Raw genomic sequence first — 144,179 nt, forward strand, 5'->3', positions numbered from 1 at the left:
TCTACTTCTGCTTCACTAACTGTACTAAAGCCTTTGACTGTGTGAATCACAACAAACTGTGGAAATTCTCAGAGACGGGAATACTAGACCACCTTACCTGTCTCCTGAGAAATGTGTATGCAGGCCAAGTAGTAACAGAACCAGACACGGAACAACGGACTGGTTCCAAATTGGGAAAGGAGTATGTCAAGGCTGTATATTGTCACCCTGCTTATTTAACTTATATGCAGAGTACATCACATGACATGCTGGGCTGGATGAATCACAAGCTGGAGTCCAGACTGGAGAGAGATATATCAACAATCTCAGATATGCAGATGATACCATTCTAATGATAAAAAGCAAAGAGGAACTAAAGAACGTCTTGATAATGGTGAAAGAGAAGAGTGAAAAAGCTGGCTTAAAACTCAACATTCAAAAAACTAAGATCACAGCATCCAGTCCCATCACTTTATGGCAAATAGGGGGAAAAGTGCAAACAGTGACAGATATTTTATTTTTCTGGGCTCCAAAATCACTGCAGATGGTAACTGCAGGCATGAAATTAAAGACACTCGTTCTTTGGAAGGAAAACTATGACAAACCTAGACAGCATATTAAAAAGCAGAGATGTCACTTTGCCAGCAAAGGTCCATACAGTCAAAGTTATGGTTTTTCCAACAGCCACTGCACAGATGTGAGAGATGGACCATAAAGAAAGCTGAGTGCTGGAGAATGGATGCTTTGGAATTGTGGTGCTGGAGAAGACTCTTGAGAGTCCCTTGGAAAGCAAGGAGATCAAATCAGTCCATCTTAAAGGAAATCAACCATGAATATTCACTGGAATGACTGAAGCTTAATAGGGTTAGGGTTAACCTATTGGAAGCTGCAACGCGTTGGCCACCTGATGCGAAGAGCTGCCTCACTGAAAAAGACGCCGATGCTGGGGAAGATGGAGTCCAGGGGCAGGAGGGGGCAACAGAGGGTGAGGCGGCTGGGTGGCATCGCCGACCCAGTGGACAGGAGCCTACACGAGCTCCAGGAGAGACGGAAGGGCAGGGAAGCCTGGCGAGCTGCAGTCCAAGGGGCCACAGAGTCAGACACAACTCAGCAACTGAACAACAACAATCCCAAGTAATAACATCTGGGAATATGATGTATCTTTTTCTGGTGTTTTCTGAAACTGACCTCAGTATTCAGTGCAATTTGGATTATCTGAGAACATGCCGATTTATGACTAAGAGAAGGATTTGGGGGCACAGTGCAGACAGGCACAGTGAAAGGTGTCTATCAGTTTAGATTTAGCACAGAGCTGACATAATGCACCAACCAGGACACACCCAGCAGAGATCACTCACAGGCTGTGCAGGACTGAGAGCTTCAGAATGCTGTGCACAACAGCACCGGAGCATCACCTTTCCAAAATAAACTAACAGCGACTAAAATACATCTCTGCATTAGGTCTTCTGCTGAAATAAAATCACCCAGTGTCTTGGAAAAGAGCCATTCTCACCCATGGGACGTACCACAATCAGGATGTGGGGCATGTCACAAGAAATGGCTTATAGTTAAAGGATCAAAATTCTAAGAATGATTTCCTTGTTTAAAAAACTTTACAAATGTCACTCATTTGCATTCCAGTATGCTTGTGTGAGTGGGAAAGGGGTGAAGCTACAGCCAGTGGACAGGAAACTATAATCCTGTATTTGCTCACAGTAACTCAGACCATAAACAATCTGCCTGCACTGCAGGGACCTGGGTTGGATCCCTGAGTCGGGAAGAGCCCCTGGAGAAGGGAATGGCGACCCACACCAGTGTTCTTGCCTGGAGAATCCCATGGACAAGAGGAGCCTGGTGGGCTGGAGAATCCCATGGACAGAGGAGCCTGGTGGGCTGGAGAATCCCATGGACAGAGGAGCCTGGTGGGCTATAGTCCATGGGGTTGAAAAGAGTCAGACACGACTGAGCAACTGACATGTAACGTATATGCTCACAGACAGTAGAGAAGAGTGAACGTTATCCATCCTGTGTGGCAGGTAAAAACGTTTGGAGACTCGCTGTTTTAAGTATGCCTTCTAAATGTATAACATAAAATACAGGACCTCAAATTAGTACTTTGAAATAATTTTAGTGAAGACTACAAGTCACAGAGGCCTGCGTTGAAATGCCAGCCTTCTTGATCCTACTTGGGCAAGTACTTGGACAAGTTACCTAAGCGGCTTGAGCCTTACTTTGCTAATGCTACTTAAGAATTAACTAGGAATTAACCTACACCTTGCACGGTCGTATAGAGAACGTGGCACAGAGGTGTTCACTATTACAGAGTAACAATTAGGAGCAGAGACCCAGTCCTCCATCTCTGTGTCCCTTCAGTTACCTAACCTTACTAGTTTGCTAGTCTATAATACGATCACCTATTAGAATTAGGGTGTTGTAAAGATTAAATGTCTTACAACACTGCCCGGCAAGTAGCACACACTAGCTACGTGTTAGTTACTATTAACATCATTATCATCACCACCACTGAAATGTTAAGTAAACACTGCCACATTATCAGATTCATTACTTTTCTACTATATGAAAAAATGCTCCTTGAAAATTAACCTTATTTAATGTGAACTGATTATAATATAGGATGAACTCACACACTCAAAAGAGTTTTTATGCTGATTTTTAGAAACTTTAAATATACAAGAAATTATCTGAATTACCATTGGTCATGAATGTTGACAAGATATATACAACAAATATCCATTTTCAGTGAACATATCCCTTCACGGAACTAAAGCATATCACAAACTGATATGTCTATTGTAGTTTCTCCCCAAAGATTTCAAAGCAGTTTAAAATAATTATATATAGCAATTCTCAAAACTTACAAGTATACTTACCTGGCAGAGGAGATACCATTATCAAGAAGGTGGTTCTCCCAGGGCGAGGCTCACCCATTGCACTCCGGTGTGTTGACCTCTGCGATTTCCTCAAATAGGGGAAACTCGACTGTGTAATTTATGGTAGTGGGGGACTGCGGGCCGCGCTTTCCCCTGAAAAACAAAACTTACAAGTTACCAGAGAAAATTGCATCTAAGAGCAATCAACATCTTTCTCTAAAACTTTTGCTACATAATTACAAAGTGCTACAGTCTAACTGTTGCAAACCTGCCATTCATCCAATTAGTCTGAACACTGACTGCATGTCCACTGCACAGGCAGGCACTGGGCCAAACCCTGTTATATAGTAACAGGAAAGGCGAGACCACAAGCGACAGTGGGCTACGCCAACACTGTGATTAAATGTTCCTGAAATGCTGTTTTCCTTAAACAGTGAAAAGAGTAAATTGTATGTTCCAACACTGGAATGCATTAATAGTTAAGAGTTAAGTAACTTCATAAAAGTGACAGTACAATATTTTCCCCAAGGAGACTAGGATTAAATGAAATAAGCATCCGTCTCTACTGCTCAATTACTAAGTAAAGGTAAATGACCACTTTAAATGAGTCAAATAACCTCAAGAATGACACTATTTTTCACCCATCTGAAGGAGAAAGTTTTGAGAAAATCTTAAGTTAGCTGTTACCTGTCACTTGTAATCTATCAGAAATAAAGTACATTCACTCAGTTTCACTCAGCATCTGAAACTGAATTTTTGCTGGGGCGACTAGGGTCAATTTACTAATCATGCCTTCCTTTGATCAACCATTTTTTCTTAGGAGAGAAAAATCTAGCCTTAATGCAATCATCAAACAATCTAGAATTCATACTTTTTATCCTACATTTTACAAAACAAGATTTTTCTCAAGTAGCTACCTGTTAAAGTTTTAAAGAATTTAACATATATATTACCCAGCAAAATTGCTCTGCCCAAAAAAAAAAAAAAAATGCAATCTTGACTCCAAGTTAAGTAATCTTAGTGCTTCTAGTGGTCATCCAAAACCTGAAAGTGGACAAACAGCCAACCACCTTTTTAGTACCTACCTCTCCAGAAGAAAGGGCTGTTAGACAAATGCTATTAATATTGACAGCAATTGTATCAAACTGACACGCAGGAAGGTGCACTTCAGGATTAAGTACCTTCCTTGGAGTTCATTATTATGAACTATGAATGTCACATTAGAAAAACTGCTGTCATTTCATTTTATGAATGCTGAATCAGGTAGCTTTAGTTAACTGCAACACTTTACAAACAGGCTATCAAGTAAGCCCCAATTACCAAGTTGTTCCAGACACAGAGCTTCTGTTTCTATTACTAAGTGTAATTAAAGAATTAAAAGGATCAGTTTATTTTTCTTGATACATTAGTCTAAAACGATCTGCAATAAGTCTCTGAACACCCAAGTGACTGAAATTCCTTGAGCTATACAAAACACTCCTCTGGAATGCCAGTCTTCCAAATGGCAAGACTCTAAGAACACACAACTGATACACATTCTCCACATTACACATGAAGGAGTAAAAAGATTTCAAACTCAGTAAATTTACAGGAGGGAGGGGAGAAAAAGTGAAAACAAATGCCCCAAGTCTTTGTCTTCTCCAGAATGGCATTTTGTAGCACTGCAAGAATTCAGGCATTTCATCAGTATTCTGCACACTGGGGGACATTCAGTAACTGCTGGTGACAGATGAGTCGACAAGAAGCTTCACCAACAAACAGTATTAACAGGTAATGTTGCAAATCAGTCATGGAACAGCGGGAGAAGGAATGTGGAGGAGTTCAAAGAGTAACAATCTTTGGCCAAATTTTACATTCAGAGCAAATCAATCACACACTCCTCCAGGGAAAAAAAAGAGAGAGAGAGAGATTTGGTGTGACCCAGAATAACCATGAGGACCACACACACACACACACACACACAGCAAGTGCCAAGTCCACTACAGTTTGACAGTCATGCATTTGGATAATTATAGTAGAAACGTGTGTTTTGGAAACACAGCTAAGGCCACACCCTAGGACCGAGAACCGGGACTTTAAATGCTAAGGATCTGCGGCCCACGCAACACCTGAATCGGGCGGTATCGTGGCACAGGTGGAAGGGGTCGGGGCACCAAGTTCAAGGCAGGTGATGAGGAGGGCCGCGTGTCCGGGCGAGGCCTGGTGGAGTCCGAGGGAGAAGGGGGTGTGGATCCGGGGGCCAGCAGCGGGAGGGAAGGCGGCCGCTGGGAGGAACGTGGGAGCTCCGGGTCGGGGGACGACCATAGACGCGGGAGGGGAAAGCGCCCGGAGCCAAAGGCCACGGGCGGAGGCAAGACTGGGCACGGGAAAGGGCGGCGAGCACGCGCGGGGAGACGCGAGGGGAAGGAGGCAGGGGCGGAGAAAGGCACAGCCGAAAGAATGAGCGCCAGGGCGGCCCGGGGCGCGGAGGAAGGGCCCGGGGCGCCCGCGGAGATGCCGCCGCACGCCAGGGGTGGGCGCCGGGGTGGGCGCCGGCCCCACCGCGCCCGCCTCTCCGCCAAAATGGGGTCGCGGAGCAGACGAGCCAGGGGTGTGAGAGAAGCGAGGAAAACGGGAAAAAAATAAACCACTCACCCTCCCCGCGAGCCTCCAGGCGCTCTCTCTCAGCCCCGTTCCTCCGCCCTCCTCGAGCCGCGGCGGCAGCTCCTCAGCAGCGCTAGGGGGAGCCCCGGGCCCGGAGGGGGGCAGCGGCGGCGGCCGGACCGGGAACCCTCCGCACCTGCCCCTGTGGCGGAGCCGCGACGAGCCAGGCAGCGGCGGCAACGGCGGCAGCGGCGGCAACGGCTCCTGCGAGCGAGGAGGGCAAATGACCCGGATGTACAGGGTAACGGCGAGGAGGGGGAAGGGGCAACGCCAGGAAGTGAGCGCCGCGGGCCTGTCCGGCCGTACGCACGCGCCGCGCGCCCGCCGCGCCAGGTAAACCGTCTTCCTTCCCCGCCCCCTTTGCTCCCGCCCCTCCCCTAGGGGGCGGGGCGAGGCCGGAGACAGGCGGTCTGGAAGGCTCCGCGAGGAGAGGAAGGGGGCCCGGCTACCTTCTCCGCTACCCCGCCCTCCTTAAAGGGGCAGCATCTTAAAGGCTGAGACGGCTTCTGGGTGGACCCGCGTCTTGCAGCCTTCTCATTTTACAGATGAAAAACTGAGGCTTGTCCAAGATCACACAAAACTGAAAGGTAAAGCTAAGATTTTAACTCAGGTCTGCCTGAAATAGGTTTTTGGATATATAAATATGTACATATCCTCAAACACATATTTCTTTGTATAACATGTAAAATTTTACTTAATATTATTGCTGTTCATTACAGTATGCATCTAGTCCTCAAAAATGATTTTTGCATTTATCTTAAGCTTTATATCCATTCTAGAAATTATGTAGACACAGTTTAACCTATCTCATTGTTCACTTCCCTTCTTTAGATCTATAGTCACCCATTCTTTAGTTTCTTTTTTTTAATCACTTTGTTGAGGTATGATTGCCATACAAAAAGCATATTTCAAGTAAATAGAGCTTGATGAGTTTGGAGATAAGTATATATGATATCCATGAACCATCACCACAATCTATGTCATAAACATACTCATCACCTCATCACCTCCAAAGGTTTCCTCCTGATCTCTTTTTTTTTCTCCAGCTTTATTGGGGTATCATTGACAAAACTAAGTTATTTAAAGGATACAGTGTGATGATTTGATATATGTATACATTGTAAAAGAATTCTTCCCATCAAATTAGTTAACATGTTTATCATTTCATAATTTTATCTTTTTGTGTGTGTGAGAATGAGCACATTCTACTCTCTTAGTGAATTTTGATTATAGAATATTGTTATCAAATATAGTAAAGTTAGCACGTCAGACCTTGTTTATTTTATAACTAAAAGTCTGCAGCCTTTATCAACCTCTGCCTGTTAGTCCTACTCCCCAACTCAAGTGGATTCCCAGGTGGCCCAGTGGTAAAGAATCCGCCTGCCAGTGCAGGAGATGTAGGTCTGATCCCTGGGCTGGGAAGATTCCTTGAAGGAGCAAGATAAAACCCCAGATAAACGACTAAATGAAAGGAAGAGAGGCAACCTTCCAGAAAAAGAATTCGGAATAATGATAGTGAAGTCGATTCAGGATCTCAGAAAAAGAATGGAAGCAAAGATTGAGAAGATGTGTGAAATGTTGACAGAATTGTGGACATCACTGCCACAGAACACACTATAGGAAAAAGAATGAAAAGAAATGAAGGCAGCCTAAGAGACTTCTGGGACAACATTAAACACACTGATATTTGCATTATAGGTGCCCCAGAGAGAGAAGAGGGAGAGAAAGGACCTGAGAAAGTATTTGAAGAGATAATAGCTGAAAACTTCTCTAACGTGAGAAAGGAAATAGTCAACCAAGTCCAGGAATCACAGAGTCCCAGGCAGGATAGAGTCCCGGGCAGGATAAACCCAAGGAGGAACACATTGAGACACATAATCAAACTGACAAAAATTAAAGACAGAGATAAAATACTAAAAGCAACAAAGGAAAAACAACAAATAATATTCAAGGGAATGCCCATCAGGCTATCAGCTGTTTTCTCAAACGAAATTCTACAAGCCAGAAGGGAATGACATGATATATTTAAAATGATGAAAGGGAAGAAGCTACAAGCAAGAAAACTCTACCCAGCAAGACTCTTCTTCAGATTTGATGGAGAAATCAATAGCTTTCCAGACAAGTAAAAGTTAAGAGAATTCACCACCAAACCAGTTTTACAACAAATGCTAACGGAACTTCTCTAGGCAGGAACAAGAGAAGGAAAATATTTACCTATAGAAAATAAGCCCAAAACAAGTTACAAAAATGGTAGTAGGATCATACATATCAATAATTGCATTAAATGTAAATAGATTAAATGCACCAACCAAAAGACATAGACTGGCTGAGCAGATGAAAACATGTGCATGTATGCAATTCCATCACTCTGCTTGACTCTCCAAATTGCATGCAATTATTTTATATTGTTAGGCTAATCATGTTCTATTATGGCTTGCAATTGTAATTATCTTTTATTTTTGTCTGGCTATTGATTGTGAAAACTGATAAACATCTTTCACTATTGTGATTACGTAACTATTACTCATTTAATACCATTTATCATGATTGGTCAACAGAAAAATAATAGAATTCTATATCATCAAAGCTACCACTTTATAGAAAAATCTGTAATCACTTTTTAAAATTCAGACGCGTATCAGAATTATCTTGGAGGTTTTTCAAAAAATACAAACGTCCAGGTATTGCTTCTTCTTTTGACTGGAGTTCCAGATATGTTTCTAATGAGCAGCCATATTTAAAAACAACTGGACAATATGAGGACGTTTTACTTTTATCTAGTCTGTTTCACTTTTCCCATTTCATATTCAATGCTCTCATTTAATTTAGTTTATGTTTTCCAACTTCTCCATCACTTTTTTTATGTTCTTTCTCAAACTTTTATTAAACAAAGTAGAAAATCTCCTGTATGCATACATATAAATAATGTCTATTTTAGAAAATTAGGAATTTTGCCTAGCTAAAAATTTATGACATTTTGATTCCACTCGCTTGACTTATTATGAATAAAATGCTATTTTTCTAATTTAGAAAAATAGATACACAACAAACAACAAAGGTTTACTGTGTAGCACAGGGAACTATAGTCAATATCTTATAATAACCTATAATGGGAAATAATTTCAAAAATAATATATGTATATGTATAATTAAATCACAAAAAATTTTACTTTATGAAATTTAGTACTGTTTATCTTTTTGCCAGTTTTTCTAAATGTCCTATGGACACCTGATAATAATGTATGAGACACAAAATTTTAAATATATTTGTGTAGTATGTAAGAATAATATAAATTAATAGAAATAGAAATTTATTACATTTAAATTATGAATGACATAATTCAAGTTGCTTTTACTTTTTTCTGCACTTGATAAAGTATTCTCAGAGAAATGTTAATATGTCTCACTATGATTATAAACATTTTTCTTTTTCCTTCATTTCTTTTGATTTTTGATTTATGTATCTTTGTTTCTTTGTTTTTTAGTTAATGATTTATGATGTCTATCTTCTTTGTGAACTGTACCTTTTATCATTAAAAATATTCATCTTTGCTTCATTTAAAAATGAATTCAATTTAAAAAAGAAAGACTGAGGAGAGAGGAAAGGAGAACTTTACTGTAGCATGATGCATATTATTTTATTTTAAGCTTAGTTTCAAGGTCATCTTCCAGTATTGTACAAAATTTATTCATGTACTTTGTTGCTTATTGATAAGTGTTTCTGAATTTATAAATGTCCTTTAACTCCAAAGGTATCCATTGAGTCATCTTTGACCAAGATTCACTTGGAGATATGAGTTAATTCAAGCGGCAAAAAAACTTTTCAATTACCTCTCAGTATAGCTTTGTAAATATTTGTATTGTTTCCAGATGCTAAGCTATACACTTTCTTTTCCTTGAAAACCAAAACCAAATGATAAAATAAAATTATTCAAGAAAAAAAAGTACAAGTACTGTTTCCAAACAGACCAACTCAAAGTAACACTCAACAAAATGTCTCAAAGTTAGCCAACAGAAAATGTATAATCCTCCATCAGGATAATGCAAGACTGCATCTTTCTTTGATGACCAGGCAAAAACTTTTGCAGCTTAGCTGGTAAATTCTGATACATCTGCTCTATTTACCAGACACTGAAACTTTGGATTTCCATTCATTTTGGTTTTTACAAAATTTTTTTAATGGAAAAAAATTTATTTCTCTGGAAGATTGTAGAAGGCATTTGAAATATTTCTTTGCTCACAAAGATAAGTTTTGGGAAGCTGCAACTATGAAGTTGCCTGGAAAATGGCAGAAGGTGGTGGAACAAAACAATGAATGTGTTGTTCAATAAAGTTCTTGGTGAAAATTAAAAATGATTTTATTTTTACTTAACAAACCAAATTGACATTTTGGCCAACCCACTATCTGTCTGCATTGGAAGGACTGATGCTGAAGCTGAAGCTCCAATACTTCGGCCACCTGATGCAAAGACCTAACTCATTGGAAAAGAGCCTGATGCTGGGAAAGAGGAAAAAGTCAGGAGGAGAAGAGGACAACACAGGATGAGATGGTTGGATGGCATCACTGACTCGATGCACATGAGTTTGAGCAAGCTCCGTAAGTTGGGGATGGACAGGGAGGCCTGGCATGCTGTAGTCCATGGGGTCGCAAAGAGTCGGACATGACTGAGCAACTGAACTGAACTGAACTGAATATCTGTCTGCAGGACTTTGTTCTGGATGTAAGTTGTCAACTCTTTTGAGCTGATACCAAGGAACATAACTTTAAGATTATATGGTAAAAATGTGCTTAGTTTTGTAAAAAAGAAAAAAAAATCAAACTGTCTTCAAAAATGTCTAAATGATTTTGCATTTCCATCACCAACAAAGGAGGGTTCCTGTTGCTGACACCTCAGTCAGCGTTTGGTATTGCCAGTGTTATGGATTATGGCCATTTTAATGACTGTGTTAAAACTAAATATTAAAAAAAAAATCTAAGATCAGGCATCTGGCCACATTACTTCATGGCAAATAGAGGGGGGAAAGGTGGAAGTAGTGACAAATTTCCTCTTCTTGAGCTCAAAAATCACTGGGAATAGTGACTGCAGCCATGAAATCAGAAAACGTTTGCTTTTGGGGGGAAAGTTATGACAAACCTAGATAGTGTGTTGAAAAGCAGAGATATTACTCTGCCATCAAAAATCCATGCTGTAAAGGCTATAGTCTTCCCAGTGGTCACAAATGATTGTGAGAGCTGGACCATAAGGAAGGCAGAGTGCCAAAGAATTGATGCCTTCGACTGTGATGCTGGAGAAGGCTCTTGAGAGTCCTTTGGACAGCAAGAAGATTAAACCAGTCAATCCTGAAGGAAATAAATCCTGAATATTCATTGGGAGGACTGATGCTGAAGCTGAAGCTCCAATATTTTGTCCATCTGATGTGAAAAACCGACTAATTGGACAAGACCCTGATGCTGGGAAAGATTGAAGGCAGGAGGAGAAGGAGGCGACAGAGGATAAGATGACTGTCAAATTGTATGGCATCATCGACTCAGTGGACGTGCGTCTGAGGAAACTCTGGGAAATAGTAAAGGATAGGAAAACCTGGAGTGCTGCAGTCCATGGGGTCGCAAAAAAGTCAGACACAACGGAGCAAATGAACAACAAAAAGTGATCTAAGTGAGTGCAGTTCCTCAGTAATGTGGTTTGTGCCAGTTTGTAGTGTTAAAATAGAAAGTTAGAGGTACAGAAATAAAAAGAGTGAGTCTAATTCTGCTGTTACATGTTTTTCTTCAGCAGCTTCTGTAGCATATAATCGTACTCCATATAATCTCTACTTCTGCATCTGACACCCTGTTCAGAACACTCACTCCGTTTAGATTTTGATCTTTTTCTCACGGGTTCTCTCAGCTGTTCTCAGGTTGCCTGTAGGTTCATTAGCATCCACGCTCTGAAAAGAACAGATGTTACTGCCTATGTTCTAAATCACAGCGACTTAGAATAAGCAGAAATCCATCACAAAGGGACACAGTGGGAGAGATCCGTGTAGCGATAGAGAGGACAGACTTGGTAGACCTTTTTAAGGGACTTCCATCCTTACCCTCCTGTTAATGTGTCTGATCACAAATCACTCACAGCCAGATGGAGCTAGACTTGCATGGTCTGATTTTCTGACAAAGACCAGACTTCTGTCACTTCTCACAGCAGAAATGCCCAGTCCTGCTGCAGAGGCTGCCCACTGTTTACATTGCAACATGAAAATTTTTATGCTGTTGTTCTTGCTCCTCTTTGGTATTATAAAACAGTCAAGTAAGATGAATATGGATGGTAATTTATTCCAGTAGCTTGCATTGAATTATACTTGGATGACTTATTAAATGAAGGATATGATCAATATTACATCTGTCATAAGTGAACAACTCCTCTTTTGAGTGAATCTAATCAATTCATTGTTTAATGAGCACAGTGGCCTCTGGAGAGAGGCCACAAATCCAAATAACATCACTTAATGATGGATTTTAATGTTCTCTTCTCTGGCATGGCTAAAAATTGTGTGAGATCATTATGCAGAATGAAGGTTCTCCTTTGGCAAAGCATTGAAGCATTGAAAGAATAGAAAAGATTCATGAAACTATCAGGAAATGTCTTTGTTCAACTGCAAAGTTTATAAAGGGCAAGGTGGTAAATGGCAGATGGGTAAATATGGCCTCAGTGAACAGAACATTGCACTTAAAATATGTGAGTTATTTTCAAATATCTCTTGATATTGATTTGTAACATAATTCCACATGATAAGAGGACAGACTTTGTATGATTTCAATACCTTTAGACCATGAAATTTTGTACCTTGTTTTATGCCTATGGATATGTTCGAGTGTCTCCTGGTTTGTAATCTATGAATAGAATTTGAATAGAATTTGCATCTTGTGTGAAAATTGTATTAGTGTTAATTATGTTGAATTGGTTCATAGTGCTTCTCAGATCTACTTTTCTGTCTATTCAGTCTATTGATTTTTGAGAGTTTGATATTGAAATTTCAACTAAAAATTTTTATCTACTTAAAAAATTAATTGTAATATATAATGTAACTATATGTAACTTTGTAATCTCCAAGTCTCCTATAAATGTGTTATCACACTTTAATAATTTAAAAAATTTAAAAAAATCAAGAAGAAAAAAGGCACTCTCATTACACCTATCTATTTCAGAGATATTTTGGAAAAATCAACTGCTTCCATTCATCATATTTACATAAAATCTCATAGTAATTTTTTTTAAATGGATGACTACTATTGCAGAGTTCTCTAGAACAATAGCAGTCATATGTTTCTAGGTACTTTTCAATAAAATTAAAATTATTTAATCCTAGAAGACCTCAGTGAAATAGGGTTACATTATCATCTCAATTTTTAGACAAGAAAACTGAGAAACAAAAATATTATTTTCATTTGTTTACATATTTTCTGTGGCTGCTTTTTAAAAATTGAAGTACGGTTGATTGGGGCTTCCCAGGTGGCTCAGTGGTAAAGATTCACCTGCCAGGGCAAGAGGAGGCGTTCAGTCCTTGCGTCAGGAAGATGCTCTGGAAAAGGAAATGGCAACCCACTTCAGTATTCTTGCCTGGAAAACCCCATGGATAGAGGAGCCTGACGGGTTACGGTCCATGGGGTCACAAAAGAGTTGGATATAACTGAGCAACTAAACAACAGCAAAGAGTTGATTTACAATATTGTGTTAGTTTCAGGTGTACAACAAAGTAATTTGTTTATACATGTATATATATATAGATATCTTATTCTTTTCCATTGTGGATAGTGAATGTACTTCCCTGTGCTATGCAGTAAGGCACTGTTATCTCTCTATTTTATATGTGGTAGTGTGCATCGTTAATCCCATACTTCTGATGGATTCCTCCTTCCCTTCTCCCTTTGGCAATGATGGTCTATGTCTGTGGGTCTGTTTCTGTTTGTAAATAAGAAATCTGTCCTATTTTCTATATTCCACATATAAGTGATGTACTATTTGTCTTTCTCTGTCTGATTTATTTCATTTAGTATGACAATATCTAGGTCTTCCCATGTTGCTGCAAATGGCACTATTTCATTCTCTTTTATGACTGAATAAAGACATATTTTTTTACATTCTCTTTTATGACTGAATAAAGACATATTTTTTAAAATTGCTTAATATCAAATAGCATGCTTCAGAACTCCAGAACTCTCATTCTTAACCATTAAATATAATATTTCATAAATCACTTGTAGAAGAAAATTTCTTAAAGTGATTATACATTATTCTACTGATTAAAAGGGCTCATCAAGTGCCCAGCACAACAGAATGAGAAAGATATCTCACCAAAACACATAATTTTGAAATATTACAATAGCAAGGAGTCGTAGTAACTAGAGATTTCAGAAAGAGCAAATATTACCTACAAAGGAATGGAGAACTACATGTCAAAATGTAATTTAATAGCAAGTTTCAATGCATAACAGAAGAGTAAATAGAGTTTTGAGAGAAACAAGTTTCAGGAAACCACAACCAAAACCCAAAAGAACATTACTAGGCCTTCCCAGAAAGATTTCTGTGCCCTAGGCCCTGAGGGTCCTGAGCCGGAACTGGAGAAAAATCACTAAGGAACAAGGTTACTCATTAAAATATAAGAAACGATGGCATGTTTGTAAAGAGAGAGAGAAAAAAAAAAGGAGGATTATTTTAAGTCATTGTCTTGGGGAAAGGGAGAGAAGGAATATTGCAGAAAGAGGAATTAATAGCTTGATAATGAATATACCTAGGGAAGAATCAAGAATGGGCAGATGTAAGGAAAAAGTTATTTTGAAGCAGAAGTAATTACCAGTTGAGAGAAAATTATCTTGTGCTTCTAAGATGATCATAGTAGAACTTTATTTTATATTTCCAATTAGGCCACTCCCAAAGTAATTTTTTTTTAATCACCTTTTGTTGGTTGGAAAGGAACTTTCTTATGGTTGATGCAGAGTGAAGGAGGAGGAACTAAAGGGCGTTCCTTCCCTACCCTCATCTTCATCTTCATCCTCACCCTTGCCCTATCAACGAGAGGAGAAAAAAACTAAATTCCTAATTAGAATGGACCAAAATTGCCTGGATCTAGAGTAATATTTTCTGCAGGTTCCCAAGCCTATGCTTGTATTGTGGGAGGAAACTGGGGAAGAAGGGTTGAGGAAAGACAGCTTTAACAAAGGAATCAACATTTTAATTTGGGGTAGGAGTTAATTAAGTCAAAGTGGACAGTAGGGAAAACCTTCCAGACTGAGGGACTAGCTTTGTCAAGAAGTGAGGAGACATCTCACATTCTGATCAACATTTCTGTGCGACTACATGGTGAAATATCTCGATTCATGTGAGGAAAACACACCAAAAAGCAAGAGCAGTTCAGAAAATCCTTGGAGGATTGGACCCTGCAAACCTGAGCTATTCAGCATGAAACAGTTCTGAGTCCATGTCTAAATACAGGCAATTTAGATGTTCCAATATTTTTTTTAAATGAGAAAGGAGAGCAAACACACGTGAATGGAGAAATGCAATTTTATATTAAAAAGTCACAAAGCAGGAAAAATGTTGGAAAGCAATTGTGATCTGAGTAAATAGTTCTACTATTGTAGTTATACATATATTATATATTAATATTAATACATGATATTGTGCATTATAATATTATATAATATATTATATTTAAAAGATTATAAACATCATAAAATATAAAATATAATATACTTATAAAAATATATGATTATATTTATATGTATATTATTATATAATGTATATTATATAATAATATAATATTATACATTATTATATACATTATATTATTTTATATATTATATTATATCATATTATATATTATTATATACTATATAATATAGTATATTATATAGTATATTATTACTCTTTATTATATATTATATTATAATGTATATGATTATATAAAATATTATAATATATTTATATATTATATATTAATATAATATATACTGTTTATATGTATATATAAATATATAATTATATATAAACAATGCAAAACTAAAGTAAAGACTCTCCTCACCTTAGCCAAGAAATAAAACAATACTACTATGGGAAGAAAAACAGTCATTTCTTTTGATTAAAATCTATGTAGTTATCTAGCTATAAAAATTAAATAAAATGACCAATAATCCTCTACTGTTGCTGCTAAGTCGCTTCAGTCGTGTCCAACTCTGTGCGACCCTATGGACAGCAGCCCACCAGGCTCCTCAGTCCACAGGATTCTCTAGGCAAGAATACTGGAGTGGGCTGCCATTTCCTTCTCCACAATAATCCTCTACTTTATATTAACACCTATTAGGCATCTACAGAGGAAAAGAAGACTCGACATCCTCTCTTTACCCACAGTCAGATTTATGTTATTAAAATAGACAGATGCCTTACTGTGGAGAAGAGTGTGTTTCTAAATTCAATCAGGTGGGGTGGTGTTAAACCTATGAGCATATTAGGGAATCTCTAAAGATAAACTTATTTCTGCTGGAATAAAACACTATTGTGAAATAAGTCTCTTGGAAGTCCAGTTATATAATGTACCTGTTTTAAACTTTATTTTACCTGTTTATTAATATCCTGAACTAGGTGTTTCCTTCAAGGTCTATTGTTAGTGAAACGTCATAAGCAAACCTCAGTGGGCAACTAGGGCTCCTGGAATATGAACTCAGACCCCTCACTTTAACCAGTCAGTCTATAGTGTTACATATATGAATACACCTGCCATTGCCCTAAGGGCACGTTACACACCCTTTCCTGTCCTTCTTCCTTATTAGACTGGAAGCTCCCAGAGGATTGGGAGCTTATCTTTCATGTCTTCATGTCATCTTCACTCCCTATCAAAATATTGGAAGTGTAGCAAAGTTAAATAAATACTTGCTCATAGAATTAATATATGTCATCCATTCACACTACTTTTTATGTTGACTTAGCAAGTTATGTGTCTTCCAACATGTCTGTTAGAAAGAATACTGACTCCTAAAAAGAATAACACAATTTGAAATGTTCTATTTTGTGTTTTATCCCCACTCTGTTTATCTGCCCTCAAGGTCTCATGGCTAAGGCATTTTAGGCAGGAAAATAAAATATGACAAGAAAACAGCTTGAGATAAAACTGACCCTCATACTTATCCCATGCACAATCAAGTTAAGCCCTCCATACCTGATCTGGTTAATTGAAATGGATGGCAGATAATCCCACAGAAAGATGATACAAATGAATTTAGGGGTCTTAAGGACAAGATTGGGAAATTTGCATATTTCTCTTTTCTGGTATTTTTATAACTAAATCTTCTATATTTGGGTCAGCAAGGTTGGGAAGGGGTCAACAATCCCCCAGAATAAAGGATAAAGCAATAAGGTGGCAGTGAGGCTTCGTGAACTAATTGAAATCCTTACTTTTTAACAAGAAAATTACTTTTACCTACATTTTTCTTAAAAGCTAAAGGTATCCTTGTATTATACTTGAATCCCTCTCTTTAATGTGTAGCAATATCATATACATCAAGCTCTTTGCTTAGAAAGCTGTATGCACCGATATTAAAGTTAACATGCAGGACTGTGTTGGATATCAACATGCGTTTCTTTGTAGACAAAATGTGTGCTGACTGACTCACCCATATACAAGGGAATTCTTTACTTCATTTTAATTTATTTACAGTATCTTAGAAACTGTTTGATGGCAAATCACTTCCACTGAAAGGGAAACAGTGACATCTGGTGGAATAGTTTTATCCAAACAGACAGTCATCAACATATCTATCCCCTCAAAATAAGTGTTTGAAATACATGCATTCTTTCCCTAGAGAAAAAGTGTGCCTTTATAATGGAACTGGAGATTCTTCAGTCCAGAGCAATAAATCTTAAAAAAAAAAAGAAGCCCCAAAACGGATTACAAGGATTTGTGTCTTGTATCATTCTAGCTATTTGAGCAATGCAATCTGAAAGTCACAAGCAATATGGTAATACAGAGATATGTAAACATACTCATATATATATATCTATGTATATGCATATATTAATTATATGTTATATGTTTTATGTATAGCCCATTAATTATATAATATATATTATAGTGCTATATTAACACATATTATATATATTATATTATGTTTAACTATATACTATATTAACTATAAATATATGTGCATATAATACACACATATATATCAATTATGTATGATATTATATACAATGTACATACAGACATATATTGTATATTAGTATTAATCATTTATCCACACATCACATATTTAATATAGCTACATATGTGTAATACACAAGAAAAATTTGTGAGGTTTGTCAATCTGTAAAAAAGTGAAACATGCTTTTAAAATGCTCATGAGGGCTTAATCTAGACCATAATAAATGTGCAAATATTAAAATGTGTATGTACCATATCTCAACCACTGGACCACCAGGGAAAGTCTCCTTTTTTTTTTTTTTTTCCATTTTCACTAAGAACTGATTGAACAATATATTCACTGTTTTGTTCCACTACCTTCTGCCATTTTTCTGGCAACTTTATAATTTCATCTTCCCTAAACTTTTTATCTGTTTGAGCAAATAACTATTTCAGATGCCCTTTGCAGTCTTTCATGGAACTGAAATTTTTCCATTAAGACAGTTTGGTAAAGACAAAAATAAATGGAAATTTGAACGTGCAATATCTGGTGAATATGGCGGATGAATCAGAACTTGCCTGTCAAGCTGTAACAGCTTTTGTCTGGTCATCAAAGAAATATGTGGTCTTCCAGTATCCTGAGGGCAGACTGTATGTTTTCTGTTGACTAATGCCAGATGCTATTCACTGAGCGCTGCTTTCGGCTGGTCCAATTGGGAGCAGTACTTGCAGAACTTGTTGGAATTGTACACTGTTGTATAATACATTGTATGACACAGTATGTTATATCAAATATTTCTCATTGTGTAAAAGTGTCTGACCTTGATTACAAAGATCAGAGCAACCCAGCAGTTGAGAGCTTGGAGTCTAGAGCAAAATCAGAATGTGGTTCAAATCTTGGCTCTTTCACTTGCTGTGTGGTGTTGGGTAAGTTACTTAATTTTCCTGTGACCCAGTTTCAGCATCTATAAAATGAGAATAAAACTCTATCTTATCTCATACAGTTTTATTATGAGAATTTACTATGAGACTTTATTGTGAGGTTTAAATGTGTTTATGCATGCCCAAGCTTTAGAGCTCTGTCTGGCAGGGTAAGGGCTGTATAAATATTACCTCTTAGTATTGAATTATCTAAAATGTAATAACACAGAAATCAAACAGAACACTTGGTCTACTTTCCCAAATAATTTCAAGAGATGTGAGTGGAAAACTTGATCTAAATTTGATTCCTAAAGTGTGTGTGTGCGTGTGTGTTTGTGTTGCTTACTCATGACCCCATGGACTGTAGCCCACCAGGCTCCTCTGTCCGTGGAATTCTCCAGCAAGAATACTGGAGTGGCTTGCCATGCCCTCCTCTAGGGGATCGTCCAGACCCAAGGATCAAACCCAGGTCTCCTGCATTTCAGGCTCCTGCATTGCAGGCAGATTCTTTCCCATCTGGGGGCTTCCCTGATAGCTCAGTTGGTAAAGAATCCCCCTGCAATGCAGGAGACCCCAGTATGATTCCTGGGTCCGAAAGATCCGCTGGAGAAGGCATAGGATACCCACTCCAGTATCCTTGGGCTTCCCTTGTGGCTCAGCTGGGAAAGAATCTGCCTGCAGTGCAGGAGACCATGGTTCGATCCCTGGGTTCAGAAGATCTCCTGGAGATGGGAACAGCTACCCACTCCAGTATTCTGGCCTGGAGAATTCCGTGAACTGTGGGGTCGCAAAGAGGTGGACACGACTGAGTGACTTTCACTTTCTTTACCATCGGATCTACCAGGGAAGACTTCCTAGAGTATAAATAGCCCAAAAGAGAGTTCCATGGCCACTGATCACTTTGACTAACTTATCCATTAATGAGTCTATATACACAACTGAAATACGTAATTCACTTTTCCCTTCTTATGTATATATGATCTCACCTTGGGTGTTGGTTAATTACCCTCACTACTGATATTCAGACATTACTAGGTACATCTGATTGATGGGAATAAACTGTGTTGAGTAGTATTGTGAGTTGAACCCACATGGTAAATAGAAGAAAAATCAAAAAGGACCTTGAATATTAAGGGCTATCTATCAAATGGAGAAGTTTAATACATAAAGTCTTGTTCTTTGACTATCATGTACCATTTCCTGTAATAAAGTTGTTTCTCCTATATTATGCAGAACTGTAGAAGCTCAGGATTGGGTTAGTAAGTGAGTGAAAGTCACTCAGTCGTGTCCGACTATACAGTCCGTGGAATTCTCCAGGCCAGAATACTGGAGTGGGTGGCCTTTCCCTTCTTCAGGGGATCTTCCCAACCAAGGGATCAAACCCAGGTCTCCCGCGTTGCAGGTGGATTCTTTACCAACTGAGCCACAAGGGAAGCCCCAGGATTGGGTGAAATGATCTCCTAATTCCAATCAGGCAAGATCCTGTCAGCATCCCTCTTGAGTGATTGTCCATTCTCTGCTTGAACACCTCCAGTGGTTGAGAAACATCATCTCTTGAGATAGCACATGGCATCTTATAGAAAGTAATTACTGTAACTAAAGTCAAACATGAAATACTAAGCAACCGGTTTATCTCCTTTTTCATCACCAAAAACCCAAGTAAAACAAGTATAGCATTGCTTTTGAAAAATCCCGCAAGAGCCACGGATGTTAGTGAAACTTTGGAGGCTGATTTGGCAGAACAGAGAGGCTGAGTTTTAAATCTGCAAGGGGGAAGACAAACCATGGAAAGGCTCAGGTACATCTGAGGGGTGATATGGGGCTGAAAGTGAGAGTTTATTGGATTTAATTAAAGTCACCAAGGGATTTAATTAAATATAATTGCAAGATTTACTTTTATTTTTATTTTTTAAGAAAAAGCAATGCCTAGGAAAAAAGGCCCAAACTGCTAGCACAACTATCCATTCTGCCTCTTGGTGTTTGACTTTTGTTGTTGTGAATAAGAGACAAAAAGCATATTATTCGTTCACTTGTCCATAATTTCTTAAATCATTAAATGTTTGATGATCTCTTTTCTCCTCCCCGTAACCTGGAAGATGAAAGGGGACAAGATACGCCTGGTGTCTCCAGGCAGGGACAGTGCAGCTGGGGCGGGGCAGGGAGAGCCCTTGGGAGGATGCAGCCCTGGGCGGAGGGTCATGTGTGGTGGTCCCATGCTGAGTAGGGTGGGGGTGCAGAGGTCTGCTGGCTGCACCCTCAGGAGCACGTGCTGTCAGCGTCTGAGTGAGTCCACCAGGCCCTTTGCCTTTGAGCTTCTGTCGCCTCCCCGAGCGGACCGTGTGGAGACAGGAGGCTGGGGCAGGCGTGTGGCTCCTGCATCAGTACCCGCTGCTCCTCTGGGGGAGGCAGGAATCCAGGGGGTCCCCCTTGATGTACCAACCCCGAGAAGCAGAAGGAGCCCAGGGTGGCGCTTCTGGGAGGAGGTGACCTTGTGGGGCTGGGCGACCTTGAGCGTGGCTCACCCTCACGATAGCTGTCTTGTTGCTGGCTTCTTGCGGGCTGGGTGCTGGGCAGAGAGGTGGACAAGGCTCAGCTCCCGCCCTTGGGGGCTCAGTGTCCCAGAGAGACTGCAGGACCTGCCTTGCTGGCCATGGCCTGCACTTCTCCGGCTCCCTCCGCGCCCCAGCCCCTCACCCCCACCCTGGTCTCCGCCTGGGGCTCCCAGGCTCTCACGTCTGCCTGTGCCTAGGACCTGGCATGTGACTTGCGGCGGCCACGTCCTCACACGTGCGAAGATTGCAGCGACTGAGGGCGCTCCTCAGGCCCCCGCGGCTGTGAGCCGGGAGGTGGTGGCGCGGGCCTTGCCCGCGGGGCCCGTCACGGCGGGCTCCTGCGTGCCTGAGCCCTGGGTGGGCACCAGCCCGGCTGTGGCTCGGCCCTTCTCCTGCAGCTGGGAGGACCCTGCTCCCCGGAGACCCAGGGTGGGCCAGTGTCTGACTGCTTAATAGCATTAACTTAAACCATAACAAAATAAAGAAATAAAGCAAAGGAAAGACCAGCACATTTGTGTTGCCTGATCCATGAGGGAATGACACCCAGGGAACGATAGCATCTGCTGCAAACAGGAGGATAGGGCAGCCAGCTCTGTTGTTCCGCTGCCCCCGGATGGCAGAGAGCATGACGCCGGCGCCTGAAGCCTGGTGGATGCCAGACGAAACAGGCCACGGGGCCGCCCCTGGGAGAGCTGCGCGGGCAGCTGCGGGCCCTCCTCCCAGGGCTCTTTGTCTCGGGACCTCAGGGTCCTCCCAAGGGTCACCCTGGGAGTGCCATGAGGCCCGAGAACCATGTACCCCCTGATGTGAATGCCTGTCCCTCGTCCCCATTTCCAGCAGCAGATGCTAAGGCTGGCAGGGCGGGGATGGAGCTGGTGGGGCTGCGTCCTCAGTCACTGCTCCCTGACTTTCCTGCCAGGATGGGTGAGCCTTTCCCGAACCAGCCACCCCCGACTTCATGGGCCAAGAGTGGCCTCCGTGCTCAGACAGGACTCAGATCCTGACCATCGCCCCCCAGGGCTCCAACCAGTGTGATTTCACAGGCGTTGCGAGTGATGGGCCCGGGGCTCCAGCGGGGCAGGAGGGAGACAGCCTGGTCCACCCTGCCTACAGCCTGCTGGCCCCCCACTCCCCGATCCTCCGTTCCCGCCTCTGCAGAGACCCTGCCTGCAGCCTGCTGGCCCCCCACTCCCCGGTCCTCCATTCCCACCTCTGCAGAGACCCTGCCCGCAGACTGCGGAGGATCAGGAGGGAGAAAGGCCCCAGTGTCGTCACAGTGAGAGCCCTCTCCTTGATCTTTGTCTGCATGTCCCGGCAGGGACCCTGGAGGTCGCCCCCTTCCTTGCGGCAAGCCAGCCTCAGTTGCCACAGCCCGTGAGCCGCCAGGGCTCGCAGGGCGAGGAGGGACCGCTCACCCTTGCGGCGCTCTGCCTCGTGTGGCCCCCCCCCCGACACCCTCTGGCCCCAGTCCCTTCAGTCGGACCAGAATCTGACCTCCTTCCCGCAGCTCACGGAGACCCTGATTAGGTGTGCAATCATTGTCTTTGATGTCATCACCAGTTTTCAATTGTAATGATCAAACAGGGCAGCCTGGAGACCCCCAGAGCCCACAGGGACACTCTTGCCCGAGGCCTCACCCTCCTTCAAGCTGGGGTGGCAGCGGGGGCGCAGGGGGCAGGGCTGGCTCCACCCTGTGCGGCCAAGTCCAACCCGTCCGGCCGAGCTCGGGTCTGTGCAGCCCGCGTCCTTCCTGCAGGTGCTGGGGCCGGGACGCCCACGGCTGCAGCTCCCACCCACACACAGGCTCGTTTCAGGGCGCTCCTTGCCCCTTGCTGCGGCTGCTGGGTGACAGCGGGAGGCCGCTCGCTGAGGTCTGGGCCCCGTCTTGGAGGGGAAGGGGACCGAGGGCCGCACGTGGCCCTGGGGGTCTGGCTGCAGGGAGCGCTGGCCATGCTGCTCTGCAGGGGAGTGACCGCTGTGCCCATAGTTCCCCGGGCATGCAGTTGTGCCGGCTGCTGCATGGGAGGGGGCCTCACCGGGCTCGGTCTCTGTCCCCAGAGCGCTCCATGTCCCCCTGACCCCGCGAGCTGGAGGCACAGGACTGGGGAGCCAGGCCCAAGGCCCCTCACTGGCCGCCAGTGCCCGAGGATCTATCAAACCCGAGGGCCTCTCACCTCTGGGGCCTTAGAGTGCTTTTAAGAGGCGATTAGTCAGAATTTTGTAATTTCTGCTTCCTAAGTGCTCTCCCCTCGCCTGGCCCTGACCCCCATGAAATTATTTCCAGGTGCCCCACTTGAAAGAGGGACCGAGCGTCCCAATATTCAGGCACCTCCAGCCTGGCCCTCTGCCCTGGGGCCCAAATGCACTCCAGACACCCAGGAGAGCGGCCGCCCGCCTTAAGGCTGGGGACTTCTGCAGGGAGTCTGCCCACCCCAGCCCTGCCCCCACTGATGGCACCTTTTCCTGCCCAGAGCAGTCCAGGCCCGGGAGGCCCACAAGGGAAGAGACCCCGAGGCTCCAGCAGAAGCCCGCTCAGTCCCCATTCCTGCAGCCCGGAGCCAAGGCCTCCAGCCGTCCCGGGGGGCAGTCAGGCCACCGTGGGCGGGCCATAGACGCCCCCCCAATCCCCCTGATTCACTGCTGCTGTGTGATGCCTCCGTGGTTTCCCAGGGCCCCACCATGGTCACCCCTGAGCCGGAGCCCCCAAGGGCAGGCAGTCCAGTGCTGGAGCTCAGAACACAGGCACTGCATGGCGTGAATTCAGACCAGCCTGAGTCCAGCTGATGTGACCTCAGTCGTAGTGAGTCAGACAGCGGACCAGTTGTGTGGTGTGATTTGAGCCAGCCTGATGCGTGGATGGAGGCGGAGGCTGGTGGCGGAGCGCTGGCAAGGGGAGGCTTACACCCAGGGGAGAGGCCAGAGGCTGGGATGACAGTCACGAGAGGCTGACTCCAGGCACCGACCACGGTCACTGTCCCCGCCGCCCCCTCCGCCCCCCCACCGGCCTGCACTCCGTCACGCCATGGTGACACCTCCGTCTCTGGGCCCTCTGCTGCAGACGTGGTCCTGCGCTGTGCTACATCCACACTCTGCTTAAACGCTGCCGCTTCCTCCTCACAGATGGACTGACGGAGGCTTGGGAAGAACAAATCCCACGGCAGGCAAGTGGCAGAGCCCAGCTTGAGCTCCAGCCTCCACCTCTGAAGCTGTGCCCTCTCCCCTGGACCACAGATCCCGTCTCTGTGAGGATCAGTCTGAATTGCCACCTCCTCCAGGCAGCCTGCTCTGACTGCTTCATTGCTTTTCTGAGTCAAGGTTTATGTCCTGACTCACACACATCCTTCAAGAGGTGACAGAGGAGGGTCTCCCCACATGGGCTGCAAATCCTGGGGAGACGAAGCAGGAGATAAGTCTGCCGTGCTATTTCCGCCCCAGTCCCGGGTCGGTCAGAGCCCCTGCGAGCAGTCCTGCTCATCCGTTGACTGCGGGCCCAGAGCACTGCCAGGCGGGGCCTAGAGCCCAAGGCCCTGCCTCAGTCTTTCGGGGCGGCCACAACCCTTGCTAGGGGCAGGCCGGGCTCACCGGATGAGTGGACCACGGCGGCAGGGTGGTTTTTATCTGGGGTGCAAATACTGTCTCTTCCGGGGGGGATGAGGCGGGCCCACGTGCAGGCTCTGCAGCCCCCCAGCAGCAGCGCCACCCCACTCCATGGGCACAGTGGGCCGGTGGGGGCCCTTGGGTTCCCTGCCAGGTGTGGGGACTTGGGAGCTCTGGAGTGAAGGGACTTTCCTGGGATCACCCCAGACCCTGGGGTGGGGGGCCAGGGCTCGGACTTGCTGGGCGTGTGTCCCAGGCTGAGCCTTTCCTGTTCTCTGCGCCCCCACGAGGGCCCCAGGTGTCCGGGCACCCCCGTTTGGCGGCATACCGTCCACTCTCTCCCCGTGGGAGCATGCGGAGTGCTCCCCCCTGTCCCCTGCCTGCCTGTGTGTCACAGTAAACACTGTTTGGATCCAAAGCAAATTGGCTCTAATTAGCCAGCCGCCAGATTACAGCTTGGAGGAGCCAGTGGAAAGGACGGTTCTTCCCGGGGGGGGGAGTGGGGACTTAATTAGTGTGGCAGCCAGGCTGGCCCCTCCACCAGATGCACTGTCTGCCTCCTCCCCATGGTCTCTTGCTATGAGCACTTGCCCAAGCTGAAGACCCATCTTGATAAACTGTTCAGCTTGCCTCTGAGCAGGCTGTCGGGGGAGTGGTGCTCGGAGATCCCTAGGTGGACGGGAGAGGGCCCATTCACTGCCGGCCATGTTTTGGGGATCAAGAAAGACAGGACAGCATCTCCATCATGGCAAAGGCCACCGACATCTCTTGATGGTTGTCATGAGTACTGTCAATCCTGGGGGCCTCTCCAGAGCCACTGTCACTATCACTGTCACCATGGTTACCAACACCACCCCCACCATCACCATGGTTACTGTCACTACCAGGTCCATCACCATGGTTACTGCAACCTCTGCCGTCACCATGGTGGCCACCACCCCACCCCTGGGCTGGATGTTCTCCATCTGGCCCTTCAGGTCCACTCTCCTATGATCCTGTGTCTTAGGAGCCTGACCTTTATGGAATGCATCAAGGAACTGCGTCCCCCTCCTTCTGGTGGGTTCTGCCAACACTGGCCGGTGGGGAGGGGGAGGAGGAGGAGGAGGAAGGGGAGGAAGACCATAGGAGAAGGACAGAGGCTGTGGTCCTTGGCGGAGACTCAGTCAGAGCCACCCCCTACCCGCTGGAGCTGGGGGAGACAGGAGATGCAGCCAATATCACATCAGACATACTCATCCTGAGAAAGTACCCCTTGTTTGCTTGAAACTCAAATTTAACCAGGAGTCATGTGCTTTAGCATCCTATCTGCACGGGAGGATGTGAGTAGCAGAGTTCCACGGTCCTAGGGGCTCCTGTTTCTCCCGCCGTCTAGTGCCCAGCCCGTCCTGTAGGCGGTGAGTACAGGCGTCCCCTCCTGCCTCCATCCTTACCCCGACAGCATCTGGTAGGCTCCAACACACCTACAGTAACCCCAAAGCAGCATCCTAAATATTCCAGCATTGGTGCTTACTGTTTGCCAGAGCTGGGGACTTGGAGGAGCAAGGTAGGGTGGATGAGGCTGGACCACGCTCTTTCCTAGATTCAGCCTCCTGGACTAACCCTTTCAACCACTTTTGAGAGACCTGAGAGGCAGGGAAGAGGCCCTGGGGAGACCATGGTGACAGAGGTGCGGCCTCTAGGAAGGCATCCCCCTTCTGGACTCCAGGCCACGGGGACCACCCACGGCATAGCTGGCCCCTTCCCTCCAGGAGGCGGGAGGGGTGGACAGGGGCCAGGCGGGTGTGGATGACGAGGAGCCCAGCTCCAGAGGCTGCAGGGCTGGGATCTGACCCCCGAGGGCCCAGCCAAGTCTCCTTTCTCCTGTGACCACCTCCTGTCCAAGCCCGCCAGGTCCCCAGGAGAGCCTCTGAGCTCCGCACCTGTGCATTCCACAGTGCAGAACCAAACAACAGCATTCACGAAACCAGGAATGACAGCTTCTCCTCTGTTGGTTTAGGGCATTGAGTTAAATTTCGGCTTCCATCATCACCTCTGATGTGGAGAGGCCTCCTCAGCAAGGGCTTGTGGGGAGGGGAGGATTGATGAGGGAGGGCTGCCCAGGGCCAGGCTGTGATGGGTGTCCACAACCACAAAGCTATTAGCTCACCCAATCCTCCCATTCTTTACCTGGTAGCTGTCGTATACCTATACCCATTTCACAGCCAAGGAAGCTGAGGCAGGGATGGGTGAGGGGCCTCCAGGAAGGTCTCCCAGTGGGTGCAGAGCTGGTCCTCGGGGTTCTATCTGACATCAGAGTCTGCACTCTACTGCTTCCTTGGACCCTGACGATGATGGGGACCTCACTACCTCTCCAGCCTGTTCCTGTCTGATGCTGCCATCTGGGGCATTGCAGACCCAGACTGCTTCTTCTCTGAATGATGAGGGTCAGATCTCCCCTCTCGGGTTTCCTGCCTGGTTCCCAGGGGTCCAGGCTGCCATCTAGGCGTCAACCTTACAAAGGAGGCTCGGAGGTGGCTGGGGAGCAGAAGGGCAGGGCTTGAGTTGCTGGTGTGACTGGCCCTGACACTCAGGATGTGACCTTGAGGAGGCCTCCTCTGCCCCTGGAGCCTCAGCTATTTGTCTATAAAATAGAGTGCAGGCGGGGTAGGTCTCCGACAAGATGCTGTCTGGGAAAGCAGTGGCTAATGCGGGGCTTCTCTGCCATCCCAGAGCCCGGGTGTGAAGGGGCAGAGGGGCAGGCTGCAGCCTCTGGCCTGGAGGTCAGCTCTGGACGGGGAGTCCCGTGGACGCGGGCCCAGGCCGCCTCTCCCCTTCCACTCCTCCCCGAAGTGCCCGCGGCATCGGTGAGCTTCTCTCTCTTTGTTACTTCCTTGAGGAGCGGTTTATTATGAGTCTGAGCACCCGGTGATAGCAGAGCTTTGGCTTGTTTTATGCTGGCCTGCATAATGCATAAACATTTTAAATCTTCTTGGCTATGCATGAGTGTGTCCTAGAGAAGCAAAGAATAAACACGATCTGGGGCTGAGCTGCCTCTTTCACGCTGCAGCAGAGAATTTAAAATCCCCTTCCCGGCTGCAGCTGCCCCCCTCCTGAGTATGCCCTGGCTGGGGGTGGGCAGGCCGGGCCTGGGCGTGCAGGTGAGCCGCAGGGGCCCCGGGGTCCTTGGCGCCCGGAGCCAGGCCCCTGACTCGGCCTCTCCACCTGTTCGCGTTTGTGTTCTCTCTCCATGTTCCGTTCTCCAGTGTGAGGGACAGAAATAGCCGGAGTTCCTAGCAGGACGCTTCGTAAACACTTTGCGGGTGTGATGGGCACACAGATTGGCCAGGTGGCTACTTGCCTGCTTTGCTTCTGGGGTGAGCCACACACACCTGTGGGCACTGGCCCGCCTGCCTCCCCGTGGGCAGGGCACGCACCCACCCAGGTTGGCTCACAGTTTAGATCCGCGGCTCAGGCCTGGGGAACCTTACACCCCCACCCCAGGCTCTGCCCAGACCAGTTGAATCAGACTCCAGGGCAGCCCCATGTCTGTGCTGTTAAGAAGTGCCCAGGAGATGCTTGTGTGAGCTGGAGTGGAGGATCCTGACCCAGGTGGGCTCGGGAGGGTCTGGCAAGGAGGAAAGGGGAGAATCAGGGGTTAGTGAGGACAAGGACCCTCTGGCCTCACAGACCCAAACTCCCTGGGACCCTCAGAAGGTGGCTGAGAGGCCATCCCGCTACAGCGAGAGTGAGAGGCGAGCCACAGCTCGCTGCCAAGCTGGGTTTCTGGCCTTTGATCAGAATGCTCCTTCTGAGAGGTGAGGACTAAAGGGGCCCAGGCTGCCCGCCCGCACCCCCGGCTCCAGCAGCCAGAGGGAAGCTGCACTCCCTGCATCCCAGGCGTCCTCCTGTGCCCGGCGGGGTTTGGCAGTGGTGGCAGCAGCAACTCCCGATCAGCCTACCTCCCGGCTGCCCCTTTGTTGCACCTGGGCTGCTGGGGGGTCACAGCACATCCAGGCAGGAGGAGGGCATGGGGCATGGACAGTTGCTACTCAGCTAGGGCAGCGGAGGCCAGCGCTGGGGACTCTGAGGGCAGGGGCAGGGGCGCCTGGTGCTGGGGTGTGTGGAGGGGACACTGCCAGCCTGATTCCGCCACCCAGGCCAGCCTGGGACCTGACTTGCCCCTGCCCGTGTCCTCCCCTTGTTGGGGCTTGAGTGGGTTGAATGGTGTCCCCGCAAGTTCGCATCCACTCAAAACCTTGGAATGCAAACTTACTTGGACTAAGGGCCTTTGCAGATGTAATTACAGGCTTCCTCGTGACTCAGATGGTAAAGACTGCCTGCAATGCGGGAGACCCAGTTTCAATCCCTGGGTCACGAAGATCTCCTGGAGAAGGGAATGGCTGCCCACTCCAGTATTCTGGAGACTCCCATGGGCAGAGGAGCCTGGTGGACTGCAGTCCGTGGGGTCGCAGGCGAAATCAAGGTGAAGCTCCCGAGCTAAGGTCAGTCTGGATTAGGGTGACCCATAGAAACAAAGGCGCAGACACCAGGGGCAGCGGCCTGGGCACACATCATACTGTCTGTTCACCGACGGAGAGGGTGCAGGGAAGACTGTCCACTGTGGGGCGGGGTGCTGTGGGCCTGGCCAGACCCGAGCCTGGACATCGGGTGACGAGCCCACAGCCCCACGGCTGGTCACCCGGCACGAGGCAGGATGCAGAGGCGGACACGGCCCTTTCCAGTCCTGGGAAGAGCTCGATGGGGCATATGGCCCATTATGGGAGACAGGCCAGGAGGGCTTCACAGGGGAGGTGACACCCGGGCTGAGACCTAGGCTGGTTGGGAGTGGCTGGCCGAAGCAGGGTGGATTCTGGTCAGAGGGTCAGCGGGGCAGGCCCCCAGGTGACTGGCCCTAGGCTGGCGGGGGAGCCCTGTCCTGCAGCTACTGAGGCCAGCAGCAGGAGAAGCAAGGCCCCAGAGGGGTGGCTGGGCCTGGAGGGCGCGTTGGTCCAGGAGGCAGGGCGCAAGGTCAAGGGTGGAGCGGAAGGCCCCATGGACTGGACCATGGAGGGAGCAGGGAAGGGGCTGGGGCTCCACCAGGACGACAGGGGCCTCTGAGGTGCTGGGAGAGCGTGCAGCCCCTGTGTGTGCACGCATGTGTGCATATGTGTGTGTGCATGTGTGCGCGTGTGTGCACGTGCACGTGCATGTGCGCGCGCGCGTGTGAATGTGTGCGCGCGTGTGCCTGCGTGTTTGTGTGCGTGCACATGTGTGCATGTATGTGCATTGCGTGTGTGTGCGTGCGCATGTGTGTGTGCATGTGCCCATGTTTCCCAAGAACACGCGGCCCCAGTGTTTATGGGTGTGGGTGTGAAAGGTTGTTGCTGAACGATAAGACGCGGGATTCTTGGCCTCCGGAGGAGACGAATTCAATCCGGGGCCAGAGACGAGGCTGGATCGCTCAGAGCTTTTGTGTTATAAAGTTTTATTAAAGTATAGAGAAAGCTTCTGACATAGGCATCAGAAGGGGGCAAAAGAGTACCCCCCTCCTAGTCTTTAGCTGTATGTTATATAGTCACTCACAGTCTGTTAATGAAATGAAAGGAATGTCATAAAATTTAGAATGGCATCAGATAATTCATCCCAGGCCATAAAACGATTGACTTGAATCTTTTAGAAGGGCAGAATACCAACAAATAGTTCCGTTTACATAGATTAGGGGAACAATACCTGAGTAAGTAAGTTAGGCCGTTTGGCGGAACCAACTTGAAGATAGAGTCTGGGGTTCATTAACATAGCTTAAGACAACATTTCCATACGAAAAAGGAATGTATTGGTTAACTCAAAGTTTGAGAGTAGTTAGCTTTAGGTGAGACCAGGTGTCATGGCAACACAGAATGTTAAGAGAAACCTCCTTTTAAATTTGTATAGAGAATGAAAAACAGATCGCTGGTTTGTTTCTTCTTGCCATTTAAGAGAGATAAAAATGTCTGGCACTTACAGCCTCTTTCCTCCATTTGGAGACCCCTGGCCTTCCTGCCTGTTACCCTCTCACTTCTTGCAAGACTTCTATATACCCTACCTCTTCGGAGCAGTTTCTCTAGCTATCTGAAATGCTATCTCCAGGATTCAGTCTTCCTTTTGCCCCAAACAGAACTGCAGTTGTATAGGCTTGCGGACACAGCGGGGGAAGGAGAGGGTAGAATGAATTGAGAGAGTAGCATTGAAACATAACTCGCACGTGTAAAATAGCTAGCTAGTGGGAAGCTGCTGTTAGCACAGGCTGCTCAACCCGGTGCTCTGTGAAAACCTAGAGGGGTGGAAGGGGCAGGGGTGGGAGGGAAGTTCAAGAGAGAGAAGACACATGTATGCTTACGACTGATGTACGCTGCCGTGTGGCAGAAAGCAACACAATATTACAAAGCAATTATGCTTCAATTAAAACATAAATAAATAAACCTGAGCTTGCAACCCCCATGTTGTGCACATTTCGAAATCAGCAACAGTTTTTACAAGCTTGTGTAGACAGCCAATGATTTCCCAGGTTCCATTCCAAGGCTATCAGAATAAAAGAGAGAAGTCACCAGAAAATAAGACATAGGTCCTCAAGGGGCTTCGAGGTTGCTCTTGATTAGCACCAGACTCTTACCATAAGATAAATCCACCTGCAAAGGATGAAGCTTAGCCACACTGGAGATGGTTTTTGAAACGAGGGGACAGGGAGGTTGCAGACGGGAGGCGTACTCAGACGACAGAGCCTCGGGGATCAGCCCCAGACGAGGCGGAGCTGCAAGACCAGTGCCGCGATTACAGGGGTTACGCTCAGAGCAAACGCGGAGGAGGATGATGGCACCTGAAGCTCTGCTGTCTGCACAGGTCCTATTGCTTGGTGATCGCTACTTTTAGTGTCTGACAGAGATTTTGGAGGCACTTCTGAACTCATGAACATACCCTTTCTTTGTACTTATTTGTTTATTTTTGGCTGCCCTGCGTCTTTGTTGCTGTGGGTAGCGGCTCCCCCCTATTTATCAGGGAATGAATTAGTGCCTTTTAGAAAACGGCACAACAGCAATGAGTCATTGTCGCTGAGCAAGTGCGCACATCACTCTACCTGGTAGGAGCAGAGATTCACACTGCTCTGGCACTGCCCGCTCCACTGCACGGGCCGGCGGAGCCGGGGGTCTACACCCCCAGGTGTGCCCTCAGAGCTGGTTGAGCTAGAAACAGTCATGCCCCTGTAGGAGCCCAGGATCCCCCAGGCTCTTCTAGACCTCCCAGCTGCCCCTCCAATCTCCCCCAGGACCCCAGGCTCTCCCAGCAACACCCCCACCCTGGGCTCAATGTCTATACGGAGGGTACCAGCTGACGTGGAGGTCCAGGTGGTGGTGTTTGCCATAGACTGTGAGCCCCTTGAGGGAGGAGCTGGACCTGGGATGCAGGGAGGGGAACCCAGGGTAGGTCAGCTCTGGAGGTGATAGGGAAGGACTGGGAGACCCAGAGGGGCACAGACCCTCATGTGTCTGCATCTGCAGGTCTGCTCACTCTGCATGTGTGCCTGTGCAAAAGGGAAGGGCCCAAGGTGAGGCCACCCAGAGTCTGAATTTGCTCAGGACAGTTCTGTCTCCTGAAGATGCTCTGCTTCCCATGAGATGGACCTGAGATCTGTCTGTCCTTCACAACCTGGGACTGGGGCCCCTGTCCCTGCTGCTATTCTGGTAGTCTCAGGATCGTCCCACTCGTGGACTCATTCATCCATTCATTCTTTCAAAATAGGAGTTTAGGAGCCACTCTGTCCCAGATGCTTGCCAGGCACCAACTGTGGTCTGATGAGGTGGCTGAGCCCTAGCCTCCCCTTCCCAGCCTCCCTCTCCTAATCTCCACCTCCAGCCTCGACTTCCCAGTCTCCTGCTCCCAGCCTCCCCCTCCCAGCCTCTACCTCTCAGCCTCCCCCTCCAGCCTCTACCTCTCAGCCTCACCTCCCAGCCTCCCCCTCCAGCCTCCCCCTCCCAGCCTCCCCCTCCCGGCCTCCCCCTCGCGGCCTCCACCTCTCAGCCTCCGCCTCCAGGGCCCCAGGGTCCCTGCGGGCCCCAGGGCTCACTCACCCGTCGCTGCTCTGAGAATCAAGGGCAGAGAACTCAAGGTCTGCAGGAGAAGCCCCTGCCCACAGTACAACTGATCAGGGGCAGCAGCGAGGACCCTCCCATCTCAGACACCTGTCCGATGCTCACACCTGGGCAGCTGCAAGCCCCTCTCTCTTCTCTCTCCAAAAAAGGCAGATGATACCGGCCCATCTGTAGCCAGAGGGGGGCTCTCGGGGGCTTTAGGATCCCGGGGGGCAAGGGGAGCAGTTGGGGTCAGGAGAGACCAGAGTAGTGTTCTCAGCTCTCAGTGCGGTACAGCATTGCTACTGTTTGTGTTGTTGTTATCAAGTTCTGTACCTCCGAGAACAACTGTACATGTGCAGATAAAGCATTTGATCATGTCTAACACCCTTCCATGGTAAGAACACTCAACAAACCAGAAACAGAAGAGAACTTCCTCAACTTAATCAAGGGCATTTATGAAAAACCCACAGCCAGAGCGGAGAGTGGAGGAAGGAGTCACGCCTTCATTTAGCAGGGAAAGTGGACTTTTTTCCCCGCCACCTTCTGGCCTCACTAGCCTTCCTCGAGGCAGGTTCGGGCTCTCCGGAGGCGGCTTCATCTTCGTCGCTGTCCACTGGGGCCGGTGGTGATGGGCTATAAGACCTGCGGACGAGCTTCCCAGGGAGGGTGGGGATCGTGTAAGCAACTTTAGAAGTGTAACACTCAGAGTCCGGTCGGGACGGTGTAAAGGACGCGACCCCGGACCCCGGGCCGGATACACTTACCCTGGCAGGTCGGTGGGACACCCGCAAGGGCGGGAGCTTGGAGCCCGCATCTGATCGCTGGTATCGGCCCAAACAGGCCAAAGACGCACCTCCGTGCACGCACGCCAGGCCCCGCGTGTCCTCCAGCTCGCCCTGGTCCGGCAGCTGGCGCGGCTGGTTCCGCAGCGCCTGGGCCCGGTGGGACGGCAGCAACTCCGGCCGCAGGGGCCCGCGGTCCGCCTGGATGGATGTGGCTTGGATGCGCGCCCGGAGCGCGCCCACCGCCTCCTGCTGGCGCGCCTGGCGCAGCGCTGCCTCGCTCTCCAAAACCCGCTGCCTCGCGCAGTGGAGTTGCTGCCTGTCCTCCACATCCATTTTCAGCAGATCCTGCTGCAGAGCCCGGGTCTGGGCCAGCTGCTGCCACTGCTGCTCCTGCGGGCGGGGCACGGGTCAGCACCGGTCCGCGGCGCGCACCCACCTCGCCCGGCCCCAGCCCGGCCCGCCCGCGGGCGCGCGCGCACTGACTATGCCGAGCTGCAGCTTCTGCTCCTGCTGCTCCAACTGCACCGCGAGCGCCTGCACGTTCACCAGATGTGCGCGCAGCCTGTCCTCATGGGCGCGGTAGATGGAAGTCAGCTCTGCGCGCTGCCTGTAAATCTGCGGCAGGTCCACGCCGCCCTCCCGATCACGCCTATGGGTGGAGTTGGTGCAGCGCTGCGCGCCCCTGCTCCAGTAAGTGACGGAAAACGGGTTCCCTTCGTGCAGGCGCGCCGCCTCGCTGTCAACCAAACGGTCGTCAGCCCTCAGTTGTTCCAAGCGCTGCCTGCAGGCCTGCAGTTCCTCAGAGCACTCCTTGTGCTGCCGATGCAGGTACTGACGGCGCTCCGACAGCGGCGGCTCGGCGCCCTCTCCCGCCGCGGCCCCCTGGCGCCCGGCGCGCAGCCCCCTCTTCTTAGGGGCCATGGGTCGGGCCCGTAGCCCCGACCCCCCAAGCCCGAAACTTCCGGCTTCCACTGACTCTAGGAGTCACGAACCTGCGGGAGGCAGAATCAGGAGTTTGGGGTCAATCAGGGTTCAGCGTATTGTCCCCAACCTTTACCAGTGGGGTCTTACCGGACCCTGGCCGCGTCCTTCTGAAAGTTCAGGGCTGGAAGGCCCCAGACCTTACCTTGAAGTCTTGTCATTGTGAGGGGACATACATCTACTTCAGACATGTCTGCTCTTCTCAGACTTAGAAGCTAAGCCCCTGGGCTTGGGGCCCACCCTTTCCAGAATCAGGCCCAGCTATACCCTGATTCCTCTGTCTTCCACACTGGGTCTCTGGTTTTCAGAGTCTTCTGTCCTTCCTCTGGCCCCCATAGCTGTTCCTTCTGTGCACCCCATCTCAATATCAACACAATAATGCCATATCTAGTTACAGGTCTGCTTGCCCTAGGGTAAGCTGAATTCCCCAAAGGCAACAGTTAGAACCGGACATGAAACAATGAACTGGTTCCAAATTGGGAAAGTGCAGTTCAGTTCAGTCGCTCAGTCATGTCTGAGTCTTTGTGACCCCATGGACTGCAGCATGCCAGGCTTTCCTGTCCATCACCAACTCCCAGAACTTGCTTAAACTCATGTCCGTTGAGTCGGTGATGCCATCCAACCATCTCATCCTCTGTCATCCTCTTCTCCTCCTGCCTTCCGTCTTTCCCAGCATCAGGGACTTTTCCAGTGAGTCATTTCTTAGCATCTGGTGGCCAAAGTATTGGAGCTTCAGCTTCAGGATCAGTCCTTCCAAAGAATATTCAGAGTTGATTTCCTTTAGGATTGACTGATTTGATCTCCTTATAGTCCAAGGGACTCTCAAGAGTCTTCAACACCACAGTTCAAAAGCATCAATTCTTTGGTGCTCAGCTTTCTTTATAGTCCAACTCTCACATTCAGACATGACTACTGGAAATACCATAGCTTTGACTAGATGGACCTTTGTTGGCAAAGTAATGTCTCTACTTTCAATGAGACATCAATGACGTCTAGATTTGTCATAGCTTTTCTTCCAAGGAGAAAGTGTCTTTTGCCCCTTTGCTCACAGGTGGGGACTAGGGAGGGGGACCTACCCAGAAGGATGGCAAATGGGTTGTGGGCAAGCTGAGAGCCATGAAGGATGTTTTATGGGAAGGACACTGAGGAAAGCAAGGCCCCTGACGCCTGCTCTGAGGCTGATATCAGACCACAAGGCTGTGAGATACACCCAGAGTCTTGCCTTTCCTCTGATAGAGAAACTGAGGTTTCCTGAGCCTTGGTTGCTTTCGGGCAGTGAAGATACCACCAAAAGAGATTAATCTTTCTTATCTCCCTTGCTGACTCTGTGCGACCCCGTAGACGGCAGCCCACCAGGCTCCCCCGTCCCTGGGATTCTCCAGGCAAGAACCCTGGAGTGGGTTGCCATTTCCTTCTCCAATGCATGAAAGTGAAAAGGGAAAGTGAAGTCGCTCAGTCGTGTCTGACTCTTAGCGACCCCATGGACTGCAGTCTACCAGGCTCATCCGTCCACGTGTGCAATGAGTGCGGTTGTGCGGTAGTTTGAACATTCTTTGGCATTTCCTTTCTTTGGGATTGGAATGAAAACTGAGCACATGAGTCATGATTATATAATTAAGAAGTATCCTGCTATGTTACTTCTGGGTTTACATGTGTGGAAAATTGCCTTCTGCAGGATGTATTGGCCTTAAACAAAAGGCCAATAACTTTGTTTATGTGACATAAAGAATGGAATGAAAATTGGGGGATTTTGATGTCTAGTTCTGATTTTATCACAAAATGTGTGACTTTACACAGGTCAGTTTACTACTCAGACTGAACCTCTCACATTTCTTCTGGCTGTGATTCTACACATAGTACGATACACCTTTCCTAAGGCTGACATCTAGTGGATACACTTAAATTTAGTATTTAAAAATGAATAAGCTTAGTTAAGCTAATTTTAAGTAAAAGACTCACCAGGAAGCCTGGTTATGTGCAATAAGTACAATAAATTAGGAGACCAATATTGCTCCTTAAATGAAAGTGAACCATGATAAAATAATATTACATCAGATTGTCCTGGCATCTTTGAATTTGATTCAGAGATTACGGGTACTCTTCCATACACCCAGCCATTAAAAATTAAGCCACTAGGCAAATTAGCCGCCTGAGTTGCAAATTTAGAAGAAAGCAAAGAAATGCTTCCTGCTCGAGTGTCCTGCATTCAGGGACAGACACAGGATATGACAAGGGCTAGTACAAAGTTCTAAGTAAGTGACTTAGGAGTGTATAAGATGGTGTATGATGGAAACATGAAAAAAAAGTTCTGAAACTCAAAATTACCTATTGTATAAGGATTATGAAGGTTTTTCTTTAAAAACTATGACCACTGAACAAAAGCAGTATTCTGAATTCACTTTCTTAAAACCTACCACTATTTTGAAATCACGGAAAAATTACATATATCAATACCTGTATGTGGTAAAAATACATACATTGAAAGGCAAGGGAATGATAAACACAAAATCTAGAATACTGGTTCTCCCTGGGAAGGCACAGGGCCACAGGAATGGGAAACTTCAGAGGTTTAGGGAATACTCTAGTCCCTCAATGGCTGGTAGATTCATGGAATTCTTTTTAAGCTTTTAAATTCCTAAATAAACTCTAGCCTCCAGCAGACATTCTATTATATAGTCACTACTCAATAAACATTAGTTGAATTAATCAATGAATTAAAATTCAAGTGAAAAAAGCTTGTTCATCAAAGAAGAGCGTATCTAAACCAAGGGCATCCGTAAAAGGTGCAGCTTTAGGTCAAATGAAACAAACTGCAACTTTACAAAGTAGGCGGTAAGCTTATGGAATGTGCTAACTACAAAGGAATAATTAAACTATAAGTTCCACAAAAGCTGCTGCTGCTGCTAAGTCGCTTCAGTCGTGTCTGACTCTGTGCGGCCCCACAGACCGCAGCCCACCAGGCTCCCCCGTCCCTGGGATTCTCCAGGCAAGAACACTGGAGTGGGTTCCCATTTCCTTCTCCAGTGCATGAAACTGGAAAGTGAAAGTGAAGTCGCTCAGTCGTGTCTGACTCTTAGCGACCCCATGGACTGCAGCCTACCAGGCTCCTCCGTCCATGGGATTTTCCAGACAAGAGTACTGGAGTGGGGTGCCATTGCCTTCTCCGCCACAGAAGCTGAGAAACTTAATTAAGGGCAAGGCTAACAGGCAAAGGTTTACTGCTGATAAACTGCTGATAACTAGACAGCAATGTTATCTTCCCACAACACTCTTTATCACCTCCGAACAAATATGCATTGGTATTTCTCATGTTCTTATGCATTACAGCAGTGAGAGCCAAAATTCTTAAAATCTTGATCCTAAAACCTAACATTCATCCTCAGAAAAATCGCCTCTTAACATATCTTGGCGGGGAGGGTAAGGGCTACAGAGACGTTTTCGTCCACTACATATACACATTCTGCCTCATTCTCAAGGAACTTGGGCCTCACTCCCAGGTAAGGAGGTCTCAAGGTGGTGAAAAGGAGGAAATAAGAACCCACCATCATTCTTTTCCCTCAGAGATTTCAGAGCAGAAGAAAAGGGGGAAAGCAGGAGACCTCCAAGCTCAAAGAAATCTGCCAGTATTTGATAAACACAAATAAGAATCTCTAGTTAGTACATTATGACTGTAATGGTTAAGAGGCTCTTAAAAACTGTCCTTCAGGGACTTCTCTGGTGGTCCAGTGGTAAAGACTCAATGCTTTCACTGCAGGGCGCACAGGTTCGATTCCTGGTTGGGGAACTAACATCTTGAATGCCACAAAGCACAGCTAAAATAATTTTTTTTTTAATTAAAAAAAAAATTTGTCCACTTTCCCTCATAATTTGAATTAAAAGGTATTCTCTGAAGCAAGAATTCCATTTTTTTTTTTTTTTTTGGATGGACTGTGGTTTCTTCTTTTTTTTTTTGGCTGTACCGTGTAGCAAATTCGGATCTTAATTCCCCCACCAGGGATCAAATTTTTGCCCCCTGCACTTGAAGCACTCTTCCTAACTACTGGACCATCAGGGACGTCCCTGTGGTTTCTCCATAACGTTAACAGTCACCATGAGGAGTGAAAGATACCAGACAGAAAGGTTTAATATCCAATCATCAACGAGTAAGAAAATCTTAGACCAGGAAGGGACCATCCACACTGGCCTCGGACTGATTTTGAGCTTCCAAAGCAGTGAGAAATAAATTTCTGTTGTTTATGAACCACCTAGTCGGTGGTCCTTTGTTAAAGCAGCCCAAACTAAGACATGCATTAAAATGGAAGACTCAAGCTTGACCATCTAACCTTAGTAAGAATGTATTCTACAACATCTGTCTTTGCCAAGCTGTAATCGAGTCTCTGCTTAAATACTTTATTCTGCATGAGTACATCCAAAGAGGAAGTCATTCTGTTTTCAAATGACACCTTTCTAGACTTGAGTCAATTTTTTAAAACTTTTTAGAAACTTCAGCCAATAATCAAATGACACACTTAATCTGACATGAAGCCCATCCTCAACCACCACACAAAACCTGCATGAAGCTGAAACTTGCTAATTTCTCCTCCTTGGTCCCAGTTCTCACCGGCCTCCTGGAACCAAACTAACCAAACAATCCCTGTGCTGCTTGACAGCGCGGCTTTTAAGAACATCTTTAAAATATGGTATCAGAGTCAGATTACAATGATAGAAAGAATCAAAGGACCACAAGCAAAAAAAAAAACACCCAAAACAAAAACCCCACAAATGTTCTATTCAAAAAAAGCAACTGGCAGACACTTGGTGACATTTTATAAGTCTTGACCTTTTTTGTGTGCTTCGGTAACACAAACATCAGAGCACTTACTATTTGCATCCTCCCTATGACAGTTATGACATTTCTTGTGTTAAACTTTAAGTATCTCAAGCTGACATGCTATTTTTTACATGTTTATTTCATATTCCTTGAACTAGAACGTGAGTTCTCTGAAGGCAGGGTCTCTCCAAGGTATAACTCCTCTTCTACTCCCTTTTCTACAGACTAGGTTGCTGTTTCTGTGATTACTGATTAGCAACTAGAAGTTTTTTCAAAGCTATTTCTGTTAGGATATTTCCTAAGGAATGGATTGTAACTCTACTTCTTTAAGATTAGTTATACAGACATAAAAAACTCTACACTTACTCAAACATGATGGAGAAAGAAAGGTCTAATGGATTTTTCACTAATAGGAGTTCTTTATCTGAGGTTCAGAGAAAGAATTCGGTGATCTGTGAACCTGAACGGGAAACTTCTTACTAACCTTTATGTGAAATTTAGCAATTCCTTCAATTAGGATTATAGGCAACAAGCCACTGTAGGATTAGAAATATCTATTGAACGTGTTATTGGTGAAAATCACAGGTATTTTCATATTACAATTACTACAAATTCATCATTATTTATTTTTTATCATTATTTGAAATTACAGTACTTAACTAAATTGTCACTAAAGGTTATTCTCTAATGTGAGAAGCATCAAAAATTTGTATTTTTAGTATTTGTTAACTGTATTTCAATAATAACGGGTTTCTTTTTTAATTCTATGCATTTTACTTCATAAAACCATGGATCATTATTAGAATTCATGAAACAACAACAAAATAAAAGGGGGGTAACTCCTGCCCTATAATAGAGAGTGTGGGTGAGGTGATTACAATTCCAAAGAATGACCATAACTGTCATAATCATATCCATTATAATAAAATGACAGGTGAGTTTTAAAATATAAATACCTGCTTATGATTAGAAAAAACAAAAAGGGACTTTAAGCTGATCATTTTCACTTAGACAAGAAAAAGTATATCTATAGAAAAATTAATTTTCAAATACCTATTAACTTGTTATAATTAAAACAATCACAGGATTGTAAATGGTTAGGTACTCAGGACCCTTTAACAGCGACTATTTACTGTTGCTGTTGCGTTCTTTACTTTCACCATTTTATAAAAGGACCAAAATCCATTATAGCTAGAATTCTTATATTAAGAAAGTATGTAAAAATGTCTTTCCTTCTAGCTAGCTTCAAAATATACACATACATTTTATTTCTAACTACTAGAACTATGGCTTGGACTTTTCCTGCTCAACTATACTGGTGATAGCTAAAATGACTTAGAAAGGAATTCAAGGAAAAACACATACCTCTCCTATTGAAAGGAAGCTGTAAAAAAAAAAAAGTTCCAATGAATCTACATTACTTCCCATTCTAAGACAGAAACTAAACAATATAAGGTATTTTCCTAGAGACATTTTTAGCAGTTCAATAATATGCAGAGAACATTTTTCTTAAATTATGTTTAGCAGATATCACTTTTCATTTAAACCATAACTTTTCACATGTATTTGAATAATCATTTCCCCCAAAGACATATTTACCTTCAGCCAGTGCTGGTGATTCTGTTCGTGTCCCTCCTATCTGTTTAAAGAAAGGAAAAAGGAAGACAGTCTATAACATTATTTTTAAAACAAGGTTTAATTTTATTAAAACTAACTTTAACCACTAAGTTCATCAATGCTATCATATATCACATGTATAAGCCATATCCTTCCCCTCTTGGGTTAACTCAACAACTCTTTATGGAGGACTTACTAAGGCGTTATCTTAAGCCCTGAGAAATATCAGTAAGTGATATACCCTAGTTGTCACCATCAAGATATTCAAAGACAAACAGGTGTACCAAGTACTCAGTTCTCATCAGAGCTTATGAAGCAGGAGGTAACAAGAGAAAAAAATAAAGAAATTCTTTACTCAGATGATAAGAGAAAAAACTAGCAATTCCTCCTTATTCATGTAAAATTATCAAAAGAGGCATGTTTCTATATTCTTATCACAATTTAAGTTCAGTTTCAATGTATTAGAAAATCAGTTTTACTACAAGTACTAAGATCCTTATATTCCATGACAATTATGCCAGAGGCACATTTGGCTAAACTCACTGAACCACAAAGTCCTCTCAAGGACTGGTTTTCCTATTTCAAAGCCTTATTAAATAATTTTAGGTGAAATAAAGTTTTCAGAATGAATTTAACTTTGCAACTAAGAACAACTATAGCCATATGACCAGCTGAATTCACATAGAATGAGGGGAAACATTTGACTAATGTAACTAACCACCTTTATGAGAAGATTTCTTTCCCTATTTATCTGGTACAACCCAAGAGTCCGAGATTAACAAATTTAACAAAACTTCCTATGTATAAAAAATTGGCAGCATCTTGAGGGAATTGGGCACAGTTCTCCCAGTGGTACACGATCTGACACACTCTTCCCAAGGTAGAAATGTGGTGCTATCTCTGATAGAGTAAAAAAAAAAAAGAAAGAAAGAAAGAAAGAAAATTATACAGATATAAGAACCAAAAGATGAACAGTAGATTGGCAACCTTAGGGTCCACTGAATTAAAATTTCTGATTCTAGGGGAGAAGGGAAGGCACTTCTGTCAGGAGATGCAAGAAGAATTCTGAAGCAGTAACCAACAGGAGAATAATGGGAGAGGGTCCTGTAAACTGACCCCTCACCATGAGGACTCATGGCAGCTCCTACACAAGAGACAGTGTACAGAGAACCCAGGGGATGGGACTGAGGCTGCCATGCCCACTGACAACCATAAATGGACAACTATCGCAACACAGCCCAGAAAGCATAAAGTAACCACAGGCGCTGATCCCTTCGGGAGGAAAAGTCTGGGTCACTCCACCAGGAAAATGCCTCAGCCTGTTGAAGGGGGCTGGCTGAAGGTGAGGACAATCTAAACTTAGTAGTTGACTGAACTAAAGAACGTCATTCCTTCTGTCGTAAGTCTAATGTAGAAACTGTGGTCAGCCACCATCTTGAAAGCTTAGTAGTAGGTGGAACTAAATGGCAAGCACTTAATGGTGGGCTGCACAGGACACCCTCCCGCCCCGCCTCTTGTTTTTACTCCAGCTGAGGCACCTCCCCTTAGCGGCTTGCTGCACTGGTGGGGCTCACTTCCTGCTCAGAGGCTTTGCAATAAGAGACGCCTACAGGAACTCTTAGGCCATCCTGAGTCATAATGAACCTGGAAGTATGAAGGTGTTAATACCAAGAGCCTGGGCAATCACTGGCCATTGGTGAGATGAAGTCTGGTAGACAAACACCCTCCTCCTCCCACCAATAGGCGTATTCTTCATATCTTCTCAGGGGGTTTCTTCAAGATCAAGCCCAAATGCTCACAGAAGTGACCAGGTCAATAATACTCCCTTAGATTGACTTTCCTTTTCTGTTTCACTTGCCCCAGTTCTCCAACTTGTGTTTCTCATTTACACTTCCCCCAAGAAATCACCTGTCTGAAGAGTCCCTGTCTTGGGCTCTGCTTCAGGAGGTGAAAACATGTCTAGACACTTGTCCTTCAGGACACCACACCTCCTTTCCTTTCTGTCCCACCCCACTGGATGCTCCCTCTTCATCTCCTGTGCTGAACTTTTTTGAAATCCCTGAATGCTGACATGTCCCAGGACTCAGTTGCAAGTCCTCCACTCTCCTTGTGACTTCATCCTATCTCATAACTCTCTGAGTCTAAATTTAGCAAAATCTAAAACTTGCTCAAATTTATTTATCCAGTCCAGACACTTCTCCATCTCTGCACTTTCATAGCATTCCCTACTCAGTATCTCCACTAGGATGTTTTAACAGATAGCTCAAACTTAACATGTTCAAAACTGAACTCATCTCACTCCCCATGCCTGACCGACCCCGCAGTCTCCCCCATCATTTGATGACACTTCTATCCTTACAGTTGCTCAGTTAAAAACTTTGGACTTCTCTGCAATTACTCTTTCTCACATATCCCTTTTCAACTACAACTCTCACTACCTAAAATCTTCATGCTTTCTATTCTACCTCCTGTCCACTCACTGTCGAAGGCTGAGCTGCATTAACATTATTAGATCTACTATTACTTTTGTATTCAAGAGCCTCCAGAACAGGTGGTGCAAAGTGAGATGCTGAGATCATGTCGGAAGTGCTAACTGGGGCTTCGTCTATAGATTGCCACAGCTACTAACATGTCAGGCTAAAAAGGCAGGTGATCCACTGCTAGGTACTCATATAAAACCATTTTGAGATGTTATGAAGTAATTGAGTACGTTTTGGAAACATTCAGTAGGCCAAAATAAAGAGTCTGAGGGCTGTATTTGGTTGATGAACCATCAGTTTGCAGCTTCTGCTTCAGAACTTTGTACTGTTTCTAATTGCTGCTATACTATTAATCCTTAATCTGTTCTTATACTTTGCTCGATCAGATAAGAGATGAACAGGAGCTACTTTTGTTCAAAGCCTAACCACTCTGGTTTTTCTCACAAGCTCCTCATGGATCAACGCTACTACAAATGGAATGAATAAACACAGTTCTGCTTTTCCTGCCAAACGAAAACTTCCTTCCCTAAGACCTACTGCAGCCACCCAGAAATAAAACAAGTGGCTTGGCTGGCCACTTGCATAAACCGCAGAAGAAAAACCAGTGCCACTTACATAACACCATGGGGGAAAAGCTCTGTTGATTCTGTTTAATTCTTAGTAAATCATGAAATAATAAAACACCTGTAATTGCTTTCACCCTTTGAAATCAAACGTCAAGTCATAAGTAGTGAATATTAGATGATATGTAAATTAGACAATCCAGGATCTTTTATCTACAAACCAATTTCTTTGCCTCCAACAAAACATAAAATAGAAGAGTTATGACTTCAGAGCACTGTCAGCCACATTTACAGCTTTGCAGTATTTCAAATGATGGTACATAAATCTAACTGCATTAATAAATGGTGTTGAAATAACCCCATGGAAAAGTCCAACCTTTTCCACCTAGGTTGCAGTTCTCCTCCACTTGGGTATATGATAAAACATAACTGAATTCAATTTTTTTAAGTTCCCCTTAATATACACAGAGCAATTTAAAAAGCTATCTTAGAAAAGAGCACTTGAAATAAAGGGCCTACTGATTATACTCACAGATCAGACAATATTACGAAAAGTGCATTATGACATAATTCCAACAAATATCTGATAAGTTTTAAATCTGAGAACTTGACAAGGTATTCTGTGTCTATTTGAGAAAAAGGAAACATGCAAGTCTATAAAAATTTTCTGAGAGACAGAATAACAGGTGAGATGGATCCATCCTACTCATCAGAAATTAAAATTTTTTGGCCCTGGGTTAGATATACAGTGAGGGGAAGAAATCAGAAATTAGAATAGGTCCAACTGTATATACATGTTTAAAAAAGAAAAAACCCAACACCAACTATTTATCACAAAGTCTGTTTATGTATATACCACTAAAAGAGATACCCTAGGAGATACTACGATGAAAAAGATTGTGCACTCTAAAAATGTCTAGTCTGAGTATAGCAATTAAAATATTTAAGGTGAAAATGAGTATCATGAGAAATAGCTACACAGAGTGCTGCAGCAATCACGGAATTCCAGCTAGGAGTAGAGCCTGGAAATCAGGTATTAGGAAAGATTTTATGACGCTATGGAGCTCTGGTAGCTGAAGCAGATTTTGGAAAATGAATACAATCTGGGCAAGAAGAAAAAGAAGGTATAAGGTATAAAAAGAACATTCCATGGGAGGAATGTATAATCATCACAGGGCAGTGAAGAAAGAAAACTTAATAAACTGTGGTGAAGTAGTCCCACACTAAACTAAGATACAACCTTCTCAGCCTACACAGACCAGGCAGAGACGAGTCTAAGTCCTCACAGAACGACACGCTGCTGCGCGCACTGGTGTGGCCGTGGAGCCTCAGCGCCCGAGTCCAGGCGCGCCTCCAGCGCTGCGGCGCTTACACACCAGGGGGCGCTGCTCCAGTGCGGCGGGAAGACCCCCATCCCCAAACCCACCCACGGCCCCAAAGGTGGCATTCCTGTGCTGCGCCTGACATACAGATGTGGCCCCTCTCTGCAGAGGACAATCTGAGGGGACCGCTGCTCCAGTGCGGCGGGAAGACCCTGATCCCCAAACCCACCCACGGCCCCAAAGGTGGCATTCCTGTGCTGTGCCTGACATACAGATGTGGCCCCTCTCTGCAGAGGACAATCTGAGGGGACCGCTGCTCCAGTGCGGCGGGAAGACCCTGATCCCCAAACCCACCCACGGCCCCAAAGGTGGCATTCCTGTGCTGCGCCTGACATACAGATGTGGCCCCTCTCTGCAGAGGACAATCTGAGGGGACCGCTGCTCCAGTGCGGCGGGAAGACCCCGATCCCCAAACCCACCCACGGCCCCAAAGGTGGCATTCCTCTGCTGTGCCTGACATACAGATGTGGCCCCTCTCTGCAGAGGACAATCTGAAGAATTATCCTGGCTACACCCAACACAAATCTTTGTTGATGTAAGTTAAAATGTCTTATGATATGTAGAGGTCTTGATACCTAATGCCAAAATGCTTTACAAAGATACATCTCAATCTATAATGCCATCAGAACCATGCTTCCTGGACATGAACTTCACTGTTTGAAAAGTAAAAGGTGTGCACTACGGTGTGTTTCTGCACATGCACATACAATATGGTGCCTTCTTTCACAGTGTTTTTAGTGAGCTACTAAAGAACGTCGACTCTTTTTACTCTGCATTTGTAAAACTAGTCCTTTCTCGTTTTTCTATCAAGGCCTTACTTATTTTTAAGAGGATCACTGTCACTTTTGAACTCCTAGTTCAGACACTGTTTATATACATATATATATAAATGCATATGATAAAGTTAGACACTGTCTTCAAAAACGATCTACTAGGCTGCCATTTCATACGCACTTACTGTGTTTGAGACACACCGTGCATGATTTATTTCACTGAAGACTAACAATCTAATCAGATTAAAATTATTTGCCTCTTTTCCTTGATGAGGCTTTAAAGCGTGAAGTAGCATGCCCAGAGTCACAAGAGAGGGAGACGGGAAGGGAGGCAGGGAATGAGTTGGAAAATTATTTTTCAGGAAACTGTTCAAGCAGTACCAGTTATAATATTCCTCTGTGTAATTGTGACTTTCTGTAAAGTAAATATTGGGTTGGCCAAAAAGTTCATTCGAGTTTTCCTGTAATACCGTATGGAAAAACATGAACAAACTTTCTGGGGAACCCAATGTTACCTTCCCATTAACATCCTCTGTAAAATTACGATGATTCCTTAAAGAATAAACCACAGCAGCATAACTGGAAAGCCTGAGGCAGTAGCTTCATAAAGATGATATCACTAGGCTTTGGGAATGTTGTCCAGAACCTTCTCACTGATCTCCTGGCTGCTGTCATCACCAAGCCCTGATTACTGGACTTTCTACAATGGGATTTCTCTAAGACCTAAACTCAGGTATGTTTTGAAACACACAGCAATAAACATACTATAAGATGCATTTGTGGACAACAGGTACTGTAATCATGCCAACCTAAAGATTCTACAGGCTTAAGTACATTCTGTAAAACAAATACATAACCTATTTTGCAGTTGCAAAAACTCAAATTCTTTAAAATAAATGTTTGTTTCAAAGAAAAGATAGGAATTTTTACTGTGGCTCATTTACTCTACTTCATATATTCAAAATTCATCATAAAATTTACACACATGATTAAACCTTAAAGAAATTATAAATAAGAAGAGTGAAAATAACAGGCAAAATAAAAAATTACAACTCTATATATAAAGAAAATACATTTTCCCCATGGACAATTTTGGAAAAGATCAAATAAATATCTATTCATTTCATTACACAGCCTCCTAAGAATATACAGGCTCCAAAATAATCAGTGATTGTATTAGCACTGACATGACCATCCTTTCTAGCTTCTTCCCTGCTTCATCACCTCCCACTACCACCCCTCCTTCCACTCCTAGCCCTACTCTGAACTAAAAAGTTAAAAAAAAAAAAAAAAATTTGGCTCATCTCAGAAAAGCAAAGTTGGGTCAGAAAACCTAGAACTGTTTTTCACCACAGTAACAGATGTAAGCAAAAAGGACTGACATATGATCAGGTCAAAGATGCACAAAGAGCTTTTCATGAAGCTATACTTGTGATTAAAAAAAAAAAAAAAACCTTAGCAAAGAATAGAAGAATAAAAGATATCTACCCTTACCAAAGCCTATAATAAACAGTCCTTAATGAAGAACTCTTAAAACATTCCCTTTAGAATCAAAATGAGACAAACAAGTCCACGATCAATACTTCTACTCAACACTGTATGCAGGTCCTAGCCAACTTTATAAGAGAAAGAGATTAAAGGTTAAAAAATTTTTAAGGAAAAAACAATTCATGAGTCTGGCAAGGTAACAATATTTTAATCAACATGAAAATCTCAACTGCATTTCTATTTTCCAGTAAAAAGAACAAGAGAATTTTCCCCACAGACACAGTTCACAATAACAAAAAGCAATCAGTAACTAGGAATAAACCTAACAAAAGCTTTGTAATTTCTGCATGAAAAACAATCATAAAACTTTAAGAAAGCCATAAAAAAATGTAAAGACATGTTCACAGATAAGAAGACAATACTGTAAGAAATGTCAATCCTTTCTAAAATCCACGTTAATATTCAATGCATTTCCAACCCAAATCCCCAAAGTATTCTTTTATAAAACTTAATACATTCATGCTAAACTTTACATAAAAAAGCAAAAATCAAAAAACAGTCAAAATGCTCAAGGACTCAAAACAAGACAACCTGCTCAATCAGACATCAAGATATAAAATGAAACAACAGTAATTAAGACAGAATGGAATTAACACAAAGACAAACTGGCAAATGAAAGCATTGCCGAAAAGCAGAATGCACAGTCCAGGAATACATACGGACCTTTATGAAGAGGAAGCAAATCCTGAGGGACTGCACTGCAGATCACTGGGGAGAGATTGTGGCATAAATGGAGCCAGGGTAATTAACCGTTCATAAAGAAAGTCAAATCCCTATCCTATACCACAGATAAATCAATTCTCATGGGATTAAAGACTTTAATTTGAAAGGAAAAACCTCAAATTTTAAAAGAAAATACAAAAGTGGTTCTTTATAATCCCAAGGTAGGGAAGTGAAATGAAAACGCTCAGTCGTGTCCGACTCTGCGATCCTGTGGACTCTAGCCTACCAGGCTCCTCCGTTCATGGAATTCTCCAGGCAAGAAGACTGGAGTGGGCTGCTGTTTCCTTCTCCAGGGGATCTTCCCGACCCAGGAACGGAGCCCGGGTCTCCCGCACGGCCCTTCCCCACCCAGGGACGGAGCCCGGGTCTCCCGCACCGCCCTTCCCGACCCAGGGACGGAGCCCGGGTCTCCCGCACCGCCCTTCCCGACCCAGGGACGGAGCCCGGGTCTCCTGCACCACCTTCCCGACCCAGGGACCGAGCCCGGGTCTCCAGCACGGCCCTTCCCGACCCAGGGACCGAGCCCGGGTCTCCTGCACCGCCTTCCCGACCCAGGGACCGAGCCCGGGTCTCCAGCACGGCCCTTCCCGACCCAGGGACCGAGCCCGGGTCTCCTGCACCGCCTTCCCGACCCAGGGACCGAGCCCGGGTCTCCCGCACGGCAGGCGGGAGGCTTTACCGCCTGAGCCAGCAGGGAAGCCCCGAGGGAGGGAAGGAGAGCTCAATGTAGATAAAATATTGGAAGTATTAACCACAAATGAAAAGCCTGATAAATTTTATTCTATTAGCATCAAAAAATTTCTGCTTATTGACACTTTAAAGAAACTGAATATACAAACCACTAAGCTACAGAAAGCTATTGATGACATATATAACAGAGAAAGGATCAGTATCTAATATACAAAGAACTGCTAAACTCAGTAAGAGCAAGACAAATAAATCAATGAAACAATGGACCACAGTCATAAAGTGGCGTTTCAATAAAAAGAAACACAAAAGTTAAATCCTCAGTCTTGACGTTTATAAGCTAAAGCTGCATGAAATATCATTTTACACCCATGTGATTAGTAAAAATAAAGAGCTTTAACAAGAGTTTGACAAAAATGTTTATCAACAGGTACTCTCAGATACCCAGAATGTGGGATTATCAATTGACAACCACTTTAGGTGATAATTAAGTGATTATCAATCACTTTTGGAAACATTTGGCATTATCTTGTTAAAGTGAACAGTCCTACTCTCAGGTATATACCTAGAGAAACTCTTGTATAGAGAAGCACTATTTGTTACAAAGGAAAAAAAGTAACAAAACACTGCAAACAACCTACATGTTCAATGATAGGAAAATGAATACACTGTAGCTTTTTCACACAATGAAAATTTACAGAGCAGTACAAAGGAGCTGTAGTCATCGAGAAGGATATGGATGGAATTTCAGAAACGATGAACTCATCAGAAGTCTTAAGAAGACTACATAATGATTTTCACATAGCTCAAAAACAGCATAATTAAAATACGTATTATTTAGAGACACAGACAATTGTGATTTTTTTTTAAGCTATAAAAGTGATAAACACATAATTCAGGAAAAATATTTTCCTTTAGGGGGCAGCAGGGAGACTGTATAGGGAAGGAACAAAGCAGCTTCCTAGACCTTAATCAGAGGTGACTTCATGAACTTGTTCATCAAAGAAGAGCGTATCTAAACCAAGGGCATCCGTAAAAGGTGCAGCTTTAGGTCAAATGAAACAAACTGCAACTTTACAAAGTAGGCGGTAAGCTTATGGAATGTGCTAACTACAAAGGAATAATTAAACTATAAGTTCCACAAAAGCTGCTGCTGCTGCTAAGTCGCTTCAGTCGTGTCTGACTCTGTGCGGCCCCACAGACCGCAGCCCACCAGGCTCCCCCGTCCCTGGGATTCTCCAGGCAAGAACACTGGAGTGGGTTCCCATTTCCTTCTCCAGTGCATGAAACTGGAAAGTGAAAGTGAAGTCGCTCAGTCGTGTCTGACTCTTAGCGACCCCATGGACTGCAGCCTACCAGGCTCCTCCGTCCATGGGATTTTCCAGACAAGAGTACTGGAGTGGGGTGCCATTGCCTTCTCCGCCACAGAAGCTGAGAAACTTAATTAAGGGCAAGGCTAACAGGCAAAGGTTTACTGCTGATAAACTGCTGATAACTAGACAGCAATGTTATCTTCCCACAACACTCTTTATCACCTCCGAACAAATATGCATTGGTATTTCTCATGTTCTTATGCATTACAGCAGTGAGAGCCAAAATTCTTAAAATCTTGATCCTAAAACCTAACATTCATCCTCAGAAAAATCGCCTCTTAACATATCTTGGCGGGGAGGGTAAGGGCTACAGAGACGTTTTCGTCCACTACATATACACATTCTGCCTCATTCTCAAGGAACTCGGGCCTCACTCCCAGGTAAGGAGGTCTCAAGGTGGTGAAAAGGAGGAAATAAGAACCCACCATCATTCTTTTCCCTCAGAGATTTCAGAGCAGAAGAAAAGGGGGAAAGCAGGAGACCTCCAAGCTCAAAGAAATCTGCCAGTATTTGATAAACACAAATAAGAATCTCTAGTTAGTACATTATGACTGTAATGGTTAAGAGGCTCTTAAAAACTGTCCTTCAGGGACTTCTCTGGTGGTCCAGTGGTAAAGACTCAATGCTTTCACTGCAGGGCGCACAGGTTCGATTCCTGGTTGGGGAACTAACATCTTGAATGCCACAAAGCACAGCTAAAATAATTTTTTTTTTAATTAAAAAAAAATTTGTCCACTTTCCCTCATAATTTGAATTAAAAGGTATTCTCTGAAGCAAGAATTCCATTTTTTTTTTTTTTTTTGGATGGATTGTGGTTTCTTCTTTTTTTTTTTGGCTGTACCGTGTAGCAAATTCGGATCTTAATTCCCCCACCAGGGATCAAATTTTTGCCCCCTGCACTTGAAGCACTCTTCCTAACTACTGGACCATCAGGGACGTCCCTGTGGTTTCTCCATAACGTTAACAGTCACCATGAGGAGTGAAAGATACCAGACAGAAAGGTTTAATATCCAATCATCAACGAGTAAGAAAATCTTAGACCAGGAAGGGACCATCCACACTGGCCTCGGACTGATTTTGAGCTTCCAAAGCAGTGAGAAATAAATTTCTGTTGTTTATGAACCACCTAGTCGGTGGTCCTTTGTTAAAGCAGCCCAAACTAAGACATGCATTAAAATGGAAGACTCAAGCTTGACCATCTAACCTTAGTAAGAATGTATTCTACAACATCTGTCTTTGCCAAGCTGTAATCGAGTCTCTGCTTAAATACTTTATTCTGCATGAGTACATCCAAAGAGGAAGTCATTCTGTTTTCAAATGACACCTTTCTAGACTTGAGTCAATTTTTTAAAACTTTTTAGAAACTTCAGCCAATAATCAAATGACACACTTAATCTGACATGAAGCCCATCCTCAACCACCACACAAAACCTGCATGAAGCTGAAACTTGCTAATTTCTCCTCCTTGGTCCCAGTTCTCACCGGCCTCCTGGAACCAAACTAACCAAACAATCCCTGTGCTGCTTCACAGCGCGGCTTTTAAGAACATCTTTAAAATATGGTATCAGAGTCAGATTACAATGATAGAAAGAATCAAAGGACCACAAGCAAAAAAAAAAACACCCAAAACAAAAACCCCACAAATGTTCTATTCAAAAAAAGCAACTGGCAGACACTTGGTGACATTTTACAAGTCTTGACCTTTTTTGTGTGCTTCGGTAACACAAACATCAGAGCACTTACTATTTGCATCCTCCCTATGACAGTTGACATTTCTTGTGTTAAACTTTAAGTATCTCAAGCTGACATGCTATTTTTTACATGTTTATTTCATATTCCTTGAACTAGAACGTGAGTTCTCTGAAGGCAGGGTCTCTCCAAGGTATAACTCCTCTTCTACTCCCTTTTCAACAGACTAGGTTGCTGTTTCTGTGATTACTGATTAGCAACTAGAAGTTTTTTCAAAGCTATTTCTGTTAGGATATTTCCTAAGGAATGGATTGTAACTCTACTTCTTTAAGATTAGTTATACAGACATAAAAAACTCTACACTTACTCAAACATGATGGAGAAAGAAAGGTCTAATGGATTTTTCACTAATAGGAGTTCTTTATCTGAGGTTCAGAGAATTCGGTGATCTGTGAACCTGAACGGGAAACTTCTTACTAACCTTTATGTGAAATTTAGCAATTCCTTCAATTAGGATTATAGGCAACAAGCCACTGTAGGATTAGAAATATCTATTGAACGTGTTATTGGTAAAAATCACAGGTATTTTCATATTACAATTACTACAAATTCATCATTATTTATTTTTTATCATTATTTGAAATTACAGTACTTAACTAAATTGTCACTAAAGGTTATTCTCTAATGTGAGAAGCATCAAAAATTTGTATTTTTAGTATTTGTTAACTGTATTTCAATAATAACGGGTTTCTTTTTTAATTCTATGCATTTTACTTCATAAAACCATGGATCATTATTAGAATTCATGAAACAACAACAAAATAAAAGGGGGGTAACTCCTGCCCTATAATAGAGAGTGTGGGTGAGGTGATTACAATTCCAAAGAATGACCATAACTGTCATAATCATATCCATTATAATAAAATGACAGGTGAGTTTTAAAATATAAATACCTGCTTATGATTAGAAAAAACAAAAAGGGACTTTAAGCTGATCATTTTCACTTAGACAAGAAAAAGTATATCTATAGAAAAGTTAATTTTCAAATACCTATTAACTTGTTATAATTAAAACAATCACAGGATTGTAAATGGTTAGGTACTCAGGACCCTTTAACAGCGACTATTTACTGTTGCTGTTGCGTTCTTTACTTTCACCATTTTATAAAAGGACCAAAATCCATTATAGCTAGAATTCTTATATTAAGAAAGTATGTAAAAATGTCTTTCCTTCTAGCTAGCTTCAAAATATACACATACATTTTATTTCTAACTACTAGAACTATGGCTTGGACTTTTCCTGCTCAACTATACTGGTGATAGCTAAAATGACTTAGAAAGGAATTCAAGGAAAAACACATACCTCTCCTATTGAAAGGAAGCTGGAAAAAAAAAAAGTTCCAATTAATCTACATTACTTCCCATTCTAAGACAGAAACTAAACAATATAAGGTATTTTCCTAGAGACATTTTTAGCAGTTCAATAATATGCACAGAACATTTTTCTTAAATTATGTTTAGCAGATATCACTTTTCATTTAAACCATAACTTTTCACATGTATTTGAATAATCATTTCCCCCAAAGACATATTTACCTTCAGCCAGTGCTGGTGATTCTGTTCGTGTCCCTCCTATCTGTTTAAAGAAAGGAAAAAGGAAGACAGTCTATAACATTATTTTTAAAACAAGGTTTAATTTTATTAAAACTAACTTTAACCACTAAGTTCATCAATGCTATCATATATCACATGTATAAGCCATATCCTTCCCCTCTTGGGTTAACTCAACAACTCTTTATGGAGGACTTACTAAGGCGTTATCTTAAGCCCTGAGAAATATCAGTAAGTGATATACCCTAGTTGTCACCATCAAGATATTCAAAGACAAACAGGTGTACCAAGTACTCAGTTCTCATCAGAGCTTATGAAGCAGGAGGTAACAAGAGAAAAAAATAAAGAAATTCTTTACTCAGATGATAAGAGAAAAAACTAGCAATTCCTCCTTATTCATGTAAAATTATCAAAAGAGGCATGTTTCTATATTCTTATCACAATTTAAGTTCAGTTTCAATGTATTAGAAAATCAGTTTTACTACAAGTACTAAGATCCTTATATTCCATGACAATTATGCCAGAGGCACATTTGGCTAAACTCACTGAACCACAAAGTCCTCTCAAGGACTGGTTTTCCTATTTCAAAGCCTTATTAAATAATTTTAGGTGAAATAAAGTTTTCAGAATGAATTTAACTTTGCAACTAAGAACAACTATAGCCATATGACCAGCTGAATTCACATAGAATGAGGGGAAACATTTGACTAATGTAACTAACCACTTTTATGAGAAGATTTCTTTCCCTATTTATCTGGTACAACCCAAGAGTCCGAGATTAACAAATTTAACAAAACTTCCTATGTATAAAAAATTGGCAGCATCTTGAGGGAATTGGGCACAGTTCTCCCAGTGGTACATGATCTGACACACTCTTCCCAAGGTAGAAATGTGGTGCTATCTCTGATAGAGTAAAAAAAAAAAAATAAGAAAGAAAGAAAGAAAATTATACAGATATAGGAACCAAAAGATGAACAGTAGATTGGCAACCTTAGGGTCCACTGAATTAAAATTTCTGATTCTAGGGGAGAAGGGAAGGCACTTCTGTCAGGAGATGCAAGAAGAATTCTGAAGCAGTAACCAACAGGAGAATAATGGGAGAGGGTCCTGTAAACTGACCCCTCACCATGAGGACTCATGGCAGCTCCTACACAAGAGACAGTGTACAGAGAACCCAGGGGATGGGACTGAGGCTGCCATGCCCACTGACAACCATAAATGGACAACTATCGCAACACAGCCCAGAAAGCATAAAGTAACCACAGGCGCTGATCCCTTCGGGAGGAAAAGTCTGGGTCACTCCACCAGGAAAATGCCTCAGCCTGTTGAAGGGGGCTGGCTGAAGGTGAGGACAATCTAAACTTAGTAGTTGACTGAACTAAAGAACGTCATTCCTTCTGTCGTAAGTCTAATGTAGAAACTGTGGTCAGCCACCATCTTGAAAGCTTAGTAGTAGGTGGAACTAAATGGCAAGCACCTAATGGTGGGCTGCACAGGACACCCTCCCGCCCCGCCTCTTGTTTTTACTCCAGCTGAGGCACCTCCCCTTAGCGGCTTGCTGCACTGGTGGGGCTCACTTCCTGCTCAGAGGCTTTGCAATAAGAGATGCCTACAGGAACTCTTAGGCCATCCTGAGTCATAATGAACCTGGAAGTATGAAGGTGTTAATACCAAGAGCCTGGGCAATCACTGGCCATTGGTGAGATGAAGTCTGGTAGACAAACACCCTCCTCCTCCCACCAATAGGCGTATTCTTCATATCTTCTCAGGGGGTTTCTTCAAGATCAAGCCCAAATGCTCACAGAAGTGACCAGGTCAATAATACTCCCTTAGATTGACTTTCCTTTTCTGTTTCACTTGCCCCAGTTCTCCAACTTGTGTTTCTCATTTACACTTCCCCCAAGAAATCACCTGTCTGAAGAGTCCCTGTCTTGGGCTCTGCTTCAGGAGGTGAAAACATGTCTAGACACTTGTCCTTCAGGACACCACACCTCCTTTCCTTTCTGTCCCACCCCACTGGATGCTCCCTCTTCATCTCCTGTGCTGAACTTTTTTGAAATCCCTGAATGCTGACATGTCCCAGGACTCAGTTGCAAGTCCTCCGCTCTCCTTGTGACTTCATCCTATCTCATAACTCTCTGAGTCTAAATTTAGCAAAATCTAAAACTTGCTCAAATTTATTTATCCAGTCCAGACACTTCTCCATCTCTGCACTTTCATAGCATTCCCTACTCAGTATCTCCACTAGGATGTTTTAACAGATAGCTCAAACTTAACATGTTCAAAACTGAACTCATCTCACTCCCCATGCCTGACCGACCCCGCAGTCTCCCCCATCATTTGATGACACTTCTATCCTTACAGTTGCTCAGTTAAAAACTTTGGATTTCTCTGCAATTACTCTTTCTCACATATCCCTTTTCAACTACAACTCTCACTACCTAAAATCTTCATGCTTTCTACTCTACCTCCTGTCCACTCACTGTCGAAGGCTGAGCTGCATTAACATTATTAGATCTACTATTACTTTTGTATTCAAGAGCCTCCAGAACAGGTGGTGCAAAGTGAGATGCTGAGATCATGTCGGAAGTGCTAACTGGGGCTTCGTCTATAGATTGTCACAGCTACTAACATGTCAGGCTAAAAAGGCAGGTGATCCACTGCTAGGTACTCATATAAAACCATTTTGAGATGTTATGAAGTAATTGAGTACGTTTTGGAAACATTCAGTAGGCCAAAATAAAGAGTCTGAGGGCTGTATTTGGTTGATGAACCATCAGTTTGCAGCTTCTGCTTCAGAACTTTGGTACTGTTTCTAATTGCTGCTATACTATTAATCCTTAATCTGTTCTTATACTTTGCTCGATCAGATAAGAGATGAACAGGAGCTACTTTTGTTCAAAGCCTAACCACTCTGGTTTTTCTCACAAGCTCCTCATGGATCAACGCTACTACAAATGGAATGAATAAACACAGTTCTGCTTTTCCTGCCAAACGAAAACTTCCTTCCCTAAGACCTACTGCAGCCACCCAGAAATAAAACAAGTGGCTTGGCTGGCCACGTGCATAAACCGCAGAAGAAAAACCAGTGCCACTTACATAACACCATGGGGGAAAAGCTCTGTTGATTCTGTTTAATTCTTAGTAAATCATGAAATAATAAAACACCTGTAATTGTTTTCACCCTTTGAAATCAAACGTCAAGTCATAAGTAGTGAATATTAGATGATATGTAAATTAGACAATCCAGGATCTTTTATCTACAAACCAATTTCTTTGCCTCCAACAAAACATAAAATAGAAGAGTTATGACTTCAGAGCACTGTCAGCCACATTTACAGCTTTGCAGTATTTCAAATGATGGTACATAAATCTAACTGCATTAATAAATGGTGTTGAAATAACCCCATGGAAAAGTCCAACCTTTTCCACCTAGGTTGCAGTTCTCCTCCACTTGGGTATATGATAAAACATAACTGAATTCAATTTTTTTAAGTTCCCCTTAATATACACAGAGCAATTTAAAAAGCTATCTTAGAAAAGAGCACTTGAAATAAAGGGCCTACTGATTATACTCACAGATCAGACAATATTACGAAAAGTGCATTATGACATAATTCCAACAAATATCTGATAAGTTTTAAATCTGAGAACTTGACAAGGTATTCTGTGTCTATTTGAGAAAAAGGAAACATGCAAGTCTATAAAAATTTTCTGAGAGACAGAATAACAGGTGAGATGGATCCATCCTACTCATCAGAAATTAAAATTTTTTGGCCCTGGGTTAGATATACAGTGAGGGGAAGAAATCAGAAATTAGAATAGGTCCAACTGTATATACATGTTTAAAAAAGAAAAAACCCAACACCAACTATTTATCACAAAGTCTGTTTATGTATATACCACTAAAAGAGATACCCTAGGAGATACTACGATGAAAAAGATTGTGCACTCTAAAAATGTCTAGTCTGAGTATAGCAATTAAAATATTTAAGGTGAAAATGAGTATCATGAGAAATAGCAACACAGAGTGCTGCAGCAATCACGGAATTCCAGCTAGGAGTAGAGCCTGGAAATCAGGTATTAGGAAAGATTTTATGACGCTATGCAGCTCTGGTAGCTGAAGCAGATTTTGGAAAATGAATACAATCTGGGCAAGAAGAAAAAGAAGGTATAAGGTATAAAAAGAACATTCCATGGGAGGAATGTATAATCATCACAGGGCAGTGAAGAAAGAAAACTTAATAAACTGTGGTGAAGTAGTCCCACACTAAACTAAGATACAACCTTCTCAGCCTACACAGACCAGGCAGAGACGAGTCTAAGTCCTCACAGAACGACACGCTGCTGCGCGCACTGGTGTGGCCGTGGAGCCTCAGCGCCCGAGTCCAGGCGCGCCTCCAGCGCTGCGGCGCTTACACACCAGGGGGCGCTGCTCCAGTGCGGCGGGAAGACCCCCATCCCCAAACCCACCCACGGCCCCAAAGGTGGCATTCCTGTGCTGCGCCTGACATACAGATGTGGCCCCTCTCTGCAGAGGACAATCTGAGGGGACCGCTGCTCCAGTGCGGCGGGAAGACCCCGATCCCCAAACCCACCCACGGCCCCAAAGGTGGCATTCCTGTGCTGTGCCTGACATACAGATGTGGCCCCTCTCTGCAGAGGACAATCTGAAGAATTATCCTGGCTACACCCAACACAAATCTTTGTTGATGTAAGTTAAAATGTCTTATGATATGTAGAGGTCTTGATACCTAATGCCAAAATGCTTTACAAAGATACATCTCAATCTATAATGCCATCAGAACCATGCTTCCTGGACATGAACTTCACTGTTTGAAAAGTAAAAGGTGTGCACTACGGTGTGTTTCTGCACATGCACATACAATATGGTGCCTTCTTTCACAGTGTTTTTAGTGAGCTACTAAAGAACGTCGACTCTTTTTACTCTGCATTTGTAAAACTAGTCCTTTCTCGTTTTTCTATCAAGGCCTTACTTATTTTTAAGAGGATCACTGTCACTTTTGAACTCCTAGTTCAGACACTGTTTATATACATATATATATAAATGCATATGATAAAGTTAGACACTGTCTTCAAAAACGATCTACTAGGCTGCCATTTCATACGCACTTACTGTGTTTGAGACACACCGTGCATGATTTATTTCACTGAAGACTAACAATCTAATCAGATTAAAATTATTTGCCTCTTTTCCTTGATGAGGCTTTAAAGCGTGAAGTAGCTTGCCCAGAGTCACAAGAGAGGGAGACGGGAAGGGAGGCAGGGAATGAGTTGGAAAATTATTTTTCAGGAAACTGTTCAAGCAGTACCAGTTATAATATTCCTCTGTGTAATTGTGACTTTCTGTAAAGTAAATATTGGGTTGGCCAAAAAGTTCATTCGAGTTTTCCTGTAATACCGTATGGAAAAACATGAACAAACTTTCTGGGGAACCCAATGTTACCTTCCCATTAACATCCTCTGTAAAATTACGATGATTCCTTAAAGAATAAACCACAGCAGCATAACTGGAAAGCCTGAGGCAGTAGCTTCATAAAGATGGTATCACTAGGCTTTGGGAAAGTTGTCCAGAACCTTCTCACTGATCTCCTGGCTGCTGTCATCACCAAGCCCTGATTACTGGACTTTCTACAATGGGATTTCTCTAAGACCTAAACTCAGGTATGTTTTGAAACACACAGCAATAAACATACTATAAGATGCATTTGTGGACAACAGGTACTGTGATCATGCCAACCTAAAGATTCTACAGGCTTAAGTACATTCTGTAAAACAAATACATAACCTATTTTGCAGTTGCAAAAACTCAAATTCTTTAAAATAAATGTTTGTTTCAAAGAAAAGATAGGAATTTTTACTGTGGCTCATTTACTCTACTTCATATATTCAAAATTCATCATAAAATTTACACACATGATTAAACTTTAAAGAAATTATAAATAAGAAGAGTGAAAATAACAGGCAAAATAAAAAATTACAACTCTATATATAAAGAAAATACATTTTCCCCATGGACAATTTTGGAAAAGATCAAATAAATATCTATTCATTTCATTACACAGCCTCCTAAGAATATACAGGCTCCAAAATAATCAGTGATTGTATTAGCACTGACATGACCATCCTTTCTAGCTTCTTCCCTGCTTCATCACCTCCCACTACCACCCCTCCTTCCACTCCTAGCCCTACTCTGAACTAAAAAGTTAAAAAAAAAAAAAATTTGGCTCATCTCAGAAAAGCAAAGTTGGGTCAGAAAACCTAGAACTGTTTTTCACCACAGTAACAGATGTAAGCAAAAAGGACTGACATATGATCAGGTCAAAGATGCACAAAGAGCTTTTCATGAAGCTATACTTGTGATTAAAAAAAAAAAAAAAACCTTAGCAAAGAATAGAAGAATAAAAGATATCTACCCTTACCAAAGCCTATAATAAATAGTCCTTAATGAAGAACTCTTAAAACATTCCCTTTAGAATCAAAATGAGACAAACAAGTCCACGATCAATACTTCTACTCAACACTGTATGCAGGTCCTAGCCAACTTTATAAGAGAAAGAGATTAAAGGTTAAAAAATTTTTAAGGAAAAAACAATTCATGAGTCTGGCAAGGTAACAATATTTTAATCAACATGAAAATCTCAACTGCATTTCTATTTTCCAGTAAAAAGAACAAAAGAGAATTTTCCCCACAGACACAGTTCACAATAACAAAAAGCAATCAGTAACTAGGAATAAACCTAACAAAAGCTTTGTAATTTCTGCATGAAAAACAATCATAAAACTTTAAGAAAGCCATAAAAAAATGTAAAGACATGTTCACAGACAAGAAGACAATACTGTAAGAAATGTCAATCCTTTCTAAAATCCACGTTAATATTCAATGCATTTCCAACCCAAATCCCCAAAGTATTCTTTTATAAAACTTAATACGTTCATGCTAAACTTTACATAAAAAAGCAAAAATCAAAAAACAGTCAAAATGCTCAAGGACTCAAAACAAGACAACCTGCTCAATCAGACATCAAGATATAAAATGAAACAACAGTAATTAAGACAGAATGGAATTAACACAAAGACAAACTGGCAAATGAAAGCATTGCCGAAAAGCAGAATGCACAGTCCAGGAATACATACGGACCTTTATGAAGAGGAAGCAAATCCTGAGGGACTGCACTGCAGATCACTGGGGAGAGACTGCGGCATAAATGGAGCCAGGGTAATTAACTGTTCATAAAGAAAGTCAAATCCCTATCCTATACCACAGATAAATCAATTCTCATGGGATTAAAGACTTTAATTTGAAAGGAAAAACCTCAAATTTTAAAAGAAAATACAAAAGTGGTTCTTTATAATCCCAAGGTAGGGAAGTGAAGTGAAAACGCTCAGTCGTGTCCGACTCTGCGATCCCGTGGACTCTAGCCTACCAGGCTCCTCCGTTCATGGAATTCTCCAGGCAAGAAGACTGGAGTGGGCTGCTGTTTCCTTCTCCAGGGGATCTTCCCGACCCAGGAACGGAGCCCGGGTCTCCCGCACGCCCTTCCCCACCCAGGGACGGAGCCCGGGTCTCCCGCACTGCCCTTCCCGACCCAGGGACGGAGCCCGGGTCTCCCGCACTGCCCTTCCGGGGACCGCCTTCCCGACCCAGGGACCGAGCCCGGGTCTCCTGCACCGCCTTCCCGACCCAGGGACCGAGCCCGGGTCTCCTGCACCGCCTTCCCGACCCAGGGACCGAGCCCGGGTCTCCAGCACGGCCCTTCCCGACCCAGGGACCGAGCCCGGGTCTCCCGCACGGCAGGCAGACGCTTTACCGCCTGAGCCAGCAGGGAAGCCCCGAGGGAGGGAAGGAGAGCTCAATGTAGATAAAATATTGGAAGTATTAACCACAAATGAAAAGCCTGATAAATTTTATTCTATTAGCATCAAAAAAATTCTGCTTATTGACACTTTAAAGAAACTGAATATACAAACCACTAAGCTACAGAAAGCTATTGATGACATATATAACAGAGAAAGGATCAGTATCTAATATATAAAGAACTGCTAAACTCAGTAAGAGCAAGACAAATAAATCAATGAAACAATGGACCACAGTCATAAAGTGGCGTTTCAATAAAAAGAAACACAAAAGTTAAATCCTCAGTCTTGACGTTTATAAGCTAAAGCTGCATGAAATATCATTTTACACCCATGTGATTAGTAAAAATAAAGAGCTTTAACAAGAGTTTGACAAAAATGTTTATCAACAGGTACTCTCAGATACCCAGAATGTGGGATTATCAATTGACAACCACTTTAGGTGATAATTAAGTGATTATCAATCACTTTAGGAAACATTTGGCATTATCTTGTTAAAGTGAACAGTCCTACTCTCAGGTATATACCTAGAGAAACTCTTGTATAGAGAAGCACTATTTGTTACAAAGGAAAAAAAGTAACAAAACACTGCAAACAACCTACATGTTCAATGATAGGAAAATGAATACACTGTAGCTTTTTCACACAATGAAAATTTACAGAGCAGTACAAAGGAGCTGTAGTCATCGAGAAGGATATGGATGGAATTTCAGAAACGATGAACTCATCAGAAGTCTTAAGAAGACTACATAATGATTTTCACATAGCTCAAAAACGGCATAATTAAAATACATATTATTTAGAGACACAGACAATTGTGATTTTTTTTAAGCTATAAAAGTGATAAACACATAATTCAGGAAAAATATTTTCCTTTAGGGGGCAGCAGGGAGACTGTATAGGGAAGGAACAAAGCAGCTTCCTAGACCTTAATCAGAGGTGACTTCATGAACTTTCACTTTACGCTTATTAACAACTTATAACTTATTTATCTTTCATATATGAAGTGTTGAAGCACATTATAAGATGGTTCAGGTAAAATGATTGTGTGGATTCTTGGTCTGCATGTCGCGCTTATGCTGATAGGAAACAAGCATGTTTTCTCCTATCAGTGTTAAAACAACAAATCTACACGCAGAGCACAAAGGTGAATGGTACAATTTACTACTCTTTCAGGAACCTGCTCCACTTTGAAAATAGCAGAAGTTTTTGAGATAAGCCTTGCCTCCTTCTAAGGTGTTTACAGTAAAAACCCCTCTTTTCTCCATTAGAATAATCAGAGTCAGAAGTTACTCAATTCAGAAAAATTCTTCAGATAGATATAATATACATGCACATTCATCAGCTAATCCTGTTATGAAGACCAAGACACATTCTTTGAATACAGGTCATTTCTAGAGTACTGAACATGATTTCCTGCATAGCCTACTGAGATTTTTCAAGCTCTCTGTGGTGAAGGACAGCTGTTTCATTTTTAAATTTTCCACCCATCATGGTGGAAAGGGAAAAAATCCAGAATACTAACATGCTAGAGTTAAAAAAAAAGAAGAAGAAGAAGACGAAGACGGCTAAAAAAAAGAAAAAAAAAGTTTTAAAAAGACTTACAAAATACAAATCCCAATTCTCTGCAGATTGCCAACAGTTTATGAACTAGAGTTGGATTACAAAGCATAACATATAAAGCAGGAACTCTGGAGCCAGACTGTCAGGCTTAGCTCCAGACAAGTTAATCTCTCTCTGACTGTCTGCTTACCTCGAGAGGGGATAACAAACAGTAATACCTACTTCAGTGGGTTATTGTGAGGAGTAAATGAATACGTGCTTAGCACTGAGAACAGCCCCTGACATACAAGTAGCATGTAAGGGTAAGCTGATGCTGCTGTTATTACTGTATAAACCACACCCACAAATACACGTTTTCTAAAACATCTGGCTGCCTTTTTAAAATGTAATGAGAAATGAAGACAGTGAAAACAGAATGTTTTATATGTTTAGTTTCATAACTTTGTACCCATTTTTACATCATTAGTGCCCGATGACAACCCCTCTCACAGCCCATCAGTGATCAGTCACTGTGAACGTCTGCTGTCCAGGTCACACACAGACCGTAAAGCACAGAGGCGTGTTTCCTCCTTGTCCCCCAGCGACAAACCCGTGGGACATTTTACAAAAACGGACAGCCAAACAAGAGGACTTGCCAACAAAGATAAAATTACAGTAAAGAAACAGAAGTGGTAATGTCGGAAGTCAAACTGTAATAGAACATAAGTGGGGTTATAGAAAAAAATAGCTGACTCCAAGAATGCTGACACTTGTCGCCATGAAGGAGACTAAATATGTAGTCAGAGGAACTCTGTGGAGACAAACCTATCAACGTGAGTGAGGAAAGTGGTCGTGAAGAAAAGGACAAAGATGTCCCACAGGAAGTGATGCCAGCAAAAAAAAATTCTCATTGAAAGAACTCACGGGTGTGTCTTATGACACTGAGAAGGCAATGGGTGAAATGCTGGAAGCTGACCCAGACCTACAAGTATGACAATTTGGCCAAGGCATAAAGACGATACTCCATATTGCAAGCTATACCACAAGGGGGAGGGAAGGCCTGGGATTTCACACTTTCAACTGCAGCAAACACTATAGATCTAACCCATGTAAAAACACACAAACACCAAAAGGGCTGACCTACACTAACAAAAGAAAATAGCCTTTCAGAAGCAAAGAACACAACGTCCATCCACTCATGTCCCTTTCTACAGCTGGCTGTTCACTGAGTACCTCTGAAAACCACACTTCACAGTAACAGAATCAGAGACAAGTCCACCATTGGAAAATCCAAAGTCCCAAAGCTAAGTCCACTTCTTAATTTTCTCTAGCCATTTTTCCTACTGTTGGAAATATACAACATAATCAACTGTTTAGCAGCAATATTCCCAGAGTGCTAAATATTGAGATAATGCTCTACAAAAGTATGTATTTAAGTACAGCGTGTTCTCAAACTTCTGGGTCTGAACTGCAATACCACAAATTTCAAAATACAGAGTTATACTGAGTCATCTATGCAATTTTTTTTAAAAAGCTTTATTCCATAGAATGAAAAAAAAAAAAACAATCTATGCAAAATAAAACTAGGAACCACTAATAAAATCAAATGTACACAACTCACTCTTAAAATTGCTTAATCCTTACATAACATTAAAGATTAAATGAAGTAACTGACAAATTCTGGCTGTTGTAAAAGGTAATTTGTGTTGCTTACAAACAACATAAGCCAGTGTGCCATTCAGCGTGGGCTGCTGCAGCATGCCGTGAACCAAGCCAGGACTAAAGACCTGATCATGCTGGGCCTGTGAGCTTCAGAGAGAAGGTCTGTGCCTGGGACGTCACACCGTGCTCTGCTAATTCCAGAGAGTTCTATGACCAAACCAAACATTTAATCATCTTCCCGACAAAAATACAGATCCACACGTAAGGTAATTTGACAGAAAGAAAATCTCAGCTTTTAAACTTGAAGCAAGAATCTTAAATCTCCCAAAGTTTCAATTTCTTCATCTATAGGAAGGACTATAATATGTATTCATGAAATTGAGCGACCCAGAAATAAAGTTCGAGGGGCACTTCTTCTACGGTCTGGCTCTTTTCCCCAATCTTAACCTGTCAGCATTAGGCCAAGAGCACTCCCTCTGCAGAGATGTGGTCACTGCCGTTCTTGCAGTTTTCAAGGCCCAAAGATTTTAAGCAGCAACAGAGGTTAGAGAGGTTTTGTTTGTCGATTCAATCTTTATTCTGTCCCCAGCGGTGCTTGAGATATGAAGAAATAAGCCAGTCTTTATCCTGAAAGAGGCTAATGACTTCCTGTGGAAATGATACCTGCATATGTACAAACTAACAAGTCCTTAACAATTCTGCCCATACTACATCACCGTTACAGATCACAATTGCAATAGAAATTTAGAGACAATTCCACAAGAATCCTTTTTCATGGGCCCCATGACACGTCACATCACTAGTGGTAATGTCTGGCTCTTTTCCAGGACTGAACCCCTGTTCACTGTTATTGTATCTCCTGCACTAAGCACGATGCCTGGCACACTGCAGCCTCCAACGCATAAATGCTGGCCGAATGAGTGAATTAAGCAAACATGATACATGATTTAAGGGGACCTGAGTAAATGCGACTTATTTAGAGTTATGGCCTCATAAGATTGGCTGTTCTGCCAAAAAGATTTCTTTAGGAAAATGAGAGATAAGGAGAGGCCATTAAAAAAAAAAAAAAAAAGTAACGGGCTAACTAGTAACATTTAGAAAAATCTGTTATTTCCCCTATTTAAATTAATAAAAAAGATGTTAAATAGAACACTCTCAAGTGGGCACCATGGTTTTATAGATATTGGTTCTTCCAAGCTAACAGAATAATTCAATTGCAGCAAGCAGATAGCCACTCAGAAGAGATACTGTATGCCTGACATGTAATATTACTTCACAACTGTCTAAGAAGCCATCAAACCGTAGATTTCTTCAAAATCATTAAAAAATGCCTTGTCACACAATCTTCTTTAAAAAATAATGCTAACCTGTTCAGCAATGGCAATTTGACAAAGATTAGAAAAGCCAGATTGTCACATGCAAGGCAGAGTACATACTGAGTAATATAAGACCTGTCCTCAAGAAGCTCACAGTCTGTGAAGGCAGGTAAATAAATTGCGACCATACAGTGTAATTAAGTACAATGCTACGCTAGAGTTCTGTGGATAAAATACTTTAGGAAAACAGATGAAGTAATTGAATTATGCCTAGAGGACAGTGTTACAGAAAGCTAGAGAAGTGCTGACCTTTGATTTTGCCTTTTATGTTTAAAAACACTACCACCACTAACAACTTTCGAAGATATTTTTTAGATGCCCTGAGCGCCCTGTCTCATGCATCGAACCTGGACTGGCGATCTATTGCACATATGATAATATACATGTTTCAGTGCTATTCTCTCAGATCATCCCACCCTCACCTTCTCCCACAGAGTCCAAAAGACTGTTCTATACATCTGTGTCTAAAAGAAGCATTTTAAACGCTATCCACCTGATTCCTAACAAGGGGCACAGAATAGATTAATGTAAAAGTCCTTAAGAAAAAGCTTTGTTAAACTGAGACTGAGGCAACATCAAGGCACATCTATCTGTGGGAACAGAATAGATAAGATTTTTCAGTCACACTAAATAACAAACACTACGCCAATTTTTTCAACAATTATTATCCTATTTGCTATGCATGTTTAAACTTTAATTGTCTTTTATTTCCACTTATTGCAGAGTCTAGTTAATTTCAGATATTGACTATTCAAGTCTGAACTTACAAGGGGGAAACATATCAAAAAAGGACACATACCTTTTATTGGAATTATTTCACAATATATGGAAGTCAAATCATCATGGAGTATGCTTTAAACTTATGCAGTGATGTATGACAACTATTTCTCAATAAAACTGGAATAAACAAAGAATAATGGGAAAAAATGCACTACTCTAAAAATTAGTCTTTAATGACCAAAGTGTGTGTGTGTGTGTCTTAAAGCTTTATGTTTAAAACACTGTCCAAACATGCTACACATCCTAAGATAAAATTGATTTTTTTTTCTGTATCTTCTCTTTCAAGAAAAAAAAAACAAAACCTTACATATCTTACAGTTTTTCTCTTAGGAATGAAAGTAGCCATATGATATCTAACGGATTTAACAGATACAAAACATCAATACACACAAATACAAAAGCATCACATCATACAGCTTAATTTCTCAAAACAGCTGGTACTTTCTTAATGGAATTCTGCTTTTCCTAATTTCAAGAGGCTTTGCAGAGATATACAAGTGGAAAATAATCAGTATTTCCACATTTTGGCATACATAGTATATTACCTCGTGTTGCCTATTATGCAGTAAAGAGGAACTGCCATAGCCTGAAATGAGTCTATACATCTATGAGTCAAGGCCTGAAATGAGTCTATACATCTAAACATGTACACACACCATTCTGTGGGACATGCTCAGAGTGCTCACAGCACTGCATCTGAGTGTTACTCTCAAACATTAGTATAAACACAAGAAGACAAATCAATAAAATAAAACTTCTCCAACCTTTGCAGAGAAAAAAACAGCTAGTACTGTGCTATCTTTATTGTCTAGACTTAAACTCCTTAAATGATTTAACAGGTTAATATCCACAAACCAAATGAATGCATCATTGCAACACAATAATTATTTGCCATAATTAATACTTTCATATCATCAATAATTTTTATGTACGTATTTTAGACTGAAAAAACAAACAGAAAAGGCTGGTAAGCATCACTTCAAATGAGGGATCAAACTCAGTATCACCAAGAAATGTGACAATCATTGGTATGCCTTCTGATGTGACACATGGGGACATTCTCAATACTATCCTCTGTAAAATACTTGTCAAATATGCTGTACCTCAATCTATGTATAAGGAGACATAAAACAGAAAAATCCAAACTACAGAACAACTTCTCAGACCACCTGCCTGGGTGGGAAGGAGCAGGTGCGTGCATGCCCAGCTGCCCAGTCGTGTCCGACTCTTTGGGACCCCACGCACTATAGCCCACCAGGCTCCTCTATCCACGGGATTTCCCAAGCAAGAATACTGGAATGGGTTGCCATTTCCACCTCCAGGGGATCTTCCCAAATCAGGGATCAAACCTGTGTCTCCTGCATTGGCAGGCGGATTCTTTACCACTGAGGTCAACAAAAAAAAGCAAGCGTTCCATTCATGTTAAATGTGCCAGGTCAAGGACCTCGGAGAGTCACAGGAGCACAAGTGTGTAGGCAGGTCATGGAAGGCCAGCCCACAAACACTGCACCTCCACCCCCATGGCTTCTGACTGATCGATCCAGAGAGGGGCACCTGGGGAATCACTGGCAGCAGCAAGAGCCCAGAGCCAGCGTCCCAACCAGACGATCGCCTGGGCTGGGCTTTCCTGGGGCTCGCCCTCCTTTCACGACTGCTCAGGCTTTTTGAGGCTGCATTCCTAGTCTCTCTGCCAGTTTTGTGAGTTACTTGCCAGCCTCCCAATACATTCCTTTTCCATCCAAATTACCCTGTCAATTTCTGCAGGCTGCAACCTAAGATGCTTGAATGAATTATAAAGAATATTCTGGACTCAAATACAATGCTAACTATAACTTCCTTCCTAATTTAAAGCCATTCCTATAAATAAACACATCTTAACTATGTTACAAATGTAACTCTGAGATGCAGACTGTAAAGATCTTATGAAATTAAAAGTGACATAAATCAGCTTTTTGAGACATTTAAGAGGTGCCTGTATTCCTAAAAATAACTAAAAAAACTTTAAGTTTCAAAGTACAAAATTTGAATGCTAGAGTATAAGAACATCCAGAAAGAAGAAATGACAAAACACCAAGAACATTTTAAACAGTATCAATCAAATAAAAAACTAAACTAGCTTTCCAGAAAAAGAAAACACTGATGCATGTTTTGAGAAAATAGGAACACTAGAATGGTACTGGTTTTTACAAAGCGTTTTCCCTGGGGTAAGAAGGCTTCTTTCTCCTTTATGAAAACCAAACCGTGGGCTTCCCTGGTGGTTCAGTGGTAAAGAATCCGCCTGCCAATACAGGAGACATGGGTTCAACACCTGACCTGGGAAGATCCCACATGCCAAGGAGCAACTAAGTCAGTGCACTGCCTGCACCCCCCCAAAGAAAGCTCCAAGAACAGTAATGAAAACAATTCTCCACCTGCGTCTACCTTTTCTCTAGATCCCTACTTCATGCTTCCTCACTAAAAATTAACACGTAAGTAAAACTACATTTCACTGTTTCTGAAAAGTTTTCACAATTCAATTCAAAACTGAATTTTTAGCTATATTAAAAGCTCACACTTCTTACATTCTTGATAGTAGTATCCAGTAGTCATTTAAATCCTCTAATCTATTTGGTATGCTAAAGAAGTACATTTAGAGGAAGTAAAACATATGTGAAGGGGAGTAAGAACATTTAAAGTTATAGGAAACATCTGCTTCAGAGAGGAAAGAGCACTAGTAATATTTGTGAGCACCTATGTGTACCATGAATTTTGCTATAGACCAAAATCTCTTTGGAAAACACTAGAAAGCAGATGATGCTACCCCTTTTATGAAAAGTAAATGACAGAAATTAACCTAAAAAACTGGTTTACTCACCTCATGTCAGTGCTAACAAGGTTTTGGTTTGACTCAAGCACAGATCTGCCTGGCCCTAAAGGCAGTGTTTTACCCCCAACAAATGTCTCAATGGGCACATTCTTCTTATAAAAATTTGTTTTCACTGATATTTTTCTTATTAGAAAAGCAACAGTAACCATTACCCCGAACAAGCAGAACCTGTGGGATGTAACCATAAAGCAAATTTCTGTTCACTGCTGCTCTTTAAAGTTATTCTCTGGTGATAGTGCCCCGAACCTTTATTATGATTTTAGTCATTTTCAAGTTATAAAAACTGAGCTTAGAAACTGATAGACCCTGTTTAGTACCATATAGTTGTCAAAATTGTCATTCAAGGTTACAGCTTCTCCCCTATGCCCGGCTCTGCCTAAGGCAGGCTGCTGTTTAGTCGCTAAGTCGTGTCTTACTCTCTGAGACCCAATGGATTATATACCCTGCCAGGCTCCTCTGTCCAAGGATTTCCCAGGCAAGAATACTGCAGTGGGCTGCCATTTCCTTCTCCAAAAGCAGGCTAGCAGGCATTATTAAGAGGACTGCACTTTACCCCTCTTCCTTCCACCTTAGTAACCCTGGGTGAGGCAATTAAGGGTCCCTGTAGGACATGGGCACTCTCTTAGCTCACAAGGGCATAAAGCCAACCTGTGAGGAACTGCTTCCAGGATCCTGGGACGCTCTCAGCCACTCCAGCCCTTTGAGATCTCTCACTGCATTTCCTTGATGGAGAACATGCAGGTGCTCTGGGCATCCAGTCGTCTAGTCCCTGCTCCACTCCACACCACTTTGTTCCAGCGGGCTTTCTCTCACTGGTGGCCCTCACAGGATCCGCAGGAACCACGCAACCCTCGCCCCAGAGAACAAGGACCCACACAGGTCCTTTTCGTGTGCTGCCAGAGCAAACAGCCTCTCCTTCACCCAGGCATGAGAGAGACATTCATCAACCCGCTGTGTCCACGAACCGAATCAATCGCTGAGTAAGCTCTCCAAGTCACCCCATACTTGGGGTGGGGGGAACGCTGAGATGGGAGCGGGAGTCAGAAGAAACTCACATCAACCACTTGGTTCAAAAACGCTTCCAATTTCCAACTTCCTGAATCTTTATATACCGACAGATGGGATAGGTGTTAGAAGTCACAAGATCCGTTTTCTGGCTCTTTCTCTTGCAGGACCTGCATTGTGTTGTTCTTACAACGCATTTCAGAAATGTGCATCTACTGACTTAGAGCTCAACTCAGAACAAAAGAGCTTCATTGTAACATCTTATTACATAATATAGTTAATATTTTTTTCTAAAATTTCCACCAAAAGCAGGAAGAAAAATCTATAATCCCACCAGTTAGTCACTGCTAACTGGTTTTCATTCTGTAGAGTCTAGTTGTCATCTCAAAGTTTCTTATTTCAAGTTTTAACTTTTAAAAACCATGAAAAAAGCACTCATTTGTATAATTTCATTGAGCGATCCAGTTTCCCACATAACCTAAGCATGACATTCTCAGACGAGATTGGGCACATTCAGGGTGATATGGCCATGGACTAAGCATGACATTTTCAAACACCAAATTTACACTGAACCAACCAATGTGCGCGGTGGCTTTTTGAAACTTGTCTGTCTATGTCACTCTCCAAAGTCAAAACCTCTTTAATGGCTCCCTATTTCCAAAATTAAACTTCAATCTTTTTAAATGAAGCATAATCTGTATGGTTTAAAACATGTATTCATCATAGAAAAATCATACTGCAAGAAAAATGTGAATGTCAGAGGAGTTTCTGATCATGGAAGTGGACCTACACTCAGACGAATTTGGTCAGCTCAAATTTGGCTACTGAAAGTAGCGAAGGACCCAGCTTCATCAAGTCTACGAGGCTGAAATCACCAAGGACAAAAGCGCAAATATGCTACTCCTCTATAACTCAGTAAAAACCAAGCTTGCAACAGGGATCAGCCCCCACATGACTGTAAATACAACTATCACTGCACAGACACATATAATTTATTGGTTCCACACTCACTGTCACAACTGCCAAAAAGTTTACCTAATACTTAACAGGAGATTTCTGCAAACTAAATTTATTTAAAGCTGGATCTGGGGATTAATTTCTCAAAGTTTCACACATAATTTGCCATCCATTCACAGAGCACACATTTAAAATTTTGTTTGAAGGCCATCTTTAGGCAGATGAGTGAGAAATACATTCCATTTAACATGAGACCAAGAAAACAACACTCATAGTTCTCAGCCCAAAGCATCTTCACTCTTCTCAGAAGTTTATGTCAGTAAAAACTCACAGAATTTAAAAAGTGCCTGAAGGAAGAAAAATAATCATTTCTCTCCTGAAGTTGACGATAGAGGTATTCACTCAAGAAGTACACAAGAACAAGGAGTGTGGGCAAATACTGACACGTCTCTATGTATAATTGCAGAGGGTGTGTGTGCACTCATACAACATGCATGTACATGCAGAGGTGTCTGGAGACACGTTCACCAAAACAGTGACCACTCAGATGATGATTTCTACATTCTTCTTTTACTTTTCTATATAGTTTCAATATTTAACAGTGTTTATTTTTTTACAAGAAGAATGCTATATTATTATGGCATGAAAAGCTACAGTAATCAAAATATGTGGTACTGGCAGAAGGAGAGACATGCAGACCAATGAAACAGAAATGAGAGTCCAGAAATAAAGCCATATATCTATGGCCAATTAATTACCAACAGAAACGCCAAGGCAATTAATTCAACAGGGGGAAAGGACAGTCTCATCAACAAATAGTGCTGAGACAACTGGATAGTGATATACAAAAAGATGAATTCAGACATCTTCCTCACACTATACACAAAAGTTAATTTAAAATGGATCAAAGACCTAAATCTAAGAGCTAAAACTATAAAAAAAAAAAAAAAAAACTTTTAGAAGAAAACAGAGGAGTAAATCTCTACATCCATCCTACAGTACAGATGAACTTCCCCATCCTGTTAAGTCCCAGAGAGGACTCTCCCAATCAGGAAGGGTTGCATGCAGGAAAGTGCTAGCACCTTTGGGGCTCCACAGCCCTAAGAACCATTTCTGGTGACAAGTCTCTGTGACTCATGATTTTACTGACTGCAGCCTCTGATAAAGGTGCCACCTGGAGTGCCCCTGGGCGGAAGGACTCTTCTGCCTCCCTGAACAGCTATCAGGCCCACTGCTTTTGTTGAGCAGCTGGCTACTGGGCTCCTGTGGAAACTGAGAGCCTGACTCAGGGAGGCCTCGTAAGTCCCAGTCTGATGCTTCTACTCTGGGGTGGGTCAGCTCGTACTCAACGACTAAGAATATGCAGAGTCAACTGAAAATGTGTATTTGAGAATGTATCTGGATTGCCTTAGCTTCACAACATCTCAACTTTACCTGAAAAAGAGGTGGACAGCCCTCTGGGGAAACTCATCCTCTACTTTACCACTGGACACAAAGTTATGGGCCCAAGGGAGCCCACATCCATAAACCCTGTATTGCCAGACCATCCCCTGTCAGTACTTGAGCACTGATCACTATCAGTTCTTTCATGGACTTTAGCAAAAGCCTCTGAACTTGCTCAACTATATTCAGTCTTACTTTACCTTCAGGCCATTCTCCAAAAGTTTTGAGAACAATCTTTTGAAAAGATAAATGAATATTTCTCACCCCCTTTAAAGTCCTATAATGGCTTACCGTGGCCTTTGGTCCAAACTGCCCTGAACCTGTTAACATGACCCAGCCAGCCAGCCTCACAGCACACTTCCTGTCCACCTCTTTCCCACGTCTCCTTCATGCCCTGCAGTACCGCCACACGGAACCAGTGACTGTTTCTAAGATGCACAGGATTGATCTCACCTCCAGGCTTTGGCCTCTCCTCCTTCCTATGTCCATGCGTTTCTCCTTTTGCCAGACTGACTAATGGTCCACTCTTCAGATCTCAGTTTAGATGGCATTACAAGATGGGTGTTTATCCTAGCTCATAAGATTAGGTACCTGCTAAATTCATACTGTCTATTCTCCTCCGTCTTTGCTTCTACTCTTAAAAAGGGACCACTAACGTTTTATTCACTGTAGTATAACCCTGCTTATGTGCTCAATAACTATTTGAGTAATCAATAGCAATCATATTCCATGTACTGTCCCAGGTGTCAAAGAATTACATCAAAACAAACAAAAAAAATTTAATGATCATTCAACTTAAAAATGCATCACTTCAATAAAATTACATTCTTCCTCCCCTACTATGCTGCACTGAAATAAATACAAAAATCTCACAACAGTGTTGGGAGGCAAGTAGCAAACATAGTATTATTCATATCTTATAGATGATCCGAAAATATTAACACTATCAGGAAAAAGCAAATCAGGACTTAAATGAAATGTTTTTGTCCATACATACTAAAATTTTACATGGAGACTCTACCAATAAGAGAACAAGTCAAGAACTCCCTGGCATCCAGTGGTTAGGACTCCAGGCTTTCACTGCTGATGGCCTGGGTTTGATCCCCAATTGGGGAACTCAGATCCCACGAGCCCTGTGGCGTAGCCAAAAAAACAGCACAAGTCAACAAACTACAAAAGTCCACTTCAAGATCTCCGTTTCATTTAAATTAGTGCCCTTAATTCTCCATTGCCCACATTAAGAACAGAAAAATGGCATAAACAATCCCAAATATAGAAATACAGGAAGCATTACTATAAACAAAACTAGTGGAGGTGATGGAATTCCAGCTGAGCTCTTTCAAATCCTAGAAGATATGCTATTAAAGTGCTGCACTCAATATGCCAGCAAATTTGGAAAACTCAGCAGTGGCCACAGGACTGAAAAAGGTCAGTTAACATTCCAATCCCAAAGAAGGACAATGCCAAAGAATGTTCAGACTAACGTACAATTGTGCTCATTTCACACTGCTAGCAAGGCAATGCTCAAAATCCTTCAAGTTAGGCTTTAGCAGTACGTGAACCAAGAACTTCCAAATGTTCAAGGTGGATTTAGAGAAGGCTAAGAAACCAGAGATCAAATTGCCACCATTTACTGGATCACAGAAAATGCAAGAGCGTTCCAGAAAAACATCTACTTCTGCTTCACTAACTGTACTAAAGCCTTTGACTGTGTGAATCACAACAAACTGTGGAAATTCTCAGAGACGGGAATACTAGACCACCTTACCTGTCTCCTGAGAAATGTGTATGCAGGCCAAGTAGTAACAGAACCAGACATGGAACAACGGACTGGTTCCAAATTGGGAAAGGAGTATGTCAAGGCTGTATATTGTCACCCTGCTTATTTAACTTATATGCAGAGTACATCACATGACATGCTGGGCTGGATGAATCACAAGCTGGAGTCCAGACTGGAGAGAGATATATCAACAATCTCAGATATGCAGATGATACCATTCTAATGATAAAAAGCAAAGAGGAACTAAAGAACGTCTTGATAATGGTGAAAGAGAAGAGTGAAAAAGCTGGCTTAAAACTCAACATTCAAAAAACTAAGATCACAGCATCCAGTCCCATCACTTTATGGCAAATAGGGGGAAAAGTGCAAACAGTGACAGATATTTTATTTTTCTGGGCTCCAAAATCACTGCAGATGGTAACTGCAGGCATGAAATTAAAGACACTTGTTCTTTGGAAGGAAAACTATGACAAACCTAGACAGCATATTAAAAAGCAGAGATGTCACTTTGCCAGCAAAGGTCCATACAGTCAAAGTTATGGTTTTTCCAACAGCCACTGCACAGATGTGAGAGATGGACCATAAAGAAAGCTGAGTGCTGGAGAATGGATGCTTTGGAATTGTGGTGCTGGAGAAGACTCTTGAGAGTCCCTTGGAAAGCAAGGAGATCAAATCAGTCCATCTTAAAGGAAATCAACCATGAATATTCACTGGAATGACTGAAGCTTAATAGGGTTAGGGTTAACCTATTGGAAGCTGCAACGCGTTGGCCACCTGATGCGAAGAGCTGCCTCACTGAAAAAGACGCCGATGCTGGGGAAGATGGAGTCCAGGGGCAGGAGGGGGCAACAGAGGGTGAGGCGGCTGGGTGGCATCGCCGACCCAGTGGACAGGAGCCTACACGAGCTCCAGGAGAGACGGAAGGGCAGGGAAGCCTGGCGAGCTGCAGTCCAAGGGGCCACAGAGTCAGACACAACTCAGCAACTGAACAACAACAATCCCAAGTAATAACATCTGGGAATATGATGTATCTTTTTCTGGTGTTTTCTGAAACTGACCTCAGTATTCAGTGCAATTTGGATTATCTGAGAACATGCCGATTTATGACTAAGAGAAGGATTTGGGGGCACAGTGCAGACAGGCACAGTGAAAGGTGTCTATCAGTTTAGATTTAGCACAGAGCTGACATAATGCACCAACCAGGACACACCCAGCAGAGATCACTCACAGGCTGTGCAGGACTGAGAGCTTCAGAATGCTGTGCACAACAGCACCGGAGCATCACCTTTCCAAAATAAACTAACAGCGACTAAAATACATCTCTGCATTAGGTCTTCTGCTGAAATAAAATCACCCAGTGTCTTGGAAAAGAGCCATTCTCACCCATGGGACGTACCACAATCAGGATGTGGGGCATGTCACAAGAAATGGCTTATAGTTAAAGGATCAAAATTCTAAGAATGATTTCCTTGTTTAAAAAACTTTACAAATGTCACTCATTTGCATTCCAGTATGCTTGTGTGAGTGGGAAAGGGGTGAAGCTACAGCCAGTGGACAGGAAACTATAATCCTGTATTTGCTCACAGTAACTCAGACCATAAACAATCTGCCTGCACTGCAGGGACCTGGGTTGGATCCCTGAGTCGGGAAGAGCCCCTGGAGAAGGGAATGGCGACCCACACCAGTGTTCTTGCCTGGAGAATCCCATGGACAAGAGGAGCCTGGTGGGCTGGAGAATCCCATGGACAGAGGAGCCTGGTGGGCTGGAGAATCCCATGGACAGAGGAGCCTGGTGGGCTATAGTCCATGGGGTTGAAAAGAGTCAGACACGACTGAGCAACTGACATGTAACGTATATGCTCACAGACAGTAGAGAAGAGTGAACATTATCCATCCTGTGTGGCAGGTGAAAACGTTTGGAGACTCGCTGTTTTAAGTATGCCTTCTAAATGTATAACATAAAATACAGGACCTCAAATTAGTACTTTGAAATAATTTTAGTGAAGACTACAAGTCACAGAGGCCTGCGTTGAAATGCCAGCCTTCTTGATCCTACTTGGGCAAGTACTTGGACAAGTTACCTAAGCGGCTTGAGCCTTACTTTGCTAATGCTACTTAAGAATTAACTAGGAATTAACCTACACCTTGCACGGTCGTATAGAGAACGTGGCACAGAGGTGTTCACTATTACAGAGTAACAATTAGGAGCAGAGACCCAGTCCTCCATCTCTGTGTCCCTTCAGTTACCTAACCTTACTAGTTTCCTAGTCTATAATACGATCACCTTTTAGAATTAGGGTGTTGTAAAGATTAAATGTCTTACAACACTGCCCGGCAAGTAGCACACACTAGCTACGTGTTAGTTACTATTAACATCATTATCATCACCACCACTGAAATGTTAAGTAAACATTGCCACATTATCAGATTCATTACTTTTCTACTATATGAAAAAATGCTCCTTGAAAATTAACCTTATTTAGTGAACTGATTATAATATAGGATGAACTCACACACTCAAAAGAGTTTTTATGCTGATTTTTAGAAACTTTAAATATACAAGAAATTATCTGAATTACCATTGGTCATGAATGTTGACAAGATATATACAACAAATATCCATTTTCAGTGAACATATCCCTTCACGGAACTAAAGCATATCACAAACTGATATGTCTATTGTAGTTTCTCCCCAAAGATTTCAAAGCAGTTTAAAATAATTATATATAGCAATTCTCAAAACTTACAAGTATACTTACCTGGCAGAGGAGATACCATTATCAAGAAGGTGGTTCTCCCAGGGCGAGGCTCACCCATTGCACTCCGTGTTGACCTCTGCGATTTCCTCAAATAGGGGAAACTCGACTGTGTAATTTATGGTAGTGGGGGACTGCGGGCGCCGCTTTCCCCTGAAAAAAAAAACTTACAAGTTACCAGAGAAAATTGCATCTGAGAGCAATCAACATCTTTCTCTAAAACTTTTGCTACCTAATTCCAAAGTGCTACAGTCTAACTGTTGCAAACCTGCCACTCATCCAATCAGTCGGAACACTGACTGCATGTCCACTGCACAGGCAGGCACTGGGCCAAACCCTGAGACCACAGCGACAGTGGGCGCCGCCAACACTGTGATTAAATGTTCCTGAAATGCTGTTTTCCTTAAACAGTGAAAAGAGTAAATTGTATGTTCCAACACTGGAGTGCATTAATAGTTAAGAGTTAAGTAACTTCATAAAAGTGACAGTACAATATTTTCCCCAAGGAGACTAGGATTAAATGAAATAAGCATCCGTCTCTACTGCTCAATTACTAAGTAAAGGTAAATGACCACTTTAAATGAGTCAAATAACCTCAAGAATGACACTATTTTTCACCCATCTGAAGGAGAAAGTTTTGAGAAAATCTTAAGTTAGCTGTTACATGTCACTTGTAATCTATCAGAAATAAAGTACATTCACTCAGTTTCACTCAGCATCTGAAACTGAATTTTTGCTGGGGCGACTAGGGTCAATTTACTAATCATGCCTTCCTTTGATCAACCATTTTTTCTTAGGAGAGAAAAATCTAGCCTTAATGCAATCATCAAACAATCTAGAATTCATACTTTTTATCCTACATTTTACAAAACAAGATTTTTCTCAAGTAGCTACCTGTTAAAGTTTTAAAGAATTTAACATATATATTACCCAGCAAAATTGCTCTGCCCAAAAAAAAAAAAAAATGCAATCTTGACTCCAAGTTAAGTAATCTTAGTGCTTCAAGTGGTCATCCAAAACCTGAAAGTGGACAAACAGCCAACCACCTTTTTAGTACCTACCTCTCCAGAAGAAAGGGCTGTTAGACAAATGCTATTAATATTGACAGCAATTGTATCAAACTGACACGCAGGAAGGTGCACTTCAGGATTAAGTACCTTCCTTGGAGTTCATTATTATGAACTATGAATGTCACATTAGAAAAACTGCTGTCATTTCATTTTATGAATGCTGAATCAGGTAGCTTTAGTTAACTGCAACACTTTACAAACAGGCTATCAAGTAAGCCCCAATTACCAAGTTGTTCCAGACACAGAGCTTCTGTTTCTATTATTAAGTGTAATTAAAGAATTAAAAGGATCAGTTTATTTTTCTTGATACATTAGTCTAAAACGATCTGCAATAAGTCTCTGAACACCCAAGTGACTGAAATTCCTTGAGCTATACAAAACACTCCTCTGGAATGCCAGTCTTCCAAATGGCAAGACTCTAAGAACACACAACTGATACACATTCTCCACATTACACATGAAGGAGTAAAAAGATTTCAAACTCAGTAAATTTACAGGAGGGAGGGGAGAAAAAGTGAAAACAAATGCCCCAAGTCTTTGTCTTCTCCAGAATGGCATTTTGTAGCACTGCAAGAATTCAGGCATTTCATCAGTATTCTGCACACTGGGGGACATTCAGGAACTGCTGGTGACAGATGAGCCGACAAGAAGCTTCACCAACAAACAGTATTAAAAGGTAATGTTGCAAATCAGTCATGGAACAGCGGGAGAAGGAATGTGGAGGAGTTCAAAGAGTAACAATCTTCGGCCAAATTTTACATTCAGAGCAAATCAATCACACACTCCTCCAGGGAAAAAAAAGAGAGAGAGAGAGATTTGGTGTGACCCAGAATAACCATGAGGACCACACACACACACACACACAGAGCAAGTGCCACTTCCACTACAGTTTGACAGTCATGCATTTGGATAATTATAGTAGAAACGTGTGTTTTGGAAACACAGCTAAGACCACACCCTAGGACCGAGAACCGGGACTTTAAATGCTAAGGATCTGCGGTCCACGCAACACCTGAATCGGGCGGTATCGTGGCACAGGTGGAAGGGGTCGGGGCACCAAGTTCAAGGCAGGTGATCAGGAGGGCCGCGTGTCCGGGCGAGGCCTGGTGGAGTCCGAGGGAGAAGGGGGTGTGGATCCGGGGACCAGCACCGAGAGGGAAGGCGGCCGCTGGGAGGAACGTGGGAGCTCCGGGTCGGGGGACGACCATAGACGCGGGAGGGGAAAGCGCCCGGAGCCAAAGGCCACGGGCGGAGGCAAGACTGGGCACGGGAAAGGGCGGCGAGCACGCGCGGGGAGACGCGAGGGGAAGGAGGCAGGGGCGGAGAAAGGCACAGCCGAATGAATGAGCGCCAGGGCGGCCCGGGGCGCGGAGGAAGGGCCCGGGGCGCCCGCGGAGATGCCGCCGCACGCCAGGGGTGGGCGCCGGGGTGGGCGCCGGCCCCACCGCGCCCGCCTCTCCGCCAAAATGGGGTCGCGGAGCAGACGAGCCAGGGGTGTGAGAGAAGCGAGGAAAACGGGAAAAAAATAAACCACTCACCCTCCCCGCGAGCCTCCAGGCGCTCTCTCTCAGCCCCGTTCCTCCGCCCTCCACGAGCCGCGGCGGCAGCTCTTCAGCAGCGCTAGAGGGAGCCCCGGGCCCGGAGCGGGGCAGCGGCGGCGGCCGGACCGGGAACCCCTCCGCACCTGCCCCTGTGGCGGAGCCGCGACGAGCCAGGCGGGGGCGGCGGCAACGGCGGCAACGGGCGGCAACGGCTCCCGCGAGCGGGGAGGGCAAATGACCCGGATGTACAGGGTAACGGCGAGGAGGGGGAAGGGGCAACGCCAGGAAGTGAGCGCCGCGGACCTCTCCGGCCGTTCGCATGCGCCGCGCGCCCGCCCCGCAAGGTAAACCGTCTTCCTTCCCCGCCCCCTTTGCTCCCGCCCCTCCCCTAGGGGGCGGGGCGAGGCAGGAGACAGGTGGTCTGGAAGGCTCCGCGAGGAGAGGAAGGGGGCGCGGCTACCTTCTCCGCTACCCCGCCCTCCTTAAAGGGGCAGCACCTTAAAGGCTGAGATGGCTTCTGGGTGGACCCGCGTCTTGCAGCCTTCTCATTTTACAGATGGAAAACTGAGGCTCAGAGGTGACAGTGACCTGCCTCAGGTCAATAAGCTCAGAAATGGCAGAAACTGGAACTCGAGACTCGCAGATCTGGACTATGCTGAACCCATCAAAGTCGCCACATCCCATCACCGCCCCCCTACACGTGGGTGGGTGGGCACGCCTTTCCTCCAGGTGCTGATTGAGACTCAAACTCCCAGATACTACAGATGAGCTTGGCAGGCTCCCCAGGGCCAAGAGGTACACCGTTATCTCCTCCGATGGTATCGTGGAGACGCCCTTGGGAGGTGTTAAATAATCAGTCTGAGAACAGAAATCAGGCGCCACCTGAGACTTGCATGGTGCTACACATAGCACTTTCAGATAAATGAGACTCTGTTCTGGGGTCTGGTCGGATTCAGCCCCCTGGCCAGAACAGGCTTTGCTCCTGGAAGCTTCCGGTTAAATGAGCTGGAGGTGCCAGAGAAACCCCGGGGGCCACCAGAAGCTGGGAGAGGCGAGAGGCGGGAAGGACCGTCCCCGGGAGCCTTTCGGGGAGGGGGTCTGGTACAGCTTGCTGTCAGGCCTCTGGAGCTGGCAGAGAATGAATTTCTGTTGTTTTAAGCTGTCTAGTTTGTGCCAATTTGTTTGGTGGCCACAGGGAACGAACGCACTTACTCTGTTATTTGTAAAATGCAATAAACCCTCATAACCCCCTCAGCAACACAGCCACGGCAGCCACCCACGCTTAACCCTTTGTCCTGTATCCCGTGCCCCTGCTCCCCCATCCAGGTGATTTTCATCTCCAATTTGTAATTTTTGCCAATTTAACAGGCACCATCACATCCTCCAGAACTTGGACCTGCCTCCCCTGATGGCCAGTGACCAAAGTCACTTCCTGGTCCTCACTGGCCAAGGGGGTCTCCTCTGGGCGGAGGTGCAAGCTGTGTCTCTGTATTCAGGACATTGACCTTTCCTTGGTTATGTTTGCAGCAAGATAACTTGTCCCAGTTTGTAACTAGTCTCTTGGTTTCTTCTGATGAGCAAAATTTCACATAGGATGCAGGATTCCAATGAAAAAATGAATGAGAGAATGAATGAATGAATGAGTGAGTGAGCTGTTTTCAGTCCTGGCTTTTCCACCCATGGCAGTGAGGTCCCTGCAGTCCAATGGGACCCAGCTTCCTTACTGTTAGCACAAGGACCTGAGTCTTATTCCTGGCCCAGCCTTCCCCACCTGGCTCTCTGATGCCACAGTATCTGCTGCACTGCTGGGGAAGAGCCTTGAGGATTACTAGGAGCTTCTTAGACAAAGCAATTTCTAAGCCTCTTTAAATCCTTTCTGAAACATGCTGGCATATAAATAAATAAACAGTTCCAAAGCAATTTCCATCTGCCCTCCCCAAGCTGAGACTCTTCCAAGCTGCTGGCCAAGAGTTCCTGAAACCGCCTCGAGCCCCGGGGCTGGCCCGAGGGCCTGCACGGAGGCACCTGTCCCCCCCTCCCCCGGCCCAGCAGCACCCTCTCTGAACACCAGCCTCTCTGCAGCCGGGAGCAACTGGACTCTGTAGACAAGTAATCTCTTTATGGGCTGTTTCATTGCGAATCGTCACCAGACAACTATTAATCTTCAATCATACTTTTATCAAGTGTTTATGTTTTTTTTCCTGTCTCTCTCCCCAAGACTGGGAATATCCATATAGCAGCTGTCATGGGTCGTTACCAACTGCATCTTCCCCGCTATTACAGCGAAATAAAGCCAGATAGCGAGAGACTAGAGGCGCCGTCCGATCAACAGCTTATCTGGGGATCCGAGGGCTGCCAGCGAGATGATATTGCTCTGTCACATCTGGGCATGTGTCCCCCCTGTGAACAAAGGACGCGGCAAACGGACGCTGTCGCCCCACGGCGGCCCGTGCCCAGCACCAGACCATGACCGTCCCAGCCCAGGGGTGCGGGTCCCTCCAGGGACAGGTGGCAGACGGGGAACTGGAGGGCCAGGCAGTGGGACAGCCTCTGCATTACCACTTAGACGGAGCAGGAAACGGAGACCGTCATCCCTTGCTCAGAAGCTGGCGCAGGCATCACCGGAGCCCAGCCCAGGGGTGCGGGTCCCTCCAGGGACAGGTGGCAGACGGGGAACTGGAGGGCCAGGCAGTGGGACAGCCTCTGCATTACCATTTAGACGGAGCAGGACACGGAGACCGTCATCCCTTGCTCAGAAGCTGGCGCAGGCATCACCGGAGCCCAGCCCAGGGCACGGAGCACCAGCGCCATCAGCCCGTGTGAGAGGGAGCGGATGGGGGCAGAGACAGCTGCAGCGAGGACGGCGGCTCTGCCGGCCAGAGTGACCACAGGCAGTGAAGGCCCGGCTGGCACCGGCCCCTAGGGCCGCCACCAAATTCCTAAGCCTGTGCAGCTCTAGACAACAGAGGTCCGCTCCCTCGGGGCCTGGAGGCCGGAAGTCCAGAGCCAGGGCTCCTTCTGGGGGCCCAGGGGGAGGACCGGTCCAGCTCCCAGGGGCGGCAGGACGCCCCCGACCCTCCTAGGGCGGCAGCACCTTGCACCAGTCTCTGCCTCATCGGCACGTGTTGCCGGCTCCCTGCCTGCCTGTCCAAGTTTCATCTTCTCAGGTCCTTGCATTAGGTCCTCCCCGACTCCAGGAGGACCTCCCCTTCCTCTGATTGATTACGGCTGCAAAGTTGATATTTCCAAATAAGGTCACACTCACAGCTGCTGGGGATTACGACCTCTACAGATGTTTCTGGGCTACACAAGTCAGCCGAGGCCTGGAACCGCCGGCCGTCCGCTGGGTACTGATCCTGGTGGGGAGGGGTCCTTCCCCGGGGCCCCTCCACTGGGTGGTCTACAGCCTAGCGCAGGCAGCAGCTCTCCAGGGTCTTCCCCAGCAAGGAGAGGCCGTCCTGGGCAGCCTGCCCCTCCACACCCACTGTCCTTCACTGAATCTCCCTCTGTGTTCCTTCAGGGTCACACCAGGGGACGGGCATCCAGACCCCCACCGTCAGTCTGGAGAGGGAAGCAGACCTTCTCAATCCACACCCTGGGAGCCACAGACTAATCCGTGACGTCACCGCTGTCCACAGGGACGCCTCATCTGAGGCCAAGCCCAGCCCTTGGACGGCCAGGCCGCGGCTCTCGTGGAGGGAGGGGTGGAGGGAGGGGGACAGAGAGGAAGGCGGGGGTGGCCGAGAGGAGGGGGGGGGAGGTAGAGCTGCGCCACGGGGTGGGGCCTTCATCCCCCTCTGTTGACCTCCAGATGTGAGCAGCGTGTTCGGGGCTTGAGCCCGACACCCAGAGAGAAGGTCGGAGACAAAACTGAACCGAAGCACGCCCACCTGACACTGGCCCGTCCGGAGGGAGCGCTCCCTGCCTGCCACCTCAAGCCCATGTGGGGAGGCCTGGGCTGCCTCTCCCCTCTCTGGGGCCGGTCCTTCTGCAAACAGAAGAGCCTGCTGGGCTCAGGGGCCCTTCCAAAGGCCCCCACCCTCCTGGGAAGGGACTGGAGAAGGCGGAGGTCAGGAAGGGACTGACCCTCTGCTTTCTGCGTCTCCCCTGCAGCCCAGATGCAGCCTCAGAACCTTTCTCAACCCCCGGCTCCGGGCATTGTTGACCAACTGGCCCACAGGCACGGTCCACCTGCCAGCCTGAGCCATCCAGTGAGAGCGCTGAGGCGCGAACAGCAGGCAGCTGAGGCGGGATCCGCTCCGAGGGGACTCTGTGTGCCGAGAGCCAGGGTGGCCCCACCCCGGGACTCAAGCTCAGGGCGGGCAGCGGGAGCCAGGCGTGCAGAGCCCCGCAGGAGCCACGCTGCCGAGGGAGGGGTCCTGTGTTTCAGGGACAGGCTGGCAGTGTCATCGGGGTGAGACGGGAGGTGTGCATGGGCCTGATGGGCCCAGACAGAGGGGCTCCCGGAAGGCTCGTGGGAGCCCCTCCCGGCCACCGGCCAGCAGAACGCTGTTTGCTCCTTTCTCAGCAACCAGGCACAGTGGTCCCTGCCCCCCCGCCCCCCGCCACTCCCTCCCGGAGGATCTCGGCCAGTGAGAGTTCAGTTCAGTCACTCAGTCTTGTCTGACTCTTTGTGACCCCATGGACCGCAGCACGCCAGGTCTCCCTGTCCACCACCAACTCCCAGAGCTTGCTCAAACTCATGTCCATCGAGTCGGTGATGCCATTCAACCATCTCGTCCTCTGTCGTCCGCTTCTCCTCTTGCCTTCAATCTTTCCCAACATCAGGGTCTTTTCCAGTGAGTCAGTTCTTCACATCAGGTGGTCAAAGTATTGGAGTTTCAGCTTCAACATCAGTCCTTTCAATGAATATTCAGGACTGATTTCCTTTAGGATGGACTGGTTGGATCTCCTTGCAGTCCAAGGGACTCTCAAGAGTTTTCTCCAACACCACAGCTCAAAAGCATCAATTCTTCGGTGCTCAGCTTTCTTTATGGTCCAGCTCTCACATCCATACATGACCACTGGAAAAACCATAGCCTTGACTAGATGGACCTTTGTCAGCCAGTGACACACAAAGGCCAACGCACGGCTGCTCCAGACTGGACACGCTCCCTCCACACCCTCGCTGCTGCCAACACCTTCGAACTTTAATTAACACAATGACAAGCAGCCCCAATGAAATCAAACATTGAAGGGTCTGACCACTCATAGCCAGCTAGCCTCCGGCTCCCTAGACGCCGTCGGCAGGACGGGCAGGCGCTGGGAAAGCCCACAGGACGAGGCTGGAGGGTGCTGAGGGGGAGGAGTCTGGTTGCCAGTGGCCCCAAGCGCCACCCTCTGCCCTGGTCCTCCGCAGCCAGTGGCGTGGGGCCAAGGGGCAAGTCCTCATGGTCGCTCTTCCAGAAAGTGGGGGAGGTCCGACACCCACGGGGCTGCTGTGGGTGGGAACTTGCTTGTTAGGATTAAAAAACATAGGTTATTTAAACTGTTACTTCTCATAATTCACCGAATATTATTACAGGTCAGGATGATCCCTCTGTTAACATATTGAGTACATCCATTAGTGTTGTAGAAAACTTCATATATAATTCAGTAAGAATTCGAAGTATACCTAAGCAGACCGTCGGGCTGTGGGAGGTTTCCGTCGTGCACCTGCAGCCGCGAGGTCCTTCCAAGCAGGCTCGGTGACGTGTGTCCTGCTTGGTCCCCTGACTGTCCGGCCTTACAAGCATGATGCTCTGTCTGCTTGGAGAGAGACCCTGGGCTCAGCTCGGGGAGTGGGAAGCCAAGGCCGTCCAGGCAGAGAAAGGAGGTGGTCCTGGCTCAAAAAGGTGCAGCTGGGCTTCACACTCACGTGGGCGCCGAGCCTGCCTGTCCCCTGGGATGCCCACTGCCTTCCCCAGGGACCGTGAGCACCCACGCAGACAGCTCTCCCTCCACCTCCCGGGGTACCTGTCCCAACTCCGGGGTGCCACCCCCTTGGTGCCACCCTGCACGAGTCCCTCCGCGGGGACCCACCACCTTGGGATCAGGGTGCAGCTGGTTGCCCCCAGAAGACAGCGAATGCCGGGGACACACAGTAGGTCCTCGGAGAGGAAGCTGACCACCTGAGCCACCCAGACACCAAGCAGGGATGGGGCCCCCGGGCGAGGCCCGGCCGCAGCCAGGGACAGGCCCAGGGCCCACGTGAGGCGGGGAGCTCACAGCTGGGCAGGCTGCCCCGTTCAGACCGAGGCCTCACCAGGTCCAAGCCCTGAGTCACAGCTTGGGAGCCAGCCTGCCAGGCCAAGCGTTCCCCACTGGCAGTCTGGAGGCAAATCGTGGGGCTGCCCGCCACCCCACACCATCTCCCTCCCTCCTTCCCCCTCCCTCCTTCTCTGTCTCTCCACAACATACTCACAAGTCTTAAGTAACTTTCCTGACAGCATTTTCATGATTTAAAAACAATACGCCTAGGACACTAATCCCAAACACAAAGGGACACGATTATGAAGAAACTTAGACCTCAAAGTACAGTGGGGAGGTGAAAACCTGCCTCTGAGTGGAAGATCTTTGACTTCTCTTGTGGGAAGAGATGTGGTTATCTCTAATAAGTGATAGCCCCCCCCCAAAAAAAACTCACCCTTTCCTCATCTATGCTGGCTCTAGGAATTGCAGGATCCACAATGTACATCCATCCACCCACCCGTCCACCCAACCACACTAATGTATTCATCCATCTGTCCCTCATCACCAGCCAATCTGTCCATCTAGGCATCATCACCCACCCACCCATCCATCTACCCATTAATCCATCCATCCCCCCATCCGTCTATCTATTCCTCTCCCCACGCATTGCCTGCCTTCCCATCCTTTCACCCCAGCATGCCTCCATGCCTGTATCTGTCCATCATCTGTCTCTCCAACCATTTGTCCATTAATCTTCCATCATCCACCACCCATTTTTCCATTCCAGCCTTCCAACTTTCATCATCATCATCATCCACCCATCCACCCATGCATCCACCCATCCACCCATCCACTCATCCATCCTTCCATCCACTCACCATTCATCCATCCATCTACCCATCCAGCCATCCACTCAACCATCATCCATCCACCCATCCATTCACCCATCTACCCATCCACTCACCGTTCATCCATCCATCTACCATTCATCCATCCAGCTATCCACCCATCCAGCCCGCCAGCCAGCCAGCCACCTAACCATCCACTATCCACTGAGTGAACACTAATTAAGCCCCCTAATATGCCCGAATGTACCAGGTACTGAGGATAAAGAAAGGTTAAAAAGTAGTGGCCCCTGCTCTCTGAGCACACTGTTTTCCTATTTATCTGTCAAATTAAAATAAACACATGTGCCTGATGAAGTCATCCACTGCCAGGCCCAGGTCTTCCTGTCCAGCCTCATCATTTAACAGCAACTTTACGGCCAGTCTGTCCCACAACAAAACTGGATCGCTCACTGTCCCCCAAAGTCCTGCTGCCCCTCTTACTTCAGAGACACTGCTCACACTGTCTTCTCTCTGTGATGCCCTTTCTCCTATCATCTTTCTCCACCAACCTTCTAGCCCCACACCAATGCCTTATTTAACACCCCCTCCTCCAGGAAGTCTTCCCTGATTCCCTCATTAAGACGAGCTGGCTTCCTTCTCTGACAGCAATGGTAGAGACCACTGCCTGCCTCTGCCCTACAGAACGCTTGGGTCTCGTGTGAGCTGGAGGGTGTGGCTGGGACAAGTCAGAGGACAGCTGGGAGCATTTTCTCTTCTTTTGGGAGACTTCTCCTTTATCTCTCCTTCTGGAATGTTTATTTCAACACAAATCAAGTAGTGCTCAAGAGCAACTTCCATGCCTTGACTGCGCTGTGGCGTCTTCCCTCCAGGTGTGCGGGGATCTCCGGGCCGCCAATGCTCCAGAACCTGCCGGGCGGGCTGCAGTCACTGCCCAGCGTCCTCTTGTGGGGACAGCATGTCGGCCAACCTTCAAAGCCTTTGGGGCCCCAAGAGCCTCAGACACAGGGCAAGCCCTCAAGTCTGTGCGACAGCGTGGGACAGTCTGCCCTGGGGTCCCTGGCCTGATTGGGATGCCCACCCCTGGAATCACAACCCCAGCTTCTCCAGATGTACGAGCCCCTCCTCCACCCCGTCTGGAGCCTGCTCCTCCCCCCATGCTCATATGCCCAGGACCAGGGCTCTTTAACGTTTTCTGTGAAGGTCCACAGAGGAAATGCTCCCACTTGTGCAAGCCTTCCTTCGCCGTAACCGTTCAGTTCCGCTCCTACAGCCCCAGGGCAGCCATGGAAGACGGGCAAGCACGGGGTGCGACTGTGGCCTGGGACACCTTCATCCACGGGGCCCACGAGGCCAGGCCCGCCCTCCACACACCCACCGGGCAGCTGGCAGAGAGGGCAGGGCCCCCCACCTGCTCCTGCCAGAAGTCTCTGCTCACGTGAGGGTCTCCATCCGGCACTCCGAGCTCTGGTCATTGAGGACCGTGCCTGAGTGTCTGTCATCTCAGCCAAAGCTGCCCAGCATTTAGGGAGAGCTGGCATCACGACCCTGGTCCTTCCTCAGGAGACTCGGCCTCAGGGAGTCACCTCGTCTGGGTGCTCAAGGGTGCGGGGATGGCGCCTGCTGCTGAGTGGCAGACCCTGCGGGTGGAGTCAGGCTGCCACAGGGCCTGGTGCCCACTGCCCGCCTCACCACCACAGGTCAGGCTCTGGGGACAAAAGGGGCCTTGAAGGAGATCACACATTCACATGCTGCCCATTTCACGATGGACAGCAGAGACCAGAGCTGTTCCCTGAGCCCAGAGCACACAGCGGTGGGGGCGGCCAGAGGCACACCCCGTCCCCAGGCAGGTGGACGCAGCATCTCCCTCCCACCTGGGTTTGAGCAAGCAGGCGCCTTGCTCAGGACACCCTCCCCACCAGCCCACATTGTCTCAGCAACCCCCCGACCCCAGCGGTTGCTGCCCCCTCGTGCTCACAGAGAGTGAGGACGCACAACTGCATCTGACCCCCCAGCCCCCGAGCTCCACTGGATAAGCCTGAGTGTGCATCCTCTGTGAGCCCTGTCCAGCCCGCAGTGACACATGTGGATCTCGGTGACCACGTGGACGCTCGGTGACCACGTGGACGCTCGGTGACCACGTGGATGCTCGGTGACCACGTGGACGCTCGGTGACCACGCGTGGAGGCTCGGTGACCACGTGTGGATGCTCGGTGACCACCACGTGTGGATGCTTGAGAAAGCTGAGCGCCGAAAAATTGATGCTTTTGAACTGTGGTGTTGGAGAAGACTCTTGAGAGTCCCTTGGACTGCAAGGAGATCCAACCAGTCCATCCTAAAGGAGATCAGTCCTGGGTGTTCACTGGAAGGACTGATGCTGAAGCTGAAACTCCAATATTTTGGCCACCTGATATGAAGAACTGACTCATTTGACAAGACCCTGATGATAGGAAAGATTGAGGGCAGGAGGAGAAGGGGACGACAGAGGATGAGATGGTTGGATGGCATCACTGACTCAATGGACATGGGTTTGGGTGGACTCCGGGAGTTGGTGATGGACAGGGAGGCCTGGCGTGCTGCGGTTCCTGGGGTTGCAAAGAGTCAGACACGACTGAGCGACTGAACTGAACTGAAAAAGAAAAAAGAAGCAAAGAAATACAAGTCTGGACACAAAGGAGAGGGTAAGAGGAATCACTTCACTTTACCCACATCACTCTGCCCCCAAGGCAGCCCAACTCAAGTGAAAGAGAGGTTTTCTCAGCAGTGATTTCTCCTGCAAGGGAAGGGAGAGCATGGGACTGAGTGGCCAGCCTTCCCAGTTGTGTAGGATGTAGGGGAAGGGGCTTGTTCCTCTCTCACCCCACCCATAGTTACCGAATCCTGAGTCCAGGACCAGAGGACGGGAAGAAGCTGGGTGAGTGGAGATAGGATTCTGAGGGCTTTAAAGGGATGCAGATCCTACTAGCTGCATCGGGACTCCATCCGGAAGCCTGCCCGTGTGTCGCTGTGAAAGCCTCGCTGGCCAACTGACCCACAGGCGCCCTCAGTGCTCCAGCTGCCTTACCTACACCACCCGACCCCTCTGTGGCCAGGTCCCTGTGCGTGCTCCTGACAGCAGCAGTGAGAGCAAACTGCGGTGGACAGCTAGTGAGAACACTCAGGAAGCTAGCCTCAATCTGTGAGCCGGGGACAGAGGACAAGCTTGGCGGTGCCAAAGCTAAAGCACCATCTTTGGGAAAACAAAAGAGAAACTGTCAGAACTTTGCAGGATCCAGAGAAGACATAGAAGCTTAGGAATTCTGCCACAAGAGGGAGCAAGAAGCACAGAGTAGATCTACCCCATAAGGTCTGAGAAAGCCTCAGAATCGGTAGTAAAAACTGGAGAAGATGACCGCTACTTTACGAGTGAAACTAGCAAAGCAAAACTCCAAGGAACGTGAAAGATGAAGGTAACATCACACCACCAAATGATCACAAGAATCTGCCAGTAACCAAATCCAGAGACACGGAGATCTTCTATTCACCCAATAAAGAATTCGAGTAGCTGTTTTAGGGAAACTTAAGTGAGTTTCAAGAAAACACAGAATGACAATTCAGTAAAATCGGGAAAACAATCTACAAACAAAACGAAAGGTTTAACAAATACATAGAAATCACAAAAAAGAACAAAACAGAAGTTCTGGGCACTTCCCTGGTGATACAGTGGTTTAAATCCACCTTCCAATGTAGGGGACTCAAGTTTGATCCCTGGTTGGAAAACTAAAATCCCACACATCCAGAGGGCAATTAAACCCTGGTGCAGCAACAACTGAGCCCACATGCTGCAACTACTGAAGCCCACACACTCTAGAGCCAGTGCTCCACAGCTAGAGAAGCCCTCGGACCACAACTAGAAAGTAGCCCCTGCTTGTTTGCAACTAGAGAAAGCCCTCATGCAGCAATGGCAATGAAGATCCAGTGCAGACAAAATAAATAAATAAACAGAAGTTCTGGAGCTGAAGCATACAATGAATGAAATGAAAAATGCAGTAGAAAGCAACCACAGATGGATCAACAGAAGATTCTGTGAGACAGAAGATAGGAAACTAGAGATTATCCAGTTAGAGATCAAAGAGAAAGGAATGAAAGGAACCTATGTGGTCCATGGATCCATAAAAAAAAAAGAAGTATTTTCCAAATTATTAGTTTCAAAAGGAAAAGAGAAGGAGAAGGCAGAAAGTTTATTTTAAGAAGTAATGTCTGAGAACTTCCTAAATCTGTGGAGCAATCTGGATATCCAATTTTGTGAAGCTCATGGGTCACCTAACAAAGTCAGCTTAAAGAGATCCTCTCCAAGGCGCATTAAAAAAAAAAACAAACTATCAAAACTCAAAAACCAAGACAGAATCTTAAACACAGCAAGAAGGTGGGGAAAAAAGCCTGTAACTTACAAAGGACCTCCTTCAAGCTATCAGCGGATTCTCAGCAGAAAACTTAAATGCCAGAAGACAGTGGGATGATACACTCAAGAGTGTTCAAAGGAAAAAGCAAAACAAAACCTGCCAACCAAAAGTACTTTACTGGCAAATCTGTCCTTCAGGAATGAAGGTGAGATAAAGCCTTTCCCAGAAAAATCAGAACCTGAGGCAATTCATCACCACTAAACCTGCTTTATAAGAAATGCTGAAAGGAAGTTTCCAAGCTGAAATGAAAAGATACTCATTAGTAACATGAAAACATGTGAAAATATACAACATACGGATAAAAGTAAGTATACAGTCAATTCAGAATATCTAAATACTGTGATATGATGAAGTGTTAACCACTTAGCTCCTTTTGCTTGGGGGTTTTGTTTTTTCCTTTCAGCACTCTTGAATATATCATCCCACTGTCTTCTGGCATGTAAGTTTTCTGCTGAGAAGCCACTGATAGATTAAGGGAGTTCCTTTGTTATTAAGGTTAAAGAACAAGAGTATTAGAAATACCTACAACTATAATAATTTGTTAATGAATAGATGAAATAAAAGAGATAAATTATGACATCAGAAAGATAAAAGGTGGAAGTAGGGGGGAAGAGTTTTTGTCTGCAATTGAAATTAAACTGCTATCAGCATAAAATAGATGGTTATATCTATAGGACATTATGTGCAAGTCTCATGCGCAAGCCTCATGGTAAACACAAAGCAAAAAGCTACAGTAGATTCACAAAAGCTGAAAATGGCTTTAGTGTAGTCAACAAAGCAGAAACAGTCAACAAAGCAGAAGTGAATGTTTTTCTGGAATTCTGCTTTTTCTATGATCCAACGGATGTTGGCAATTTGATCTCTGGTTTCTTTGCCTTTTCTATTCATAACGGAAAAGAATATAAAATATAAAATATCTTGTGGCTCAGCTGGTTAAGAATCTGCCTGCAAAAAAAAAAAAGAATCTGCCTGCAATGTAGGAGACCTGGGTTCGATTCCTGGGTTGGGAAGATTCCCTGGAGAAGGGAAATGCTACCCACTCTACCATTCTAGCCTGGAGAATTCCATGGACTGTATATTCCATGGGGTCGAAGAGTCGGACACGACTGAGTGACTTTCACTTCACTTTCATATACAGACAGATATACATATGAATTACTTTGTTATACAGCAGAAATTAACATTGTAAATCAACTACATACTGCAATTTTCAAAGTGCAGCTTAAAGTATGTCACATCATGTCATGGTATATTTCTCATTGTTTAGTCGCTAAGTCGTGTCAGACTCTTTCATGACCCCATGGTATATTAGCACTATGTAAAACCAAAGAGAGACCAACACCTTTCAACTAAAAGACATTATCATGTAAAAGAAATCTATTATTTCTGAAATTTAAATCCAGGTAGTATCATGTTAGCTACTGGAAAGTTAACAAGCAGTTGCTCATTTTTCTTCTGGTTGATGAACGCCTTCCCAGCCAATAAAGGAATCAATAAGTTCATTAAGTTATTGACTTAATAAAGAAAAAAAATACTAATCTGGGGTGTGAAATGGCTTTCTCTGAGAAACTATATTGTTACCATTACCTAATCCCTATCTCATATCAAGGACTCGCCACACCATTGATTTTCAACAATCCACTGCTGAAAGTCTTTGATCTGTGCTCCTATATAAGAACTACTTTTTACTATCAGGAAGTAAAGCAGACATTTCTTCCATAAAAAGAATAACTTAAAAAAATATATTTTCTCAAAAATATCCTGTGGTTTGGAACTTCTCTGGTAGTGCAGTGGCAAGGACTTGGTGCTTTCACTGTCAGGGTCTGGGTTCAATCCTTAGTGGGGGAGCTAAGATCCCATAAACCCCTGGGTGCAGCTAGGGGTGGGGGGGGGGAGATGTTAATGAGTTACTGTGTTGAAAAATTGTAAAACGCGGCAATTTTCCATTTTAAACAAGATTCACTAAGAAGTGTATTTTAATACTATTATTGATGTTTGTTTCCATTAAGACCAAGAATGTAAAACTGTAACAAATTCTGGTTTTGTTACAAATACTCTACAATAAGCTCAAAACAATGTAAATTAAATACACCAATTTTTCAATATTTTTTCAACTAATTTAACACTATAAGGAAAATTAAAATTTCCTTGGTGGTCCACGGGTTCTACTGCAGGGGGCAGGGTTCTATTCTTGGTAGAGGAAGATCCCACATGCCTCACGGAGTGGCAAAAAAAAAAAAAAATCCCACCAAAATAAAACTCAAAACAAAACTTAAAAAAATTGGAAGGAAAATTAAAACAGAAGAAACTTAAAAGACGGGGGAGGGGCGGGGGAATTCACCTCTAGGTCTGCTCTCTAGGCAAGCAAGTAATCGCCCAGTCACTAGGAGGGAAATAGCTAAGGTCCGAATTAAGATATCTATCAACAGACTCTAACCACGTCTTCACCAAAACCAGGGAAAGCCTTTAACTCTGAAAGTGGTAGCACCTGACACCAAGCTGCATTCCTAGCTGGGAAGTGGAAGTTACTGACAGAGTCCTTGCCCTTTGCTCTCCTTCAGGATTTCGCCCCCGTTCTGGAAGGCGGGGGCTCGAGGGAAAGGATGTAGATACGTCTTTCTACGGCGGGGACACCGAGCACGTCAGGTAAACGCTCGGTTCTCCGAAGGTCCCAGGCGGCACACGCACACGCGACTGGAGCATGCGGAGGAAGCACTGCGCATGCGGAGAAGGCGGACCGGGTTGGGGGCGGGGCGATGGGGCAGCCCGCCTTGGGGTAGACTGCGCATGCGCCCGGCTCTGAGGTGACGCCATTTTTTTTTTTCCTCTCTACGCGCAGGTGGGTGGTGGCCGAGCTTTCCCGAACTCTCGTCCTGCCTCCTTCTTGGCGCGCCCCCAACGCGTCGCCATGGCGACCCAGCGGCTCTTGCCCGCCTGTGGCGACGCCGCTTGGCTGGTAGTTTCTGCGGACCCGGCGGCGGCGGCGGCGACAGTCGGAGCTCATGGAGGTTTCGGTTAACCACGTCACCAAGACCAAGGAGCGGTCGTGCCTGGGCCGCTGCAAGCATTTCTTTTGGCTGGGCGTCACCTTCGACACGGTGGGCGCGGCCACGCTGTTCACCGGGGTCTTCTCCCGTTTGCACTACTATGACATATTCCTCTACCTGGGTGCCAGCATGATCTTCCTCAGCCTCCTCTGGTGGACTTTCTGGTACAGCGGTAACATCGAACTGTCTTCTGAAGAGGCCTTGAACAGCCCCTACCGCCTGCCCTCCGCATCCACGCTGGAAGTCCTGAGCCAGACCATCAACAACCGCTTCACTTTCACCATAGGCAGCGTTTCCAGCACCTTTATGCGGATGCGGCGGCGGCGGCGGCTACGCCAGAGGTTCCTGGAAGGGCAGACGTCTCTGGATATGACCGTCACGGGCCAGGTCGAAAACCAGCTAGACCAAGACAAAGACCGGGAGGAAGGGGCCGCGGAGAAGGGCGAGGCTCAGGACTTTGGCAGCAAGGATCTCCCCAAACCCGAAGCTATCAAAAGTTTTAAGGAAGCTTGCTCCCAGGTGCCCGATGCTGGTGACCTGGGCCGTGAGGCTAGTCTCCCAAAGTTCGTTAAGGGACCGTCGACCAGTCTGGTGCAGCCATTCACACCGTCTCCTCTGGACCAGCCTCCAACTCCAGTCATCCTGACTTCTAAGAGCCTGCCCGTAGTCTCCTTGGCTTCTATGAGCCAAACTGCCCCTATTCTGACTTCGAAGAGCCAGCCTGTAGTTGCCTTGGCCTCTACGAGCCAGCCCCTTGCAGTGACTCTTGTCTCTAAGAGCCAACTTGCAGCCCCTTTGGCCTCTACTAGCCAGCCTCCACCTCTCCTGACTTCTAAGAGCCAGTCTGTAGTTTCCTTAGCTGTAGTTTCCTCTACAAGCCAGCCCCCGGCAGTCACTCTTGCTTCTACAAGACAGCCTGCTGTCCCCCTGACTTCTACTACTCAGCCTCAGGTGGTCTTTGCCTCTAAGAGCCTGCCTGTTGTCTCCTTGTCCTTTGCAAGTCAGCCTCTGACCATACTTACCTCTCAGAACTACCCCCTGATGCCTGTGACCTCTCAGAGCCAGCTCCCGGTGCCTGTGGCCTCTGAGGGCCAACCCCTGGTACCTGTGGCTTCTGAGGGCCACCCCCTGGTGCCCAGGGTCTCTCAGAGCTACCCCCTGGTGCTTCCGGCCTCTCAGAGCCAGCTCCCAGTGCCTATGGCCTCTGAGGGCCACCCCCTGGTATCTGTGGCTTCTGAGGGCCACCCCCTGGTACCTGTGGCTTCTGAGGGCCACCCCTTGGTGCCCAGGGTCTCTCAGAGTTACCCCCTGGTGCCTAGGACCTCTCCGGGCCAGCCCCTGATACCTAGGGTCTCTCAGAGCTACCCCTTGGTGCTTCCGGCCTCTCAGAACCAGCTCCCAGTGCCTGTGGCCTCTGAGGGCCACCCCCTGGCGCCTATGGCCTCTGAGGGCCACCCCCTGGCACCTGTGGCCTCTGAGGGCCACCCCCTGGCGCCTGTGGCCTCTGAGGGCCACCCCCTGGTGCCTGTGACCTCTCAGCGTCAGCTTCAGAATCTTTTGGAGGTCTGTCAAACTGGACCACCATCTCTTCAGGCCTCCCAGTCGCCGAGTCTGGCCATCATCTCTCTGCTCCAGGTTCTGCCCACCGAGTCTTTGCAGACCCAGCCTGTGGACCTTCAGGTGGCCCAGGCTATTCTGGAGCTTCAGACCATGTATCACACCCAGCAGGCCTCCCAGAGCACCTCTTTAGTCCAGGAAATTAGACCAAGCCAGCCTCCATCTGCCCAGGAGTTTCACACAGAGCCAGTTGCTCTTGAGACCCCCGCCACCAGCGGATCAGGAGCTAAGTCAGGACCGTCCTGATGCTGCGGCCCTGCCTCCTCAGTCTCCAGCTCCAGCTGCTCAAGCCCAGCAGTCAGAGCCCTCCGGGCTGGTCCCCACCCTGGCCCAGGAGAGGAAGAGTCGCTCCATCTAGCACAGAAGCAGACCCCAGCTCTCTGAGTGGCCCTCAGGCCTCCGCCAAGTAAGTGATTTAGGAGGAATACCTGCAGTATTCCTTAACTGTTTCCAGGTCCGTGTTCTGGTGGTTTCCTCAACTGCCTCTGTTCAGACACATAAAGTTACTGGAGGTGAAGTGACCTGTTCCTTCAGGGATTTGATTATTTGAACTTAGGTAGGTTTTTGAAACCTAGTGCTCTGAGTGGATGAATTGTTGTTAAGGCTTTATGGCTCTACCAGCCGGAGGGTGTTAATTACCTTCACTCAGGAGTTCTAAGGTTTGGGGGGGTGTGAAGGTGGGGAGATTCTACAAGTTTCTGAAACAAGATAAGTTTAGGTGGTACAGGACACAGCACAAATAGCAGTGAGCCTTCTGGTGGAGAAGATCTTTTCAGTTCTTTTTCAATCTTTTTGATTATATGAAGGAGAATGTCCTTAGTTTGGGGTTACTGATCTCTAACACCTCTGTGATGCTTTGGTGGGCAATACCTGCACCCAGCTAGGACTTAATACCATTCATATTAACAAAGTTATTTTAGTGGATAACTTCTATCTATGCCCAGTATTATTAATTTCTTTGTTTCCAATAGTGATGGTTGCTTTTTGAAATCCACTTACTTAACTAAAATTATTTTACATGAGTCAACATAAAGGTAAAAATTAATCATGGCCTGAATCTTGGAAAGATTCTGAGATTTGGAAAACATTTTGTTATTTGTATTAAATCATATACACTTATGTACCATAGTACACATATGGATATGTGTACTGAATCACACGACCCTTTATGCTGACCTATGAGATGAATGTTATGGTTAAGACAGCTGAGGAGGAGGTTCATTGAACTCCCAACTGACCCCTTGTCAATTAGAACAATAGAAGAGATCATGTGAAGGTCAAAATTGGTGACCCTGCTTCTCAGTGGTTTAAGTGCCGAGTGTCAGTATACTGGTCTTTGTCTCTAACCCCGTGTGATAAATTCCTTGAGGGGGTGCAAGGAGGAAGAGTATGGAGCAGAGCAATACTTTGAGATTATGTTAATGCTCCTTATTTACGTGCTACCAACATATTCCAGAAGGTGTTCATCCTTATTTCATATTGACTGGTTTCATCTCTGACGTGAAATACAACTGAGTATTAGGTGGAAGTCAAACCCTTAATTTCCTTACAGTTTTCTCCAATTCATCTTTAAGAGAATGTGTAAGTTTCTAGGTATACACACACACACACACACACACACACATATATTCTATAGATAATCATAGGGGCAAAGCATTTTAGCTCTTTTGATTTTTATACAATCTGGACTTGTGGATTCTAAAATGAAATACATTCAGTGATTTAGGTTTCTTTTTTTTAAACAGCAAAACACTAACAAATTGTAATAATTCCATAAGTTAAAGATTTAGTGTTATTGAAAAAGATCATTTTCCCATTAATTCATATGATTGAAATAATTTTCCATACAATTCTTGAAGGAGCGTTTGCTAAGTGCCAGGAATAATGGTGAACATATATAAACACAAAGGTTGCAGACCTTGCCATCAGAAAGTTTAGAGAGCATGTTCTTTAAAGAGAAGAACACTTTAGACAAGGAAGGAGAAGGGGTAGCCTGGTGTCTACCCCTTATTTTTGACAGGAACTGTCGTGCAGAGCCTTTCAAATAATTAATTCATTGGCCTGGCATTTGTTGAATTTCTATCAAGTGCCAGGCATTCCATTAGGTGTTAGAGATTCAGAGATAAGTTGCCCCTGTTCTCCAAGCACTCACTGTTTATCAAGGGTGGCAGATCTAGGAATAATTAACACAGTGAAGATCCCCTGGAGGAGGAAACAGCAAACCTGCTCAGTATTCTTGCCTGGAAAACCCCATGGACAGAGGAGCTGGTGGGCTACATACAGTCCATGGGGTCGCAAAGAGTCAGACATGACTGAGCGACTGAGCACGCACACACACACAACAAGTGCTGTAACACAAGTCTACTTGGTCTTCCAGAATACAGGTGTGGGCTGGGTGAGGGATTTTTGATCTAAAGCCAGTGCCTAGCAACGAAGACCCAGAGGTATCCATTGGATGAAGAAGACAGAAAGAACATTCCATGCATGGGGAAAAATCAACAGAAAGACTCAGAGGTTTAACAGTCCGTGACCTGCTGGGGACATACTTGGGAAAGGATAATCTGAGGCTGTAGTCAAGAGTGCTTGGGGGTTTTCGTTCCTGGTGGTCGGTTGTCGAGGTTAGTGGGCAGTAACTGAGCCAAGATGCTGCGGAATCTGCTGGCTCTTCGTCAGATTACCCAGGCAGTTTGAGCATAAGGTTCCAGGGAAACAAAAGCTGTTTGAGGAAGGTAATGGCATTCCAGTGCATCTGAAAAGTGGGCTAGCTGATGCCCTCCTGTATAGAGCCACCATGATTCTTAGAGTTGATGGAATGGCCTGTGCCATATATCGACTGACTATGACTTCATTTCCCAAGAAGCAGGATTGACTTCAGTTTATCCTCCCAGCAGTCACTTGGCTCAACTCTGTTCAGCTCACCATGAAACCAGTTATCTGATAAATAACTGAGTTTTGGGGGGATCAATATTTATTGACTTATACTAACTGCCACCAATAAAGCAGTCTTTACCATGAAAAAAAGAGTTCCTGGGACTCCAAGATTGGGAGGTGAGAAAGTGAGAAATCTTTGCAGGCCTTCTTGTTTAAAAATTGCTTATTTATTTTTGGTTGTTCTGGGTCTTTGTTGCCCTACATGGGCTTTCTTTAGTTGGGGCAATCAGGAGCTACTCTTCATTGCAGTGCACAGGCTTCTCATTGCAGTGGCTTGTCTTGTTGCAGAGCACAGGCTACAGGCACAAGGGCTTTAGCTGCTGCGTGGCATGTGGGATATTCCTGCACCAGGGATCGAATCAGTTTCTCCTGCATTGGCAGGTGGATTCTTATCCACTGTACCACCAGGAAGTCCCCTTGCTGGCTTTTTAAGAAGGGTAATTGCGTTCATAATTCTACCTGCGTGCTCTGTTATAAAGTAATGGCAATAGGCCAGTAATTAGTGAATGATTGCTAAATTCTCTCCCGGCTAGTTCTAAGCTGAAAACAGCCCTCTTTGATGTTCGCAACAGTTTCTGACTGGAGTGTAGGCTCTTTGGGTATTGACCCTGGAAGACACTGTCAGTGCTTATTTACTTGGGCACAGCATTTTCCTTTGGCTACAAAGGTGGTTGCCAGGCCCTTTCTAGCTTCTTGGACAGCACTACCATAGAAATGAGTATCGTTTCCCCAAGGAAAGGGAAGCGTAGGCAAGGAAAGCTTTTTATATATATATAATTTATTTACTTATTTTTGTGTGTATTTCTGTTTTGGCTGTGCTGGGTCTTCGTTGCTGCGTGCAGGCTTTCTCTAGCTGCAACAAGTGGGGATTACTCTCCGGTTGTGGTGCACAGGCTTCGTATTGCAGTGGCTTGTCTTGTTGCAGAGCACAGGCTCTTGGGTGTGGGTGCTTCAGCAGTTGTGGCTCACCAGCTTAGTTGCTTCATGTCATGTGGAATCTTCCTGGACCGGGGATCAAACCTATGTCCCTTGCATTGGCAGGTGGATTCTTATCCACTGTACCACCAGGGAAGTCCCAAGAAAAGCTTTTGATTAAAAGAGATAGCTTGTACACAAAGGAAAAAGTGGAAAAGAAAAAAACACACAACTACAAAACAAAACTTTCAGCTCCTGGAGTAGAAAAGGTGAGTTGCTTTTATGACAAAAGGGAGGGTTTGTCTGATAGAGCACTGATGACTTCCAGAAGTCGTCAACCTTCTTTGGTTATCAGCAGGTGGCTCCGGAATAGGGAGTGCTTCTGTGAGGGGAAGAAATGCATGAGAATTTTCTGTAAGAAAGCACAGGAACAGATAAGGTTACAATTTATAGTTGAGCTTCTTGTCTTGTGGCAACTAGATGTACTCCTTAGTGTAACAGAGATGAAGTTAATCTTTCATTCCCGCTGGCCCAGTTTTTTGTCTCTGAGCCCCAGACCCCTGGGGCCTTTGTTCTTTAGCTCATAAGGCCTGTTTTTCTCAAGGCCCTTGCCCGGTCCTTTTCCAAAATAGCTATGCTCTTGTCTTCCTGTCTCAAGATACCATCAGGTAGGATGACACCATTTTGATACATTTCTTTATATTGACAGTAGGATGAGTACTTATCTAACATGGAGGCTGAGACTTCCCTGGTGGGAACTGAGATCCCACATGCCATGTGGTGAAAAATAAATAAATAAAATAAAATGGAGGTTGGCAATATTTTTTTCTATAAAAGCCCAGATGGTAAATATTTTAGGCTCGGTGGGTCAAAAGGGAAAATCTGGGCTATTACGTGGCTGCTTATATAACAAGAGAGTAACTGCTCCAGCCCACCCCCACCCCCATTCCCACTCACTGGGGGGTGGGTTGTACAGCTGCTTTGACTCCAGTTGCCTCAGCTGGAATCACCCACCTGACCAAGAGCAGCTGGCCTAAGGCAGAGGGAGACTGGCCTGGCCAGTCAGGTTCGCAGGCAACATGCTGTACTTCACTCTGCCCCAGTGACACCCAGGTCCCAGGGTGCATTCTCTCCTCTCGGAGAACCCGGCCCATCTCCTTGTCGTCTGCTGGCCAGAGGAGAGCTGGTCTGCCCAGTCCCTGACTCCCCGATTGCGATTCCACCATTGGGTGCCTGCCATCTGCCGACTGCGGAGTTTAGAGTGCTCAGGTGGTAGCGTTCAGGCCCTGAGCAGACCGCTGGCCAGGCAGGCAGGCCCTGGGAGCTCTGGGGAGAGCAGGAGTAGGAACTGGTGCCTGGGCTTGGTCTTGGAGGCTCACAGCCACAGCCCGCAGCAGAGCAGGTGTGGAGACTGGGAAGAGGCGCTGCTGGCAGCTGGTGAGTGGAGGCCAGATGTGCTGCCAGACCCTAGGCTGCTCAGGCCAGCCCCTCACAGCGCAGAACTATCCCACATCATCAGTGTGAGGTTGAGAAACCCTGATCTAGAATAAAAAAAAAATTATGCTATAATTCATGAAATGCTTAAAGAAAAATCTTGTTTTGATCCTCAGATGACTCATTGCCTCTTTTTCTTCTTCTTCAAAAAAAAAAAAACACCACACCAACATTTATTTGGCTGCAGTGGATCTCTAGTTGTGGCATGTGAGATCTAGTTCCCTGACCAGGGATTGATTCTGGGCCCGCTACTTGAGAACATGGAGTCTTGGCCTCTCGACCCCCAGGGAAGTCCCAGATTCACTACCTCTTAAATAGTAGTAGTCACTTCTCCACTAGACCATGAGGATCTCATTCACCTTTGTTTTATTCATCTTTGTGTTCCCATTTTGTATAATTCGGAATCAACACACACACACGGGGCATTTGTTAATAATAGTAGCTAGCATTTATTGGATGTTCATCATACATTGCCCACTGTGCCAAGTAACTTACAGGCTTTATCTCATTTGTCACAACAATCAGAGACAGGCACCACTCTTATCTCTACTTTAAGGAAAGGAGATTTGATTTTGGAAGGTTATGTAATTCTTTCAATGTCATATAAATGGAGAAGCTGGAATTGATATATAATTAATGTATAATTTGTTATAAAGTGTATATGATATGCTTTCCCTGCAAGCAATAGTTATTAATGAGCGTTTTTCTTAAGCCTGTTAGTCATAACAAGCTGTAACACCCTGGATCAGTCTGTGGCTTAGTTTTCCATTTAAAGCTCTACTTCCAGAGAGAATGAAAATCAACAACTCTTTTAATTTTTTGTTCCACTCTCATCTCAAAATTGCTTTTTTCTTTCCAGAACCCACCAGTATTCCTCCAGATTTCAACACCAAGTTTGTAAAAGCACAAATACTTACCTTCACCTCATTTTGAAAACCTCCAGCTGGAGTCCTGACCTATCTCAGACCAGCAAACGTAACCAGACTGCCTCTGCCAAGTATACGTTTCAGGGTTGGGGAGAATGTTCCAGCCTCAGATAATAAAGACGTTATCAGAATTTTAAGCCATAATAAACTGTGCCAATGAACAGTTTGTTGAACAGCCCAAATGAACTTTGTTTTAAAATAAGTTAGTTTTTAAAATAGATTTCTCTTGTGAAAGCATTCCAGCATTCTAAGTGGAAAATAATGTCACACACTTTGGGTAAAGATATAAGGACAAATCCCACAGAAATGGACATTGAAAAATGTGGCTTCTTTTTTAAGGATACTGTATGGCCTCATCAAGCTATCAGAAAGATTAGTACAATCAATGTATTACAATTTGTATGTTCATTTGTTTTAAACAGCAGGAGTTTCCCTTTTTCCCAAGGATTTAAAACTGCTGATTTGATTGCATATATTAATGATAACTTCCAGATGTTCAAGCTGGTTTTAGAAAAGGCAAAGGAACCAGACCCCAAATTGCCAATATCCGTTGGATGATCAAAAAAGCAAGAGAATTCCAGAAAAATACCTATTTCTACTTTATTGACTATGCCAAAGCCTTTGACTGTGTGGATCACAATAAACTGGAAAATTCTGAAAGAGATGGGAATACCAGACTACCTGACCTGCCTCTTGAGAAACCTGTATGCAGGTCAGGAAGCAACAGTTAGAACTGGACATGGGATGACAGACTGGTTCCAAATAGGAAAAAGAGTATGTCAAGGCTGTATATTGTCACTCTGCTTATTTAATTTATATGCAGAGTACATCATGAGTAACGCTGGGCTGGAAAAAGCACAAGCTGGAATCAAGATTGCCGGGAGAAATATCAATAACCTCAGATATGCAGATAACACCACACTTATGGCAGAAAGTGAAGAACTAAAGAGCCTGTTGATGAAAGTGAAAGAGGAGAGGGAAAAAGTTGGCTTAAAGCTCAGCATTCAGAAAACTAAGATCATGGCATCTGGTCCCATCTCTTCATGGCAGATAGATGTGGAAACAGTGTCAGACTTTATTTTTCTGGGCTCCAAAATCACTGCAGATGGTGATTGCAGCCATGAAATTAAAAGATACTCCTTGGAAGGAAAGTTATGACCAACCTAGACAGCATATTAAAAATCAGAGACTTTGACAGCAAAGGTCCGTCTAGTCAAGGCTATGGTTTTTCCAGTAGACATGTATGGATGTGAGAGTTGGACTATAAAGAAAGCTGAGCCCCGAAGAATTGATGCTTTTGAACTGCGGTGTTGGAGAAGACTCTTGAGAGTCCCTTGGACTGCAAGGAGATCCAACCAGTCCATCCTAAAGGAAATGAGTCCTGAATACTCATTAGAAGGACTGATGCTGAAGCTGAAACTCCAATACTTTGGCCACCTGATGCGAAGAGCTGACTCATTTGAAAAGACCTTTATGTTGGGAAAGATTGAGGGCAGGAGGAGAAGGGGATGACAGAGGATGAGATGGTTGGATGGCATCACTGACTCAATGGACATGGGTTTGGGTGGACTCCAGGAGTTGGTGATGGACAGGGAGGCCTGGCATGCTGCGATTGCTGGGGTCGCAAAGAGTCGGACACAACTGAGTGACTGAACTGAACTGATTAATGATAATTAAAATTCATGTGGGACTGTTCTCCTCTTATGTTCTTCCTTTGTATCATTGGATTATTTATGCAAGAATGCTCTAATATAGGGATAGTTTCTTTGACTAGGTAATGTAATTCCATATTGCAAAATCCAAAAAGCATAAAATAGCACATATTACAGCCTCCCTTCAGCCTTCAGAACATTGCTACTGATAGACATCAAAAATGTTATTAGGGGCTTCCCTGGTGGACCAGTGGTTAAGAATCTGCCTGCCAGTGCAGGGGAGACGAGTTCGATCCCTGGTCCAGGAAGCTCCCAAATGCCGCAGAGCAACTAAGCCCGCGCCACAACTCCTGAAGTCCTCACTCCCTAGGTGCAGTGCTCTGCAACAAGAGGAACTGCTGCAATCAGAAACCTGAGCACTGCAGCTAGAGAAAGCCAGTGCAGAATCAATGAACCCAGTGCATCCAATAAATACATAATTCAAACACATAATTTAAAATAAATACATAATTTATACATACATAATTATAAACAATTTAAATACATAAATACATAATTTAGTAAATACATATTTTAAATAATAAATACATAATTTAAAAATAATTACATAAATACATAGTTTTTAAAAATGTTACTGATTTCTTATAAATCCTTTCATTCAAGCATATATATAATACATTCATTATATATATATCATTTATAAACACAAAGTGCTTATACATTCTAGTGTTTCTTTACATGCTTTTTTAAACTTAATATGTATCTCAGAGATCTTTCCATTTTGGGTGTTAAAGAGTTTCCTTTTTTTTTTTTATGAACACAGTATTCCATTGAATAGATGTATCATAATTTCACTTGTTTCCTATTGATGGACATTTTGGTTGTTTCCATTCTAATATTTAAAAGCAATAATAAATTTGGACCTAATAAATACATATTGACCAATCAGCCACTAGTGATTGAGCATTGACTTTAACAATTCCAAAGGCTGTTTAGTCCATTCCCTGCCCCCAAATAAACAAATGAAAATTGTAAGTGATCTGCCTATACCTAGTTAGTGGCAGAGACTGGACTAAAATCTGACAGCCCTGAGTATGAGTCCTCCTTCTAGCAAATCAGTATAATTATTTCTTTGTGTTGTAGTTTCCTCAAAAAATACATTATCTCAGAGATTTGAATTTGAGCTCAGAGAGGACAATGAATCTTTTTACTTTATTACCCAAACATTTTAATTTTTTTTAAGGATGGAGTACATGAACATGGTTAGCAAAGAAAAAGGAAAATAGTGCTAAAAGCTATACAGTGAAAAGTAAATCTTCCTTCAGCTTTTGAACCCCACCCCCCTGCTCCCCAATCCTTAATGGCCCTTTTCCAGAAGCAATCATTGTTTTTAGTGTCTGGAACATCTATCCAGAGAGTCTGTGCAAAACTCAGCATATATTTTTATACAAGTCTGCTTTTTTCAAAAGTGACTAGCAGGATACCATGCATCTTTTTCAGTACCTTCCCTTTATCTGTCCCCCTTCCCTTTTAAAGTTTCTCTAAAGTTGTTAACAAAGGTATATATAATCAAAGCTATGGTTTTTCCAGTAGTCATGTACAGGTGTGAGAGTTGGACCATAAAGAAGCCTGAGCACTGAGGAACTGATGCTTTCGAATTGTGGTGCTAGAAAAGACTCTTGAGAGTCCCTTGGACAGCAAGGAGATCAAACAAGTTAATCCTAAAGGAAATCAACCCTGAATATTCATTGGAAGGACTGATGCTTGAAGCTCCAATACTTTGGCCACCTGATGTGAAGAGCTGACTCATTGGAAAAGACCTTGATACTGGGAAAGATTGAAGGCAAAAGGAGAAGGGGGTGGCAGAGGATGAAATGATTAGGTAGCATCACTGACTCAACAGACATACGTTTGAGCAAACTCCGGAATTATTTTGGGTTCATGGGTCCACCTTCTCCCCAGGATTGCCATCCTCCTCAATAAACTGTCTTTCCTTTTACCTGACACTTGTCTCTTGGTATTGGATTCTTTAGCGAGGAGCAGGTGAACCTGAGTTCAGCAACAGTATGGAGAAGTTTTTCCAGTATCATTATCAGATTATATTATGGTGAAAGTGAAAGTCGCTCAGTCGTGTCCAACTCTTTGCAACCCCATGGACTGTCCATGGAATTCTCCAGACCAGAATACTGGAGTGGGTAGCCTTTCCCTTCTCCAGGGAATCTTCCCAACCCAGGGATCGAACCCAGGTCTCCTGCGTTGCAGGTGGATTCTTTACTAGCTGAGCCACAAGGGAAGCCCTATATTATGGTGAACTGCTATTAAATAATACATTACTTCTGAAATGTAACATCCACTCAGCTTAGATTTTTGTACTTTGTGTCTTGCATTGCAAAAAGCTAACATATTTGAATATTAAGAAGGGAAAGGAACACATATTTGCATTACAACAGTGTTCCCAATCATTCATTTATTTCAAGATTCCAATTATGACTGTGTTCTCAATGGATTGTCTTCTCAACCACCACCAGCTTCCTCCAGAGGACTTTTACCGTAACCCTGGACTGTTAGACTCAATCCTAACTCAAATCCCCTATTCTTCTCTTGCCATGGGGTCTTGCACACACTTTTCTCCTTGGTTTAAAAGCGCTATCCCCACATAGCCTGTTGACCCTTTCACCCTTAGTGGCTTTTAAATTTTTGATTCAATAATCACTTTCTCAGGGAAACATGTAAATTATGCACTTTATAGAACCCAGCAGCAAGTACCACGTTACCTCCTTTAAAGGACTTAATAAATTTGTACTTGTGTGCTAAATCACTTCAGCCAGGTCCGACTGTTTGTGATCCCATGTACTGTGGCCCACCAGGCTTCTCTGTCCATGGGATTTTCCAGGCAAAAATACTGGAGTGGGTTGGAGATCTTCCTGGCCCAGGGATGGAGCCCACATCTTCCAAAGAATATTAAAGGCAGAAATGGAAACTGTATGACTGTTCATGATATAATTTTGTATATTGTTTTACCTCTTTGTCCTCCAGTTGTTTCATGTATGTTTTGTGTCTTCAATTGGACTAAAAGTTCACCTCGTTGATGTTCAGTTGCTCAGTCATGTTTGACTCTTTGCGACCCCGTGGACTGCAGCACAGCAGGCTTCCCTGTCCTTCACTATCTCCCTGAGTTTGCTCAGACTTATGTCGATTGAGTTGGTGATGCCATCCAACCATCTCATCCTCTGTCAGCCCCCTCTCCTCCTGCCTTCAATCTCTCCCAGCATCAGGATCTTTTCCAATCAGTCAGTTCTTCACATCAGGTAGTCAAAGTACTGGATCATCAGCTTCAGCATCAGTCCTTCCAATATTCAGGGATGATTTCCTTTAGGATTGACTGGTTTGATTGCCTTGCTGCCCAAGGGACTCTCAAGAGTCTTCTCCAACACCACAGTTCAAAAGCATCAATTCTTTTGTGCTCAACCTTCTTTATGGTTCAACTCTCATATCCATACATAATTACTAGAAATACCATAGCTTTCACTATATGGACCTTTGTTGTCAAAGTGATGTCTCTGCTTTTTTTCCCCCCTCCAAATTCCTGGTTTAATAAGGACTTGTCTATTTTGAAAGAAAAAAAAAAGGCCCCAAACATCAGGCTGTTCACAAAAATAACACACAGTATCAACTTTAAAAAACAAATCTTGAGACTATTCAGTTCAGTTCAGTTCAGTTGCTCAGTCATGTTCAACTCTTTGTGACCCCATGAATCACAGCACGCCAGCCCTCCCTGTCCATCACCAACTCCCGGAGTTTACTCAAACTCATGTCCATTGAGTTGGTGATGCCATCCAGCCATCTGATCCTCTGTCATCCCCTTTTCCTCCTGTCCCCAATCCCTCCCAGCATCAGGGTCTTTTCCACTGAGTCAACTCTTCGCATGAGGTGGCCAAAGGACTGGAGTTTCAGCCTCAGCATCAGTCCCTCCAATGAACACCCAGGACTGATCTCCTTTAGGATAGACTGGTTGGATCTCCTTGCAGTCCAAGTGACTCTCAAGAGTCTTCTCCAACACCACAGTACAAAAACATCAATTCTTCGGCGCTCAGCTTTCTTCACAGTCCAACTGTCACATCCATACATGACCACTGGAAAAACCATAGCCTTGACTAGATGGACCTTTGTTGACAAAGTAATGTCTCTGCTCTTTAATATGCTGTCTAGGTTGGTCATAACTTTCCTTCCAAGGGGTAAGTATATTTTAATTTCATGGCTGCAGTCACCATCTGCAGTGATTTTGGAGCCCAAAAAAATAAAGTCTGACACTGTCACTAGTTATTTTTCTAGAGGATGCATTTAACATGCTAACTCTCATTGACAAAAATACATTGTTACATTTGTGTTGAACAGTTCCACATAGCACTTTTATGTGGGGTATAACACACATACCTCTAACTCAAAGCTGCTCTCCGGTTCTACTCAACTAATGAGATTGCCTTTGTACTTAGTGAAGCAGCTACTGTATGAATTGAAAGAACTGTACTCCCTCTATAACAAGAGATTATTTTGGAGACAGTTGACACATCCTTTTTATTGTTAAGTCATAAAGACATATCAAAATTAATGCAAAAATTACAGGGTAAAGACTTAACATAACTACTAGGAGGGTCAAAGGAAGCGAAGATGGGACTAGGTGCAGGGCAATATGAATTAATTAACATGGGAAGGACAAGGGTGGGGAGAACAGTGAGCATGTGCTAAAGATACTAGGGGAGAGGATCTGGTGAAAATTTTGATTTTAGACAAGCGCCTAGGTAAAGAAATAATGGGACACGATTTCTAAACCCCGCTATGTGCTTAAGAGTCATCCTCGCCAGTGGCGCTGTCTCTGTCATCCTCTCCTTCCATCATCCTTGATCAACTCCAGCTGGTCATCCCCCCGATCTTCATTATCGTCTTCATCCAGTAGGTCCCCCTCAGCAGAGTCATCTGCACTCCCCACTCAGACTCCATCTTCACATTAGTCTCATCTTGCTTCAGGGAGCTGCCGCTCCACTCCTCTTCTGACTTACCCTTCTTCATCTCCACTCCTTATTAGCTCTGTTCCTTTTCAATCTTTTTTCCAGGCTTTCCAGTAAAGGACCCACTTTTTGTTTTATCTGGGTTAACTCCTTCTTAGTGGTCTGAAGGTCATCTCTTTTCAACTTTCCAGACTTAGAGGAAGATCCCCGCTGTCTGCTCTTAGAATTGAAGCCATGTTTGCCCCTTCGTGAGGTGTTTCCTGATACCAGCTGGCGTTTTGAGGGCACTACAGCCCGAGCAATAGGAGGAGGAGGAGGAACACGTGCTGGGTAACTGTACATCCTGTCGTAATAATCCTGTTGAAAGTCGCAGTCCAAGTCAAAAGATGAGCTGAGTGGAGGGGACGGAGAAGGGTGTTCTGGTACTGACCCATAATCTCTGCTGCAGATTGTTTCACACCTGCTTTTCCTTGGTTCACTTTTGGCTCTGCAGCCAGATTAATATCTACAACCTGGCCAGCAATCATTCTCCCATCCTCTCCTGCACAGCAGCTCAGGTATTTCTCTCATTAACACACTGAACGAAGGCAAAACCCCTATGAACAGAGCAACCCACAATTTTGCTGTCTTTTGAGAAGATTGCCTCCACATCAGATTTCTTGACCACAAGGGTATTGAGATTCCCAATGAATATATGAGAGTTCATGGAGCAAGGATCTGTCTTGTTGGTAACATTGCTGGCCATTGTCTCTGATGATATGGTGCCTCACAAAGCTGAAAAACGTAGCTGAAGATCAAAAAAATTGTCACAGGAGGGGGAAGGGAGAAGAGATTCGATTTTGAATCTCCTACCCCTGAGTTCTATGTGGAGAAGCCGATTACTGCTGGAGGTTGGCAACGCGGTCGCAATCACTCAGTCTTCGCCTCTTCACAAAACGTGTCTCTGCTTTTTAATATGCTGTCTAGGTTTCTCAGAGCTTTACTTCCAAGGAGCAAGTGTCTTAATTTCGTGGCTACAGTCACCGTCTGCAGTAATTTTGGAGTCCAGGAAGATGAAATCTGTTACTGTTTCCACGTTTCACCCATCTATTTGCCATGAAGTCATAGGAGCAGATGCCAAGATAGTTTTTTGAATGCTGGGTTTAAAGCCAGCTTTTTCACTCTCCTCTTTTGCCTTCATCAAGAGGCTCTTTAGAGTTGCACATAGTGAAAAATGAGGTGATTGGCCAGCAGCTGTGAATGAGTCTCTGAGGTCTATGGATCTTTCAGGTCTTTAATCCATTTTGAATTTATGTTTGTGTGTGGTATGAGAGAGTTGTCTGGTTTGATTCATTTGCGTGTAGCTTTCTAGTTTTTCCAACACCACTTATTGAACAGATGGTCTTTCCCCCATTGTATAGTGTTGCCTCATGTGTTGTCAATTAATTCCCCACATAAGTGTAGGTTCATCTTGGTTCTATATTCCATTCCATCAATCTATGTGTGTGTGTGATGTGTGTGTTTGTGCCTGTTCCTTACTGTTTTGATAAGTGCAGCTATGTAGTATGTTTTAAAGTTAAGGCTTGTGATAGACCTCCAGCTTTGTTCTTCTTTCTCAAGATTGTTTTGGCTAGTTGAAATCTTTTGTGTTTCCTTACAAGTTTTAAAATTTTTAAATTACCTGTTCTAGTTCTGTGAAAAATACCATTTGTATTTTGATCAGGGTTACATGAATATGTAGATTGCCTTGAGTAGAAATGATCGTTTTAACAATATTAATTTTTCCAATCCAAGAACATGGTACGTCTAAACATGTCTTTACATCAGTTTGTGCTGTCTTCAGTTTCTTTCATGAGTATCTTACAGTTTTCTGAGTATAGTTCTTTTATCTCCTTCTTAGATTTATTTCTAAGTGTTTTATTACTTTGATGTGGTTGTCAGTGGGATTGTTTTCATTTATGATAATTCGTTGTTACAGAAATGTAAAATATTTCTGTATATTAATTTTGTATTATTCAGCTGTACTGAATTCATTGATGAGCTCTAGTGGTATTTTGGATTTTCTATGTATTCTATCATGGCATCTGCAAGCAGTGACAGTTGTATTTCTTCCTTTTCAGTTTGGAGTCCTTTTATTTCTTTTTCTTATCTGACTGCTATGGCTAGGACTGCCAATTTTATGCTGAATAAAAGTGGTGAGTGGACATCCTTGTCTTGTTCTTAGTCTAGATCTTTTCACCACTGAATATGATGTTAACTGTGGGCTTATCACATATGGCCTTTATTATGTTGGGGTATGCTCCCTCTATACCCACTTTCTGGAGAATTTTTTAAATCATAAATGGATGTTGAATTTGTCAGAAGCTTTTTCCACATCTATTGAGGAGGATCATGTGGTTTTTATTCTTCAGTTTAATTTGGTATATAACCTTGATTGTTTTTTGGATATTGAACCATCTTTGCATCCCTGGGATAAATCCCACTTCATCACAGTGTATGATCCTTTTAATGTTTTTTTGAATTTGGTTTGCTACTATTTTGTTGATGATTTATTATCTGTGTTCATCAGTGATGTTGGCTTATAATTTTTTGTGTGCAATATCTTTATCTGCTTTTGATATCAGGGTTATGCTGGCCTCATAATGTAAGTTTGGAAGCATTCCTTCCTCTGCAATTTTTGGAATAGTTTGAGAAGGATAGGTTTTCTCTAAATGTTTGGTATTGCTTTGCTAGTCAGAGAAAGAAAAGCAAGTGTTACCCTCTCTGAAAACGTGTCAGGGTGAATTTTGAGAGCTATGGCCAGATTGTTTGGGTGGCCAAGAGGCACAGGGGGCACACCTGGAAATAGGGCCTATCACCTGATGTGGGGAGTCGAGATGATGCTGAGGGCCTGGCTCAGGGGACAGCTGGCAGGCCTTCCTGTGAAAGGAAGGTCAGGTGGGGAGGGCATGGTGATAAGACACCTTAAAGGCTGTTTATCTCAAAGTCGGAGTTCTGTGCAGATGTCAAGACTGAATGTCAAGACTGAATGTCACATGTGAGGGCATCCAACCCAGGATGGGTTGTTTAAATCTCAGTCTCTATTTGTTTAAATCTCAAAGTGTATGTTGCTTATATATAGGATCTGAAAAATGATACAAGTGAACTTATTTACAAACCAAAGGGTGATACATGAGTAAATTCCTCTTTCCTCTCGGATGCACCTTTATTTCAGCATCACTCGCATCAAGATATGGATCACTTCCTTACCTTTCATGGAAGACAACAGTATGTACCTTGTTGGTGTCTAAAACATAGACCAGTGCAGCCTTTCATTAACCTGCACTGCCTGGTTCCCATTCTTCCTGTAAAATGCTTCCACTCCCCACTCCATTTATCCTGATTCTAGATGCATCCTGGTTCCAGGTCCATCCTGATTCTAGACTCCCTCCTGGTTCTAGATCTGCCCTGATTCTAAAGCTGCCCTGATTCTAGATCTCCCTAAAAGCTGTTTCTCTCCTTTCAGTCCCCTCAGGTGCTGCTCTACATTGGTGTTCTGGAATCCTCTGCATTTAACTCCTGACTTTCTCCTCCACTCTGAAGCCCAGACCTGGCTGGGGTGGAAGGCCTGATTTCAGTGGTTCTGGACATCCAGGCACAGCTGGGTGGTCAGGGCCAGAGGGGGACCCTTAAAGACATCAGTGGTGCTCTCCTTCCTGCTCACTGTCAGCCTGCCCAGTGTCCTCCTTGATACGGGACCCAGCCCCTTTCTTCTTGAAATGTCTCTGATTACTTGGGCCTTTGTGGATTTCTCCCTCTTTGACCTTATCCTACTGCAGCAGTTTTTCAAATTAACTATGCAAAGCAGGTGGACAGATCTTTTGGCCACAAGTGATGGCTCTGATCTTTCACCCAGGTGATCCTTGGCCACATGAGCACGATTTCCTATCAGCTGGCAGGCCTGCCAGCCTCTGGGGTCCTGGGGGCCTGATGTGCACAGGCAGACACCCCTACTTCCACAGAGCCCCCTGCGGTGGGTGGGTCCCAAAGCTTGTATTGTGACCTCAGCTCAGTAGACACATGGTTTTTGTGGGAAAATACGTATTGGATTTTTTGCAGCTGGTGCTAATGAATCTGACTTGTTTTGCTTTCTTTAGGGGCATTACTGAGGCTCGTTTTGTTTATGTCTTTGTCCTTGGCATTCTGTTCACGGGCACCAAAGACTTGCTTAAATCTCAAATCATTGCTGCAGACTTCACGGCCAGGACTGTGGGCCTTTGGGAGATATACAGTGGTTTAGTTCTCCTGGCAGCGCTGCTCCTCAGACCCCACAGTCTTCCTGTCTTGGTGCTGAGCCTCGCGATCCAGACCATCATGACTCAGTTCATCTGGAGGCCCCTGAGGCACAACGTAACTGAGGTCACTGTGATGCATTACTGGTTTGGTCAAGCATTCTATTTTCAGGTAGGTTTTCATCATTATGGATAGAAGACTGTTAACTTTTATGTTGTTTATCTTTTAGTTTTTCTTTAAGAAATGTTTACCATAAGCTGGGAAGTTTAGTGCAAGAACTGTTGGCATGGCAAGGTGAATTATGCTTAAATCATGCATATATTTATAAGATAAAGTACAGTTAGTTAGTTACGAGAGGCGTGCTTGGTGGCAGCGTGCAGCTGCTGTGCGGGCCTGCTTCCCGCGGGCAGTCAGGGGAGCGAGTGCTTGGCTCTGTCAGCTTTGCTGGTGACTGCTCTCCCTGCTCCCTGGCTCCCAGCACTGGGCGCCGCGGGGGCTCCGCTCGGCTGTTACTCTCTTGGGACCCGTGCGTGTCGCATCTCCTCTTCAGTGCTGAAGGGCCCATAGAGGCAGACCCAGCCATCTCCAGGGCAGACCTCAGGGTGCAGCTGTGTGCTTGGGACAGCACTGGACAGGTGGACAGAGGTCCAGCTCCTGGCCTTGGAAGGACCGGGTTCCACCTCAGCCTTCGGCCCTGCCCTTGACCTGTTCCCCGTACCCGGAGTGCAGCTCACCAGAGTCTCCCACTTGCCCCCAGTGGCACAGCAGACCCTGCCGCCTGATCAGGAAGGTGCCCATAGGCTCCCTGTGAACTGAACAGCTCTGCCCAACGCTGAGGCCTCAGTGTCAGGAAGACTGGCTGCAGGTCATGCCCCCAAGCAAGGAGACAGCCTCTTGACATTCAGTTTGCTTCTCTGCCACATGTGGCCTCATCCCACGGCAGGACATGAAGCTTCCATGACAGGATGTGATGCTGGCACATCTCAGGCACTGCCCACAGGCAGCCAGAGCACATGTGTCTGACAGCCACGGGTGTGCCTGCAGCAGGCACAGTCAAACGTGCTGCAGGGCCCTGAGGAGCAAAATCAACACAGGTCAGCCCTGTGGAGCTGGAAAAGGTCAGTTTTCATTCCAGTCCCAAAGATAGGCAGTGCCAAAGAATGCTCAAACTACCATACAATTGCACTCATCTCAGTTCAGCTCTGTTCAGTCGCTCAGTCATGTCCGACTCTTTGCAAAACCATGGACTGCAACACACCAGGCCTCCCTGTCCATTGCCGACTTCCGGAGTTTACTCAAACTCATGTCCGTTGAGTCGGTCATGCCATCCAACAATCTCATCCTCTGTCGTCCCCTTCTCCTCCTGCCTTCAGTCTTTCTCAGCATCAGGGCCTTTTCAAATGAGTCAGCTCTTTGCAACGGGTGGCCAAAGGATTGGAGTTTCAGCTTCAGCATCAGTCCTTCCAGTGAATATTCAGGACTGATTTCTTTTAGAATGAACTGGTTAGATCTCCTTGCAGTCCATGGGACTGTCAGTCTTCTCCAGCACCACAGTTCAAAAATATCAATTCTTCAGTGCTCAGCTTTCTTTAGAGTCCAACTCTCACATCCATACAAGACTACTGGAAAAACCATAGCCTTGACTAGATGGACCTTTGTTGGCAAAGTAATGGCTCTGCTTTTTAATATGCTGTCTTGGTTGGTTATAACTTTTCTTCAGGAGGAAGGGTCTTTTCATTTCATGGCTGCAGTCACCATCTGCAATGATTTTGGAGCCCCCCAAAATAAAGTCTGTCACTGTTTCCATTGTTTCCCCATCTATTTGCCATGAAGTGATGGGACCAGATGGCATGATCTTAGTTTTCTTGATGTTGAGTTTTAAGCCAACTTTTTCACTCTCCTCTTTCACTTTCAACAAGAGGCTCTTTAGTTCTTCTTTGATTTCTGATGTAAGGGTGGTGTCATCTCCATATCTCACTTGCTGGCAAAGTAATGCTTCTCCAAGCGATTCTTCAACAGTACGTGAACCAAGAACTTTTAGCTGTTCAAGCTGGACTTAGAAAAGGCAGAGGAACCAGAGATCAAATTGCCAATATCCATTGGATCATAGAAAAAGCAAGAGAATTCCAGAAAAATATCTATTTCTGCTTCACTGACTATGCTAAAACCTTTGACTGTGTGGATCACAACAAACTGGAAAGTTCTTAAAGAGAAGGGAATACCAGACAACCTGACCTGCCTGCTGAGAAATCTGTATGTAGGTCAAGAAACAACAGTGAGAACCAGACATGGAAAAATGGACTGGTTCAAAACTGGGAAAAGAGTACATCAAGTCTATATATTGTCACCCTGCTTATTTAATTTATATGCAGGGTACATCATGCAAAATGCCAGACTGAATGAATCGCAAGCAGGAATCAAGATTGCCAGGAGAAATATCAATAACCTCAGATATGCAGATGACACCACCCTTATGGCAGAAAGTGAAGAGGAACTGAAGAGTCTCTTAATGAAGGTGAAAGAGGAGAGTGAAAAAAATTGGCTTAAAACTCAACATTCAGAAAAACGAAGATCATGGCATCCAGTCCCATCACTTCATGGCAAATAGATGGGGAAACAGGGGAAACAGTAGAAACAGTGACAGACTTTATTTTCTTGGGCTCCAAAATCACTGAAAATGGTGACTGCAGCCATGAAATTAAAAGAAACTTGCTCCTTGAAAGAAAAGCTATGCCCAACCAAGACAGCATATTAAAAAGCAGAAACATTACTTTGTCGACAAATGTCTATATAGTCAAAGCTATGGTTTTTCCAGTAGTCATGTATTGATGTGAGAGTCAGACCATAAAGAAGGCTGAACGCCAAAGAGTTGATACTTTTGTGGTGCTGGAGAAGACTCTTGAAAGTCCCTTGGACAACAAGGAGATCAAACATGTATCCTAAAGAAAATCAATCTCAAATATTCATTGGAAGGACTGATGCTGAAGCTGAGCCTCCAGTACTTTGGCCACCTGATGTGAAGAGCTGACTCATTAGAAAAGCCCCTGATGCTGGGAAGGATTTGAAGGCAAGAGGAGAAGGGGACGACAGAGAGCAAAATGGATGGCATCATCGACTCAGTGGACATCAGTTTGAGCAAGTTCTGGGAGAGGTGAAGGACAGGGAAGCCTGGCATGCTGCAGTCATGGGTCACAAAGAGTCAGACACAACTGAGAGACTGAACAATAACAAGGTATAAAGATTATTTACTGAAAAATTTCCAGGAGAATAAAAAAATGAATGTAATGTATATGCAAATGATATTCTCAGGTTCTAAACAACAATCTTGAAAGTTAGAAAACAATAATTCAAACCATGCCTTTAAAATTTGAAAGAGTGTAATTTCCAATCCAGAATTCTAGTCCCAGGAACACTCTTAATCAACTTCAGAAAAGAACAGAAACAGATTGTCAGGTTTCAAAATTTTTATTTGTCATACATCCCTTCTGAGGAAGCTTACTGGGAAAAATGTTCCTTTGAAATAGGGAAATAGAACAAGACATAGGATACGTAATATTTCAGAAAGAAGTAAGGAGTGTTGAAAAGACCCACAGCTGCCAGATAGGAGTCAGTGAGCTCAAGGCTCCAAAGAGCATTTTCCTGAGAAAAAAAATGGCATTAAAAGATTGACCAACATGTTTACTGCATTGATTGAAGCCCTACAGCTCTGATGGAGAATCTGGAGGATGAATTAACAAAAGCACCCAGGGGAAATAGCAAAAATAGGATAATCATTAATTCTAAGAAAAACAAAACATTGTGTAAAACAGAAAATATCCTCAATACTTTATGTGACTCAGTCATGAGCTATTTATATAAAATAACATTCTAAATATTGATTTAACCAGAAACAGTTATTTAACTTGCTGGGAGAAAAGGAGGGGAGATGATAGACCCCCAAATTCCCATGTTCTATAGTAAAAGTGTTTAGATTTAATGTTTTTAGAGCAGAATATACATAACGTTTAGAAAACAGAGGGAAATATTGGAAGAATAAGTGAAAACAGTCCATAATGTTTGCTCTGGGAAGCAAGGACTAGGATGAAGAGAAAGAAAATAGCTGTTGTTTTAAATTACATGCTTTGCACTGTTATTTGTCTCTGTAAACTGTGTGCATGAATTATTTTAATAAACATTTTTTTTAAGTATTAAGCAGTTGAAAGAAAATTTCTTTTTTTTTTTATTCTGACCTATTATCTGCCTCTCTACCTTCTGGTCCTAATTATCCTCCTTATGACTCAACATATAAAAGTATTGATTGTTTCTCTTCATCCTGACTATCTTTCAAGTACTTTAAACCAGATATCTTCTTCTTCCTTCAGTTTGCATGTATAAGGGCTACAACCTCCCTTTTCATTCAACTGCACGTTATATGAAACCATTGTCTCCTTGACCTGATTGCTTGTCTCTTTACTCAACAGCATGGTATCCAGAGCTAAGAAGGATACTCCAGAGATAGTCTGTCTAATTTACAGCAACATCATCACTTCTTTCATTCTGTACATTATAATCCATTAAAGACAACAAAGATCACATTAACTGTCTTAGAATCTGAAACACATTAATGCTTCACAGTGAAATTTTAAAGTCTCTTCCACCTAAAATATTCTTAAGTCACCTATCCATAGGGTGGAATTTGTTGTTTGAATTTCTTTTTCTGTATCTTCGTGAATATCCTTATATTTACTCTATTAAAGTGCAATTGATTAAATTCACCTTATAGTCAAATTAAAAAGAAAATATATTTGGCTCCTGATTTATTCATAGAAAATATTGCCCATCTCTTCCAAATTTGCATCACACATAAATGTGTTATCTATACTTTCAATTCAGGTCTTCAGTAAGAATGGCAAACACCACCAGGTTAACAACCATCTGTTAGCCTGTTTTAAGTTTCAAGTTGTTCAACTGTTAATAGATCATCAAATCTAGCCAAGAACCAGATACACCAAGTAGATAACAGTTCTATAGTGTAGCCGTTTGTTAGTGCAGTCATTGAAAAGACAAATTAATATAATTAAATGTACTGCTCTCTTTTTCTGATATGAATTATTATGAAACAAATACAGGCAGCTACTATCATGTCTATTTTATTAGATATTCAGACACAGAGCTGTCATTTGACTTGTCTGTTATCTTATAGAGGCAGACCTGGGTGCAGGTTTTGATTCTGGCTCCTGACTTATAGGCCTGTTTTCTAAAAGCATCTTGGGGTATGTTCCTATTGTTGCTGCTGTCGTTAGCTTAACGTGAGTTTGTGAGCCAGAGACTTTTATCTTCATACTCACACCCTGAAGCCCCACGTGGACACAGCATAGCTCAGTCCTGGAGGCCATGCCATATGTATTTAAATTGTAATGGGCAAACCCCAGCCTCACCAGACCCAGCTATTCCCATTGCTTTCTGCCAACTGACTGAAGACACAGCTTTAAGCCATTGGAACTTCCTAGGCAAAGAGTCTGTACTTTGACATTTGCATTTATCTTATTATGTTTGATTGGCACATTGAGATCCATAAGCTTGTGGTTAATATACTGCCAAGGATTCTTAATTAAGCTGGTTGTGCAAAAAATGCATCAGAGTCTCTTGAGAAATGTATAATCTTTGCCAGTCATTCACATTGAATTTCCTTTGCTGCTCTGGTGGCATAGCAATAGTGTTACAGGGAAGATTGGAGGTTTGACATAACAAGCTTCCAGTAATCTGGTCCTGCCATTTGAGATGGGAAGCTAGAAAAACCGTCATGATAGAGAGGGGAGACAGCAGAATTTGTTGTTGTTCAGCCGCTAAGTCGTGTCCAACTCTTTGTGACCACATAGACTGTAGTACACCAGACTCCCCTGTCCTTCACTAGTTCTCAGAGTTTGCTCAAATTCATGTCCACTGAGTCAGTGATGCTATCTAACCATCTCATCCTCTGCAGCAGCCCCCCTCCTTTTTTTTTGCCTTCAAACTTGCCCAGCATCATAGGCTATTCCAATGAGTCAGTTCTTTGCATCAGTCGGCCAAAGCATTAGAGTTTCAGCTTCAGCATCAGTCCTTCCAATGAATATTCAGGCTTGATTTCTTTAGGATTGACTGATTTGATCTCCTTGTTGTCCATGGGAATCTCAAGAGTCTTCTCCAGTGCCACAATTGGAAAGCATCAGTTCCTCGGACCTTAGCTTTCTTTATGGCACAATGCTCACATCCATAAGTGAGTACTGGAAAAACCACAGCTTTGACTGTGTGGACTTTTGTTGGCAAAGCGAGGCCTCTATTTTCAATATGCTGTCTAGAGTTTCCCTGGTAGCTCACGCAGTAAAGCATCTGTATGCAACACAGGAGACTCCGGTTCAATCCCTGAATTGGGAAGATTCCCTGGAAAAAAGAATGGCAACCAACTCCGGTATTCTTGCCTTTAGAATTCCATGGACAGAGGAGCCTGGCAGACTACAGTCCATAGGGTCGCAAAGAGTCGGACATGACTGACTTTCACTTTCACTAGCTTTGTCATAGCTTTTCTTCCAAGGAGCAAGTATATTTTAATTTCATGGTTTCCATTTTCTCCCCTTCTATTTACCATGAAGTGATGGGACCAGATGCCGTGATCTTAGCTAGTGTCCTGTAAGGCAACGGGTCTCAAAGTTTGCTGCCAGGACCAGCAAGACCATTATCTACTGGCAACTTAGAAATGCAAATTTTCAAGTCCCACTACAGAGCTTTTTAATCAAATCTTCAGGGAAGGGCCCAGAAATGGATGCTTTAACAAGTCACCCAGATTGCTTTGAAGCAGTCCAGTTTGAGAACCACTGCTATAAAGGAACCACTGAGATTTTCCAAGATGGGAACCTCTCAAAGGAGATGATAGAGTGATTCTGAGCAAAGCAAGGACAGCTTGTGGAGGACTCAAGGCTGAGTGGACTCATTTTCTCACTTTCTCCCCTGTCTGCTTGGCTGTCATTGCATTAGCATCCTCTGTGTGGCCAAAGTCACAGGGACCCCAGTGTCCATCAGACATCCTTAGAAGTTCCTTCAGAAAGCAGCATTCCCGTAGAAGAGGTATGATGGCTTTTCTCCCCATGATCCATTACCTGCCAAAGTAACTTCCACTTTTATCTTCTGTTTCCTTCACTCTATCTCAGGACCATAAGCCTTGGGGGAACATTAACTTTGTAGACTTCAGTCATTATGCATTAATATTGTTCACATATTCCCTCCTTATCCTGTTCAGGGTTACTCCGGGCATTCCCTCTGTGGCCTGACCAGCAGCATGTGGTTTAAATACAGTCAAGAGATCAGTAGTAAGCCACTGAGGGCTGGGCAGCTCTGTTTCCCTTACACCCTGTTGAAATCAAATGATCCCACTCTCAGTTTTGTTCCAAAGCCCTAAGTGATGTTGAGACATCTCAACTCTGATGTGCACGCTGAGAATCTGCTAAATAAAGAGAATGAGTGTCGGGCTTTACTCCAAGTAGGATTTGGTGCCATTTCTCTCGATTGTCATATATACCAAATATCCCTATAACATGCAACCCTGCACACCAGTTATCCTACTAGTAACAGAAGGCCTATGAGGGTACATGCTGAAACAAGTGCATTTAAATCTTTTCAATCTGTAGATTCCTCGGTTGTTTTCCTCTTGCTATTCACTCGGTGTGCCTAACCTTTGGCAAACAACTGCAGAGCTGTGATCGAGCCACGAGTTTTATTTACTGCCTTTAGTCATTTTCAGTTTCTTTGCAGAACCAAATGCTAGAGTTAAAAGTTAATGGAAAGCAGGTTAGTGTAAGCTCCATTCTGACCCCACATATTACCAAGAATCCCTGCATGAACTTAAGGCAAGGACGTAGTTTCTGCTTTGACCTGGAACACCATAAATCCAATAACTATGGTTCCACCACCCCCAAGACAACTGGCATGGCTGCTTCCCAATATTTATTACCACATGTAAGAACTTACAAATGCCAACATGAGTATATTGCCTACACCTGGAAAATTATTTCTGGTTTGTCAGAAAATCCAAAATGCTTTTGTTTGATGTTAGTGTGGTGCAGTTATTGTTCAGTGCCATTTGTATGACAATCACGTCACAGCATCAGAAGGGGTGGGAGTCTCCAGGAGAACCTCCAGGTCTCATATTGTATCATCCTTTTCTCCATAAATGCCAACTAACAAGCCTCTCTTCATATGTGCCAGCATTTAAAGATTTCAAAGACACAGGTAGCCAGTGAGTTGTATTCATAGTTATCTGCTATAGTTAGTTGAGTTGTTATTTTGCATGAGTGAGAAAATGTGTTTGATGAGCAATTCCATGAGTATCGCGTCTGTGTCAGCCACTGTGCTGGGGACAGTGGACCCTGCCCCTGCCTCAGGAAGCTGACATCCTTTGGCACCATTAGGAGTCCAAGTGGCTCTCTCCCTGCTGGTTTACCAACACGCTTAAGTATCTCATGTTATCTGAGCAGTTCTTAGATATTCTTTGTTGCACTATGGGAAGGAGTGAGTTATATTGGCATTGTAACATAGCTACTAAAAAGGCACTTAAAACTCTTAATTCATGGTGTCTAATAGTCAATTCACTTCAGTTCAGTCGCTCAGTCGTGTCTGACTCTTTGTAGTCCCATGGACTGCAGCACATCAGGCTTCCCTCTCCATCACCAACTCCCGGAGCTTGCTCAAACTCGTGTCCATTGAGTCGGTGATGCCATCCAACCATCTCATCCTCAGTCATCCCCTTCTCCTCCTGCCCTCAATCCTTCCCAGCACTGGGGTCTTTTCGACTGAGTCCATTCTTCACATCAGGTGGCCGAAGTATTGGAGCTTCAGCTTCAGCATCAGTCCTTCCAATGAACATCCAGGACTGATTTCCTTTAGGATTAACTGGTTGGATCTCCTAGAAGTCCAAAGGACTCTCAAGAATCTTCTCCAACACCACAGCTCAAAAGCATCAATTCTTCAGTGCTCAGCTTTCTTTATGGTCCAACTCTCACATCCATACATGACTACTGGAAAAACCATTGCTTTGACTAGATGAGCTTTGTTGGCAAAGTAATGTCTCTGCTTTTTAATATGCTGTCTTGGTTGGTCATAGATTTTTCCTCCAAGAAGTGAGCATCTTTTAATTTCATGGCTGCAGTCACCATCTGCAAACCCAAGAAAATAAAGTCTGTCACTGTTTCCATTATTTCCCCATAGATTTGCCATGATGGACAAGATACCATAATCTTCTTTTTTTGAATATTGAGTTTTAAATAAGATACAGTTTTCAGGAAGAAAGATTTTTCTTTAAAAAATCAATAGTAACAATAAATTATGTACTTAGAAAAAAAATATGAATGTGAAACCACATGTAATCTTGACCACCAGGGGAAAAAAAACTTGAAATTTTTGTGTAACTCTATAGATACAACTATTTACAAACACCAAATAAAGATTAAATTTGTATTAAGTAGCTTCAAATCTGGTTTTTATATGAGCATTTTTCTTTTCATTTAAGTTACAATGGTTACATAATATTCCACTATTTGAAATATGCTATGATTTTTTTAAACCATCTTCTACTGTAGTACATTTAATCTTCCTAAGGTGAAAGAGGAGAGTGAAAAAGTAGACTTAAAACTCAACATTCAGAAAACTAAGATCACGGCACTTTATGGCAAATAGATGGGGAAACAATGGAAATAGTGACAGACTATTTTCTTGGGCTCCAAAATCACTGCAGATGGTGACTGTAGCCATGAAATTAAAAGACTCTTGCTCCTAAAAAAAAGCTATGACGAACCTAGACAACATATTAAAAAGCAGAGACATTACTTTACTAACAGAGGTTTGTCTAGTCAAAGCTATGGTTTTGATGTACTGATGTGAGAGTTGTTGTGTATTCATGTATGGATGTGAGAGTTGGAGTATAAAGAAAGCTGAGCGCCGAAGAATTGATGCTTTTGAACTGTCGTGTTGGAGAAGACTCTTGAGAGTCCCTTGGACTGCAAGGAGATCAAACCAGTCAATCCTAAAGGAAATCAATCCTGAATATTCATTGGAAGGATTGATGTTGAAGCTGAAACTCCAATACTTTGGCCACCTGATGCAAAGAACTGACTTATTGGAAAAGACCTTGATGCTGGGAAAGATTGAAGGCAGGAGGAGAAGGGGACGACAGAGGATGAGATGGTTGGATGGCATCACCGACTCAATGGACATGAGTTTGAGCAAGCTCTGGGAGTTGGTGAAGGACAGGGAGGCCTAGCGTGCTGCAGTCCATGGGGTTGCAAAGAGTCAGACACAACTGAGCAACTGAACTCAACTGAACTGAACTGAATGTTTCATCAGTTTTAAGGACTGATGTTCTATGACTAACATTCTGATACATATTTGTCTTTATTTCTAATTTATCCTTAGGCTGTATACCTAGAAGCAGATAAATACCTAGGTTAAGAATCATTAGATCTTTTACTATCTTGGTTACGAATTGGCAAAAATGTTTTCCAGAAATGTTATACCAATGTAAATTCTCATCAGGTATATTTTAAGAGCACCTCTGAGACCATGAGTTTGTTTGTTTGTTTGTTTTTCAAAATCTTGTATAAGACATTAAAACATCTTATAAGTGAAAAAGTGTATAGTTTTCCTAAACAATCTTTCCTCCAACTGACTGTTTTTAACATTATTCTTTGTACCATTTTGTTCAGGATATATGGGCTGCACAGATAAGATGAATGTTTTCTAGAACAGTAATCTTATAAAAGCTATGATGTGGTCATCACAGGGTGTATCCTATGCCCTTTTTTCGCTTATGCATGTGTGCACAGTCGTGTCTGATTCTTTGCAACCCCGTGGACTGCAGCCTACCAGGCTCCTCTGTCGATGGCAAGAATACTGGAGCGGGCTTCCATTTCCTCCTCTTTGCTTATATCATCCTGTTTTTTCTTTTCTTTTGGAAAAGCATATCATATCTTCCCTTAGGCACAGGATATACAGGGTGTGACCAAGGCTGGTTATTCCAACATGGTCACATGATTTTACTGGCACAGTCACAGTGTTTCCCAAGAGCTAAGAGGGAGTCCAGGAAGTCACTCTGACGATCACAAGAGGAGCCCCTGCCTGCAGCTGGAAGTTAAGTGGGGACAAGCAAAAGAGTGCAGGAGAGCCCTGAGGACAATCCCACAGAGCTACAGGAGATATAAAATCTTAGGCCAAGTCAGAACCACATTGAGTAGAATGAAGTTTATGGGGTTGGTGGAGGAATTCATCAGTTTGATCAGAACTACATATCTAAGGAATGGAACAAATTATTAGGTTAAATAAAATGAAATGTTATGTTATGCTCTATAAATAGATTTTTCAAAGATTTTCAGCTTTCCTATAGGAAAAGGAAAAGTGACGGCAGAGGATGAGATGGTTAAACAGCATCACCCACTCAATGGACATGATTCTGAGCAAACTCCAGGAGATAGTGAAGGACAGGGGAGCCTGGAGTGCTGCAATCCATGAGGTCACAAAGAGTCAGACACGACTGAGTGACTGAAGAACAGCAACCAAAGGAAAGAATCCGAGTTCATCAGTGTAAATGGTCATCTCTGCCTATGCAGTTAAAATCAGATGGTCCTAGATCTTTTTTTCTTTTTTGGCTAAAAACCTCAAAAGAAAGGAAAATGGATACAATGGTGTTGAGTACAGATGAGTGAAAGAACTGGTTTGATTCACAGCTTTTTTTGAAGATCAATGAAGAAAATTTTATGCTATGATTCCATCAAACTCAGCACTGCATTGTATTACTGGGCTAAAACTCTCTGTAAACCTGCAAATATATGGCGGTTGGTGTAGTCGCTGAGTCATGTTGGACTCCTGGTGACACTGGACTGCAGCCCAGCAGGCTCTCCATCAGCGGGATTTCCTAGGCAAGAATATTGGCGTGGGTTGCCATTTTCTTCTCCAGGGAATCTTCCCAACCCAGGGACAAACCCGTATCTTCTGCATTGCAGGTGGATTCTTTACCGCTGAGCCACCAGGGAAGCCCATCTAGTCATTTGAAGCACTAAATAATCATTTGCTATTATGATAAGGAATGGTTGAATATTCGTTGCTAGGGAGAAAGGTGGACACTATAAGAATAAAAGGAACAATTATCTGGAAACATAAAATGTCAAAAATCATTTCATTCAATTTCATTGCTTCAAAATATATGAAATTTAAAACGGATAGAATGACAATACTCGTTCAGCAATCCATACAAATGGGGGCAGAGTTTCATGCAGCTTCTCAGTAAATGATAGATCAGAAACTGCTAAGGACTGAATGTTTGTGCTCCCCCAAATTCACATACTGAAGTCTAACTCTCAAGGGGATGGTATTTGGAAGCGGGGCCCATGGCATGTAGTTAGGGCACGGGGATGGCGCCTTCATGAATGGGATCAGTGCCCTTACAAAACAGACCTCAGAGAGCTCTCTTGCTCCCCTCTGCCACAGTGAGAAGATAGTCACCTATGGACCAGAAAGCAGGCCCTCACCAAACTTCAAACCTGCCAGCCTGGATCGTGGGATTCCCACCTCCACAACTGTGAGAAATGAATTTCTGTTGTTTAGAAGCCACCCAGTATTTTTGTTGAAGCAACCTGGCTTAAGACAGAGGACAATATTTTAAAATTATAAAAAACTTTTGAATATATACATATATATATATATATATGTGTGTGTGTGTGTACATATATGTGAGCTTCCGCGGTAGCTCAGCTGATAAAGAATCCGCCTGCAATGAAGGAGAACCCAGTTTGATTCCTGGGTTGGGAAGATTCCCTGACGAAGGGATAAGCTACCCAATCCAGCATTCTTGGGCTTCCCTGGTGGCTCAGTAATCTCCCTGCAATGCGGGAGGCCGGAGTTTGACCCCTGGGTTGGGAAGATCCCCTGGGCATGGCAATTCACTCCAGTATTCTTGCTTGGAGAATCCCACAGACAGAGGAGCCTGGTCGGCTACAGTCTGTGGAGTTGCAAAGAGTTGGACATGACTGAGCAACTAAGCATATATATATATATTTCTATTAGAATTAAAATTCTGTTTACAATTACTTGCTATCAATCTAGTTGGCTAGAATTATGTACATCTATTTATCAATTTGGAGATTGTTTTATCTCAAGTAAAATAATATTAAATTACTAAAATTGCTTTTGGAGATTGGTTGAAGTGAACAATACAACATAATTTGAAAATGAAATACAGAGGCTGTCTGATGCAAGTTCATGCAAACTGACTTGGAGTTTTATTTTGAATATTAGAAAACAGACTTACATTGGGAAGTTACAGAGCTTTCTACAAACAATTGTGTATGAAAGTGAAAGCCACGTCCAACTCTTTGCGACCCCATGGACTATACAGTCTACGGAATTCTCTAGGCCAGAATACTGGAGTGGGTAGGCTTTTCCTTTTCCAGGGGATCTTCCCGACCCAGGAATCGAACCAGGATCTCCTGAATTGCAGGGGGATTCTTTACCAACTGAGCTATGACAGAAGCCCCAGTTGTGTATAGGTACATCAATTTATTGTTGTTAATCTTTGAAAAATGAATATGAGGCTTAAGTCTGGTGATTGCACATACCAGATTTGAAATTGAGGGAACAGCATCGAAACATGTGTATTATCAAGTGTGAAACAGATTACCAGTCCAGGTTGGATGCGTGAGACATGTGCTCGGGGCTGGTGCACGGGGATGACCCAGAGGGATGGGATGGGGAGGCAGCGGGGAGGGGGGATCAGGATGGGGAACACATGTAAATCCATGGCTGATTCATGTCAATGTATGGCAAAAACCACTACAATATTGTAAAGTAATTAGCCTCCAACTAATAAAAATAAATGGAAAAAAAATTGATAATTGTAAGGGTGAAGTGAAGTTGCTCAGTCGTGTCCGACTCTTTGCAACCCTGTGGACTGTAGCCTACCAGGCTCCTCCATCCATGAGATTCTCCAGCCAAGGATACTGGAGTGGGTTGCCATTGCCTTCTCCAGGGATCTTCCCAACCCAGGGATCAAGCCCGGATCTCCCGCATTGCGGGAAGACCCTTTACGGTCTGAGCCACCAGGGAAGCCCAATTGTAAGGGTATCTACTCTAAAAGCTTTACCTCAACACTTGGCTTAGTCTCCACTGGATTGCTGCTTGTTAATATCAGTCTCACTTCACAATGCTTAGGAACCTATGTCCTAAGGGCAATTTCCTTTTGGTTTAATCCCATTTATTTTTCTAACTTACATGTTGACAAAATACTATAAATTGACTTATTTATACTTTGTATAAAATGAAAGCAATAGCATTTGTTCCTTTCTTTGTTCCCATAGTGTATAAATAAAGTGATAATATGAAGGTTCCTACAAGTATGTCCAAAAGCAAATTGATAAAACATCCCCAAACACAAAAATAATTCCCATTTAAAATAGTAAACATAAATTGCAAAATCATCCATCATTTAACAAATATTAATTTGGCACTTTCTCTACCTCAGACACTATGATCAATGACAAAAATGAAGAAGGAAGGGTCCCTTTTTTCCAAAATTTTACCACCTAATAAAGGATATGAATAAATATAAAAGGGTAAATTCTGTATGTATGAAGAGGCTCTCAAAATATAATGGTCAGCTTAATCTGAAGTTATCAAGAAGTAACTTGGTAAGATTTGATGTTTAAACAGAATCTTGAAGAATTATTCTTCAAGCTCATTCACTTAAAAAATGAAGAGAAATGCTGTATCAGACACAGTGACATATAATGGGAATGTGTTCATGTGGTACTTTATGGCTACACACTGAATGTATGAGTTTCAATTATGTATATAAATCACTACTCTGATGCAAGAGAAATACAGCTCAAGTGAACTTAAACATATAAGAAAAATCTGAACTGCAGAAAGTCAACAGTAATCTTCAGGGCAACGGGATCCAGAGACACAACTTGTTAGTACTCTGTTTCTCCATCTTTATCTCTAATCTCTTCTTTGTTTTGCATCTTATCGTTTGTTCTTTTTCACTCTGCCGGGATCTCTCTACAGGGTGAAGAACACGAACACAGGGAGTTAGAGTCCCACATGCTGATAACTCCATCAAGAGAGAAGAAAGATTTTTCTCTTCCAGCTGCAGAATGAGAACCTCCAGGGAAGGAGTAATAATAAAATAGGTCCAGTCTGAGTCTTAAAAAAGGAAGCAAATATAATAGCTCCAAACATGATTACAGGTAAGGTAGGTCATAGTCGGATTATTGAGAATGGTTTAAGCTATGCAACATTTGGATTTCACCCATTATCTTAAAGGGGATCAGTGAAGGGCTTTCAATAGAAGAGTAATATATCTGGTTTCTATTCTTAAAGCACAAAGAAGGATGGGGTAACAGGAGAGGGTAGGGGGCAGGAGATGGTTGCCTTGATCTATATGCGAGATGATAATGGTTTGCATCAGAATAACAGCAGTGGAAATTTAGGAGAAATTGAGTAAATGGGACTAGTACTCACTAGTCATATGTGTGTGGGAAGGAAAACTGTATGGAATGACTAGAAGATTTCTGGTTTGAGTGCTAGGTACATAATGGTACTGTTAAACCAAAATGAGACAAAGAGGAAAGAGACAAATTCAGCCTGAACAAATGGAAGATTAAGTGAGATATCGAGGTGACGTCTATCAGCATCTTGGTTATCTAAGACTATAGAGAAGACTATAGTCATCCAAGCTGGGAATATAAAGTTGGGGAATATTCATATAGACATGGTAGTCAAAGTCATAGAGAAGACTGAGGTGGCCAGGAGAATATCTAAGGCGAGAAAAGAGAACAAAATGCAATTGTCCCTTGAAATTCTCGGGGACTCATTCCAGGAGCCCATACAGATGCTCAAACTCATCATACAAAATCATGTGGTATTTGCATATAACCTACACATATCCTCCCATATACTTAAACTTACCTCTAGATTACTTATTAATATAATGCCTAATACAATGTAGATGCTATGCAAATAGTTGTAAACACAAGGTAAATTTTGAAATAAATAGTAAATAGTAAATTCTGAAATAAAAAATATAAATAGTTCCTGGTGCAGGGCAAATTCAAGTTTTGCTTTCAGAAACTTTCTTGATTTTTTAAAATATATTTTTGGTCTATGTTTGGTTGAACCTGCAGTTGTGAATATAAGAAGCATATTGCATAGAACTCTATAGACTTAATGCATGACTGTTGACTTTGTAAACTGCCTGTTTGACTGAACTATATTCCCATTATCTTTTTGGTACATTTCCAGTTGAAGTGGGCTAGTGATTCTCTTACTAGACATAAGGAGGCAGAAAGGAGCTGCCTCTCTAGATATAAGGCATATATAGAGAGAGTTTGACTGGAGAGTTTAAATCATTTATATTTGAAGTAATTGGTGATAGGAAAGAACCTCATATTGTCGTTCTGTTTACTGTTTTCTGATGCTGTATGATTGTGTTGTCCCTCCTTTCCTCTCACTGCCTCTCTCTGTGGTTTATTTTTTTTTTTTCTCTGTGGTTTACTTTTATACAATGGCAGACTGTGATCCCTTTCTCATTTTCCTTTGTGCATTTTCTACAGGTATTTTCTTTACCGATTATATAAAACGTATTATAACTAAAATAATCCATTTTAAACTGATAACAAATTAAGTACAGTGACATAACAGCTCTACTTCTTTAAGTCTTCACCACTCCTTTGTTATCAATGTCAAAAATTCATCTTTTTAAAAATATTTTTAATCCATTAACATATTTCATAAGTATATTTTTATAATTTAAGCTCTATATCTGAATTGAAAATGATTTATGTACCACCATTAAAGGATTCTGTATTTATCTATATACTTCCCTTACCAGGGAGAGTTTTATATCCTTTTGTGTTCCTGCCTAGGGTCTTTTATTTTAACTTGAAAGACTTTCTTTAGCAACTCTTGTTAAGGCAAGCCTAGCAGTGATGTGCTCCCTCAGGTTTTATCTGGGAAGTTCCTTATTTTTCCTTCATTTTTGAAGGACAGTTTTGCTCCATTTAGCATTCTTGGTTGGCAAGTGTTGCTTTTTTTTTCTTTCAGCTCTCTGACTGTATCATCCTACTCCCTCTGGCTTGTAATGTTTCTGCCACAAAATCCTCTAATAATTTTATGAAGGAACCCCTGTATATACCAAGACTTTTTTTTATTGTGATGCTTTCAAGATTCTTTATCTTTGTTTGTGCGTCTCATACATTTATCCTCCTGAGTCAGCTTACCTATGCTATATCACGCCTGCTGCTTAGTTGTGTCCAACACTTTGCAATCCTATGGATGATAGCCCACCAGGATCCTCTGTCCATGATTTTTTCCAGGCAAAAATACTGGAGAGGGTGGCCATTTCCTCCTCCGAGGTCCTTCCAGAGCCAGAGATCAAACCCATGTATTTAGTATCTCTTGCATTGACAGATGGATTCTTTACCGCTGGGCCACCTAGGAAGCCCCATGGGTAAACTGAAAAATGAAACTCCTGGACTTGCAAACCCAAGAGCAAAACCATAGCTTCCTAATCAGTTTATTTCCCAGGAAGCCCTCTCTTAACTGTAAACTGAGCTCCTTGGGAGTGTCTTTCTTCCTTTTTAGCTGACCTAGTTACTGCTCAGTCATAATCTGTTACATAATTGAAAGAGTAAATGGTAAGCCAGCATGTTTAAATGATTGTTCTATAGTCCAACTCAGCAATATGGATCATATTTGGAGGATTTTGAGTTTTTCTTTTTCTGAAAGATGAATCATTTGAAACAAAAAGAATGTAATAAAACAACATGACTATTAATCTCTAGTGTCTTAGTAACATCTTTATTAACATTTTGTTTTCTTGATGAATACAATTCTCAGAAAAATTATTCAGAATTTTATAACACTGTTGCCCTGATATATTATTCTCGAAAGGGGACTCTGACTCAGAATATGGCTTTAGCTCTTCTAGGGTGTGATGGCATTGTCTCAGAGTTCTGTGAACTCTGACGTCCCCTGGGTTGTTTGGTAGAGTCTTGGACTTAGAAGTTAGGTCCACCCGGGTGTAGATGCTCCCCTACGTTTTCATGTGGGTGTTGAATGATTTATATTTTTAATCCATTTTTTCCCATTTTTATCCTACACAAATAATATTGGTTGTCAACTATTTGTCCAATATATGTCTTCCAAGGTGCTTATCTTGGTTCTTTAATATATTTCAAAGTAATATCAGTAATATCTGTCTTTAAGTAGATAAAATTGCCCACTTACTAAGTAAATTTCTTTAGGTATCATGACCAAAGACAAGAGAATTTCTTATTTAGCTTTTAAAACTCATAATAGAAATAATGGTTTATTGATGATTTAATCTACTTCATATTCATAATCTTCAATACAAAAGCATTATTAGCTATAATTGTGAATGGATTTCCCAACTCTAGAAAAAAAATAGTGTACATTTAGAAATCTTGGTCAGTTTGGATTAAATGAAATTTGTAGGTCAGTCTACCTAAATTTCTATGGCTTAATTAGTTTCTGCAAAGAAAGTTTCTGAATTAATCACAAGTGCAAAATTCATGCTTTTTGCACTCTTACTAATCAGGTTAGGATTTCTCTTCTACAAATGTAAACACAGAAAGTCCCAACAGTTTTGCTAGAGGCATGTTCCAAGGCATAGAAATTAAGTAAAAAGTCATCCTTCATTCTCTTGCTGGACTAAAAAGAGCCTCTTTCCTCAATACTGAGTTTCAGATCATGTGAAATGTACTGTATTTACAAAGCATATACTTTCTGAGAAACAATGAAGGTCATTTATCATAGGATCATCAGTCAAGTTCACAATGATTCTTCGATTAGTGAAAAGTGGTTTTTGCATGTTATGCTCCAGAGGATTTTATAAATTGTGATAATGCTCCACGTGCTGATTTTTAGTACGAGGTTTGCTACATGATGTGCCAAAGGTGATGGACAATAAAGAGAGAGCTTAAATTAATTTAGAAAGTTTGTGTTTTTCTCTAATGGAGAAAATTGTTACTTTATAAGCCCTTATAAAAGACAGCAGTGGGAAAATTACATAAAGCAAAGTTCTTCACCCTTAAAAGTTTTAGAATGCAATCATTTTTTTAAAAATTGTAAAATAACGGGTGAAGTTTTGCACTTTTATTTTCGGCTAACCCCAACCCGTATATACCACAAACCCATTTTGCTCTCTTGCGTGCTCAGTTGCTCAGTCATGTCTGACTCTTAGAGATGCTATGGACTGTATAGCCTGCCAATCTCCCCTGTTCAAGGAGTTTTCCTTGAGGCAAGAATACTGGAGGAGGCTGTCATTTCCTACTCCAGGGGATCTTCCCAACCCAGGGATCAAACAGTGTCCTGCATTAGTAGGTGGACTCTATACCACTGCACCACCTGAGAAACCCAATCTTGCTCCCTTAGATACATCAGAATACCAGAGATTTATTCTGTGGTGGCTATGAGGCTTCATAAGATCAGTCAAAATAATTTCAAGTGAAAATACTCTTCAGTTCCAATATCTATACAACAACTTCAGACAGCCTATTTCACTCAGTCAAATAATTGTGTGGCAACAAAGAAATGGGCTTTCCTGGTGGCTAGTGGTAAAGGATCCTCTTGCCAATACAGGAGATGCAGGCTTAATCCGTGAGTCAGAAGGATCCCCTGGAGAAGGAAATGAATAACAACAACTCTGCCTATAAAGTAAATAAGCAAGTTGGCGATATGCAGCCTTGATGTACTCCTTTCCCAATTTTGAACCAATCCATTGTTCCACGTCTGGTTCTGTTGCTTCTTGACCTGCATACAGCTTTTGTAGGAGGCAGGTGAGGTGGTCTGGTATTTCCATCTCTTTAAGAATTTTCCACAGTCTGTTGTGATTCACACAGTCAAAGACTTTAGCAGTTGTCAAAGAAGCAGAAGTAGATGTTTTTCTGAAATTCCCTTGCTTTTACTATGATCCAACGAATGTTGGAAATTTGATCTCTTGTTCCTCTGTCTTTTCTAAACCAAACTTGTACTTCTGGAATTTCTGTACCACGGAAGCCTAGCTTGAAGGGTTTTGACCACTACTTTGCTAGCATGTGAAATGAGTGTAATTGTGCGGTAGTGTGAACATTCTTTGGCCTTGTCCTTCTTGGAACTGGAATGAAAACTGACCTTTTCCAGTCCTGTGGCCACTGCTGAGTTTTCCAAATTTGCTGGCATATTGAATGCAGCACTTTAACAGCATCTTCATTTAGGATTTGAACTCGCTCAGCTGGAAATTGATCACCTCTGCTAGCTTTGTCCTTGGTAATGCTTGACTTCACACTCCAGGCTGTCTGGCTCTAGGTTAATGACCACACCATGGTGGTTATCTGGGTCATTAAGGTCTTTTTTGTATAGTTCTTTTGTGTATTCTTACCACCTCGTCTTAATCCCTTCTCCTTCTATTAGGTCCTTACCATTTCTGTCATTTGTTTTCTCCATCTTTGTGTGAATTATTCCCCTTTGCATGAACTATTCATCTTTGCATGATATCTCTAATTTGGTTTGCCATATATTGCCTTTATTATGTTGTGATAGTTTCCTTCCATGCTCACTCTGGAGAGTTTTTGTTCTTTTTTTTAATCATAAGTGGGTGTTGAATTTTGTGAAAAATTTTTTCTGCATCTACTTAGATGATCATTTTTATTTTTTGATTTGTTAATATGCTGTATCATACTGACTGATTTGTGTTATACTGAAGAATCCTTGCATTCCTATGATACATCTCACTTGATCATGGTGTATGATCCTCTAAATGTGTTGTTGGATTCTGTTTGCTAGTATTTCGTTGAGATTTTTTATGCCTATTGTTCATTAGTTATATTGATGTGTAATTTGATCTCTTTGTAATAGTTTTGTCTGATTTTGGACTCTACTTTTTTTTAACTGCTAATGCTTTGGTAAAAATATTCAGGGGCACTCATGACTCCTACCAGTTGCTTTCCCTGACAATATTATTTTCAAGAATCAACAATATTCCTTTGAGGTTAAACACTAGCTGGATATACTATTGTTTACATGATCTGATTCAGTGATCTTTAACTCTTTCAAAATCTAGAACATTTAACCTGTTTACACAAATTACAGCTTATGAGATGATGAAGAATCTACTTCTTTTCCTACGTGTCTAAAACTTTAGATTTTACAACTTAGTGCAATATTTCAAACTGGTATAGTATAATATAAACTGCTCTTGTACAAATCAACCATTTCATTTTGGCTATTGTATTATTCTTTCCCAAATACACATCCCCCACCCGCCCCTTTAGTTTCTGCCTCCATCTTTTACTCAGCCACAGGGGGATGGATGTGCTAACAGATAAGACAAAAACACAAAAGTCCAATAACAGTCCACAAAGCAAGTGTCCCTGAATACTCCGGCCCTGTATATAAGCTACAGGGTTTATCCACGTTCTGACCCTGAGCACTCTTCTTAGTTAGACACACGGGCCACTAAGGAGGTCCAGATGACCCAGGTGGCCTCCTTCCTAGTGGAAGGGAACTGCTGCTCGCTCAAGGATTGCTGCTCCCTTGGCTGTGGGCCTCCATCTGGGCCCATGGGTTGCCCACAGGACTCGGGGGCCCAGGATCCCGCACCACTGTGCTAATGTCCCTGCCATGTGCTCTGCTGTGAGTGATAAACTGTCTCATCTACATTTGACATCTATGGAATGGTAGCACCTTGTTTGTTCCCTCCCTTTCTCTTAAAGATTGAGGTTCCTCCCTGACAAATATATTTTGAAAGATCCTCCCTGCCTCCCAAATTTTGCGCCTAATTATGTAAGGATTGTACATTGGCAAACAAGTATAATAAACAATGGAAGATATTTACAAAGAATATAGACATCACTCATTTTTAAAAAGCATTGTATAACATTTATTAGAGCAGAGTTAATGAATGAATAATAAATTTCCCATTTATTGGTGTCTATGATGTACATTTTTCTCAATAACCTCATAAGATCACTATTATTATGCTGTTTTTACATACCAGTTTGTATTATTTTTTTTTTTTCCTGCTACAAATTTTGTGTGCTAAAACATTTATTTTCAGGGATTCAGTCTGTCACCTCCAGGCGTGGCTGTTGTACACTTTTCATTCTACTGCTCTGCCATTCTGAAATCATAAGCTATATTTCTGAGGTAAAATCAGGATTAGAAATCATAATTTGAGCAAACATCACTGTCATGGGATCTGGACTGTTTCTAATAAATAAGGTAAGATGTTTCAGATAAACTTGATTGTTCACATTAGTAAGTAACTAAATAGTCCCCTAAAGGTTGATGTTATTTTAAATAAACTGATTTATGGTGAATTCAATTCACCTCAAATTTTTATATAATAGAATTTCATTTTGCCAGACTCCTCAATGCAATCGATAAATGATAGAATCTGGGTTAAGTGAAGCGACCAGATGGTCTGAGGTGGATAGGATAGCATAGTCCCCTTAGGTATATTTGATATATCATGTTTAGGATTTTCCCAGTTCTAATGCTGCTGGCTGGATCTACTATAATAATGTAGTGACAATAAACAAAGCAAGCCAGTTGATTCTGCTGTCACTGTGATTAAATTTATAAAACGTGACTTGCTGTTAAATCTTCTAACTGCAGGCAAATAAATTAATACATGATTGAACATCTACTAGGGCTCTGTAGCATTTAGCCAAAAACTTTAAGAACAGATTCTAGAATGTACTGGGGGAAGTAACAGTTGTGGACCCTTTTGTATCCTAAGAAGGATACTTCTAAAATGTTGCTTTGGAAAATCACCATCTTCTGTGCTTAAAATGGGAACATTCTGAGCAGTTTCAATTCTCAGACTAATGCCTGAAGAAAGAAGAGGAAGTTCTATTTATATAAGATGGAGTCTGACTCTGCATACAGAAATAACCTAGGCTGGCCTGGTTGATTGAATCTACTGCCCTTAGGCATTGTAAATAATAAGAAAGTAGGTCTAGGCTCTGTGGGAACTGGAGTTTAAACTATGGGAAGTGACCTCTCAAATCCAGAAAAAAAGATTATGCTATCAGGTACAAAAATAAGTATTTATTCATATTAGGAAAAAAATGAAACAGTTTAAAAATGTGATAAAACTGACAAATATTATAAACACTCCCAAGCTTAGACAAATAACACTATTTTTAGTCAATTAAACCTATATCATTTTTTTTTTTGCCATGTGTCATGGCCTATGGGATCTTAGTTTTCCTCAGCCAGGGACTGACTCTATGCCACCTGCATTGGAAGCACAGTCTTAACCTGTGGACCACCAGGGAAAGCCCACTTCCATAACTTTTTTAAAACATTCTTTCCCTGTATACTCTTTAATCACCACTTCAAAATGACAGCAATTATGTAAATTTTTAAACATTGAAAATTTATTATTTCTTTTAACATGGTTGAGTAGAATTTGTATTCTTGTGTTGGTAATTTTGAAAATACTTTAGATCTGTAATTTGGATTAATAATGTCATATAGACATTTGGGATACTTGTCAAAATTGTGAAAAATCTCTATCAAAAAATTTTTTTTTTCATGTATTAGCTATCTCATTTCAGATCATTTCAAGTTTTCTTGTGCGATGACTACTTTCAAGTGGTCTTTGAATTAACAAAGGGCATTAACTGGTTTGTCATTGGCATTTTTGTTGTACTGTAGAATTTTGAGTATTTTATTATCTTTCCCCTTGTTCATCTTGGTTTAATCAGAAGGTAATTTAAATCTTTTCTTCAAATGTATTAATATGATTTACTTCTTTTCATTAATTGAATTCTTAAATAAACCAAATGCCTATTCATTATTTCTATTTGGAAATGATCCCCTTATGTAAAGAGCTACTGACTTCAGTATTATGTGAGTTTGGTTGTGCTGAAATTCATCTCTTGTTATAGAAACATTGTCTTAATTTCCTTGTATGTATTTTTATTCTGTTTCCTACTCCATTAATTTTTAATCTGAGCTTAAAAAGCATATTTAATAGGTAAATTTAAAACAGACAAAATATAAAGTCAAATCAATTATCTGTAATTTCCATGTATTTTACTGAAACCTTCTAAAACATCTTTCTCTATTTCATTCAATATGGCATACCCCAGCTTACCTCTTCCTTAGCCAGATCCTAAAATATGGTCAGGGTATAGTCATAGCCATGCTAAAGCCATGGTCAAAGGTAAAGTGTACGTAGGAGTCCTAGGAATGGAAAGATACACCTGTCTTAATCAAGTCAGGTTAAAAGGTCTGACTTTTGAAAAATGTTATTAAAAAGCGTTCCATCATGGAATACATTAATGAAACCTTTCTCAGGGACTTTGAAAGGACTCATGCACATGCAGGGTCTTGAAATTCTACGCTTCAGCAGCTCATGGTAAATGGGCCTCTGCTGCCCACCTGAGGAGGAGTCCAACCAGAAACCATCCCAGAGCACGGGGGCTCTGAAGTTGTAGGTGGCTCCCCTGGTAGCATAGCAACAACTTGGGCTCATTTGAAGATTGTCGCCTCTTCTGTTCACGACTGAGAAGCAAGTCAACAGGACAAAGTTAAAAATACGTGAGTTAGGGCCATTTTGACCTATGCTCCCCTAGTTCCTTACCAAGACAGCTGAAAACAGCCTCAGAATTGAGTAACTCTTGAGGTCAGAGTGCTGGGAGCCTCTAACCTTTCCTAGGTTACACCAGGAAAGGGTCACTTTGGCCTTCGTGTGTCTACGGCTACCTCAAGTTTACTGCAGGCCTGGCCGTGCTGCACCACAAAGACAAGAGGAGCCAGGATTAAGGTTTCTAACAGGCTAGGGGCCCACAGTACTGACTTTTCCGAGACTGAGGTGTTTCCTTGGAGAAAAGAGGCGCATCTCAGTTAAAACCAGGATAGTCCCAGGGGAATCAGGGTGATGGGTCATCTAAATCAGACAGGCTGATCCTTTAAATGGAACCCTATATCACAATATTTTCTAAACGGCAGAATGTGGATTTCGGAGTAAGCTACAGTGAGTATGAATTTAGTTTCTAGTCACAGAACTTGGGCAAGTGGCTTAAACTTTCTGGGCTTCATTCATAAACCGAAGATGACAATGTTCACATCATAGAATTTTTGTGATCAATAAATTACATACTAAATGCAAAGGTTTTAGTATGGTATCTGACACGTTGAAAGCTGGTGACTCCCACATCACTCATATCATCATCATCTAAGAAGTTAGAATTAGTGGGTGAAGTCGGCCACAGTTTCCAGGTGATGAAGACATTTTCAGCTAGGTAAATTGCAGTATCCGGACTCATAGAGTCTGTCCAAATAAAAGTTACTAAATGTAAGGGTCTCTGAGGATGTCTTGGGGTACTGGTGAACAGGCTTGTCTTGGAGAAAGGAACTGGCAAGAATCAGGCAAATGACACAGGTACCAGCTGAATGGACTGGTTTCAAGGGAGCGCATCAACCCTGTTGGGGAATTAGTACCACACGCAGAAAGTTGAAGAAGTCATCATTCTGGTTTTGTGTCCTTGGGTGACAAAAACTTCTCTGTGCCTATACTGTAGAAGAATTTGTTAGTGGAGATTGGTACTAATGAATGCTAAATTCCTGGGACTGAGTCTGAGTCCTGGTAGGCACCAAATCAGTGGAAAAGAAAGGCGATGCAGGTGACCCATCCTCAGCCAACTTGGCTTCGGAGTTGTGTACCACTTCTAGAGCCCATGACAAATGAGCCAGTTACCCAGGTGCCTGAGTGTCGGGCATGCAGGGGTGTCCCGTGGCTGATTCCACGTGGGTCCATCTATTCTGTATCGCCAATCGAGTGCCAGGGTGTCTGAGATCAGATCTGCTACCCAAACAGAACTTTGGGATAAAGTCCCAATTCTAGTGAGCAGTTGAGCTAGAGACTCAGGAGGGAGCGCCGATCAGAGCCTTAGCAAGCTCTAGACCTAGATATTTGAGAGGGTGTCAAGTGATAATGGTAGGTAACAGGGACCGAGCTAATCTTTCTGTTTGTTATCTCAACAATGGCAGTTCCCTTCCAGGAGGGCAATATTTGTTTGTTGGTATTGTTTCTGGTGTAAGCTGGGGTGTTTGGAAAGTGTCTATTAGAAGTTGGGGAAGGGAGAGGATGTAACTTCTGTTGGACACTTTCTTGGCTTCGTGGGATAACTGGGGACAGTGAGTACCTAAGACTCCACAGATTTCTTTAGATTGAGGATGGTCCTTTCGTTAAATTGTGGGTTCTGTTCTGGGATCTGGAAGGGCAGTTGGGTAAGCAATGTATCATTAGCGATAAGAGAGTCCAATACCAGAGAGCAGCCACTGTCCTTATATCTTTCTATTCTTGTGCTTACTGGTGTTGAGAATGCCAGAGAAGCACGCTTTGGGCAAAACTGAGGGAACCATTTGTGTTAGAGGGAGCTGAGACTTCCTAGGAAGAGCACCCCGAGGCCTTTGGGGAAAAATATGTTACCTAGTACAGTGACAAGCTTGAAGAAGGGTCCAATATGCATTTTTTTCAATGGTTGAACAGAAAATGAACAAGTAAGTACTCTGGTTTTCAAATACCTAGGTGATTTTAGGCATAGTTTCTCCATTCAGTGATTGGTTAAAAACCCAGAAAAATCAGAAAACTGAACAAAAACATAAAGTTGTAGAAGGGAATCACATTCCAGCATTTCTTAGTTGTTTAGTCGCTAAGTTATGTCCAACTCTTTGTGACCCCATGGACTACAGCCCACCAGGTTCCTCTGTCCATGGGATTTCCCAGGCAAGAATACAGAGTGAGTTGCCATTTCCTTCTCCAGGGGATCCTTCTGACTCACGGATTGAGCCTTCATCTCCTGTATTGGCAAGAGGATCCTTTACCACTAGCCACCAGGAAAGCCCATTTCTTTGTTGCCACACAATTATTTGACTGAGTGAAATAGGCTGTCTGAAGTTGTTGTATAGATATTGGAACTGAAGAGTATTTTCACTTGAAATTATTTTGACTGATCTTATGAAGCCTTATAGCCACCACAGAATAAATCTCTGGTATTCTGATGTATCTAAGGGAGCAAGATTGGGTTTCTCAGGTGGTGCAGTGGTATAGAGTCCACCTACTAATGCAGGACACTGTTTGATCCCTGGGTTGGGAAGATCCCCTGGAGTAGGAAATGACAGCCTCCTCCAGTATTCTTGCCTCAAGGAAAACTCCTTGAACAGGGGAGATTGGCAGGCTATACAGTCCATAGCATCTCTAAGAGTCAGACATGACTGAGCAACTGAGCACGCAAGAGAGCAAAATGGGTTTGTGGTATATACGGGTTGGGGTTAGCCGAAAATAAAAGTGCAAAACTTCACCCATTATTTTACAATTTTTAAAAAAATGATTGCATTCTAAAACTTTTAAGGGTGAAGAACTTTGCTTTATGTAATTTTCCCACTGCTGTCTTTTATAAGGGCTTATAAAGTAACAATTTTCTCCATTAGAGAAAAACACAAACTTTCTAAATTAATTTAAGCTCTCTCTTTATTGTCCATCACCTTTGGCACATCATGTAGCAAACCTCGTACTAAAAATCAGCACGTGGAGCATTATCACAATTTATAAAATCCTCTGGAGCATAACATGCAAAAGCCACTTTTCACTAATCGAAGAATCATTGTGAACTTGACTGATGATCCTATGATAAATGACCTTCATTGTTTCTCAGAAAGTATATGCTTTGTAAATACAGTACATTTCACATGATCTGAAACTCAGTATTGAGGAAAGAGGCTCTTTTTAGTCCAGCAAGAGAATGAAGGATGACTTTTTACTTAATTTCTATGCCTTGGAACATGCCTCTAGCAAAACTGTTGGGACTTTCTGTGTTTACATTTGTAGAAGAGAAATCCTAACCTGATTAGTAAGAGTGCAAAAAGCATGAATTTTGCACTTGTGATTAATTCAGAAACTTTCTTTGCAGAAACTAATTAAACCATAGAAATTTAGATAGACTGACCTACAAATTTCATTTAATCCAAACTGACCAAGATTTCTAAATGTACACTATTTTTTTTCTAGAGTTGGGAAATCCATTCACAATTATAGCTAATAATGGTTTTGTATTGAAGATTATGAATATGAAGTAGATTAAATCATCAATAAACCATTATTTCTATTATGAGTTTTAAAAGCTAAATAAGAAATTCTCTTGTCTTTGGTCATGATACCTAAAGAAATTTACTTAGTAAGTGGGCAATTTTATCTACTTAAAGACAGATATTACTGATATTACTTTGAAATATATTAAAGAACCAAGATAAGCACCTTGGAAGACATATATTGGACAAATAGTTGACAACCAATATTATTTGTGTAGGATAAAAATGGGAAAAAATGGATTAAAAATATAAATCATTCAACACCCACATGAAAACGTAGGGGAGCATCTACACCCGGGTGGACCTAACTTCTAAGTCCAAGACTCTACCAAACAACCCAGGGGACGTCAGAGTTCACAGAACTCTGAGACAATGCCATCACACCCTAGAAGAGCTAAAGCCATATTCTGAGTCAGAGTCCCCTTTCGAGAATAATATATCAGGGCAACAGTGTTATAAAATTCTGAATAATTTTTCTGAGAATTGTATTCATCAAGAAAACAAAATGTTAATAAAGATGTTTCTAAGACACTAGAGATTAATAGTCATGTTGTTTTATTACATTCTTTTTGTTTCAAATGATTCATCTTTCAGAAAAAGAAAAACTCAAAATCCTCCAAATATGATCCATATTGCTGAGTTGGACTATAGAACAATCATTTAAACATGCTGGTTTACCATTTACTCTTTCAATTATGTAACAAATTATGACTAAGCAGTAACTAGGTCAGCTAAAAAGGAAGAAAGACACTCCCAAGGAGCTCACAGTTTACAGTTAAGAGAGGGCTTCCTGGGAAATAAACTGATTAGGAAGCTATGGTTTTGCTCTTGGGTTTGCAAGTCCAGGAGTTTCATTTTTCAGTTTACCCATGGGGCTTCCTAGGTGGCCCAGTGGTAAAGAATCCATCTGTCAATGCAAGAGATACAAAATACATGGGTTTGATCTCTGGCTCTGGAAGGACCTCGGAGGAGGAAATGGCCACCCTCTCCAGTATTTTTGCCTGGAAAAAATCATGGACAGAGGATCCTGGTGGGCTATCATCCATAGGATTGCAAAGTGTTGGACACAACTAAGCAGCAGGCGTGATATAGCATAGGTAAGCTGACTCAGGAGGATAAATGTACGAGACGCACAAACAAAGATAAAGAATCTTGAAAGCATCACAATAAAAAAAAAGTCTTGGTATATACAGGGGTTCCTTCATAAAATTGTTAGAGGATTTTGTGGCAGAAACATTACAAGCCAGAGGGAGTAGGATGATACAGTCAGAGAGCTGAAAGAAAAAAAAAGCAACACTTGCCAACCAAGAATGCTAAATGGAGCAAAACTGTCCTTCAAAAACGAAGGAAAAATAAGGAACTTCCCAGATAAAACCTGAGGGAGCGCATCACTGCTAGGCTTGCCTTAACAAGAGTTGCTAAAGAAAGTCTTTCAAGTTAAAATAAAAGACCCTAGGCAGGAACACAAAAGGATATAAAACTCTCCCTGGTAAGGGAAGTATATAGATAAATACAGAATCCTTTAATGGTGGTACATAAATCATTTTCAATTCAGATATAGAGCTTAAATTATAAAAATATACTTATGAAATATGTTAATGGATTAAAAATATTTTTAAAAAGATGAATTTTTGACATTGATAACAAAGGAGTGGTGAAGACTTAAAGAAGTAGAGCTGTTATGTCACTGTACTTAATTTGTTATCAGTTTAAAATTGATTATTTTAGTTATAATACGTTTTATATAATCGGTAAAGAAAATACCTGTAGAAAATGCACAAAGGAAAATGAGAAAGGGATCACAGTCTGCCATTGTATAAAAGTAAACCACAGAGAAAAAAAAAAAAATAAACCACAGAGAGAGGCAGTGAGAGGAAAGGAGGGACAACACAATCATACAGCACACAGAAAACAGTAAACAGAACGACAATATGAGGTTCTTTCCTATCACCAATTACTTCAAATATAAATGATTTAAACTCTCCAGTCAAACTCTCTCTATATATGCCTTATATCTAGAGAGGCAGCTCCTTTCTGCCTCCTTATGTCTAGTAAGAGAATCACTAGCCCACTTCAACTGGAAATGTACCAAAAAGATAATGGGAATATAGTTCAGTCAAACAGGCAGTTTACAAAGTCAACAGTCATGCATTAAGTCTATAGAGTTCTATGCAATATGCTTCTTATATTCACAACTGCAGGTTCAACCAAACATAGACCAAAAATATAT

The 144,179-nt window shown here is 43.5% G+C and overlaps 2 protein-coding genes, 2 non-coding genes and 2 pseudogenes across 11 annotated transcripts; 4 read left to right on the top strand and 2 right to left on the bottom strand.

The window, feature by feature from the left end:
* Window positions 1-2,862: 2,862 nt before the first annotated feature.
* On the top strand, window positions 2,863-3,026 carry LOC122433666. Its single transcript, XR_006267156.1, has one exon. It is a non-coding gene; the product is annotated as a U1 spliceosomal RNA (small nuclear RNA).
* A 30,274-nt stretch (window positions 3,027-33,300) lies between these two features.
* LOC122433121 (coiled-coil domain-containing protein 166-like) lies at window positions 33,301-80,847 on the bottom strand. Of its 7 annotated transcripts, XM_043455697.1 has the most exons (6): window positions 80,492-80,847; window positions 77,887-78,036; window positions 53,824-53,863; window positions 40,759-40,777; window positions 34,086-34,594; window positions 33,301-33,992 (listed from the first exon to the last, which is right to left on the bottom strand). In XM_043455697.1, exons 5-6 carry the CDS (start codon window positions 34,521-34,523, stop codon window positions 33,321-33,323), a joined length of 1,110 nt encoding a protein of 369 aa, XP_043311632.1. In that variant the 5' UTR covers window positions 34,524-34,594; window positions 40,759-40,777; window positions 53,824-53,863; window positions 77,887-78,036; window positions 80,492-80,847; the 3' UTR covers window positions 33,301-33,320. The 7 variants fall into 7 exon arrangements, with proteins under 7 accessions (XP_043311632.1, XP_043311633.1, XP_043311634.1 ...); XM_043455698.1 differs by lacking the exon at window positions 77,887-78,036; XM_043455699.1 differs by lacking the exon at window positions 40,759-40,777.
* Window positions 77,879-78,039, top strand: LOC122433669. Its single transcript, XR_006267158.1, has one exon. It is a non-coding gene; the product is annotated as a U1 spliceosomal RNA (small nuclear RNA).
* Window positions 80,848-94,744: 13,897 nt separating the features above from the next.
* LOC122433119 (SH3 domain-containing protein C23A1.17-like) lies at window positions 94,745-103,475 on the top strand. 2 transcript variants are annotated; one of them, XM_043455691.1, is made up of 3 exons: window positions 94,746-96,399; window positions 96,460-97,022; window positions 102,816-103,475. In XM_043455691.1, the coding sequence occupies exons 1-2, from the start codon at window positions 94,955-94,957 to the stop codon at window positions 96,860-96,862; spliced, it is 1,848 nt and encodes a 615-aa protein (XP_043311626.1). In that variant the 5' UTR covers window positions 94,746-94,954; the 3' UTR covers window positions 96,863-97,022; window positions 102,816-103,475. The 2 variants fall into 2 exon arrangements, with proteins under 2 accessions (XP_043311625.1, XP_043311626.1); XM_043455690.1 differs by having other exon boundaries at window positions 94,745-97,022.
* On the top strand, window positions 98,077-99,962 carry LOC122433124 (annotated as a pseudogene).
* Window positions 103,476-108,832: 5,357 nt separating the features above from the next.
* On the bottom strand, window positions 108,833-110,572 carry LOC122433122 (annotated as a pseudogene).
* Between the last annotated feature and the right edge of the window lie 33,607 nt (window positions 110,573-144,179).

The sequence above is a fragment of the Cervus canadensis genome, chromosome 32 (assembly GCF_019320065.1).
Source record: "Cervus canadensis isolate Bull #8, Minnesota chromosome 32, ASM1932006v1, whole genome shotgun sequence".
In the NCBI taxonomy this organism is placed as follows: Eukaryota; Metazoa; Chordata; class Mammalia; order Artiodactyla; family Cervidae; genus Cervus; species Cervus canadensis.

Excerpts from the sequence above, each read along its gene's own strand:
- LOC122433121 (XM_043455700.1), bottom strand. The coding sequence starts at position 34,523 with ATGGCCCCTAAGAAGAGGGGGCTGCGCGCCGGGCGCCAGGGGGCCGCG. Across the intron at positions 33,993-34,085 it reads AGAAGCTGCAGCTCGGCATA|GAGCAGCAGTGGCAGCAGCT; the intron begins GTCAGTGCGCGC and ends CCCCGCCCGCAG.
- LOC122433119 (XM_043455690.1), top strand. The coding sequence starts at position 94,955 with ATGGAGGTTTCGGTTAACCACGTCACCAAGACCAAGGAGCGGTCGTGC.